This window comes from Vanellus vanellus (genome assembly GCF_965231255.1).
Source record: "Vanellus vanellus genome assembly, chromosome: 12".
Lineage (NCBI taxonomy): Eukaryota > Metazoa > Chordata > Aves > Charadriiformes > Charadriidae > Vanellus > Vanellus vanellus.
The window spans coordinates 1,992-112,382 of NC_138917.1; the positions used below are offsets into that span (position 1 = coordinate 1,992).

A 110,391-nucleotide genomic window follows, 5' to 3' on the forward strand; every position below is an offset into this window, starting at 1 on the left:
GGTTAGTGGGGACGTCTGGCCGGCTGCCCTGCCCAGGAGAGATGCTGCTGAACCGCCGGGGAAACGCGCTGCTGACAGCCAGACAGAAACCAAGAACTCCAGAGCGCTCCCTCTGAAGATTGGCAATAAAAAACCGCTAACATTCAACTGTCCCTTTTGAAACGTATCCTTTGTTTAAACATTTGGTTTTAAACATTTCCTTTCTTAAACGTTTAAATGTAACTTTTTTAAAAAACGGCCCTGTTTTTAAAGCTTTAGAACAAATACCTCATTGCCAAAGTACACCGAATACATTGTATGCTACAGCCATTTGGCAGCTGCAGTTTAAACAACGCAAGGACGTTTGTAAATTCTACAATTTTAACCATTTTTAAAGTTTAATTTAGGATAGAAAAATCAGCAAGATGAAAAAGCCCCCATAGGCTTTTACCGTGGGGGGGAGGGAGGGGAGGGGATCAAATCCCCGCTCCCGCAATCCATAAGGCCACCAAAAAGGACCGGCAGATGGACTGATGCTTTCGGCTGTGCTGAGTGCGCAGAGGAACGCGTGTTTATGATACCTCGCCTGGTACGACTGAGAACCCAACAAATTCAGAAGACGGGCTGTGGACTTTGGTTTTCTTAAAACAAACAAACAAACAAACAAAAAACCAAAACCAACCCCAAACAAACGGGAAAAAAAAAAAAAAAAAGAGAAAGAGAAAGAGTGCAAAGTCTCGTTGCCAAATAAGGCCATTAGGGAAGCAGTAGCTCACCAAAAACACATCGGGACCCGCTGTCACCACTTACAAGGCTGCCAGTGCTTCCTGGCAAAGCCCGGAAAACACGCAGAAGCCACCCTGCTTTGTCCCACTTTGTCCCTGTCTCTTCTCTGACCTCGACTGCTTTGCGTACAGAGGCTAGTATCTCAGTAAGGTTATCCAGGACTACTGGAAGCTATTTTAAAAACCTGTGGACTGAAAAAGCATAAAGCTTTTACCACGAAAACAAAGTCTCTTTCTTCGGAACACCTGAACCCTTGCGAACCCTTTCTTGCCTCTTTTAGTGCAACATTATTCTCACAGTGCCAGTTAACGGTAAGCACACAGAAAGAGATGATGCTTTCGGGCGGAGAAAATAAGCGGAGCGAAGCAAGCTTTGCATGGGCGCAACGTGCTCCGGAACACACCTTATTTTTAGTATTCGCGTTCAAATATTTCATCGAAAAACTACGGGAGGAGAGTCAGCACATCCTTTGCTTTCACTTCAAAGCCCCCACGACAAGGACCTTAGGAAAAACGCAGACGCCCATGGGAGACGTACCTGGTCCTGGCAGAGCACTCTGGATCCTTTCCGTGTGTCCCGTACCGTCACGGCAGAAGAAAGGGTGACCGCGGAGAAAGGCTGGCCGTTGACAACCTGCCGAGAGAGGAAAAAAACCCGTGAACGCAAAGCCAGGTAGGAATCTCAAGCTGCCTTCTTCCCTGAAGGTTTGCCCAGACGACAGCTGAGCGGAGGAAAAAGTACTTGGCATCACCTTTGGGACGCTTCCTGCTGCTGTTGTTGTTCTGCCTTCAGAAATCCTACTCGGAGCCAAGTTTTTCACTACCGGTCCAAGCGCTTCCCTTCCTGGTATCACCAGCACATTTACACAGGCAAGTCACTTCATTGCTCTGCTCAAATCAGCCAAAGGAAAGTTACAGCCCTGAGAGTGAAGTGCAAAAGGAGAGGTCAGGCAGCGAAAGGGCTCTGCAGGCTGCCACCGGGCAACACTGCGCTCTGCTTTGGAAACCACGCGCATGCCCCACACAAACCCACAACCCCCGCAAAAAAAAAAAAAAACCCAAAAAAAACAACAAACAACAAACCAAAAACTCCCAGCCCTGAGGGAGCTGGGGGGAAAGGAGTGAAAGGGAACCGCACGGTTAAGTGACATTTGGCCGTAACACTGAGCGTGTACTTCAGCGGCTCTCCGAGCCTACCCCTCAATCTGCGCAACGACCAGTCCTTTTCTGGAAGGACAAGCTTCTCAGACTTAAAAACCCTAGATCGGAGGCTCCACGCAACAGAAGGTGGGTTGAGCCACAGGACAACATGCCATCAACACTGAAAGATAAAAAAAAGTTGAGTAAAAACCAAGCAAAACATCAGTTTCCATCGCATTTCATTCATTCCGTTTCCACTGGCACCTAGGTGCTCCAAAGTTAACCACGCTCGCGCCACAGACTCCTAACGATTCAGTTACGCAGGGAAGGAGAAAAGGCTATTTCCAACTTGCCCATAAAAGTAGCATGAACAAACAGAAGGGAAACACCGGACCCTAAAGAAGGTATTGGGCAGCTCTTAATTTAGGCGAGAGGAAAGGTGGCTCTTTCACCTCAAAGGAAGACATTCCTAACTACCCAGGCACCAGTCCGGGAAGGAGGCGCGCTCTGTTCACTGCAGTCCTGCATCCGCTTTTCTGCGCTGGCAGCAAATTTGCCCTTTCTGCCCGTTTGACGTGGAGTACCCGGAGCGCCCCTGAACTCGCAAACGTGTCTCCCCGCTCCCCCAGCCCCACGCCTGCCATTACCTGAGCAGCTGGCGGAATCAATCCCGCAGGATTTTCTTCCCGGGACGCACAAGGGGACGCTGGGAAAAGAGGAGGCGAGAAATTACCCTCTTTGTCACAGCCAGACAACGGGCACAAGCCGGGGGACCCCCACCCCACCTCTGCCCTCGGGAGCGGGGCCCAGACAGGTGCTTGGCGGGGATTTAACCCCCCCGGCAAGAGGCCGGGCTCCCCGCCGGCAGAAGCACCGCTCGCCTCCCCTCTGCTCGCAGCTCCTCGCTTGGGACAGCCCAGCCTGCACCCGGCCGCTCTACAGCCCTGCGGGAAGTGCAGTTTGGCCAGCGGCTGCTCCAGCCAACACACGCTCCGGCTAATTGCAGCTCCTGCTCGTTACCGCTGCCGGCAGTCTTGCCTCTGGCTAATGCGTGCTCCGGACAGAGGACACCCCATCTCCCTCCAGCTCCTGCTTGCCAAGCTCTGGCTAATTGAAGCCCCGGCTCTGCACTGAAGCTCCAGCTGATTTCAACTCCTTCTTCCCAGCTCCACCTACTTGCAATAGCCTGGGCTGTTGACGGGGTCGTCAACCAATCAGCGTCCTGACTTGAGTGTTAGGGTTAAACACCATGGCTTTACACAGTATAAATATCAATAAGTTGCTATGATTAATCGCTTAATATCTATGCTCAGCAATGTCCAAAGAAGAGCTAGATTCAAAGAGGAGAGGCGTGCCAGGTCTGAAAAGCGCCTTTCCCCCCGAGAGACATGGAGTTCAGTCAGCTGCGTGCCAGCCTCCTGAACTCGGGGGTCCCATGGCACCAGACCCCCACCTGCGGGGAGGGTCCACGCACCTTGCCCACCCCCTGCTTTTCCCCGCAGCACCCAACGCCTCCCAACTCCTCTCTGCCTCCTCCCCCCCCGGCCCCTGCAAAACCAGCCAGGCTGGAGTCTGCTCTTAACCCCCAAACCCGCTCGTTTAGTGCCCCTTTCTGAGCTCATAACCTCAGCTGCTGGGCCCCTTCTCGAGCCCCAAAAACGCAGGACTGCACCCCTGCTCCTCAGCCCAAAGCCACACAACTCCGCCTGTTTCTGCACCCCAAAACCAGCCCCGGGAGCCTGCTTTCCAGCCCTCGGGGCAGAAGACCTGCTCTCTGTTTCGGGCCCCGAAGCGGCTCACCCCCTCTGCTTCCTCACCCCCTCGGCAGTCCCCGCGGGCCACGCTGAGGGCCAGCCCGAGCGCAGCCACCCCACAGCCCGCCACCCCCAGGGCCCACAGACACTTTTGGGGAGCGCTGGGCAAGTGCGGAGGGCCCGACCCCACCGCGCTGCGGGGAAGCGCCGGCACGGCCCGGGCGCCGCTTCACTATCGCCCTTTGGGCCTTTATTTCTCCGGCACCGCCAGCCCCGCACCCCAAACTCCCCAGGCCCAAGGCACCCCGCGGGGAGCCGGGCCCAGCCAGCCCCGCTCCGAGCCTACAGTGCCCCCCCTCAAGCCCCCCGTTCAGCGCCCCTTCCCCCCCCCGTGACCCCTCAGGGCCCTCTACAGCCCCCCCGCCATGTTCCCTCGGCCCCCCGCCCCCCGCATCGTCGCCCACCGCCCCCCGCTCACCTTGACGCGCTCCAGCTGCCTCAACGGCTGTCTCACGGCTGCCTCGCGGCGAGCCCGCGGGCCGAGCCGGGCCGGGCCGGCACTGGACCCGCACGCCGGGCTGCGCTTTCCCCCCGCTCCGCTCCGCTTTCGAACTGGGCGCCATTTTCCCCCGGCTCCCTCGGCTTCCGGAGCGTCCCGGCCCGCCCTCGCCGCGCGCCCATTGGCCGTCGCCCACACCCCTCTTTGGGAGAACCCGCTCCATTGGCTCGGCGTTGCCGTCAGTCCCCGCCGCGCCCCACCTCGGCGAGGCAATTCGGCCAATCGAAGCGTGGCTCCCGCGCTGTGATTGGCCCGCACTCCCGCCCATCAGCCCGGGAGCGGTTGCCATGGTGACGCGGCGGCGGCGGCGGCGCGGGGCCGTTGCCGGGGCGACGGGCAGGTGCGGCCGCGCCTGCGCGGCGCGGAGTGGGGGGCGGATATACCAAACCCGCGGCTTTTTCTTCTTCAAAACCGGATCGGTTTGTGTGCGACGGCACAAAATAAAACCGTCGCGCCTTCTTCCCCTCTTGCCTTCCGTCAGCTCTCGGGTAACGCCCGGGGGCTACCCGGAGCCGGCTCGGCTCCAGCGGAGCGGCAGCCCGCCGCAGGCGGCGGCTTGAAGCCCCCGCCCCGCAAGCGCCGGGCGGCCGGCGGGCGGGAGACACCCCCGCACGCGCCGAAGGAGCCCGCTCGTCTCCCCGGTGGTCCTGGCCCTCCCCCGCCGCCGGGGGCGGCGCCCGGCAACGGCCCGTGCGGGACCGGCGCTGCAGGGCGGGGCCGAGGCGGGCGGGGAAGTGGGGCCGAGACGGGGAGGCGGGGGGGAAGACGGCAGGCAGCCGGGGCCGAGGGCTAGTGGCGAGGCGGGGCCGGGACGAGCGGGGAGGCGGGGCCGAGGAGGACGGGAGGCGCGGCAGAGGCCGGGAAGGAGGCAGGACCCACGAGAGCGCTGTACTGCGCGGGCGCGGCCGCCCGGCTGCAGTACCGACTTGCGGCCGCCAGGCGGCAGATGCGAGCGCAGACCATCACGCCGTATCGCGCATGCGCCGATCCCCGGCCGCAGTACCGGCGTTCGGTCGCACGGTGGCGGCAGCGAGCGCGCGGCAGTTCGCTGTCCTGCGCACGCGCGCCCCTCGCACCATCGCGCTGTACTGCGGATGAGCGGCTCCCCGGGTGCAGGACCGGCTTTTGGTCGCCTGGTGGCAGAAGCGAGCGCAGACGCGAGCGCAGACGCGCGCCATACCGCGCATGCGCGCATCCCCGCTGCAGGGGCGGGGGAGCCGGGGGCCGAGCAGGGCTGGGCGGGGCCAGCGAGGCGGGGCCGGGGCGGGAGGCGGGGCTCCGGCAGAGGTCAGCCAAGCGTGGGAGGCGGGGCCCAGGGGACGGGAGGCGGGGCCGAGGAGGGGTGGCAGGTGGGGCAGCGCGGGGAGGCGGGGCCTATGGCAACCGGGGGCGGGGAGGGGGCGTGGCCGAGGAGGACTACAACCCCCCTGCGCGGGGGGGGGGACGGGGACGGGGACGGACCGCCCCCAGGGGAGCCGGCCGGGGGAACCCACAGCGGGGGACTCACGGGGGGCGCCCCACTCTCCGCAACTCGCCCACGCTGGAGCCACCAAACTGCCGCCGCTGCACCCACCTTTTCCTCACGTCGGGGTGGGCGTTTCTTCACTTTTCCACAATGCTCAGCTTTGGGGCTTTTTAACGCTTATCCACCACGCAACCAGTGGTGATTTTTGCTTCTGAGCGGGGAAAAGGGGTTTTTTGCTTTCCAGCTGCACCAAGCCAGGTGGATGGGGCTTTCCCGGGAGACCCAAGTTGGGAAAGTTTTTCTTCTTCTTTTTTTTTTTTTTTTTTTTTTTTTTTCCCCAAAACAGAAAATTGGGGTTCCCCACGCCCCCCCCCCCGCAGACCCAGAAGTAGGGCTTTGGGGTACTTCTGTGCTGTGGTGGCAACTCCCGCTTTGCGTGCACGGCCCGGCAGGGGAAAGCAGCCCCAAATTGGGATGGGAAAAGGGGGAGAAGGGGAAGGGGGAGAAGGGGAAGGGGTAGTTTTTAAAAGCGCTTTTACATCTGAAAAAAAAAAAAAAAAATGGGGAAGGGTGCAGGGCGGTGTGGCGGGGTTTTAAGGGCTTTCCATAAATAGGCTTTCCTTGCATTTCAAAAACCTTACCGAGAATAGACATGTCCCCTAGGTATCCATTTACACACAGACATAGATATATTTAGGGTCAATATAAGCCTGAGGAATACCGGAAAACCTCGAGGAGCTGAAGGGGAGAGACAGAGCAGGTAAAGAAAAGGGCGGGCAGCCCGGCAGACAGAGAACGACAGAGCCAAAAATGGGCTCTGGGACACACCTTTTTATAGTCTAAAATCCTTTACGTAACAGAGTAGATCTAGGGGTTTATTCCAAACTCCTCCTATGTAAAGCAATGAATATTCATTTATTAAGAGACTAAAATGTGAGATTTTTCTTTATTTCAATGCCTCACGCCCATATTTACAGGTTTTAAAGTTTGCTAATCCCCCCCCCCCGAATTTTCAGACATTTGGGGGCTGTGATCCGCCTCTTTTCAGGCGACCCCCGTGTGACCCCCCCATCCCCCACTCACCTGCTCCTCTGCAGCATCACTGCCCACGCTCCCTCAGGGCCCCTGGGCTGCCCCAAATGACATCATCACCCACACACACCCACCCCCTTTTTATTCCCCCCCCAAAAAAGGCACAAAGCCAGCGGACCCAGGGCTGGCCCCGTCCCCTCGGGCCGCTCAGCCACCGGCAGGCAAACCTGGTGTGGCATCATTACTGGAGGTGACTTAGAAATTAAGGTAATGCCCCATTTTGAAGAAAAGCGCAGCGTGGAGGAAACTCTCCAGGGCAGAGTGCAGCTGGTGTGCAAAGGATGCGTTTCACAAAGGTCCCCGAGGCAACCTTAGATGTTGACGACATTGGGGGAGTCCGGTGCGCCAACTCGAAGGAAAAACAGCGCGGCGGATGGAGCGGAGTGGAGATGCCACGGCCAAACCCTGCGATCAAATGGGAACTTGAGAGTCAAATGGAACCCCTGAAGGCCTTATGGAACTGATAAGCTGCCCAATTGTTACCCTGAGCCAACCATCTGTCATTTTGGACAAAATGCTATCCTTTGGGTGAACTTTGCTCATTATAATGTCATTATAATACCAAAACACACCTCCATCCCAAAAGCTACCCGTCTCCGAGGTGCGACCGCTCCTCACGGAGTCCTCGCTCTGAATTTTTCGTAGTCTATACCTTTAAAAGCCAAGCGAGAGAATTTTACACCAATCGTAACACAAGTAGGTATGACTAGAGTCCATCAGGCTCCACCTGAAAGGTTTCAAAAAAAAAAAAAAAAAAGAGGTATGAAAATAGCGTCAGAGAGGAGGGATGTCAGGGAAGATACCAACGCGGGCAGGGAAATGCCATGGCCGACCATCTGTGACTGCTGGCGTCCGTCGACGGGCTGAGCCTCTCCTCGCCCCCCACAAGGACGCTCGTGGGGAAGATTCGAACGCTCGGCTATGCCAAGTGCTTCCCCGGGAAACTTAGAAATCTCTATAGAGTTGTTTTAGAACTTAGCGCATTTGTAGCCAGGCTGTATCACTAACATCTTTAGTATTCGCACGGGCTTTGCAGACGGTCACTATCACCGGCACTCCAAAAGGACTTGTGCCTCTCTCGCTTCAATAAACGACACTTTTCACCAATCTAGCCGTGAGAGTTCCTAGTGAACGCCACCCAAATCCTTACGTGTGGCCGTGCTGGTTCACGGGACGCCGCTTGATCCGATTGCGTGTGGTGCTATTAGTGCCTCCGTAATCGCGATAGTTCAATAGTACATATTGAACGCCACCGGACTTTTAATGCCAAATCGGGCATCGCTCAGAACCTAAGCCTCGCCGCCCCCAGCCCCTCTGAGACAGCCTGGAACGCAAAGGGCTTTCTTGTCTGCCAAATTACTTTGCCCTTTAACACAACACCGGGGCAGGGGGAGGTCTACTGAGCGTCGCCAGACCCGTACGGCGAGACACCTGAAACACCAAAAGCCCCAATTATATTTCAGCAGATTAACGAAGAGCACAGAAGAAAGCAGAGGAATTCCCTCACACCGAGGCACGGGGCGGCAGCGCAGCCACAGGAGGACTCCTGTAGGGAAACAGCTCAGCGCCAAATACAGCGTGGCCTTTCAAAGCCAGAGCGACTGGAACTCTTCCGGTCAGTATTAAGACTAAGTGCCGCCTGCTGCCATTCTGAGCACGGCAGTAAACCCTCGGGCTGGCTCTGGGAAACCCCTCCTGCCTTCCTCACGGCGCTGCCGCGGGGACCTCCCCCTGCCAGGCTGCCGCACAGGGCTGGGCCGTGACCAGAATCGACGCGACCGACCCCCTCAAACAGCTACAGACCTCATGCCGCTGCTGCTGCTGCTGCACACCTTGCTGGGTCAGTACAGCCGAAAGGGAAGGGTAAAACTCCAAAGAGTGCAATGAACAAGAACGAACAAAGCTCAGTCCTTCACTCTACGCTGAAGAGGTGCACGTATGCTTAGAGATCTCGCGCTCTCTCTCTCTCTCTGCAATAAGAATGCTTATACTATAAAAGTATTTGACTTTCCTTTGGCACTAAATGAACTTGCCCAGCTGTCAATCCATACCATTAAACCATCCATCTCCAAAATACACAGCTATAATTTGACTCGGGGGAGGGGGGAGTTGGGTGCCGCACGGTTAGTGGGGACGTCTGGCCGGCTGCCCTGCCCAGGAGAGATGCTGCTGAACCGCCGGGGAAACGCGCTGCTGACAGCCAGACAGAAACCAAGAACTCCAGAGCGCTCCCTCTGAAGATTGGCAATAAAAAACCGCTAACATTCAACTGTCCCTTTTGAAACGTATCCTTTGTTTAAACATTTGGTTTTAAACATTTCCTTTCTTAAACGTTTAAATGTAACTTTTTTAAAAAACGGCCCTGTTTTTAAAGCTTTAGAACAAATACCTCATTGCCAAAGTACACCGAATACATTGTATGCTACAGCCATTTGGCAGCTGCAGTTTAAACAACGCAAGGACGTTTGTAAATTCTACAATTTTAACCATTTTTAAAGTTTAATTTAGGATAGAAAAATCAGCAAGATGAAAAAGCCCCCATAGGCTTTTACCGTGGGGGGGAGGGAGGGGAGGGGATCAAATCCCCGCTCCCGCAATCCATAAGGCCACCAAAAAGGACCGGCAGATGGACTGATGCTTTCGGCTGTGCTGAGTGCGCAGAGGAACGCGTGTTTATGATACCTCGCCTGGTACGACTGAGAACCCAACAAATTCAGAAGACGGGCTGTGGACTTTGGTTTTCTTAAAACAAACAAACAAACAAACAAAAAACCAAAACCAACCCCAAACAAACGGGAAAAAAAAAAAAAAAAGAGAAAGAGAAAGAGTGCAAAGTCTCGTTGCCAAATAAGGCCATTAGGGAAGCAGTAGCTCACCAAAAACACATCGGGACCCGCTGTCACCACTTACAAGGCTGCCAGTGCTTCCTGGCAAAGCCCGGAAAACACGCAGAAGCCACCCTGCTTTGTCCCACTTTGTCCCTGTCTCTTCTCTGACCTCGACTGCTTTGCGTACAGAGGCTAGTATCTCAGTAAGGTTATCCAGGACTACTGGAAGCTATTTTAAAAACCTGTGGACTGAAAAAGCATAAAGCTTTTACCACGAAAACAAAGTCTCTTTCTTCGGAACACCTGAACCCTTGCGAACCCTTTCTTGCCTCTTTTAGTGCAACATTATTCTCACAGTGCCAGTTAACGGTAAGCACACAGAAAGAGATGATGCTTTCGGGCGGAGAAAATAAGCGGAGCGAAGCAAGCTTTGCATGGGCGCAACGTGCTCCGGAACACACCTTATTTTTAGTATTCGCGTTCAAATATTTCATCGAAAAACTACGGGAGGAGAGTCAGCACATCCTTTGCTTTCACTTCAAAGCCCCCACGACAAGGACCTTAGGAAAAACGCAGACGCCCATGGGAGACGTACCTGGTCCTGGCAGAGCACTCTGGATCCTTTCCGTGTGTCCCGTACCGTCACGGCAGAAGAAAGGGTGACCGCGGAGAAAGGCTGGCCGTTGACAACCTGCCGAGAGAGGAAAAAAACCCGTGAACGCAAAGCCAGGTAGGAATCTCAAGCTGCCTTCTTCCCTGAAGGTTTGCCCAGACGACAGCTGAGCGGAGGAAAAAGTACTTGGCATCACCTTTGGGACGCTTCCTGCTGCTGTTGTTGTTCTGCCTTCAGAAATCCTACTCGGAGCCAAGTTTTTCACTACCGGTCCAAGCGCTTCCCTTCCTGGTATCACCAGCACATTTACACAGGCAAGTCACTTCATTGCTCTGCTCAAATCAGCCAAAGGAAAGTTACAGCCCTGAGAGTGAAGTGCAAAAGGAGAGGTCAGGCAGCGAAAGGGCTCTGCAGGCTGCCACCGGGCAACACTGCGCTCTGCTTTGGAAACCACGCGCATGCCCCACACAAACCCACAACCCCCGCAAAAAAAAAAAAAAACCCAAAAAAAACAACAAACAACAAACCAAAAACTCCCAGCCCTGAGGGAGCTGGGGGGAAAGGAGTGAAAGGGAACCGCACGGTTAAGTGACATTTGGCCGTAACACTGAGCGTGTACTTCAGCGGCTCTCCGAGCCTACCCCTCAATCTGCGCAACGACCAGTCCTTTTCTGGAAGGACAAGCTTCTCAGACTTAAAAACCCTAGATCGGAGGCTCCACGCAACAGAAGGTGGGTTGAGCCACAGGACAACATGCCATCAACACTGAAAGATAAAAAAAAGTTGAGTAAAAACCAAGCAAAACATCAGTTTCCATCGCATTTCATTCATTCCGTTTCCACTGGCACCTAGGTGCTCCAAAGTTAACCACGCTCGCGCCACAGACTCCTAACGATTCAGTTACGCAGGGAAGGAGAAAAGGCTATTTCCAACTTGCCCATAAAAGTAGCATGAACAAACAGAAGGGAAACACCGGACCCTAAAGAAGGTATTGGGCAGCTCTTAATTTAGGCGAGAGGAAAGGTGGCTCTTTCACCTCAAAGGAAGACATTCCTAACTACCCAGGCACCAGTCCGGGAAGGAGGCGCGCTCTGTTCACTGCAGTCCTGCATCCGCTTTTCTGCGCTGGCAGCAAATTTGCCCTTTCTGCCCGTTTGACGTGGAGTACCCGGAGCGCCCCTGAACTCGCAAACGTGTCTCCCCGCTCCCCCAGCCCCACGCCTGCCATTACCTGAGCAGCTGGCGGAATCAATCCCGCAGGATTTTCTTCCCGGGACGCACAAGGGGACGCTGGGAAAAGAGGAGGCGAGAAATTACCCTCTTTGTCACAGCCAGACAACGGGCACAAGCCGGGGGACCCCCACCCCACCTCTGCCCTCGGGAGCGGGGCCCAGACAGGTGCTTGGCGGGGATTTAACCCCCCCGGCAAGAGGCCGGGCTCCCCGCCGGCAGAAGCACCGCTCGCCTCCCCTCTGCTCGCAGCTCCTCGCTTGGGACAGCCCAGCCTGCACCCGGCCGCTCTACAGCCCTGCGGGAAGTGCAGTTTGGCCAGCGGCTGCTCCAGCCAACACACGCTCCGGCTAATTGCAGCTCCTGCTCGTTACCGCTGCCGGCAGTCTTGCCTCTGGCTAATGCGTGCTCCGGACAGAGGACACCCCATCTCCCTCCAGCTCCTGCTTGCCAAGCTCTGGCTAATTGAAGCCCCGGCTCTGCACTGAAGCTCCAGCTGATTTCAACTCCTTCTTCCCAGCTCCACCTACTTGCAATAGCCTGGGCTGTTGACGGGGTCGTCAACCAATCAGCGTCCTGACTTGAGTGTTAGGGTTAAACACCATGGCTTTACACAGTATAAATATCAATAAGTTGCTATGATTAATCGCTTAATATCTATGCTCAGCAATGTCCAAAGAAGAGCTAGATTCAAAGAGGAGAGGCGTGCCAGGTCTGAAAAGCGCCTTTCCCCCCGAGAGACATGGAGTTCAGTCAGCTGCGTGCCAGCCTCCTGAACTCGGGGGTCCCATGGCACCAGACCCCCACCTGCGGGGAGGGTCCACGCACCTTGCCCACCCCCTGCTTTTCCCCGCAGCACCCAACGCCTCCCAACTCCTCTCTGCCTCCTCCCCCCCCGGCCCCTGCAAAACCAGCCAGGCTGGAGTCTGCTCTTAACCCCCAAACCCGCTCGTTTAGTGCCCCTTTCTGAGCTCATAACCTCAGCTGCTGGGCCCCTTCTCGAGCCCCAAAAACGCAGGACTGCACCCCTGCTCCTCAGCCCAAAGCCACACAACTCCGCCTGTTTCTGCACCCCAAAACCAGCCCCGGGAGCCTGCTTTCCAGCCCTCGGGGCAGAAGACCTGCTCTCTGTTTCGGGCCCCGAAGCGGCTCACCCCCTCTGCTTCCTCACCCCCTCGGCAGTCCCCGCGGGCCACGCTGAGGGCCAGCCCGAGCGCAGCCACCCCACAGCCCGCCACCCCCAGGGCCCACAGACACTTTTGGGGAGCGCTGGGCAAGTGCGGAGGGCCCGACCCCACCGCGCTGCGGGGAAGCGCCGGCACGGCCCGGGCGCCGCTTCACTATCGCCCTTTGGGCCTTTATTTCTCCGGCACCGCCAGCCCCGCACCCCAAACTCCCCAGGCCCAAGGCACCCCGCGGGGAGCCGGGCCCAGCCAGCCCCGCTCCGAGCCTACAGTGCCCCCCCTCAAGCCCCCCGTTCAGCGCCCCTTCCCCCCCCCGTGACCCCTCAGGGCCCTCTACAGCCCCCCCGCCATGTTCCCTCGGCCCCCCGCCCCCCGCATCGTCGCCCACCGCCCCCCGCTCACCTTGACGCGCTCCAGCTGCCTCAACGGCTGTCTCACGGCTGCCTCGCGGCGAGCCCGCGGGCCGAGCCGGGCCGGGCCGGCACTGGACCCGCACGCCGGGCTGCGCTTTCCCCCCGCTCCGCTCCGCTTTCGAACTGGGCGCCATTTTCCCCCGGCTCCCTCGGCTTCCGGAGCGTCCCGGCCCGCCCTCGCCGCGCGCCCATTGGCCGTCGCCCACACCCCTCTTTGGGAGAACCCGCTCCATTGGCTCGGCGTTGCCGTCAGTCCCCGCCGCGCCCCACCTCGGCGAGGCAATTCGGCCAATCGAAGCGTGGCTCCCGCGCTGTGATTGGCCCGCACTCCCGCCCATCAGCCCGGGAGCGGTTGCCATGGTGACGCGGCGGCGGCGGCGGCGCGGGGCCGTTGCCGGGGCGACGGGCAGGTGCGGCCGCGCCTGCGCGGCGCGGAGTGGGGGGCGGATATACCAAACCCGCGGCTTTTTCTTCTTCAAAACCGGATCGGTTTGTGTGCGACGGCACAAAATAAAACCGTCGCGCCTTCTTCCCCTCTTGCCTTCCGTCAGCTCTCGGGTAACGCCCGGGGGCTACCCGGAGCCGGCTCGGCTCCAGCGGAGCGGCAGCCCGCCGCAGGCGGCGGCTTGAAGCCCCCGCCCCGCAAGCGCCGGGCGGCCGGCGGGCGGGAGACACCCCCGCACGCGCCGAAGGAGCCCGCTCGTCTCCCCGGTGGTCCTGGCCCTCCCCCGCCGCCGGGGGCGGCGCCCGGCAACGGCCCGTGCGGGACCGGCGCTGCAGGGCGGGGCCGAGGCGGGCGGGGAAGTGGGGCCGAGACGGGGAGGCGGGGGGGAAGACGGCAGGCAGCCGGGGCCGAGGGCTAGTGGCGAGGCGGGGCCGGGACGAGCGGGGAGGCGGGGCCGAGGAGGACGGGAGGCGCGGCAGAGGCCGGGAAGGAGGCAGGACCCACGAGAGCGCTGTACTGCGCGGGCGCGGCCGCCCGGCTGCAGTACCGACTTGCGGCCGCCAGGCGGCAGATGCGAGCGCAGACCATCACGCCGTATCGCGCATGCGCCGATCCCCGGCCGCAGTACCGGCGTTCGGTCGCACGGTGGCGGCAGCGAGCGCGCGGCAGTTCGCTGTCCTGCGCACGCGCGCCCCTCGCACCATCGCGCTGTACTGCGGATGAGCGGCTCCCCGGGTGCAGGACCGGCTTTTGGTCGCCTGGTGGCAGAAGCGAGCGCAGACGCGAGCGCAGACGCGCGCCATACCGCGCATGCGCGCATCCCCGCTGCAGGGGCGGGGGAGCCGGGGGCCGAGCAGGGCTGGGCGGGGCCAGCGAGGCGGGGCCGGGGCGGGAGGCGGGGCTCCGGCAGAGGTCAGCCAAGCGTGGGAGGCGGGGCCCAGGGGACGGGAGGCGGGGCCGAGGAGGGGTGGCAGGTGGGGCAGCGCGGGGAGGCGGGGCCTATGGCAACCGGGGGCGGGGAGGGGGCGTGGCCGAGGAGGACTACAACCCCCCTGCGCGGGGGGGGGGACGGGGACGGGGACGGACCGCCCCCAGGGGAGCCGGCCGGGGGAACCCACAGCGGGGGACTCACGGGGGGCGCCCCACTCTCCGCAACTCGCCCACGCTGGAGCCACCAAACTGCCGCCGCTGCACCCACCTTTTCCTCACGTCGGGGTGGGCGTTTCTTCACTTTTCCACAATGCTCAGCTTTGGGGCTTTTTAACGCTTATCCACCACGCAACCAGTGGTGATTTTTGCTTCTGAGCGGGGAAAAGGGGTTTTTTGCTTTCCAGCTGCACCAAGCCAGGTGGATGGGGCTTTCCCGGGAGACCCAAGTTGGGAAAGTTTTTCTTCTTCTTTTTTTTTTTTTTTTTTTTTTTTTTTCCCCAAAACAGAAAATTGGGGTTCCCCACGCCCCCCCCCCCGCAGACCCAGAAGTAGGGCTTTGGGGTACTTCTGTGCTGTGGTGGCAACTCCCGCTTTGCGTGCACGGCCCGGCAGGGGAAAGCAGCCCCAAATTGGGATGGGAAAAGGGGGAGAAGGGGAAGGGGGAGAAGGGGAAGGGGTAGTTTTTAAAAGCGCTTTTACATCTGAAAAAAAAAAAAAAAAATGGGGAAGGGTGCAGGGCGGTGTGGCGGGGTTTTAAGGGCTTTCCATAAATAGGCTTTCCTTGCATTTCAAAAACCTTACCGAGAATAGACATGTCCCCTAGGTATCCATTTACACACAGACATAGATATATTTAGGGTCAATATAAGCCTGAGGAATACCGGAAAACCTCGAGGAGCTGAAGGGGAGAGACAGAGCAGGTAAAGAAAAGGGCGGGCAGCCCGGCAGACAGAGAACGACAGAGCCAAAAATGGGCTCTGGGACACACCTTTTTATAGTCTAAAATCCTTTACGTAACAGAGTAGATCTAGGGGTTTATTCCAAACTCCTCCTATGTAAAGCAATGAATATTCATTTATTAAGAGACTAAAATGTGAGATTTTTCTTTATTTCAATGCCTCACGCCCATATTTACAGGTTTTAAAGTTTGCTAATCCCCCCCCCCCGAATTTTCAGACATTTGGGGGCTGTGATCCGCCTCTTTTCAGGCGACCCCCGTGTGACCCCCCCATCCCCCACTCACCTGCTCCTCTGCAGCATCACTGCCCACGCTCCCTCAGGGCCCCTGGGCTGCCCCAAATGACATCATCACCCACACACACCCACCCCCTTTTTATTCCCCCCCCAAAAAAGGCACAAAGCCAGCGGACCCAGGGCTGGCCCCGTCCCCTCGGGCCGCTCAGCCACCGGCAGGCAAACCTGGTGTGGCATCATTACTGGAGGTGACTTAGAAATTAAGGTAATGCCCCATTTTGAAGAAAAGCGCAGCGTGGAGGAAACTCTCCAGGGCAGAGTGCAGCTGGTGTGCAAAGGATGCGTTTCACAAAGGTCCCCGAGGCAACCTTAGATGTTGACGACATTGGGGGAGTCCGGTGCGCCAACTCGAAGGAAAAACAGCGCGGCGGATGGAGCGGAGTGGAGATGCCACGGCCAAACCCTGCGATCAAATGGGAACTTGAGAGTCAAATGGAACCCCTGAAGGCCTTATGGAACTGATAAGCTGCCCAATTGTTACCCTGAGCCAACCATCTGTCATTTTGGACAAAATGCTATCCTTTGGGTGAACTTTGCTCATTATAATGTCATTATAATACCAAAACACACCTCCATCCCAAAAGCTACCCGTCTCCGAGGTGCGACCGCTCCTCACGGAGTCCTCGCTCTGAATTTTTCGTAGTCTATACCTTTAAAAGCCAAGCGAGAGAATTTTACACCAATCGTAACACAAGTAGGTATGACTAGAGTCCATCAGGCTCCACCTGAAAGGTTTCAAAAAAAAAAAAAAAAAAGAGGTATGAAAATAGCGTCAGAGAGGAGGGATGTCAGGGAAGATACCAACGCGGGCAGGGAAATGCCATGGCCGACCACCTGTGACTGCTGGCGTCCGTCGACGGGCTGAGCCTCTCCTCGCCCCCCACAAGGACGCTCGTGGGGAAGATTCGAACGCTCGGCTATGCCAAGTGCTTCCCCGGGAAACTTAGAAATCTCTATAGAGTTGTTTTAGAACTTAGCGCATTTGTAGCCAGGCTGTATCACTAACATCTTTAGTATTCGCACGGGCTTTGCAGACGGTCACTATCACCGGCACTCCAAAAGGACTTGTGCCTCTCTCGCTTCAATAAACGACACTTTTCACCAATCTAGCCGTGAGAGTTCCTAGTGAACGCCACCCAAATCCTTACGTGTGGCCGTGCTGGTTCACGGGACGCCGCTTGATCCGATTGCGTGTGGTGCTATTAGTGCCTCCGTAATCGCGATAGTTCAATAGTACATATTGAACGCCACCGGACTTTTAATGCCAAATCGGGCATCGCTCAGAACCTAAGCCTCGCCGCCCCCAGCCCCTCTGAGACAGCCTGGAACGCAAAGGGCTTTCTTGTCTGCCAAATTACTTTGCCCTTTAACACAACACCGGGGCAGGGGGAGGTCTACTGAGCGTCGCCAGACCCGTACGGCGAGACACCTGAAACACCAAAAGCCCCAATTATATTTCAGCAGATTAACGAAGAGCACAGAAGAAAGCAGAGGAATTCCCTCACACCGAGGCACGGGGCGGCAGCGCAGCCACAGGAGGACTCCTGTAGGGAAACAGCTCAGCGCCAAATACAGCGTGGCCTTTCAAAGCCAGAGCGACTGGAACTCTTCCGGTCAGTATTAAGACTAAGTGCCGCCTGCTGCCATTCTGAGCACGGCAGTAAACCCTCGGGCTGGCTCTGGGAAACCCCTCCTGCCTTCCTCACGGCGCTGCCGCGGGGACCTCCCCCTGCCAGGCTGCCGCACAGGGCTGGGCCGTGACCAGAATCGACGCGACCGACCCCCTCAAACAGCTACAGACCTCATGCCGCTGCTGCTGCTGCTGCACACCTTGCTGGGTCAGTACAGCCGAAAGGGAAGGGTAAAACTCCAAAGAGTGCAATGAACAAGAACGAACAAAGCTCAGTCCTTCACTCTACGCTGAAGAGGTGCACGTATGCTTAGAGATCTCGCGCTCTCTCTCTCTCTCTGCAATAAGAATGCTTATACTATAAAAGTATTTGACTTTCCTTTGGCACTAAATGAACTTGCCCAGCTGTCAATCCATACCATTAAACCATCCATCTCCAAAATACACAGCTATAATTTGACTCGGGGGAGGGGGGAGTTGGGTGCCGCACGGTTAGTGGGGACGTCTGGCCGGCTGCCCTGCCCAGGAGAGATGCTGCTGAACCGCCGGGGAAACGCGCTGCTGACAGCCAGACAGAAACCAAGAACTCCAGAGCGCTCCCTCTGAAGATTGGCAATAAAAAACCGCTAACATTCAACTGTCCCTTTTGAAACGTATCCTTTGTTTAAACATTTGGTTTTAAACATTTCCTTTCTTAAACGTTTAAATGTAACTTTTTTAAAAAACGGCCCTGTTTTTAAAGCTTTAGAACAAATACCTCATTGCCAAAGTACACCGAATACATTGTATGCTACAGCCATTTGGCAGCTGCAGTTTAAACAACGCAAGGACGTTTGTAAATTCTACAATTTTAACCATTTTTAAAGTTTAATTTAGGATAGAAAAATCAGCAAGATGAAAAAGCCCCCATAGGCTTTTACCGTGGGGGGGAGGGAGGGGAGGGGATCAAATCCCCGCTCCCGCAATCCATAAGGCCACCAAAAAGGACCGGCAGATGGACTGATGCTTTCGGCTGTGCTGAGTGCGCAGAGGAACGCGTGTTTATGATACCTCGCCTGGTACGACTGAGAACCCAACAAATTCAGAAGACGGGCTGTGGACTTTGGTTTTCTTAAAACAAACAAACAAACAAACAAAAAACCAAAACCAACCCCAAACAAACGGGAAAAAAAAAAAAAAAAGAGAAAGAGAAAGAGTGCAAAGTCTCGTTGCCAAATAAGGCCATTAGGGAAGCAGTAGCTCACCAAAAACACATCGGGACCCGCTGTCACCACTTACAAGGCTGCCAGTGCTTCCTGGCAAAGCCCGGAAAACACGCAGAAGCCACCCTGCTTTGTCCCACTTTGTCCCTGTCTCTTCTCTGACCTCGACTGCTTTGCGTACAGAGGCTAGTATCTCAGTAAGGTTATCCAGGACTACTGGAAGCTATTTTAAAAACCTGTGGACTGAAAAAGCATAAAGCTTTTACCACGAAAACAAAGTCTCTTTCTTCGGAACACCTGAACCCTTGCGAACCCTTTCTTGCCTCTTTTAGTGCAACATTATTCTCACAGTGCCAGTTAACGGTAAGCACACAGAAAGAGATGATGCTTTCGGGCGGAGAAAATAAGCGGAGCGAAGCAAGCTTTGCATGGGCGCAACGTGCTCCGGAACACACCTTATTTTTAGTATTCGCGTTCAAATATTTCATCGAAAAACTACGGGAGGAGAGTCAGCACATCCTTTGCTTTCACTTCAAAGCCCCCACGACAAGGACCTTAGGAAAAACGCAGACGCCCATGGGAGACGTACCTGGTCCTGGCAGAGCACTCTGGATCCTTTCCGTGTGTCCCGTACCGTCACGGCAGAAGAAAGGGTGACCGCGGAGAAAGGCTGGCCGTTGACAACCTGCCGAGAGAGGAAAAAAACCCGTGAACGCAAAGCCAGGTAGGAATCTCAAGCTGCCTTCTTCCCTGAAGGTTTGCCCAGACGACAGCTGAGCGGAGGAAAAAGTACTTGGCATCACCTTTGGGACGCTTCCTGCTGCTGTTGTTGTTCTGCCTTCAGAAATCCTACTCGGAGCCAAGTTTTTCACTACCGGTCCAAGCGCTTCCCTTCCTGGTATCACCAGCACATTTACACAGGCAAGTCACTTCATTGCTCTGCTCAAATCAGCCAAAGGAAAGTTACAGCCCTGAGAGTGAAGTGCAAAAGGAGAGGTCAGGCAGCGAAAGGGCTCTGCAGGCTGCCACCGGGCAACACTGCGCTCTGCTTTGGAAACCACGCGCATGCCCCACACAAACCCACAACCCCCGCAAAAAAAAAAAAAAACCCAAAAAAAACAACAAACAACAAACCAAAAACTCCCAGCCCTGAGGGAGCTGGGGGGAAAGGAGTGAAAGGGAACCGCACGGTTAAGTGACATTTGGCCGTAACACTGAGCGTGTACTTCAGCGGCTCTCCGAGCCTACCCCTCAATCTGCGCAACGACCAGTCCTTTTCTGGAAGGACAAGCTTCTCAGACTTAAAAACCCTAGATCGGAGGCTCCACGCAACAGAAGGTGGGTTGAGCCACAGGACAACATGCCATCAACACTGAAAGATAAAAAAAAGTTGAGTAAAAACCAAGCAAAACATCAGTTTCCATCGCATTTCATTCATTCCGTTTCCACTGGCACCTAGGTGCTCCAAAGTTAACCACGCTCGCGCCACAGACTCCTAACGATTCAGTTACGCAGGGAAGGAGAAAAGGCTATTTCCAACTTGCCCATAAAAGTAGCATGAACAAACAGAAGGGAAACACCGGACCCTAAAGAAGGTATTGGGCAGCTCTTAATTTAGGCGAGAGGAAAGGTGGCTCTTTCACCTCAAAGGAAGACATTCCTAACTACCCAGGCACCAGTCCGGGAAGGAGGCGCGCTCTGTTCACTGCAGTCCTGCATCCGCTTTTCTGCGCTGGCAGCAAATTTGCCCTTTCTGCCCGTTTGACGTGGAGTACCCGGAGCGCCCCTGAACTCGCAAACGTGTCTCCCCGCTCCCCCAGCCCCACGCCTGCCATTACCTGAGCAGCTGGCGGAATCAATCCCGCAGGATTTTCTTCCCGGGACGCACAAGGGGACGCTGGGAAAAGAGGAGGCGAGAAATTACCCTCTTTGTCACAGCCAGACAACGGGCACAAGCCGGGGGACCCCCACCCCACCTCTGCCCTCGGGAGCGGGGCCCAGACAGGTGCTTGGCGGGGATTTAACCCCCCCGGCAAGAGGCCGGGCTCCCCGCCGGCAGAAGCACCGCTCGCCTCCCCTCTGCTCGCAGCTCCTCGCTTGGGACAGCCCAGCCTGCACCCGGCCGCTCTACAGCCCTGCGGGAAGTGCAGTTTGGCCAGCGGCTGCTCCAGCCAACACACGCTCCGGCTAATTGCAGCTCCTGCTCGTTACCGCTGCCGGCAGTCTTGCCTCTGGCTAATGCGTGCTCCGGACAGAGGACACCCCATCTCCCTCCAGCTCCTGCTTGCCAAGCTCTGGCTAATTGAAGCCCCGGCTCTGCACTGAAGCTCCAGCTGATTTCAACTCCTTCTTCCCAGCTCCACCTACTTGCAATAGCCTGGGCTGTTGACGGGGTCGTCAACCAATCAGCGTCCTGACTTGAGTGTTAGGGTTAAACACCATGGCTTTACACAGTATAAATATCAATAAGTTGCTATGATTAATCGCTTAATATCTATGCTCAGCAATGTCCAAAGAAGAGCTAGATTCAAAGAGGAGAGGCGTGCCAGGTCTGAAAAGCGCCTTTCCCCCCGAGAGACATGGAGTTCAGTCAGCTGCGTGCCAGCCTCCTGAACTCGGGGGTCCCATGGCACCAGACCCCCACCTGCGGGGAGGGTCCACGCACCTTGCCCACCCCCTGCTTTTCCCCGCAGCACCCAACGCCTCCCAACTCCTCTCTGCCTCCTCCCCCCCCGGCCCCTGCAAAACCAGCCAGGCTGGAGTCTGCTCTTAACCCCCAAACCCGCTCGTTTAGTGCCCCTTTCTGAGCTCATAACCTCAGCTGCTGGGCCCCTTCTCGAGCCCCAAAAACGCAGGACTGCACCCCTGCTCCTCAGCCCAAAGCCACACAACTCCGCCTGTTTCTGCACCCCAAAACCAGCCCCGGGAGCCTGCTTTCCAGCCCTCGGGGCAGAAGACCTGCTCTCTGTTTCGGGCCCCGAAGCGGCTCACCCCCTCTGCTTCCTCACCCCCTCGGCAGTCCCCGCGGGCCACGCTGAGGGCCAGCCCGAGCGCAGCCACCCCACAGCCCGCCACCCCCAGGGCCCACAGACACTTTTGGGGAGCGCTGGGCAAGTGCGGAGGGCCCGACCCCACCGCGCTGCGGGGAAGCGCCGGCACGGCCCGGGCGCCGCTTCACTATCGCTCTTTGGGCCTTTATTTCTCCGGCACCGCCAGCCCCGCACCCCAAACTCCCCAGGCCCAAGGCACCCCGCGGGGAGCCGGGCCCAGCCAGCCCCGCTCCGAGCCTACAGTGCCCCCCCTCAAGCCCCCCGTTCAGCGCCCCTTCCCCCCCCCGTGACCCCTCAGGGCCCTCTACAGCCCCCCCGCCATGTTCCCTCGGCCCCCCGCCCCCCGCATCGTCGCCCACCGCCCCCCGCTCACCTTGACGCGCTCCAGCTGCCTCAACGGCTGTCTCACGGCTGCCTCGCGGCGAGCCCGCGGGCCGAGCCGGGCCGGGCCGGCACTGGACCCGCACGCCGGGCTGCGCTTTCCCCCCGCTCCGCTCCGCTTTCGAACTGGGCGCCATTTTCCCCCGGCTCCCTCGGCTTCCGGAGCGTCCCGGCCCGCCCTCGCCGCGCGCCCATTGGCCGTCGCCCACACCCCTCTTTGGGAGAACCCGCTCCATTGGCTCGGCGTTGCCGTCAGTCCCCGCCGCGCCCCACCTCGGCGAGGCAATTCGGCCAATCGAAGCGTGGCTCCCGCGCTGTGATTGGCCCGCACTCCCGCCCATCAGCCCGGGAGCGGTTGCCATGGTGACGCGGCGGCGGCGGCGGCGCGGGGCCGTTGCCGGGGCGACGGGCAGGTGCGGCCGCGCCTGCGCGGCGCGGAGTGGGGGGCGGATATACCAAACCCGCGGCTTTTTCTTCTTCAAAACCGGATCGGTTTGTGTGCGACGGCACAAAATAAAACCGTCGCGCCTTCTTCCCCTCTTGCCTTCCGTCAGCTCTCGGGTAACGCCCGGGGGCTACCCGGAGCCGGCTCGGCTCCAGCGGAGCGGCAGCCCGCCGCAGGCGGCGGCTTGAAGCCCCCGCCCCGCAAGCGCCGGGCGGCCGGCGGGCGGGAGACACCCCCGCACGCGCCGAAGGAGCCCGCTCGTCTCCCCGGTGGTCCTGGCCCTCCCCCGCCGCCGGGGGCGGCGCCCGGCAACGGCCCGTGCGGGACCGGCGCTGCAGGGCGGGGCCGAGGCGGGCGTGGAAGTGGGGCCGAGACGGGGAGGCGGGGGGGAAGACGGCAGGCAGCCGGGGCCGAGGGCTAGTGGCGAGGCGGGGCCGGGACGAGCGGGGAGGCGGGGCCGAGGAGGACGGGAGGCGCGGCAGAGGCCGGGAAGGAGGCAGGACCCACGAGAGCGCTGTACTGCGCGGGCGCGGCCGCCCGGCTGCAGTACCGACTTGCGGCCGCCAGGCGGCAGATGCGAGCGCAGACCATCACGCCGTATCGCGCATGCGCCGATCCCCGGCCGCAGTACCGGCGTTCGGTCGCACGGTGGCGGCAGCGAGCGCGCGGCAGTTCGCTGTCCTGCGCACGCGCGCCCCTCGCACCATCGCGCTGTACTGCGGATGAGCGGCTCCCCGGGTGCAGGACCGGCTTTTGGTCGCCTGGTGGCAGAAGCGAGCGCAGACGCGAGCGCAGACGCGCGCCATACCGCGCATGCGCGCATCCCCGCTGCAGGGGCGGGGGAGCCGGGGGCCGAGCAGGGCTGGGCGGGGCCAGCGAGGCGGGGCCGGGGCGGGAGGCGGGGCTCCGGCAGAGGTCAGCCAAGCGTGGGAGGCGGGGCCCAGGGGACGGGAGGCGTGGCCGAGGAGGGGTGGCAGGTGGGGCAGCGCGGGGAGGCGGGGCCTATGGCAACCGGGGGCGGGGAGGGGGCGTGGCCGAGGAGGACTACAACCCCCCTGCGCGGGGGGGGGGACGGGGACGGGGACGGACCGCCCCCAGGGGAGCCGGCCGGGGGAACCCACAGCGGGGGACTCACGGGGGGCGCCCCACTCTCCGCAACTCGCCCACGCTGGAGCCACCAAACTGCCGCCGCTGCACCCACCTTTTCCTCACGTCGGGGTGGGCGTTTCTTCACTTTTCCACAATGCTCAGCTTTGGGGCTTTTTAACGCTTATCCACCACGCAACCAGTGGTGATTTTTGCTTCTGAGCGGGGAAAAGGGGTTTTTTGCTTTCCAGCTGCACCAAGCCAGGTGGATGGGGCTTTCCCGGGAGACCCAAGTTGGGAAAGTTTTTCTTCTTCTTTTTTTTTTTTTTTTTTTTTTTTTTTCCCCAAAACAGAAAATTGGGGTTCCCCACGCCCCCCCCCCCGCAGACCCAGAAGTAGGGCTTTGGGGTACTTCTGTGCTGTGGTGGCAACTCCCGCTTTGCGTGCACGGCCCGGCAGGGGAAAGCAGCCCCAAATTGGGATGGGAAAAGGGGGAGAAGGGGAAGGGGGAGAAGGGGAAGGGGTAGTTTTTAAAAGCGCTTTTACATCTGAAAAAAAAAAAAAAAAATGGGGAAGGGTGCAGGGCGGTGTGGCGGGGTTTTAAGGGCTTTCCATAAATAGGCTTTCCTTGCATTTCAAAAACCTTACCGAGAATAGACATGTCCCCTAGGTATCCATTTACACACAGACATAGATATATTTAGGGTCAATATAAGCCTGAGGAATACCGGAAAACCTCGAGGAGCTGAAGGGGAGAGACAGAGCAGGTAAAGAAAAGGGCGGGCAGCCCGGCAGACAGAGAACGACAGAGCCAAAAATGGGCTCTGGGACACACCTTTTTATAGTCTAAAATCCTTTACGTAACAGAGTAGATCTAGGGGTTTATTCCAAACTCCTCCTATGTAAAGCAATGAATATTCATTTATTAAGAGACTAAAATGTGAGATTTTTCTTTATTTCAATGCCTCACGCCCATATTTACAGGTTTTAAAGTTTGCTAATCCCCCCCCCCCGAATTTTCAGACATTTGGGGGCTGTGATCCGCCTCTTTTCAGGCGACCCCCGTGTGACCCCCCCATCCCCCACTCACCTGCTCCTCTGCAGCATCACTGCCCACGCTCCCTCAGGGCCCCTGGGCTGCCCCAAATGACATCATCACCCACACACACCCACCCCCTTTTTATTCCCCCCCCAAAAAAGGCACAAAGCCAGCGGACCCAGGGCTGGCCCCGTCCCCTCGGGCCGCTCAGCCACCGGCAGGCAAACCTGGTGTGGCATCATTACTGGAGGTGACTTAGAAATTAAGGTAATGCCCCATTTTGAAGAAAAGCGCAGCGTGGAGGAAACTCTCCAGGGCAGAGTGCAGCTGGTGTGCAAAGGATGCGTTTCACAAAGGTCCCCGAGGCAACCTTAGATGTTGACGACATTGGGGGAGTCCGGTGCGCCAACTCGAAGGAAAAACAGCGCGGCGGATGGAGCGGAGTGGAGATGCCACGGCCAAACCCTGCGATCAAATGGGAACTTGAGAGTCAAATGGAACCCCTGAAGGCCTTATGGAACTGATAAGCTGCCCAATTGTTACCCTGAGCCAACCATCTGTCATTTTGGACAAAATGCTATCCTTTGGGTGAACTTTGCTCATTATAATGTCATTATAATACCAAAACACACCTCCATCCCAAAAGCTACCCGTCTCCGAGGTGCGACCGCTCCTCACGGAGTCCTCGCTCTGAATTTTTCGTAGTCTATACCTTTAAAAGCCAAGCGAGAGAATTTTACACCAATCGTAACACAAGTAGGTATGACTAGAGTCCATCAGGCTCCACCTGAAAGGTTTCAAAAAAAAAAAAAAAAAAAGAGGTATGAAAATAGCGTCAGAGAGGAGGGATGTCAGGGAAGATACCAACGCGGGCAGGGAAATGCCATGGCCGACCATCTGTGACTGCTGGCGTCCGTCGACGGGCTGAGCCTCTCCTCGCCCCCCACAAGGACGCTCGTGGGGAAGATTCGAACGCTCGGCTATGCCAAGTGCTTCCCCGGGAAACTTAGAAATCTCTATAGAGTTGTTTTAGAACTTAGCGCATTTGTAGCCAGGCTGTATCACTAACATCTTTAGTATTCGCACGGGCTTTGCAGACGGTCACTATCACCGGCACTCCAAAAGGACTTGTGCCTCTCTCGCTTCAATAAACGACACTTTTCACCAATCTAGCCGTGAGAGTTCCTAGTGAACGCCACCCAAATCCTTACGTGTGGCCGTGCTGGTTCACGGGACGCCGCTTGATCCGATTGCGTGTGGTGCTATTAGTGCCTCCGTAATCGCGATAGTTCAATAGTACATATTGAACGCCACCGGACTTTTAATGCCAAATCGGGCATCGCTCAGAACCTAAGCCTCGCCGCCCCCAGCCCCTCTGAGACAGCCTGGAACGCAAAGGGCTTTCTTGTCTGCCAAATTACTTTGCCCTTTAACACAACACCGGGGCAGGGGGAGGTCTACTGAGCGTCGCCAGACCCGTACGGCGAGACACCTGAAACACCAAAAGCCCCAATTATATTTCAGCAGATTAACGAAGAGCACAGAAGAAAGCAGAGGAATTCCCTCACACCGAGGCACGGGGCGGCAGCGCAGCCACAGGAGGACTCCTGTAGGGAAACAGCTCAGCGCCAAATACAGCGTGGCCTTTCAAAGCCAGAGCGACTGGAACTCTTCCGGTCAGTATTAAGACTAAGTGCCGCCTGCTGCCATTCTGAGCACGGCAGTAAACCCTCGGGCTGGCTCTGGGAAACCCCTCCTGCCTTCCTCACGGCGCTGCCGCGGGGACCTCCCCCTGCCAGGCTGCCGCACAGGGCTGGGCCGTGACCAGAATCGACGCGACCGACCCCCTCAAACAGCTACAGACCTCATGCCGCTGCTGCTGCTGCTGCACACCTTGCTGGGTCAGTACAGCCGAAAGGGAAGGGTAAAACTCCAAAGAGTGCAATGAACAAGAACGAACAAAGCTCAGTCCTTCACTCTACGCTGAAGAGGTGCACGTATGCTTAGAGATCTCGCGCTCTCTCTCTCTCTCTGCAATAAGAATGCTTATACTATAAAAGTATTTGACTTTCCTTTGGCACTAAATGAACTTGCCCAGCTGTCAATCCATACCATTAAACCATCCATCTCCAAAATACACAGCTATAATTTGACTCGGGGGAGGGGGGAGTTGGGTGCCGCACGGTTAGTGGGGACGTCTGGCCGGCTGCCCTGCCCAGGAGAGATGCTGCTGAACCGCCGGGGAAACGCGCTGCTGACAGCCAGACAGAAACCAAGAACTCCAGAGCGCTCCCTCTGAAGATTGGCAATAAAAAACCGCTAACATTCAACTGTCCCTTTTGAAACGTATCCTTTGTTTAAACATTTGGTTTTAAACATTTCCTTTCTTAAACGTTTAAATGTAACTTTTTTAAAAAACGGCCCTGTTTTTAAAGCTTTAGAACAAATACCTCATTGCCAAAGTACACCGAATACATTGTATGCTACAGCCATTTGGCAGCTGCAGTTTAAACAACGCAAGGACGTTTGTAAATTCTACAATTTTAACCATTTTTAAAGTTTAATTTAGGATAGAAAAATCAGCAAGATGAAAAAGCCCCCATAGGCTTTTACCGTGGGGGGGAGGGAGGGGAGGGGATCAAATCCCCGCTCCCGCAATCCATAAGGCCACCAAAAAGGACCGGCAGATGGACTGATGCTTTCGGCTGTGCTGAGTGCGCAGAGGAACGCGTGTTTATGATACCTCGCCTGGTACGACTGAGAACCCAACAAATTCAGAAGACGGGCTGTGGACTTTGGTTTTCTTAAAACAAACAAACAAACAAACAAAAAACCAAAACCAACCCCAAACAAACGGGGAAAAAAAAAAAAAAGAGAAAGAGAAAGAGTGCAAAGTCTCGTTGCCAAATAAGGCCATTAGGGAAGCAGTAGCTCACCAAAAACACATCGGGACCCGCTGTCACCACTTACAAGGCTGCCAGTGCTTCCTGGCAAAGCCCGGAAAACACGCAGAAGCCACCCTGCTTTGTCCCACTTTGTCCCTGTCTCTTCTCTGACCTCGACTGCTTTGCGTACAGAGGCTAGTATCTCAGTAAGGTTATCCAGGACTACTGGAAGCTATTTTAAAAACCTGTGGACTGAAAAAGCATAAAGCTTTTACCACGAAAACAAAGTCTCTTTCTTCGGAACACCTGAACCCTTGCGAACCCTTTCTTGCCTCTTTTAGTGCAACATTATTCTCACAGTGCCAGTTAACGGTAAGCACACAGAAAGAGATGATGCTTTCAGGCGGAGAAAATAAGCGGAGCGAAGCAAGCTTTGCATGGGCGCAACGTGCTCCGGAACACACCTTATTTTTAGTATTCGCGTTCAAATATTTCATCAAAAAACTACGGGAGGAGAGTCAGCACATCCTTTGCTTTCACTTCAAAGCCCCCACGACAAGGACCTTAGGAAAAACGCAGACGCCCATGGGAGACGTACCTGGTCCTGGCAGAGCACTCTGGATCCTTTCCGTGTGTCCCGTACCGTCACGGCAGAAGAAAGGGTGACCGCGGAGAAAGGCTGGCCGTTGACAACCTGCCGAGAGAGGAAAAAAACCCGTGAACGCAAAGCCAGGTAGGAATCTCAAGCTGCCTTCTTCCCTGAAGGTTTGCCCAGACGACAGCTGAGCGGAGGAAAAAGTACTTGGCATCACCTTTGGGACGCTTCCTGCTGCTGTTGTTGTTCTGCCTTCAGAAATCCTACTCGGAGCCAAGTTTTTCACTACCGGTCCAAGCGCTTCCCTTCCTGGTATCACCAGCACATTTACACAGGCAAGTCACTTCATTGCTCTGCTCAAATCAGCCAAAGGAAAGTTACAGCCCTGAGAGTGAAGTGCAAAAGGAGAGGTCAGGCAGCGAAAGGGCTCTGCAGGCTGCCACCGGGCAACACTGCGCTCTGCTTTGGAAACCACGCGCATGCCCCACACAAACCCACAACCCCCGCAAAAAAAAAAAAAAACCCAAAAAAAACAACAAACAACAAACCAAAAACTCCCAGCCCTGAGGGAGCTGGGGGGAAAGGAGTGAAAGGGAACCGCACGGTTAAGTGACATTTGGCCGTAACACTGAGCGTGTACTTCAGCGGCTCTCCGAGCCTACCCCTCAATCTGCGCAACGACCAGTCCTTTTCTGGAAGGACAAGCTTCTCAGACTTAAAAACCCTAGATCGGAGGCTCCACGCAACAGAAGGTGGGTTGAGCCACAGGACAACATGCCATCAACACTGAAAGATAAAAAAAAGTTGAGTAAAAACCAAGCAAAACATCAGTTTCCATCGCATTTCATTCATTCCGTTTCCACTGGCACCTAGGTGCTCCAAAATTAACCACGCTCGCGCCACAGACTCCTAACGATTCAGTTACGCAGGGAAGGAGAAAAGGCTATTTCCAACTTGCCCATAAAAGTAGCATGAACAAACAGAAGGGAAACACCGGACCCTAAAGAAGGTATTGGGCAGCTCTTAATTTAGGCGAGAGGAAAGGTGGCTCTTTCACCTCAAAGGAAGACATTCCTAACTACCCAGGCACCAGTCCGGGAAGGAGGCGCGCTCTGTTCACTGCAGTCCTGCATCCGCTTTTCTGCGCTGGCAGCAAATTTGCCCTTTCTGCCCGTTTGAAGTGGAGTACCCGGAGCGACCCTGAACTTGCAAACGTGTCTCCCCGCTCCCCCAGCCCCACGCCTGCCATTACCTGAGCAGCTGGCGGAATCAATCCCGCAGGATTTTCTTCCCGGGACGCACAAGGGGACGCTGGGAAAAGAGGAGGCGAGAAATGACCCTCTTTGTCACAGCCAGACAACGGGCACAAGCCGGGGGACCCCCACCCCACCTCTGCCCTCGGGAGCGGGGCCCAGACAGGTGCTTGGCGGGGATTTAACCCCCCCGGCAAGAGGCCGGGCTCCCCGCCGGCAGAAGCACCGCTTGCCTCCCCTCTGCTCGCAGCTCCTCGCTTGGGACAGCCCAGCCTGCACCCGGCCGCTCTACAGCCCTGCGGGAAGTGCAGTTTGGCCAGCGGCTGCTCCAGCCAACACACGCTCCGGCTAATTGCAGCTCCTGCTCGTTACCGCTGCCGGCAGTCTTGCCTCTGGCTAATGCGTGCTCCGGACAGAGGACACCCCATCTCCCTCCAGCTCCTGCTTGCCAAGCTCTGGCTAATTGAAGCCCCGGCTCTGCACTGAAGCTCCAGCTGATTTCAACTCCTTCTTCCCAGCTCCACCTACTTGCAATAGCCTGGGCTGTTGACGGGGTCGTCAACCAATCAGCGTCCTGACTTGAGTGTTAGGGTTAAACACCATGGCTTTACACAGTATAAATATCAATAAGTTGCTATGATTAATCGTTTAATATCTATGCTCAGCAATGTCCAAAGAAGAGCTAGATTCAAAGAGGAGAGGCGTGCCAGGTCTGAAAAGCGCCTTTCCCCCCGAGAGACATGGAGTTCAGTCAGCTGCGTGCCAGCCTCCTGAACTCGGGGGTCCCATGGCACCAGACCCCCACCTGCGGGGAGGGTCCACGCACCTTGCCCACCCCCTGCTTTTCCCCGCAGCACCCAACGCCTCCCAACTCCTCTCTGCCTCCCCCCCCCCCGGCCCCTGCAAAACCAGCCAGGCTGGAGTCTGCTCTTAACCCCCAAACCCGCTCGTTTAGTGCCCCTTTCTGAGCTCATAACCTCAGCTGCTGGGCCCCTTCTCGAGCCCCAAAAACGCAGGACTGCACCCCTGCTCCTCAGCCCAAAGCCACACAACTCCGCCTGTTTCTGCACCCCAAAACCAGCCCCGGGAGCCTGCTTTCCAGCCCTCGGGGCAGAAGACCTGCTCTCTGTTTCGGGCCCCGAAGCGGCTCACCCCCTCTGCTTCCTCACCCCCTCGGCAGTCCCCGCGGGCCACGCTGAGGGCCAGCCCGAGCGCAGCCACCCCACAGCCCGCCACCCCCAGGGCCCACAGACACTTTTGGGGAGCGCTGGGCAAGTGCGGAGGGCCCGACCCCACCGCGCTGCGGGGAAGCGCCGGCACGGCCCGGGCGCCGCTTCACTATCGCTCTTTGGGCCTTTATTTCTCCGGCACCGCCAGCCCCGCACCCCAAACTCCCCAGGCCCAAGGCACCCCGCGGGGAGCCGGGCCCAGCCAGCCCCGCTCCGAGCCTACAGTGCCCCCCCTCAAGCCCCCCGTTCAGCGCCCCTTCCCCCCCCCGTGACCCCTCAGGGCCCTCTACAGCCCCCCCGCCATGTTCCCTCGGCCCCCCGCCCCCCGCATCGTCGCCCACCGCCCCCCGCTCACCTTGACGCGCTCCAGCTGCCTCAACGGCTGTCTCACGGCTGCCTCGCGGCGAGCCCGCGGGCCGAGCCGGGCCGGGCCGGCACTGGACCCGCACGCCGGGCTGCGCTTTCCCCCCGCTCCGCTCCGCTTTCGAACTGGGCGCCATTTTCCCCCGGCCCCCTCGGCTTCCGGAGCGTCCCGGCCCGCCCTCGCCGCGCGCCCATTGGCCGTCGCCCACACCCCTCTTTGGGAGAACCCGCTCCATTGGCTCGGCGTTGCCGTCAGTCCCCGCCGCGCCCCACCTCGGCGAGGCAATTCGGCCAATCGGAGCGTGGCTCCCGCGCTGTGATTGGCCCGCACTCCCGCCCATCAGCCCGGGAGCGGTTGCCATGGTGACGCGGCGGCGGCGCGGGGCCGTTGCCGGGGCGACGGGCAGGTGCGGCCGCGCCTGCGCGGCGCGGAGTGGGGGGCGGATTTACCAAACCCGCGGCTTTTTCTTCTTCAAAACCGGATCGGTTTGTGTGCGACGGCACAAAATAAAACCGTCGCGCCTTCTTCCCCTCTTGCCTTCCGTCAGCTCTCGGGTAACGCCCGGGGGCTACCCGGAGCCGGCTCGGCTCCAGCGGAGCGGCAGCCCGCCGCAGGCGGCGGCTTGAAGCCCCCGCCCCGCAAGCGCCGGGCGGCCGGCGGGCGGGAGACACCCCCGCACGCGCCGAAGGAGCCCGCTCGTCTCCCCGGTGGCCCTGGCCCTCCCCCGCCGCCGGGGGCGGCGCCCGGCAACGGCCCGTGCGGGACCGGCGCTGCAGGGCGGGGCCGAGGCGGGCGGGGAAGAGGGGCCGAGACGGGGAGGCGGGGGGGAAGACGGCAGGCAGCCGGGGCCGAGGGCTAGTGGCGAGGCGGGGCCGGGACGAGCGGGGAGGCGGGGCCGAGGAGGACGGGAGGCGCGGCAGAGGCCGGGAAGGAGGCAGGACCCACGAGAGCGCTGTACTGCGCGGGCGCGGCCGCCCGGCTGCAGTACCGACTTGCGGCCGCCAGGCGGCAGATGCGAGCGCAGACCATCACGCCGTAGCGCGCATGCGCCGATCCCCGGCCGCAGTACCGGCGTTCGGTCGCACGGTGGCGGCAGCGAGCGCGCGGCAGTTCGCTGTCCTGCGCACGCGCGCCCCTCGCACCATCGCGCTGTACTGCGGATGAGCGGCTCCCCGGGTGCAGGACCGGCTTTTGGTCGCCTGGTGGCAGAAGCGAGCGCAGACGCGAGCGCAGACGCGCGCCGTACCGCGCATGCGCGCATCCCCGCTGCAGGGGCGGGGGAGCCGGGGGCCGAGCAGGGCTGGGCGGGGCCAGCGAGGCGGGGCCGGGGCGGGAGGCGGGGCTCCGGCAGAGGTCAGCCAAGCGTGGGAGGCGGGGCCCAGGGGACGGGAGGCGGGGCCGAGGAGGGGTGGCAGGTGGGGCAGCGCGGGGAGGCGGGGCCTATGGCAACCGGGGGCGGGGAGGGGGCGTGGCCGAGGAGGACTACACCCCCCCCCTACAACCCCAAAAGTACTTGGCATCGCCTTTGGGACGCTTCTTGGGGCAGGCCACGAGAGCTCTTGCATTTTTCAGACCACCCTGCCTTTCGTTGACTCACCGGCAGCTTCAGTTGCACTAGAGCCACCTTCCCGGCTGCACGCAGGTGACAGACACGGACAGGCGCGTTTTCTCAAGCCTACGTACAGCCAAGGTTTCCTCACCCTAGACGGCCCAAGGTGAACATTTTTGTTCAAGGGTACAGCAACCCACCGGCCGGCCCGCTGAACCGCCTCCTGCCAAAAAGGCAACGATTTCTTCCAGGCTCTTTCTCCAGACGGTCACGAGCTTTTAAAACTGCCATTGAGCCATCAGACCTGCGCAGGGTCCCTGCCAGCTTTCGACTGCCCTCCGCCTTCTCTGCCGTCTCCCAAAAGCAGGAGTACGGCACGCGCCCAGACCCCAGCGCAACCCTGCCGGTGCCCACGCGCACCTCGCTCTTTGCACGAGGAGCACCCGAGCACCCCTGCGAGCGCAGCCGCACGCGCAGGATCAGCTTCACCTACGCTGATTTCAGCGGATGCCATTGCTGAAGCTTTAAACCGAAAACCGCCTCCTGACACTCGGCCACAGCAGAAGTCATCCATAACGAGAACTCCACAAACACGCAGCAACGCAAATTGCAAACCCGCGGCAGCAGCTTCAGAGCTATTCAGACCAGGAACAAGGGAGAAAAATAAAACAGCTTCATCTCGCGCACACAGGAAAGCCGCAGACAGAGAAGAGGGTCTGCCTGTTTTCTGTCAGGGCTGAGAACGCTTTCTCCTTCCCTTCCGGAACCCCTCTGTTAGGTCTAAACATCTGTTATGCTTTGAGAGACCCGTAACAACTTCTTGCCGTTTAGACAATTGTTCTATCACCCGATGACCCCTCCCCACCCGGGAAAGGGCATCGGGAAAAAACAAGGAAACCCGGGGGGGCGAAGTATGAACAGATTTAATAGAGTAGGATTCCACAAACAACATTAATAGCACTAAAGAACCAATATTGATCCCGATACCCATACAGAATACGCAAAGATTATACTCAGCCCATTCTATCCGTAGGAAGCTGTGCACTCCCAGCAGCGGACAGCAAACGTCGGACACTGCGAGCGCTACGACGGCAGGAGGAGGGGAAGGCCTCGGGGGTCCGGCACCAGGGCACGAAGTTCTTGGGATCGCAGCCATCAAGGGAGAGAGCGAGCTTCGCAGCAAACTTTCTAATTTATAGGGAATGCGACGCTGATGGTACGAAATAATCCTGTTGGCCGGCTTGGGTCAAGTGCCCGGCTCTCGCTCCTCCTCATCCCTGCACCTGGATTCCTCATCCCTGCACCTGCACCAAGTATTAGTAGAGAAATTAGTCCCGTGTAGCTCAAACCAGGACAATATCGCAGCACCACCGTGCAAATTACTTTGCCCTTTAACACAACACCGGGGCAGGGGGAGGTCTACTGAGCGTCGCCAGACCCGTACGGCGAGACACCTGAAACACAAAAAGCCCCAATTATATTTCAGCAGATTAACAAAGAGCACAGAAGCATGTAGCATGTGCAGATTTTTTTAATGAACCTAACTCTCCTTTTTTGCTTTCTGAATCTCATACTGTAATTGACAATAACTACAACGATACTTTCTCAAAACATAAAAAATCATCAACTACTAGATCACCGCTAATAAACTCATTTAAAACAACTTATTAAGACATAACCTTTACGCAAATAATATGCAATCAAACATGCAACACAATTATCTATAAAGCTAGATGAAGTATTAGGATTACTGCAGCTTTCTCTGACTGAAGCAAAGAATATGGTGGAACAATGAAGCATGAATTTACAGCAGCAGAGGTGTACGATATAGATTAAACCCTCATCTGTGAGAACATACTGCACAGTAAAAAAGCCAATTTTTTTTTTGTTTTCTGGTTTATGGCACGATGAGGAAGAAATACTCTTTTGTAGAACTAGGGCTCCCTCTGCTGCTAACATGGAAGTAAAACCCCAAACCTTCCTTGAAATCCACTGAAAACGTGCTCCTGAAATAGCCTGAGAAGCATGTTTATACCGTGATAAACTTAAAATCGGGGTCTATCTGGATGGATGCAAAGTTTTTGAGTAGGAACGACAGGGTCTCAAGTCAGAGCTTGCAGAAATATCAGTCGATGTTATACATGGGGGAAGCTTAACCAAATCTTGCCCCCCTCCTTTTTTTTGAGGAAATCAGAGGACCTATAGGAGATACACAGCCAGTGCCACCGATCCAAGGTCAGTGGCTACAATAACAACAGCAGACTACAATGATACAGACAAATGGAAATACGAAACTGTCACGGTTTGAAAAAAAACACCCACCACAACTTATTATCCTTTAGACAATTATTCTCTCACCTGATGCTCCCTCCCCACCTGGGAAGGGGAACTGGAAAAAAAACAAGGAAACCTGAGGGTTGAAATATAAACAGATTTTATAGACTAAGACTAGATGATTAACATTAGTAACACTAAAGAAGCAATACTGATCCCGATAACAACATAAAATACACAAGGATTACCCTCAGCCCCTTCTATCTGTAGAAGCGGCGCACTCCCCGCAGGGGACAGCAAATGTGGGGGACACTGCGAGTGCTGCGGCGTTGGCAGGAAGGGAAGGCCTCGGGGGTCCGGCACCAGGGCACGAAGTTCTCGGGATCACAGCCATCAAGGGAGAGAGAGAGCTTTGCAGCAAACTTTCTAATTTATAGGGAATGCGACGCTGATGGTACGAAATAATCCCGTTGGCCGGCTTGGGTCAAGTGCCCGGCTCTCGCTCCTCCTCATCCCTGCACCTGGATTCCTCATCCCTGCACCTGGCAAGCTCGAAAACACCGAGACCTTGAAACCCACAACACCATAGCTGCCTAGAAAGCAAATATTTTCACAAGCTCAGACACCAGTCTTCTAGAACTGCGGTGTTTTCACAGGAATTAGAAGAGAAATTAGTGCTGTGTCGCCCAAACCAGGACAGCCCCCCCCGATTTCTGCCTCGCTCCTCGGCGTTCCTGGTGCCCGCCCACCCCCGACCGAAGGCCACGCTCCTTTGGCCACCGCCTGCCACTCGCCCATCTGCAAAAACAAAACACGGACCCGTTTGCTGCGCACTTCACCCGTGAGAGAACGGCCCTCCGCTCGCCCGCTCCGCTCCGCTCCAATTCCATCCCGGCACGGAAGAGGCGGGCGGGCAGCGCCGCGAGCTCCTGCGTGGCGCAGGGCTGAGGGGAGCCGGGGGGAAGCCACCCAGGCCCCGGGGGAGGGCTCGCCGCCACCGCTGTCCCTTGGCCCCGCCGTGCGGGCGGCTGCGCCCTAAGGCGAGGCCGGTCGGCGGGGCAACCCCGGGTCCGCGCTGGCCCGCGGGGCGGTAGCCCGGCAGCCGCTGGCGCGTCAGCGCAGGCGCAGGGCGGGCGCCGCGGCCGCCCCTCAGCCATGGCGGACGAGGAGCTGGAGGCGCTGCGGCAGCAGCGTCTGGCCGAGCTACAGGCCAAGCACGGGGTAAGGCGCGGGGGCACCCGCCCTGCCGCCCCCCCTCGGGCACTGCCCCGCTCCCTACCGCCGGGCCGGGGGGCGGCGGGCGCTCGCGGGGGGGCGGCGGAGCCTCTCCCTCCGCCCGGGCCTCTCTCGGGCGTGCATGGCGGCCGCCGCTCGGGAGCGTAGGAGGGGGAACGGCGGGGAGGAGGGGGCGCGCCTTGAGGGGGCCTCTCCGTGAATAAAGGCTTCGGCTCGGGGCCGGGGGGGGCCGCGGGGAGCGGCCTGGCCGTGCCCGGTGCTTTGGCTGGAGACGTCGCCGATTGCGGCCTCGGTGACGGGGAGGGGGGGCCCTTGGGGCCCGCTGGCTGCCCTGGCCGGTTCAGCGCATCACCGTGTCTCCTCTTTTTCCGTGACGCCTGCGGTCTCACGGATTCCCACCGTCACTCCTTCCAGGGGTCTCTGCTTTCAGAGCTGAAGTCCATCAGTCTGTGCCGTTGTTCCTCTGAAGCCATCTTTCAAACCTGCGGTCAGCCTCGTGTCCTCCCTCTGTGTGGTTTCCCGTTCTGCTTTCACACTTTGAAATGTTACTTATAAAATTTGAGGTGCAGATTCAACATAAAGTTCGGTTTTTTTCCTCTTTTATTGTTACTTGCTTCTGAATAGTCATCTCAGATGCCTATATTGGTCCCAAGATACCATGCTAGGATGGTATTTTCTTGATAAATATTGATAATTGATAAATAATTGATAAATACAAAGTGTTACATTGAATTTCATTTGTCCTTGGCCTGCTTGAATGGGTTTAAAATGCTTTTGTCTGTTTTCTGGGGTTTAGGAAAGTTAATTATCCTAGGCCTGACGGGAAGGCCTTTTCACGTCCAAACCTACAGCAATCTCTGGATAGATCCAGTAGCACTCATCACCGCACCAGTTTACATTACTGCTTTGTGAGGAAAGCATAGTATGGCTCATTTATTTGCTAGGGCAGCAGATTCTTATTTTCAGGATCTCGTCCATGGTCAGGCAGGTTTCGCATGCAGGTTTAGCTTACATTGATTCTGCTGGAACGCTTAAACTTACTATCCGATGTGGAATGTTTTTGGATGATTGTATTTATTCTGATCTCATTCTTTAGGATCCTTCCGGTGATCCATCGCAACAGGAAGCAAAACAGAGGTATAAATGAGAACTATTGGCTTTTGGTCTTACATGTAATTGTTTTGAAGTATTTGCTTTTTATATTTTTACGAGTATTCAATCTTCTTGGAATACTCACCTGATTTTTTTGTTGTTGTTGGAAAAATCACTAACAAAGAAGCTGAAATGTCAAAGAGTTAATCTAAGCATGGCTCCCAAGCCACCACTATATTGGATGATCTACAACAGGCAGTTTGAACCCTGACTGGGGCGAGAGGGTGTGGAGGAAAACAGCAGTAGCAGCTCATTTTCACTTTGGTACTCAGCTGAGGGCAATCATCTCATGACGTTTAGTGATACAATAGGATGTTTTGGGGAAGCATCATCACTCCCACTGTCATCTGCTTCTGGAAGTCAGAAACCTTGGCTTTTCAGGGTTTGTCATAAGAAAATCTTGAAGGCTGGCAGAGCTCTTCCCAAACGAGAGTTTTGTCTGAGCGATGAGTTTGGGTTTGGCTCTGTTAGTGCAATGGGAACATGCCTTCTTAGTCAGTTTGATTTTTCTGGGACATCTGTTGCTGTTAAAAATACGAAACAAAACAATTCATGTCAGAGCTTAGTGCAGAAACAGCATTTAGTATTTGCACCAAGTAGAAAATTGAAAACAAGTGTTTGAAGACTAGGCTTTGCACACAGTCAGAGTTTGTATTAACTGAAATGCATAAACTAAAATGCCAGTTTTGCAAATACTTAGTCAAATACTGTAAGTATATGAAGACTTACTGAAAAATTCTAAATAAATAATGAGGTTTGTTCTGTATTGCAATTGCATGGGCTATTCCTTATGTCTGCTCTACCATACACTTGCCTTTGGTGAAATCCCACATGGAACTGAATGCATTATCTTTACAGTGGGTAGCATGGCTTTTAAGATGTATTAATAAACAGTAAAAAGGTGTAAGTAGTAAACTCTCTTGATTTCTTGGGTTTCTTTGTTGTCAGCTATGTAACTTTGTCAACGTACATAGAGCTACTCATGACAGAAAATGCTGTAAAAGAAATCGTGTAAATGTAAGGTTTGAAGTGACCTCAAGAAGTCACTTACATGGATCGAAAGTCTTCCACAGTTTGCTGGTTTGTGAATATTATCTTAGGTATTTGAAATCCCACTTTTAATGTGTGGCTCATTTTTCATTACAGGGAAGCAGAGATAAGAAATACTATTTTAGCTCAAGTTCTCGATCAAGCGGCTCGTGCAAGATGTAAGTATCCAAGTAACTTTCTAATAAAAAAAATTCTCATCTAGTGCACTCCAGTGCTGCTCAAATCAAGCACGTATGTGCTTGTGTAGAGGCCAGACTAGAAAAATACTGTTGGTGATGGGAAGATAAAACTATTACAGCTTTTCAGTTGGTGGTATCAGTGATTGGAGGGGAGGGGTTAACTGGCATCTGAATGATGTTAGTTAATCAAAATATTTTTTTTTAATTAATAGTAGGAATTTTAGTGAGAGTCAAAATTGGTTACTCCAATTAAGAACAAATACTTAAAAGTAAGAAATATAACTATCTTGTATCTTTATTTTACATACATGAAAATGCCTTTTTCAATTTATTTCATGACCCTGGCATAAAGACGACCGTTTCATAGGGACATTGTCACTTTTTAGTTACTAGTGAAGGTATCTGAGTATGGTTTAAAACAACATGAACAGAGCCTGTTTTTTGTTCCAGTAAGCAATTTAGCACTTGTGAAACCAGACAAAGCAAAAGCAGTAGAGAATTATCTTATACAGATGGCAAGATTTGGACAGCTAGCTGGAAAGGTGAGTTATGTTTTCCTAATTCTTTCTTGCGTATATTAATTTTCAAACTTAATTCACTCTACAAAAAATGGATGTTTTTAACATCTGTCAGTTACATAACCAAAAAAGGCAATTGAGAGCTTCTAAATATTATTATGTAATTCCATCAAACACCTTTTATAAGAAGGGAAAATGTGATTCAGTTTTTTGATACTATGCATCTCGCAGAATGTGTTTATGCGGCTTTTCTTTTGCATTCCTAGGTATCAGAACAGGGTTTGATAGAAATACTTGAAAAAGTGAGTCAGCAAACGGAAAAGAAAACAACAGTAAAGGTAAGCTCTGTTTCCTAAATGTAATTTTGTTCTTAAACAGAGCAGAAAAATTGCACGTCAGACCGTTTCAGTTCAGGGTAGAACTTAACTTTGTATTTAATACCTCTTTTAACACCTGCACTGGTAAGTGCTGGGATTAATCACAGCTGTCCTTATCGATAGTAAAATTTGCAGATGCTGTCACTGGGATATCGGTGTTCTGTTGTGAGCAAGACTACCCTGTGCCTGCCCTGTACCGTTGTGCCGGGGGGTGGGGTGGTTGATGGGGTGAACGCTCTGCTCCCGTGTAATGTATTCATTGTCAAATGCGTGGAGATTGAAAGGCTTGCTGTGTTGGATTTACCGTGACCCTTCTGTTTTCACGTCACGTATTTCATTGTAGTTCAACAGAAGGAAAGTATTGGATTCTGATGAAGAGGATGATTATTAATACTACTGTAAGACTGGCTGCCAAACAAAAGGCCTGGAGAAAGGCAGCACACTGTCATCAGGCAGAACGCAAGATCTGAAAATGTTTACGCTTCTTTACTTTTTTTTTATATATAAAAAGGCAAACAAATGAACTTGTAAAATAAATCCGAGAAGGGGATTTTATAACATAAATTTTTGTAGTGTAAGAGGCTGAGCAGTGGGATTGCCCCTGCTTCATTAGCATGAACATTTTGTTGCCCCTTACTCGGTGTGTAAGCTATGCTCTCAGTAACTGCACACACTTAACTTGCTGCTGTTGGAGATACTATAACAGGAGGAGTTGTTAAGCGTAAAGCTGGCAACAGCCACTCTCTCCAGGAGTGTACAGACTTATCTCCAGGCTCTAAATCACAGAAGTGTTAGGAACCAGGTTTCCTGTGCCCCTGAAGGAAGTCTGTCCAGCAGCTCACTGGCTCTCAAGTCCTTACTGGCAATTTTTAAAATAAAGGGAAGGTATCAAAGCAGTGTTTGGATCAGAGGACTTCATGTCAGGCGGTCTGTGTAAAGAAACTAACCAGCATACAATTGAACTCTTCCCCTATGAAATAAATCAACCTGTCTCAAAACGAGCAAGTTAACTGTGTAATACAGCACTGTTCAAACACTTGGTATCGTTATATTCTTAAAACTACCTCCACTTTTATCAAATGGCTGGAGTGTTTCTTACCTTGAAAAAAGACCGTTTTCCTAAACTTTCTGCAACTCCTGCATGCATAAAGTAAAACTGAACTTGTGCTACACGTTTATTCAAAAATATGGTTATGGAAATTAGTAGGATAAATACTGTAATGTGCTGATAAACACTCTACCATTACAAAACCCTGTTCTGACAGAACAGGAATGTGTATGATCCCAACTGCAGTGTTTTTTGGAACAGAATAAAATTGTTTAAAGTGAGCACTAGTGGGTGTTTTTCATCTCGTGTGAATGTGGTTAAAAAGTATTTAAACAGTTCTTACTTTTGTTTCATTTGGACTAGACTGGGCATTTTGCTTGTCCACGTTTGTAATTAGGATTCCTTAACTTTAGGAATATTGTGGGTGTATGCTAAATTTCTTTAGACTAATGACCCTTTGCCAGCGTGAAGAGTTTCAAGCCAAGGTGTGCTGATAGGTAGTTTAAAAATTTTCCCGTTCGGGCCACAGATACATCCTAAGCATCCATGCTTCATATTCCCATTCCTAAGTTTATGATATTCTGCTTAGAACAACATAAGCTTTATTGCCTTGCTGTTCCAGAATCTCGGCTGTCAAAATGCGCAGTAATGCTTTGGATTTATTTTACCTTACAACCTTTTGGAGATTAAGACTGGAGAGTACAGTAACATGCTTTGCAGACGAATCGCAAGTGTCACGAAGCGGACTTCAGCCTATTCGCACTACAGGTTGCTAGGAGAAGCTTCCAGGGATACTCCCTTCAAATCCTATTCCAGTTTAGCCTTTGATCATCCTATCTTGGAATATTAAGGTATTTTTCAATTACAAGCTTGCTTAAGCATGTCAAAGGATTCTCACGAATTATTTAATTTACCTAAATAGTTTGTTAGTTATAATTTTTATTTCATTTAGATTCTAGTGGAACTGTCTGGCATTTAAGTGCTGGTTTTTTATATACATATGCTATGCATCCAAAATGCCTGGAAATAAGCTTTATCCTAGGCTGAACGCTGAATAAAACCGAAGCGTGGCTTGGTCGCTTACGTAGCCTCAGGTTCACAAAGACAACTGTTCTGTAACAGAATAGAAAACTCACGTTAATTCTAATAAATTTGTACTTTTTCTATAAAACTCTAAAGAAAAAACATATGCTCCTGTTAGAGGTCTTAAAATACCAATTTTGTTAAAGAATACAGTAGGCAATATGCACCAAGTCTGCATTAAGTTGCCTTAGGGTTTTTTTCCAGCAAATTTTATATTTCATTGGGGGGGGGGGGGGGTGTCTATTTCAAAGGCAAGAGCTACTTTAACGCTTGGCCAATAAGAGTAAAATTAACCAATAATTACATAACCATTCATACCGGAGCTGAAACTTCGAGTGTTGCAGCTGTTTCATCACTTGCATAGACTACAGCAAATTACTTTATGCTTAAAATACGTGTGGAACAAGCTGTTTTCCCTAACCTGTTGTATTCAAAACTTGGTTTTAATAGAAAAAAAAACCAAGCAAAAAACCCTAAATTCAGAGTTCACATCCTCTGATACTTATCTCTAACCCTTTTCAAAGTTATTTAATAAGTTATCTTAAAACCTGTTTCCAAAGCTATTCAACCACACTATGCTTATTATTAAGAAAAAAGACTTGATGCTGAACTTCGTGTCATTGTACTAACTCCTGTTTGGTAGTTAACAGCAGTATATTCTGTACTTGCACTCTGTAGCATAGTATCACCGGTATTAAAAAGCTAATAAACTGATTTTTGTCATCCATATTGTCAAGAAGTCTTAAGACAAGAATCATATAGTTAAAATGCGTAGTATAATAAAACACAAGCAAAATTTTCAGTATGTAGTTTGGAAATCAGATCTATGAAAGTTTACTTGTATCTTAAACTTTCTAAGTAATACGTAGGTAATTTTTGCTACAAGTAAGGATAAGTGACTTGCTCCAGGGTCATCTTTATAGTGTCAAAAGAAAAAAAAACCTAGTTCATCTCTCTTTCCTCTTGGTCTCCTGGCTTGTAATAGCTGAACATCCATCCTACCCTTTTTTTTTTTTAATGGAAATGTAGAGCTAGAGAAGGAAGCTATGTGAAAACATTCGGTTTCAGTAATGACTCAATATTGTACACCTCTATGCCTTAAATCCAAAACCACACAAGCTAATAATAGTAATCCATGAGTGTAGGAGGGAAGAAGGTGATGTGAGAGTAAATTCCAACAGATCCCTCAATTTGCACATAGACACCAGGTGAAGTCTTCAAATGTCTACAAAAATAAAAGCAAAGAAATCTGCATAAAAGACTCCATGCTTTTAAAAAAACACTCAAAGAAAACAACATTTTCAAGAGTTATTTTACTATTTTTTTCTTTCCATCGTTTGGCACAAATCCAAGGCACGTTAGAAAATCAGATGAACTCATAAATTATTAGAAAAATAAACACACGACCCTCATCTCTAAATGTCCCTATGTGCACTTTCCTGCACATTTTACCTCTTAGATTAAAAAGTTATTTGAAAAAAATCACACCACCAGTATGTCTTCCGGCTTTGTACTTTGCCAAGCAGTTTACTAATACCACAGTTAAAAGAAACAGAATTATTCATACGAATAGTTTATGAAATAAAGTGCAAGCTGGATGTGATGAGCCCAGAATAAACAATACTGCACTTAGAAACCTGGCTTGTGCTATTCACACATTCTCTTACCATAACCGGAACAGAAACTGAAGTCCAAATCTAAGCAGCCATCTCATAGTTACTTGTGAGCTTTCAGTTCTTCAGCGATCACCTCTAGGAATGAGGTAGTATTTGGCCTATTCCAACACATCCTTACCGACGTGAGAAGTACCTTTCAGCATTGGAAATCCGCCTGTCTAAAGAGCAGTCTGGAGCCGGTTTCTAAGCAGCAGTTTTGTCTGCAGATGTTGCCCAGCTTCAGAATCATGAATATTTGTGCGTTCTTGCATGACTTGCTTTAGAGGAAGGACAAAAAACCCCCAAACAACTTAAAACAAATTTGTGTGTCCTCATACATGCTTGCTTCTGCGTATTTTTTTTTATTAGGCTGTGAACAGTGAGTCCAAAGTTTAGCTTTGTCAAGGGCTCTCTTTTTCCCACTTTTTCCCACTATCTTGGCTCCTGCATAAGAACCTAATCTTGCAGATCCAATGCAGGGGACCACTGCAAAGACAACAAGGATTACATCCCTTCACATTAATAGCACGTATAAATTTCTAATGTGGCATCACAGATGTTATAGACTATTGTTTTCCCAGCTACTGAACTATACGGAAATATATACTATAACGGTTTGTAGCATTACAATAAAAATAGAGACATTTCAATTACCTCTGGCAATAAATACCTTATTATCCAATATATCTTTATATATATAAATATATATATATTTATATATACTTACTCCGATGTAGCGATAAAAACTGAAGATGCAAAAATTATTCAAAGACTTTTAAAAACAAAGTGGGTGTCTGAAAAATACAATACAGGGTTTGGTTTGGTTTACTGTTACATATAATTTTTTAATAAGTGCTAAGTAGAATAGGAAAGTAATTTTGCTGTCTACATCTCAGCAGATCCCTGTTTGTTGAGATCAGTAATAACCTGGCTGCATAGTTCCCTCCAACATAAACAGGGGATTCAGTCTTCGAAAGTGCTCGGAACATTCTGTTTCTGCCGAAGAGTCATCCTTGTATGCTGTTCGAGGGCAGGCTGGCAAGCATCGCTGAATTCTCCCATCACAGCGAAGGGTTCTTGGCATCAACAACACCTAGTTCCTCAGCTTTTGACATCAAATTCGCACTTCCTTGTCAATGTTTTGAAAGCAAGTCATCACAGCAGTCTCTTGATTGTGAAATGCTCGGATTTCTAGGGCTGGATAAACTATTATTGCTGACATTCTCTGCTGAAAGTGGCACATTAACAGTGTGTCTTCGGTGCATTAATCTACTCCTGTGAGGAACTTCTATCGTGTCACCTTGTTTCACAAACTCACCACTGCATCCTGTGTCAATAATCTTAATTTTGCTCTGGTCCAGCGTTTCAACAGACTTTAACTTGGTTTTATCAAAGCTTTTAATAGCTAACTGTGAGGACAGAAAAATGGCACATTAAAAGCACTGTCTACTTTCGTCATTACGAAGAAGTAATACAACTATAGTGTTTCTTGAATGCAATTATCACATTAATTTCATGGTATTCTTTATACTGAGAACACAGCCAAGGATTAAAAATAGCATACTTTGTAGGACAGCAATTCTATTTGGTGTACAAATGAGAAAACAAGAAGAGGTCAACCTGCCCCAGGCCACACACAAATCAGTACCAGAACTGAAAAGATAATGAAAGCATTCCAAAACTTGTTTTCACTGCACTATCCCAGTATCACCCTAGGTCCTTCTAAACACCTGCTGTAATGCACAGCTCGGCATACTTGAAATGAAGAGCCATCTCTTTCACCATTAATAAACGCGTAAGCAGTAATACGGACAGGTTCAACCAGGCACTGCTGAAGGCGAAGGCAAAAGCTCCCCACTTCCAGACCTCATCCTTCAGGGAAGAGACACCCGCCTTCCCCATGCCCCCTAAAGAGTCTTTTTGGTCACTCCAGCTATTCTTCTCTTCCATTTCCACATCTACCCCTGATTCTTCCTTTTCAGAGTGGGTGGATCTCCTTGATTACTGGCCCCTCTGCAAATGTTAAAATAACTAAGAGAAATAAGAGAATCCAAACATGCTCGTGACAGATCTTCCAAGGTAAGAACTAAAGGCAGAAATTAATTATGATACCCTTTTGCCCTTCAATGGCAACGATCTTGAAAAAGCTTCAGATGGAGATTATACATGTTTAAACCTGCTAACAATTTAGAGCTGTACGACTTGTAAATTCACAAAGCCATGACAGTCACACGTGGTTAAAGTGCTATATATCATGGTCACATACTAGTTTTTGGACATCTGCTGTACCTAGCATGACATACTGCCTTCAGCGATCCATGATTATAAAATCTAAATCCCATGTTTTATAGCATTAATTTGGCATTCTCGTGGCTCTTTGCAAGTGTCAAATCTCATCAGGGCTCTATGAAATAGAACAGTATTCCATTTTCTGGATGGAGATGAGGGTCAGAATCTGCAATTCCAAGGCTATGTCTATCTAATAATGGGCGGCTACTGAACTAACCTGGTAGAAAACTGTTTTCTTTTGAAAAGGTTAGTTTTCCTCTTGATCTACTATGCTGGAACAGCTCAGCAGAAGGTCCAGTGAGAGCGAAAGGCAGTATAAAGGAGGAGGAGGGAGCACATATGTGCTCTGGGTGGAGGGCAGCATCCAACAGTCAGGTTGGTGTGGGGTGCCATGGCACCCCCAACCATAGACTAATTGATGACGTGCGTTTCTGTCACAGCTGACAGCACAACACACAGTTCGCTATCGCCTTTGCAAACAATCTCCTCCTGCAAGCAGACTTACGATACAAACCCCAATTTTAATCCACAGAAAACTTCTTCTCTTGTAAACAGCATCTGTGCTTGGCTACATCTCTGATACGCTGTGGAGTTTACCAAGCCTTGGTATAACCTAGATTTTGCTAGACATGACACACAAAACAAGACAGAGATGAAGCCTGCAATAAGAGGCTTAAGAGGTTTGAAAGTGAGAATAAGATGTTTAACAGGCGTTAGAGAACCACCATTGAAGTCTGAGCAACGATGAAACGTTAGCAATTTAGCAAACAGGTCAGAACTTTTGGGATTCACCCACCACCACTAGTAATAAACTTTCCTGTTATATGCATCTATATCAATAGCAGACAAAATAAACAGATTTGCCATTATTATGTGAATAATCCAAGCAAGTATTTCCACTTACCTGATGCAATAACTGATAGTCAAAATTAGGGACACTTTTATCTCTTGTTATTGTTCTCCGTAAATGTTTGGCTCTGAAAAATATTTTAAAGAAAGTAAATTTAACTCCCCAAGTCTTTCCACAAAAGCCTCGACGACAGAAAATCCACAAGGTGGCACTATCTCAACGCAGACACGCTACGACCTGCCACCACCTTCGCAAAATGACAGCCTACTTGTAGTTCCTGTATTTTACCACAGAATATATATTAACGTTGAAAAAGATCACAGGCAAAACCCAACCATCGAATGAAGCACTCAGGTAATATTGTTAAAGCAGTCTGGCTCTGGAATTCTTAATTTATGCTGCACCGATTATTAGTGCAAAGCCAATTTTAAATAGGTTTGCAAGCACTCTGCTGCCCACCAGCTTTTCTCTCCTGCTGCTCACCACAACGCATGTGTTGTGCCTCCAACATCTGCGCGGTGATAGGAACACGCGTGCCTCGGAGGAGCTACGTCTACTGTCAAACTAGTCGTGTGGGATGTTTAACAATGCTTGACACACTTTGGGGCTTTATTAATGGTTGTATTTCTTGTTCGCTTATGGGAAACAATAAACATACTTCTGAGGAAGCTTCTATGCTTACTTGTTAAATCTGTTAATTGATTGGACCAGTTGAAGTTGTCTGCTTATGGGATCATCAGCTTTCTCACATGGCTTAGAATTCACTAGGGATTGAAAAGAACAGGGAGCTAAGATTACAACTGAGTCACACAAGAATTAAAAAAACAAGTCCTGAATGAACAGTGGTATCTACTGACGTTAGATTTAAAATTTTACAGTAAAAGTGTAATAGTAATAATTTGAATCAAAGTCACAATTTATATTTGGAAATTTTAAAGCGTTTTAAGTCACAGGAGTAAGCATTCTTCATCAGATTAGCATGACTGGCCAAGCTTCTGAAGAGATCGTGTAATTCTGGACTTTGAGGCCCTTAATTCCAATTTTTACAACCCTGAATTAATTAAGACACAGACGCTATACCACCTCTTCATTAATATTACTTACTCGTGTCTCCTCTTGTTCTTTTAGAACTATTCTCGTAATATTCGAAAGAAGTGTATCAGTCTTGGGTACTGGCATACTGTGATTAATTTTGGTTTTGTATTAACAAAACATTCACAATCTTTCGTAGGGAAGCAGGCAAGAGTTATTTTGAAAAGCTTAACTAAAACTCATGGGTGCTGAAATGGGTGTTCCTGCTCCCCATCTTCCCTAATCCCTGCTCGTGCAACCTCACCATCTCCTTTCCACAGTTCGGGCGGCAGCAGGTCCTTTGCTACGCAGAGTTGTCTCTTCTTTCTGCCCCATAATATGAGAGACAGTAACTAATGGAAGAGTCGCTCCCTAACCTATTTTAGGGCAATGTAAATGACAGCTAGAGGTGATTGAAATTAATCTGGTTTACTTTGCACTGAAATAGACCATTATTACATGGTTAGTTATATCATCTCAAAGGTGGCGTGTTTTTTAACTTTAAAGGCTTTTGTACGTAAAATTCACACGCACCCCCCAAAAAAATGAAAACTGAGTTTGCACCAATGTCATTAATACAATAAAAAGTCTGCTGCATTTAGTTATAGTATTTTAGGTGTTACCTGTAATAGATAGGCAAAACAGTTGACTGCTCTTTAATTATATGTAGATCAATTATATAAAATATTGGATGTAGTCGCACCTGAATTCCTAAATCTCTTTTTGTGCATACCAGCGGAAATATGACACGTACCTTTTTTTCTTATCTTGATAGTAGCATGTTGCTCACGCTCCTTTTCTCTCTCTGCTGGTGGAGGTACATAGCTTGGTGCTGTTTCCAGCAACTTAATGATATTTGAATTCTTAATTTTAAAAGTTTCCATTTTCACCATTATTAAGGAAAAAGAAACACATCAGTACAATTTAGGATTCTAGTCTATGCAGAGCGTGTTAATTAATTGCTGCCAAAATGAATGTAACGCACACAAAAATACCTCATTATAAATACAAACTTTAAATTGTTTCATTTTGAGTAAGGACAAAATCAGTGTTCCACAAGTTGCACTGTACCAGAATGATGAGTTTGTAGTCCTGACCTATTATTTTAAACCGTCTTATTCATGGTTAAGCTAATTCCAGTTTAAGCGGCAATACTCATGCTAAAATTGGTCCAGAACAGAATTTTGTGGTCGTTACGTTACATCTCAGAGGCTATTTAAGCACATAAAGATAGGGACCACGCATTAAATCATTTAAAGAGTGAAATAATTCTTTACAGTTTAATATTACATATCATGTTATTGCTATTAATAAAGGGGAAGGTCGGAGTTATCGATGACAAGATAAAAGGTATCAAAAGGCAGGAAGGGCAAACAGATGGTGGGTGGAACAAGGAAGACTGCCAGCGGTATAACTGCTTAGTGAAAGGTGTTCGTTTTCCCACATTCAGTATTTCTTCTGCTCTCTCTGCCATGACTAGCACAGGTTTTAATGCCATTTTCATTCACTCTTTCACTCTTTCCAGTTCTTTCACTCTTTCCAGACTCATCCTTTCTGTCTAGGATAACTTATTTTAGAAACACAACAGGTTTCATATCCCACAGGTATCATATCATACGTTGTACAACGAACAGGCATCGTAGTCTTTATATCGTGCATAAATGTTAAATACAGAAGTCTTGGCAAATACTGTTGTGACAAACAGTTGTATTTGTTTTCTTTCCTACACTACGCATGAGGAACTTTAGGAGAGCCTAACGTCGGGATCGAGCTCTCTGCCCTCACCGGCTCAGCGCAGTCTGCAGGGGTGCAGTTCCTTTCGTTCCTGAGGTGCGTCATTGCGCCGTTCCGGAGCAGCAAGCCCACCAGGGCTTCATTCCCGCCTATCACGGCCTCGTGCAGCGCTGTGTTTCCTTTGGCATTAGAAAGGTTAACAGAAGCTCCGTGCTGGACAGCGAGATAAAATTGAAGTTATAAAGACAGAGTAGCATGAAATGGAGATAGCGCATTACTATTGTCTTTTCCTCTCCTTTTATTTTCAATGTTTGAATGAGAACAATGCAGCAGAAGCCGTGTAGCTGGATACGAAATGCAGAAAGCATCGGCTAGCAATCACCGGCTCAACAATAAGCCACCTGATCATACTATTTCCTCCTCTCTCATAGCCACAATATCATAGACCAGCTCATTTCATTTTCGCATGTATCTACTACATATTCCAAGTTTAAGACATTTAAAAAACAAAACCACAAAACCCACAAAAAAATACACGTGATAGAATCATAAGCAAGAAAACCTAACACCTGCCACAAAGAGTTCCATAAAAACAGCCTGCTGTACAACAGTAAAGTAGTACTTACATAATAAAAAACAAAACAAAACAAAACAAAACACGAAGGGAAGGGATTGAAATGAGTGAGATAACAAATAATCTTCTTTTTTCCCCAAGTAGTTTTGACAGAGAAATGCATAACCAAAAATAGTGATCCTGAGTACTGGATAAACACAGGTATCACGTGGGAAATACTATTCTGAACACTCTGTTTTCAGTGATCTTACCTGTAACAACAAGGCAGTAGTCTCATACTGACCATTCAAGCATGCATAAATTAAAGGAGTATTTCCATATATGTCCTTTTTATTTTGTTTAGCATCGTAATCCATCAGACATTTTACCACCTATTGAAAGAAGTAACATCACTTTAATTTAAGAGACCAGCTAACCATAATCATGCAGTGAAGCCCCCCCTCCATTTTTTTTGTAAACGTTTTTCTGAAATCTAGAATGAAAAAGTGATGGAAGAAAAAAGGATGGAAAAAACAAGTCTTGTCTTTGCCAATAACCACAAGCATACTAATTTTCATATTTTACCACACACTTCTAAACCAATCCTTAAGCAACTGAAAGGCCAGAAAATAAAACTCGAGGTGTGTGAAAAACATACATAATCGATAACTTAACAAAACACAAAACATCAAAAACAAACCCCCAGAGCAACAGCATCCTTTCCCCCTTTCCGAACTCATCAGAACACTTGGAAGGAGTTCTTTATGTTGTAAATACCCCACGAACTAACCTTCATTAAACTGCAAGTTTGAGTTGCATTCTCGTTTTCTTCTTGCTTCCCTGGTGCTCTGTCTCCCCATCAACTTCAGTTACCTGACTTTTTTTTCCTCTTGCAGTCCTCAGCTCCTTATTCTTAAAGCCCCAGTCTTCCACCTTTCTGCATATTCCCATTTGCCTGTCTGCACCTGCTTTTTCATGATCGGTATTTTTCCCCTCTCATTTACTCTCCCTCCTGTACTAATATCCTCCCCTCACCAGCTCACGATTCTCCTTCACTGCTTATCCTGCCCTGACTTGAAGTCAGGGATGAGGTTTTCTGCTACCCTCAGAGCTCCGCTTGGCTGGTAATTGACTTAAATAAAGGAGTTGAAGACACAGCAAATGCTTAACACTGTGGCTTTTGAAGATACCAAGTCCATTGCATTAACAGATGTACACATGACCTCCTTGAACAGAAGGGACACAGAGAAAATACACAGGAAGATTCGGCTGCACAAGGTATTTCTAAAGTGTCTGATGTATGACAGCAGCTATTCACAGCACCTTCATTAAACCATTATTTCAGGTCATTTAGAAAGAAAAGGCACCTACTGAAACTGTTTCAGTGTAAAGGTCCCCTTTCCGTCTGGAGATTGGACATTGAAAGGAAAAACAGAATCTCCAGTCTATTTTTCACTGTTACTGGTTGAGTCTTGTTGATAATTTGTTGTTAATTTCACAAAGCAGCTTTCTGTTGGCAGTTGAGCGCTACATAGCTTGCATTCATGAAGAGGCTCTGTTACCTGGAAGTGCCCTCTCTGGCAGGCCAGATGAAGAGGAACCGCATGTTTCGCGTTCTTGGCACTGATGGCGGCCCCGTGTTTCAGCAAGAGAGAGGCAAGCTCAGAGTGCCCGTGCAGTGCAGCCACGTGCAGCGGCGTAAAACCCTCCTGGTTAGAGACGTTGACTCCGAGTCCATTAGCAGAGACCCTTGCAAATTTCTGTTGAGGAAAACACACGACAAAGCTATACAATTCATCATGCTACTTTCTGTTGACCGAAAAGCAGCCAAATACCTGCTAAGTATACACAAAGCAGGTAGATGGACCTTACAGGACCTTCTGCCACAGAGCCTAATCTGAGACTTTCAGGAAAAGAGTGAGCAAACCAGAGCAGCTTAGCAGTATTTTTCAACAGAACAGTGAGTTTTATTTTTCCCTCTTCTCTTCCAACACGTTAGCTTACATGCTAGAGGACACCCATAGACATGAAGAGTATGTGTTAATATTGTGAGTTACTTTCATTTGTACAGACGTTTATGCTCTTGCAGACAGACACTACGCACCTATTTTACTGCTACATGAAGCTCGAGGTAATAAGGATAAAAACCGAAATCAATTTTATTCACGGGGAAGTAACGCTGGCCCAGAGAACGGACTCTCACGGGGAGTCAAGACAAGGAAACCATCTGGGAGGCAGCTTACACAGCAGCACAGAACATCCTTTTGTACTCCTCTCGCAACCTGTGCAGGTGCCTAACATCTACAGTGGTAGGCAGTCTTTCATTCTGCCTGTTCTCAGTGTGCTCTTAAGCGCGTGCGTGCCCGCCTCACACAGTGGTTAAGACTAGTTAACAAGTTCCTTCTACTTCTCGTTCAGTAGGCAAGTAAGTTCCACAGCAAACGTCGTTCCTTGCCCTGCTATCGACAAAATGAGCGTTACGGTCCCAGGCCCTGGCATCTTCAGCACGCGGTCTCTGTGCTGAGGGTACACGGACTCGCACTACCAGAGGGTAAAGCACGGCGTGAATGTGAAGCGTTTACGGACAACTAGCGTACTCTTAGCCTGCACAAAACAAACGTAAGGCAGCAGCGAGGAATTTAGAAGATGTTAAGCCATCTCGCATTTTCTCAGTTAAGTGAGATGGAGACTGTTACCTCAAAGTAGCCAATACACTGAAAATTTATACTTTGGTTTATTTTGCATTAACGTATCCAGTTACACATACCTTCAGACATAGTAAGACATTTTCTTCCTGAAAGACAAGTAATTGATCTTCTCTTTCCAAGAAGCTGGCATCATTCCTCACTTAAATTTAAAAAAAAACAACCCCAAACAAACTGTGTATTGTAAAGCCTGATTCTCCCCTATAGTTTGTGATAAATAAGGGGAAAGGAAGTCTTTGCAATTGTATTTAATCTCTGAAGAGGTTTTAGATATAGCTTATATGAAAGATGCCATGCAATTAAAAAAAGTCTTTACCAGCATTACCTTGATTATAGGATTAGCAGGTATTCCTTGCTAAACTGATTACTCACAGATAAGTGGATACTCTGTGACAGTTAGCAATGCAAACTATAAAAGAGAACCAGGAGAAACTGAGGCTTAGAAAAAGATTTTTCCCATTTATTCGAAGCTGTCCAAACCTTAATGACAGCAGTCCACATACTCTAAAAGCAAACTGCAACGTTTCGTCACTCCATTAGATATTGAGCAAGTCTTTGAACACTGTTCCTATATCCAAAATTTTATACAGTTGAATTAAAAAGAGAACAATTTCATGACATCAGATGAACTCTGCTAAGATCTGTACATATTTAATTGCTTTTTAGACAGACAAAAAGAGGTATTGGGCAATATGAATGCTACTTCCCTAGAGCTAAAGTTACATTACAAGAATATAAATTATTCTTTCTAAAGAATGAATGTTCCAACCTTTTGTGCTGGCCCACATTTTGAGCACTGGCATAAGGGATGGCAGAATTCTGGTTTTGATGTACTGGTTGTGTCATCCTCATCTTCTAAGTCTTCTTCCATCCATTCCAAGAGATAACGTACCTGGCATAAAAAGCAAGTCCTCCTTTACAGAGTCTGAAGGTTCCATGTCCTAATGAATTTGCATATGTAGAGAAGTAAGATTTCACAAATATACCCTTGTGAATATCTCGGGGAGACCATACGGCTACCTCCTGGCACCAGCTGCCCACAGGCCAAATTAAAAAACCAAATGTTATTGTTGACAAAGCAGCTAGAAAGTTCACCCAGTACAGCAGCGAAGCAAATTATAAATGACTTCCTGCTGCCTAATCAAGACCTCAGTGTTCACCTGTTCTCAAACCCTCCACATCCTTTTAGCTCAGACGATTTGTGAGAGCTCCTATCAATGTGAATTTTATTTCATCCTTTGCTTTAACGAACATAAGAAGTGAAAAGGATGACAACCTTTACCAATATCCAAAACTCTGCGGGGACACTGACTTTTCTTAGGTCTGTCACTTCCCAGAAGCTCGACAGTTTCACTTTTTCCACAACGTACAATGCCTCATTTTTGAGGAAGGCAGAAGCCTTTTCAGTGAAGATAGTCTTAGGACTCAGAGGACTCAATTTGCAATCAGTGATGCTTACCGCATGTTAATTTTACATTAAATTTTATGCAACAACAAAAAAAAGCTGTTTAAAAAAATACATTTTTACCTTGTAATTCATTAATCCGCTGTAAACTAAAGACGTCTTAGAAGTAGCAGTGACTGTATTAAGTCTCCGTTATTACGCCATCTGGCAATGTTAAGCCTGACATCCATCTAGTGTATCATCCTGAGTTTGTGTGATCCTCAATGAGACAAGTCTTTCAGAAACTCATGACCGAAGCAGTAATTAAATTGGTCTCGTAACGCAAGGCACAATATACAGTACCAGTAACCTTTTTTTGGCCACATGAGAAGGGCTAACGTCACAGCACTCAGAAACCAAGACAGAAGGAAGATCAGGGCACTCGTGTGTGGACACTAGATCTTCCAGAGCTCCTGCAGATCTTCTGGGAAGTTCCCAGACACAGCAAGTTACATGATTACATACTGGGTATGACGCTGTAACGCGTGTCATCTTGTGAAGGGTTTTCCTTTTACTCTTTTTTTTTTTTTTTAGCAGCTTTTAAGAGAGCTGACAAAAGATGATTCATTGTCTTGTTACCATGAAGAAAGATTAGCCCTTTGCCTCCCAATGAACAGTGGCACGGAGCAAAATCAAGGAACCACTTTCTGCTGAAACTGAGACAGAAGCGCCTTTGCTAGATTCGTGGGTTGGGTTTGATGCCACACAACTGGACCAGTCCAAGAGCTCTACAGATGCTAGTCAAGAAGAGAATGGGGAGAAACAAATTTCCTACAGGTTCCTCCCACCGTATTTACTCTTGCACTTCACAGAATCACAGACTGGCAGGAGTTGGAAGAGACCTTTGCAGATCATCTCGTCCAACCCCTCTGGCAAAGCAGGGTCACCCAGAGCAGGCTGGGTTCACCTAAACCAGGTGGGTTCTGAATGTCCCCAGAGAAGGAGACTCCACAACTTCTCCGGGCAGCCTGTGCCAGGCTCATCAGCAAGTTCTGCCTCTCACCATTAAGGTAGCTCTGGGATACCAAACACACATTAATAATCTTTCCAATTAAATAGATGCAGCTAGAATAAAGCCTAGGACAACTAGAAAGGGCCATATACCTGATTCTGAATGATAACATAATTGAGACAGAAAAGAGATGTTTTCCACAGGGAATATTACTTTCCTTGCAAATTCCACGTCATTCGCTGGAGTAAAAAGAAATCTTCTCTCAAGCTTGTCCGCCTACAGAAGGCCAGATCAGTGGAGGTTTACTATTTGCTACATTTGTACACATCTATAATAAATATTAGTCACTTCACGACCCCCTTTCCCCGCAGACTGACCAAGGCTCTCACAACTGACGCCTCCTTCTTCTATCACAACTCCATACTGCTGCTCTCGTTATCCAAATATGCAGCTCTCAACATACTAATACCAACCTCTCGCCAAAAACCTGAAAATGCTGCTCCCATGCATGCCTCTTTATAATGACGGTGCGCTAGCCATTTTTTTTGGTTTAAAGGTTCTTTGGTCAAAAGGTTAAATGTACTTTTAAACAGACACAGAGTGAAGCATCTCAGGAAACTGTCCATAATCTCTCTTTGCCAGTTCACTTGTCATCTAAACCCTTCCTTACACTGCAGAGTAACACACTCCCTGGGATATTTGGCAGAGCATTCCAGGGGCACTGTACCTGTATGCCAGGCTTTTAGCTGCTCCACAAGATTTATTTTATACAAGAGAGTTGCTTTTTTTTTTTTTTTTGTGGTGGATTTGCACATATGCATTCCACCATCAAGACTGGGACTGTTTAGTTTGAGGAGGAGGAGGCTGAGGGGAGACCTCATCACTCTCTACAACTATTTGAAAGGACGCTGTAGAGAGGTTGGTGCTGGTCTCTTCTCACAGGTAATTAATGACAGAACAAGAGGGAATGGCTTCAAGCTCCAACAGGGTAGACTTAGACTGAACATTAGGAAAGAATTTTTTCACAGAAAGAGTGGTCGGGCATCAGAACAGACTGCCCAGGGAGGCGGTTGAGTCACCATCCCTGGATGTGTTTAAGAGACGTTTGGATGTGGCGTTGGGGGATATGGTGTAGGGGAGAACTTTGTAGAGTAGGGTAGATGGTTGGACTCGATGATCCCAAGGGTCTCTTCCAACCTAGACAATTCTACGATTCTAAGACTAGTTGGGTGGAAGGCATTTCAGAAGGGAGCCTAATCCTTCTTCCTTAACACCACTGACAGAAGTTTGACCAATCTCTTCTCAAACACTTTTACCAGAAGAGGTTCTGTAATCTCCCGGGTCTGTTCTAGTGTTATCCCGCTCTAATAATAAAAGGGTTTTGTTGTTTGTTTGGTTTTGTTTTTGTTTTTTAATTTGCTTGTTTTTTAAATCTAACTATCTTTGTTGAAAACCGAATGGTTCATCTATCACTCATGAGCCATGGCATACACCTGACCACCAAATCCAATCACTAAGAATGAAGATTGAAAATTGATGTTAAGCAGTATCGACTACTTCTACACCATACTTCACTGACTTACAACCATATAAAAAGGCTTTGTTCAAAGCAATACATAGGGCTAAGACAACTCTTAACAGCCTCCACCAATAATGGAGCTATAGTAATTTTCTACCAATTCAGCAACCACTAAATACATAAAAAGTACAGTTTGCGAACCTCCCTCAAAAAACCTGCTGCATAACTCTGAAACAGATTTTGATAGTAAATTTTAATCCTTTCTATACGCATATTCCCTCCACACCATCTCAAAATATTTCTTTCTCACTACAGACACAGAAAATTTACCAAAGTGGGCCAAATTTTGTTTTCAAAATGTAGAATTAGTTGCCATTGATTCAGCTAATTAAAATAACTGTCATTGATTAACACCATTATCTCCAATCTAAAGCATACTTGCTTTTGAAGTTTGCGGATGCTACGATGACGACAAAGGTTGTTTTCTGGCTTCCTGAACACTCACAGCATAGTATTCTTTTTCAGTCTTCCAGTTTCATAGCACTTTTTTTTAATGCCTACGCTTGCAAAGCTCAACTGGCTGTCACAGCCGAATTCTACAACAGCACTGATGACCCTACTGCTGCTTCTGTTCCTATAGAGACAGACCTCAGGCTGTCAAAACAAGATAAGAGTTTTTAAATAACTGTGGTTTTGTAATAGATATGCAAGCTGTAACCTTCGCCATCCCATCCAATTGGACAATTCGCTTTATAATGCAGTTTTACATGAACTTGAGTAATGTGGAAAGTAAAGCCACAAAAAATAGGGTGATTCTGTCATCCGAATGCATAGATTAGATTTCTATATGCTTTTCACTGCTGATATCTGTTGAGCAGTGCTAGACACTAGTTTTCCAGCAAATTATAGCACTATATTTGATATTCTTTAAATATTTTCATTCATAAAGTCTGTGAAAAGTTAATTGTAATACATTAACATTTACTACTTGCCGGGAAGATGCTAAATATCACCACTATATGTATTGCTGCTTCTTTGAATGACTTAAGGGCCGACTAGGAAATAATTTTAAGATTAAGTTACACTGCAAACTAGGATAATGACATTTACTTAACAACTGAACAGTTCTTTTCTCTATCAGTTCATAAATTAATTTGCTGCTATCATCTGACTGGAATAAAACACGAGAGAATCAATATTAATACGGTAGGTATTTTGCGACACAGATTATCTATTTTATTACGACTGTGCGATGCTTCATTAGCATCTGTAACTCTTGGTACGTATCACCTAAACAAATTTCTCAGAACATGCATCCAGCAGAGAACGCCTGCATTCTTACATGGGTTCATGATTTTGTTCTGCGAACTACAAAACAATTATGAAGTGCACAGCCTTATACATCTGACAAGTGATAGGACAAGAGGAAACGGGTTCAAGTTATGTCAGGGCAGGTTTAGATTGGATATTAGGAAGCATTTTTTCACTGAAAGGGTTATTAAACATTGGAATAGGCTGCCCAGAGAGGTGGTGGATTCACCATCCCTGGAGGTGTTTAAGAAAAGGGTAGACGAGGTGCTTAGGGACATGGTTTAGAAGTGGTGGTGTTTTTATCAGGGTAGGTTAATGGTTGGACTTGATGATCTTAAAGGTCCCTTCCAACCTCACTGATTCTATGATTCTATCTTTCCAAAGACAAAACTAAAGACTTCTGTGTCATCTTCAGTTTTTCAGTAGAATGACATTGGAAGCACCTTATTGTTCAAATTTTCAGAAATAAAGGGCAACAGTAACTAAAAAATATGTCAAGACAGGTGCTAAGTATCACAAATTACAGAACATCAGCTCTGAAACTGGTACTATTATAGCCATCAGCTACCTACTTGGAGTGAAATCCAAACTACAGGAAAGTTGTATGCCCCTGGGATGATTTGTCTGTACTGACCGGTGTCACCTAAATTTCCTCTCTGCATGAAATATTAATGAAAAGGTATCACAACAAAGTAAGAGCTCATTTTTCATTTATAGTGCCTTGGCACAATTATTACACTCAGTAAACACACAATAAAGAGTAGACATATTCAAAGCATTAGAGAACCTGGCAATTTAGGGATCAAAAAACACTTGTGGATTTAAAAACACTGTATTGCTGTAATGCTTCCTAAGTCAAAAAACACAAAGTGTAAATCCCACCATTCAATTTCCAGAACGGGGGGCACAGCGCTGCCACTCGGGCATGTGCATGAATTCACAGGTGGGAAGATCTGACCTACTTCTGTGACACAGGAACAAGCGACTGGGAATAACAACACTTTCTATTGGATTTGCTGTCAAAAATCAGGTTTACCTGAGAAATCATCTATTTTGCTTTTTTTCTGTTTTGTGCTGACTGCGTGGCTAGTCCAATATTGTGACCTCAGTATACATATCTTTTTACAGTTCTGCAATGCACCGCACTCCCCATCTGACAACAGCATTTGACAGTGCAGCTTGAGCTCCTGCAAGCAAATAAATTGCTCTTTCCCTTAATATTTTTTTTCAACGTTCCCACCCCGAAGGTCGTCCTTCCCAAGTTCTTTGCATCTCCTAGAGGTGACTGTGCACACATGTTAAAATGACAGGCCTTCACAAAGGAGTTACTCAATTTAAAGTAATTTCTTTAGTGCAAGAGATCACGGAAATGTCAAAACAATGGGCCTTAAAGCACTGTAGGTAAAATAATTTGGGGACACGGAGTGAATATTCTTTGTAGAAAATGAGCTGAATTTGATTAATTGTTGCTGAAAGAAGGTATTACCCAAAGAATTCCTCACTTAATATTATTTACAAATAACTCAATTGGAATGAGGTAAATTGGAATTCAATAATATTCAGCAGCCACGCTAAGACTCACCATTTCCAGATCTCCATCAGCAACTGCTCTTAGGAGTTTCTCCACCTATGTATGAAGAAAACCATTTATAGGCTTTGTTAGTATCGGTATTAAGCTGTATACAGAAAATCCTGTGTCCTTTACTAACCTCCTAAGCTCACATGGTAGGATTACTGCTGGCCCAATTCATACTGGTTGATAAAGTTTTAAAGGAAAGGCCTGTGGCCATTTGATGATCTCTGCCTTGCTTAGTTGAAGGTCGACAGTGCTTACCTAAACAGAGGACACACGGTCCACACATAAACAAAGCCATGTAAACTGATGCACACTACTGTGCCACTGCAGCAGCAGCAGCAGCTGACCATGCGCTTCTCTTGTGAACAGAACATTAAAAATCCCTACTCAAGGCCAGTTTCTACCCTCATAAACACTAGTGCTGTTCGGACTCTGGCTGAGCTACTACTTCTACCAGAAGCACAAAGGACGGCAGGTTTCATTCTGCTATTTGAGAAACGAAGTTTAAGATGAAAGAGGTACTTTTCAATTGTTCACATCTGCAGATTACTGGTTTATTCCTATGTTAAGAAACAAGCATTTAAAAATCTAACGCGATTGTAAGTATGCAATTCGTTTACCTACTCAAAATCTGAACAGATATAAATACCAAAGGGTACGCATTAGCAAAATCCCGGTCTCTTCCACTCAGAGTTATTCCAGGGGACCAGCATCAGACCAATTAAGCACGCACGTGCTCAGGCCAGCTAATGCCAGAGCACAACTGCTTGGTGTAGGTATTCTCCTGCGCACAAGCTCCGCCGTGGGGGAAGCGGCGAGGGGAGGGAGGAAGAGACGGCAGATGCTCCGCAGAGCCCTGGCACCATTCCCCGATCCCTCCGACTGCCTGTGACAGCAGGAGAACGAGACGTACTTGCCTCCCTGCTCCTCCTCCCGTTCTCTACACCAACATGAAGGCGTTCAGACCTGACCTGACAGAAATGGGACAGGCGCCAGTAAAAGGGCAGGGAGAGTCCATTAGTACTGTCAACAGACAACTTGTCCGGCCTCTGCAGATTGTTGAAGAATCATTTAATAAGCTTTGTGAAAGTCTGTTTCAGCGTTACAGCAAATTATTCTAGCTAGAATCACTGAAGACGCTGCTGCGCAAAGTTCTTTTGGTATTAAGCAACATCTTGCAAGGTGAAGATGTCACAGAGTAACAGCTACAGGCACACTTCAATCCTTATCTAGGAACGACGATCTTGCTAACTTGGGGCAGCGGGGTTCGGTAAAGCACACAAGGGAGAATGAGATTTAAAGGAAGTTGTGTTTTACTGGTCTGATCTCTTTCTTCAGGGTTTTAGCAGAAGAACAGGACAACCTACAGCTGCAAGATGAGAGGCTAGATTAAATTTCTCCATCCATTTTTATCTCTTTTTAGGAAAGCTGCTAAGTTTTACTTTATTACTACCTTTCCAAGGCAAGGTGAAGCTCACGCACTAGGCACTCAAGGCAGGATCCCCTCTTTCCTAACTCTGACTGTCAAAAAGCTAGCTGTCTAAATCTAAGGCAGCCATTTAAACTCCCTCGCTGGTAACTACAGAAGAGAATGCAGTCAACCAGCGACACTCGAGTGCAACTCAGGTCAAACTAAGCGTGTCTGAGATTAACTCCACTCTGAGATTAAGTCCCCTCTGGAGGCACCAGTTTCTCTCCACTGACTAAGGAGGAAAAATAGCTGTCTAAAGTTAAGACAATTGTCCTTCAGACATCTGAAGTTAGGTGCGCCGAATCCCAGTCTCTACGCATATACATCTAGAACGGACTACCTATACTGGGGAGATCTGTGCCTCCCATAAATTTCCCCTTATCCTAGAGGATAATGTCACTGGAGAATGTAAAGGTCTTGATGATTTTCAGGAACCAGTCTTATCACATACAAGATGCCTAACAGCAAGTGACCCACAAGCTCTGATAATTTCTTTCCAAAAACAACAACTTCCTTTCAGTTCTAAAAACTGCCTCAGGCACTAGCAGTGGAGATGCGTACAACATCTGTTACGCAGCCTGTAGATAATTTATGAAGAGCACTTAGGGCAAAATGTCTGCTACACGCATTTCCCCATCTTTCCAGTTTGCTCTCTCCCTCCTCCATGGAACAGAAGTACCTTCCTTCAAATGTAAAAATAGATGCAACAAATCTACTGCAATTGCATGCTCAGTTTCTCCGTTGCTGAACAGAAATTGTGCAAGGAGTTATTAGTTCCAACAGAGGAAGCTCCAAACGTACATGCCTGGCTCTTTTACTCTCTCTTTTCTAAGTTGTCAACAAGCCACATATAAGACATACACCACGACTGTCTCGTTTAAGCAAAGACTTTAATTTACCACCAGTATTGATTAATAAAGATCTAACTGCATCCCCTTAATCCGTGGTCTAAGCCTTGAAGCCTGGAAAACTGACCCTACCAGCCTCCCAGGGCTTCCAGGGCATTCCCTCCACAGACCTCGCTCAGGATTAGGCCTTTGCCTCTTTGCTTAGTAAGAATAAGAGCAGTGAGCCCATGAGAAACTTGGCAAACAGAAATGAACCAAAGCTGGATTACAGGGGAAGGTCATTAACCCCAAGAATCCGAGGTGTAAGCTGCTTGTAATCTTCTTCCCTGGTTTGAACTACAGTCTTAGCTCTTGGGTGTGATAAATTTGTTCCTTTAAGGAAAAATAAATCCTCAATTTACGAGGTGAACTTTTACGTACATTAGACCTTATTTAAAGTGCTTGACTCTGTACAAACAGGGAGGCACACTCCTACAATAAGGCTCTCGCAGTGTAACTGGCAATGAAGCGCCAAGTAATATTGTCCAGTCAAACTTTATTTACACCTTTGAGTTTCTTGAACATTTTTAGAAAACAGAAACTTTTGGCAAGAGGAGAACCTTTTAATAGCAGGAAAAGGAAGAATCTGAATGTAGAGGTGATATGGAGAGAAACAATAATACTAAGGGAGTCGATTTGGAAAAAAACGGAGCAGGAGGACTGGGGAAAAAAAATAAAGAAAAGCATCAGAAGGAGTGGTGATATGACAGTCTTAGGAGGGGATAAATGGAAAGTATGGATCTGAGGTCCCACATGAAAAAATAACGAGGACAGCATCTTGGTTGGTGCGGACAGCAAAATCAGCAAACACTTATGTGCCAGATGTTTAGTATATAGTGTGTACTTCTTCACATGCAACAAAATTGATTTCCTATGCCTAATCTGAAAGCTTGTCTTAACATTCTAGTTTGCCAACTTGTTTGCCAGTATGGCTGCAGTCATCTATTTTCCTAGACAGATTTTGTAAGCTAGCAATGACATTTAGTTCCTGGACAGGACAGCAAGGTCCTTGGGGCACTGGCTGCCATTATAATTCTGTAAAACTCAACAAATTCTCAAATCATGTAGTTAACTGCAGTACACCTGAACAACTACTCCAAATACGCTTTCAATTTTTCCCCAGGAATACCCAGCAGAGCCGTTGATACCACACAAAAATAAGCGTTCAGATACCGAGATGACAAGCACCTGAGGACAGCAGCATACCACTTTCCAAACCAGACAGAAGGCCATTCCTGAAGAAGCAGTTTAAAACAGTGTTGCAAAATATTACTCTTCTAGCTTCCTTCACTTTGCTTATTGTCAAAACTTATACCTCAGTCTTACCTCTTTATAGCTACTTTTCACTTCTTCTTGCCTTATATCAGTTGATGCTGATGACAGGCTTGAGACAGATGATCCTCTGCTGAAAGCTTCTGTTGAGCGCTGAGGGGACCTCAGCGATGACTTTTAAGTTGGCAAAAAAAACCCCACAAAACAAAACAGAGGAAGTTACATATTATATTAAGCAGGTTAAACATAGGCAAAAAAAAGTTTAGCAACTTGCATTGGTTGTTACCTCAGAAGCACTCTGTCCTCTTTCAAACGTTACATAGTTTAATTCCATCAATGACAAAATCTGCATAAAAATATTAATAAAGAGAGCCAATGTAACTCCTCTTAAAGAGAAATCTACTGACCGAAACACAAATTAGCCAACAACCTAATATTAGTAACAGATTATGACTGAGCAGATTAAAAGTACCCATTTACAAGTTTACGTTCTATACCACAGAGTGCGTTCATGCCATTAGATTTAAAACGTGACCCTTCTTCCTTAAAGGCCAACGTACATTTTCACTTGAAGAGTACCAGATCACAAAATCCTATTAGCAGGTAAGCATCTACACCTCCCTGGAATTGCATCAGAAAGAAATCAGGCTAGAAGATAAAGAGAAATACCTTGGAATTTAATGCACACTGTAGGGAAGTCTCTTTCATCCGGTTTCGAATTTCTGGGTTTGCCCCATTTTGCAAAAGCACTTCTATGATCCCTTGATAGCCCCAGCGAGCAGCTATATGGAGAGGAGTGTCTCCCTTTTCATTACCAATATCTAGTCTACAGGAATGCACATCATAGTAGACTAAAGCTTTGACGCACTGGAAAGAAAAGGAAAGCTGTCACTAAATTATATTATTGTCTCTCAACTCATATAACGTGCAATCCTAAAAAGTTGTTTTTCATTGCTGCTCACGTAATCCACTCCCTAAAGGGCAGGCTTTTATAGTTCAGTGTCATCAAGCAAAGCGTTAAATAACTCAACTAAATTTGCACCATACTACTATCATTAATGCGAACGCATAATAAAAATTGCTGTGAACTACTGAATAAAGTCCCAATTTACAGCATTAGTCTCCAAATCTTTTTTATTCACTTGTTAAAATATGCAAAGTTAGTGCAAATTCGCATCACAATTTAATTCCATTCCATTAGAATATCCACCTAGTTTGTTACAAAACAATTACTTACATCCTCATGACCGTAAGTGCAGGCTAAATGAAGTGGAGTATTTCCATTATTGTCCTGAACGTCAGTACTTGCCTTATAGTGCAATAAGAGAAGCTTAAAAGAAAAATAAAAGTAGAGATTTAAGTAAATAAAAAATTAATGGGCAAACCATTGTTACTCCGTAGATTCCTTTAGGTTTCTAGCATGATAAAGCACTTCATGACAAACTAGCTATGTCTCTCCTGCTTCAGACACTACCCTCCTGGCACTACAGTACGGGTTTTGCCCTACCCTAAGAACCAAATAAAAGCTGCTTCTTACATATTCGGAGTTGCCACTGAAAAAATGAATCATCTGCCACAGCAAACACTGCGATATATATACGACAGCATAATTCATCCTATGTTTTAAGAGCCTGTGGATGTGAAGACACAGCTTAATTTCAACAGTGCTAATTGAAGAATCTGACATACATAAAATTCAAGTGCACAATAATTAATGTAGTTACACAGCCTATCCTAAACACAACGTTGAGTCATTTAATTCATTCCAATGACTGCAATGGTTCTTCTGTCTTAATCAAGAGCAGAGACATTAACAGGCTCTCCGTTTGTACTATGTATTACAGATTTGTATTAATAAAATGGATGAACAGCTGTAAATTGCTTGGTTATTACAAATTGCTGAAAACCTTGCAGTACAGAAAAAAATAAAATATCATGCAAGCTACAATGATAAAAGATCCTCAATTCTGACAGCGTACGCAGTTCTGGGAAAAGCTTCTCAGAAGACCTAAACAACAGTAACGGTAGAACAGCTTAGCAAGAGTCACATATTTTTTATTTAGGTTAAGTATTTCTTCTTATTTCTAATTAAGCCTTTTGGTGCTTACTGTAACATTTTGATATCCCTTCTGACAGGCAAGGTGAAGTGGAGTTGAACCGTGGTAATCTGTAGCATTGACAACGGCTCCTTTGGCTACTAGTAAATCCACTAATGATGTTTGTCCTTGAAAAATACGCAGACATTAAAAGAAAGAAGAAAACTTTGCCCAAGAACATTGCTACTTTTCAAATCCAAACATGAAGTATAAACCAAAATACCCTGGATTGCTGCATACTCCATTTCTATATACTGTATATTCACTTCCTTGGTATTTGGGTTTTTTTGTTGCAGGTTACTCTTCCATGAAAGAACCTCCAGCTAAAAGCAAGCTATGCTTATATCTTTTGAGCAATAAAAGAATAGGAAATAAAGCCATGTCACACAAAGCACTCTCCTGTTGGGATCCAAGATAACAACAAAAAAAGGAAATTACTTATATAAAAAAAAGTCACTAAGAAAATTAATACATCTTCTAATAAATGTAAGCTCAAAGGCATAATGAACATTACAAGATAGGAGATGCTACAGGTCTACCATGCATAGCCAGCTGCGTGAGAGAGAGAAAAGATTAACTTCTCAATCTGTCAGTTCTTTAAAACAAGACTGCTCTCTGATGACACACCTTTACTTTTTTCACAGCTGAAGAAAGAATTACCATGGTAAACACTAAGGCAAAAGTAAAAACCCAGCAAAAAAACAAACAATAACTTGGCCATAAGAAAATGAGCTTAAAAGAACATACAATAACTTCAGGCTGTGCCAAGATACCGGTTTCCATAGCAAAGCAGCAGAAAACAATTTAATGAAAAATTCAGTCACTAATGCAAAGCTGGAAAACGTGCCAACATAAAGATAAGGAAGATAAGGAGCAGGAGACACTAGTGAAGAAAACCAACAGTACTCACCACAAATAGCAGCTATATGAAGTGGTGTGTATCCCCGGTCATCTCGGGAAAATGGAGTGATAATGGAAGGATCATTCAGTTTCCTTTAAAACACAATGGTTTAAAAGCAGCTCAGTTACCTATGCAGCAGTGGTAAGGAGGAGGGAAAGAGAAAAAATTGCCAAGGCTGACAAAAAACTGATTTTGGAACTTTTTATTCTTTATCCTTTCACAGCGACAAATTATTCTGTACAGAGTTTTACATTTTATCAAGAGATGTGGTTTTGTCCAAGATGCGTAAGTTAGGGTCAAGAGAAGAACCATTTCACACCACATTTACCAAGGCACATACAGCCTCCATGGCAAAACTGGCTGGCTCCAAGGCATTCAGTACTCTCCCAATACTACTTCTGCTTTTTCCAACCACAGGAATGTACGCTCTCCACTACGCCCCGAAGCGCTACCAACTTCCTCTATAACCAAAAGCAGCACGCTTTCTAAAGTAAATCTCAGACGAAGACTTTTACGTAGCTTTTTGTGTACTTGTGGAGATGAAAAGTGCTTACCCAGAAACTAGCTTCTCGCACTTGTCACAGTAACAGAGCGGATGACACATTTTCTGTACAGTGTCCTTATCACTGTCACCTTGACTTAGTAATCGCTCCACTTCCTCCTGATTACCTGAAGCGATATGCTACAAAAAGCCAAGAGAAGAAAGAGAATGAGAAGCAATATGCAAAGCCTCCTTTCAAGAAATAAAAAAACCAACACACAAAAAATAGTCATTTACCAAAGCACAAAACGAAAGGAACCAATTATAAAAGACAAGCATTCAAGCATCAGAAAGCAGAAATGAACAATGTCACAGCACAAACGCCCCTAACGGACAATCAGTATTAAAAAAGAATCTGTTCTTGGCTTACTTCACTTTTCATACAATTCCTATCGTTCTCTTTAGACTCAGTCACGAAATGGAGCTCCCTCTGCGTAAAAACATTTCTGTAAAATTACCAAGTCTCTAGCCATAAGCTGTGAACACATATAATTAGCAGCTCCGCTTTGTGTCCTCGTATGGACAAAATTCTTTTAGAATGACAATATGACATTAACGTATAATATGAAGTGGCTGTCAGGTGACCGCATTTAAATTATTTCAGAAAACTCTTTCCATTTCAAGCACTAAAAGCTGTGAGAGGCAACCAGATAGTAATATCTGCATTAAATGGGCCGATCAATACCCGCAGCAGTAGCATTTCACCCTCATTTGCTTCTGTATTTCTCATAACATGTGCTGAAATCCACAAGACTATATTAACTTGGTAACTTTGGGCACAGAAACACACTAGATTCAAAGCACACCATTAGCATCTACTAAAACATATTTCACAGTGCTAATGTAATTAATACTGCATTACATTTCATAAAATCGCAGAAAGCAAGGGATACAAACATGCAATACCTAAGCAGATACATATTCTGCCATAAAAGTTATTAACCTTAAATAAGCAGTCTATTGGAGTAGCAGACATCTGGGACAACAAGTTCATCCTTTGTCTTAAAAGCAGCTTGTCACACAGTCTCTCAGATTCCTGAAAATAAAATACATAGATCTATTATCTATATACTTACAGGAAAAAGTAAAGTACCTTAACAGGGGAATTAACTTTTAAAAATATTAAACACTGCATTTACCACTTATGAATTATCAGATGCACACAAACCCTAAATTGGTTTCACATTGAGGATTCCGAGACTTAAAAGACCACACACCTGCTGTTCAAAGAAATAATAAGTAGATGTTCACCAGAATATTCTTTTACATTATGCAATTCTCCACGAACTAACTGAGCATTAATGAAATTATGATTGTATCATCCAATAAAGAACACAGCAAAACTAGAAAAGACCTAAGAAACACAAGAACTACAAGACATGCAATACAGCTTTCTTGCGAGGAGAAATTAGGATTCTTCACTCTGGAAAAGATTTGACCGTGCTACAGTAGTCTATAAAAATCACAAAAAGTCCAAAGAAAACACGTAAAGAATGAATATCCGCTACTCTTCACAATATAAAAACCGGGATGCCCAACAATATCACCCCCCACATCAGGTCTGGAGAGGGAATGGGGAGAAGTGAGAGAAGAAAAAATGTTCTCATATTGTAGAACTCATTGCCATAGAATGTTGCAAAAATCAAAAGTATAAATGGACTCAGAAAGGCATTGGACAAACTCACGTCAGACGTGTCTACTGGTGGCTATTAAAAAAGATGACCCAGATACAATTCTGACTCAAAGACTCTGCTGGACTCTCTGCTTCTTGATGGAAAAGATTGTACCAGGTGAAGCATTACTCAAGGGTGCACCAGGTGAAGCAGACTCATTCATAGGGTGTTTCCTACTGGTCACTTCTTGAAAACTGGAGATTGAGCTCAGCAGACATGTAGTGCAACTCTCATATTGCTACTTCCCATTTTCTGAGAAATCTGAAGATATGCTTCAGGATGTGCTAAAGAATATATATGCTTCCAAATCCAGTCGAAAATTCTGACGTAGAGTCAGATTTTGAAATGGCAACATTGAACCCCACCTGAAATAAACCAACGATCTACAGAAAACACCTTCCAAGAAAGTAGATGGAAACACTTGCATTAGTTGATTCTGATCAACTGCTGCTTATGGTTGGCAGCGAGTATCTTTGAATGTTATTTTTGGATAGTAGCTATCTCCCTAGAAATGGAAGGACTCCCAGCACCCATGAAACCGAAGACCACTGCATTTCAGACAGACACCCATGTATCAGATAAACTTTGATGACTTAGGATCTGGGCTATAGCTTCTGCAATGCAGTCTATGAAGACCAGATATAAACGAGTAAAAATGTCCAGCTCCGCTCTTAACATTAGTAAGTCAGCATGAAGTTTAGGAAACTAGCGAACTGCAAATAAACAAGGTCACTTGAACACCAAATATAAAGAGTTCAGATTTTCTAGAAACTCGATCACTCAAGTTTCAAAATCAACACAGATGCCTCTCATAAGCTGCCTAAAAAACCCCTCTACTGGACAGCAAATAACATAATAAAAAACATGTTTGTGAGGTCTAGAGACAAAAGTTCAGATCCGCACTTCACAGTAAGTTGTTTGTATTTACATATGTGACAATGACAAGTATTCACAATCTTTTCAAACCTAAGTACTTTCACTAAAGATACCCAAGCAGAGCTTCTGAGAATTACAAGTCTCCTTGGACGGATTATTCAGTGTGATCGGGAATAACATCCCTAAAAATATTTGATCAAAAATTTTATAAACTAGAAAAAAATAGTAAAACTTTACTGCTGATACAAGTTTCCGAAGTCTAATCAGAATTTCTAATATAAATGCTCACAGACAGCTTTATCCTTTCACTATGGAGAATCTAAGTAACCGCTAGCTACTAAAACTACTGCTGTAGTAGTTTTGGTACCACCGCTTCCACTGTGAACTTTACAAGAGAATTGTTCCCAGAAAGGAGTAATTATTTCAAAGAGTCACTTGAGACAGCAATCCTTCTGTAAAGGTGTTATCTTATTTATTATACAAATCAGAAAAAAGAGTCCCCCCCAGATGAAGCTATGTATCTTCAAAAGAGAAATAAAGAATCAGGTGTTGGCTGAAGTATTAAGCAAGTTTGGGCCTTCAAAGTCAAAACTTGCTTGTACCAGCTGTACTTGCACTACAGGAAGTTAAAAAAAAAAGCCCACAAAGATCTCTGAGTGGGACTCTCAGGTATTTTAAATCTATACTGTCTAGAAAATACACATCCAAACATTAACGATCATTTTATCTAACACTACTCCCTATCCTAGAGAAATGAAATATTTGCAGCGGTCTAACAACCTATCTAAGATGACTTTCACAGATTACAACGGATGACTTGGGGAACCTATCGCCACCCCCCTACTTTATTAGCCTCAGTTTGTGTTCAAGTCTTCCTTTCCTGGCTTCTCCCACCCGCAGCTCCTCCATGCCAACTTCATTGCCACCGACAGCGCTCTCCCGCCAGGAACCAACATGCTGCCTGTAGCTCAGTGGCTGGCTCTGACTGCCTCCTGCATACCTTACTTCAACCTGCTGAACTCCAGGGTTTTACTACATGTTAGCTGGCCATAGGCACATAACTAAGGTCCAATGCTGCTAATTAAATAAGGTTGACAACTCCCAGAAAATAAAATGGAATCTTCCATGCTATCTGTTACATGCTCCTCCCACAACCAAAACGTTTCCCTCCAAAACTTGCATGACCTTGGGTGAAAGGATTTGGCAGGTGTCTCCTAAATGCAATTTTCTTACCAAGATGAGGGCGATAACATGCCCATTATCCCACAGGGTACATTAGCTCCCTGCTGAGTTTTCTTTATGTAGTTAGCTTCATTAGGGATTGGACAACAGCATTACCCAGCTGCCAGAAACTCCATCTGAAGCCATCTATGAAATTAAGTGCAGCCACATGAGGGGCTATAATGAAGCCCTAGGGCACAGCAATGGTCCTGCTCACTTAAATCCCAGAATCGCTTCCAGCATAATCTAGAAAAGGAAACCATGGGGCATCAACACGATAGCTGCTGCTGCCGCTTTAAATAGAAAGTTGATCTCCTTTAATGGAGAACCAAAGAAATATCTCAACTAAAAATTTGTGAAGGGAGAGCAACACTATCAGAAGTTCCTATCATGTTCCTCCACCACCTCACTACCCTTTTTCAATTCCTGTCAAGGGGCTATTTGCTACCTGAGTTTCTTTCTCTTCACTCTCTGCCACCTTCTTCTCCCTCACCCTACACAACAGAACAGGGTGGGTGCTTTCACAGCTGCGGTAGAGGGCAGGGGGTCACCCACTGCCTTGTCCTTAAGGTTCTGCTTTTCCCCCATCTCATCTCAGGGTGCTGCCTTCAAGCCACGTTGACTCCTATGGAAGGCAATGCAGAAGAAAGGAGTTCCTGTTGCGTGCCCACTGTACGCACATCTAAGTGAGAAAGCGGGTCCAGAGCTGATCCAGCTGAGGCATGGACAGAAACACTTACTGCTTGCTCTTATACTGGTGCAGACACTAATGTAAGCACTGAGAGACTGCTCTCATTTCGACTTCTCAAGTATCTAATGCATCTTTCAAGACAGATGCCTCCCAAAGAAATAAATATAGTATCTTAATGGCAGTGGCACTTAAGTCATAATCACTTGAGGGCAATCCCAGTACAAAACCCCTGCTACCCTTAGCTATATTGGAGGAATAGGACCAGGCATTTAATAGGAAACAGTTTTTATTCTAGAAATTTAAGAGTAGCATGTTCTTTTTTTTTCCAGCTTGCTGCCATTGTTGTTGTGGAAGACAATTCTACTTTGGTTTCAGTTCTCCATCCAGACCACCACCATTGCTCTTTGTATACTGATTGTTAATGACAGCCAAGTGACTGCAGGAAGCAAAGCTGTTTAGCAGGTTGTTTTCCTTTTAAACTAACATTTTTATTTTTTGAACATAATTCACAATTCAATACAGCATTACAGACACAAAAGACCACAGTCTCTTTACACAAAATGAATTAGTGCTTTTTTTTTTTTTTTTGGTGTGTACAAAAACCTATGCATGACAGGTTCATGGAATGATCCCAAAGAAGAACAAACCCAAAAATAAAAGGCTAAACTGGTACTTTAAGTGCTTCTTCTTTAAGACTGTGCCCCAGGTTGTCCCATCCCAAGCCCTGCACACTGAGCCATTATTCTGGCCCCTGCAATTAGATTCCAGTGCTTTGCAGTTGGGCAGACTGAGACACGTTGAATTCACTCTGGTTCCAAGTTCACTCCTTTTGATTTTCACATTATATCAGGAAAACCTAATTTTGCAACAGTAGAAAGTTTTACAGGAATGGTAAGACGGGATTCCTTTACTAAATAAGCTACAAAGTTCTTAAATAGTAGAAGTTTCTAAAGTCACATCAATATCACCCTCGGCTGGCTTGCAGAGATTTGACCTGATTGACACAAGGTCCTGTTGCACAGTAGGAAACAACTCACACATCCACAAACTTCCTGCCCCTGCTAGGTCAGAAATCCCGAGAGCCAAATTTGGCCGTCATAGTCCTGCACTCCCATTAACCTATTAACTTGGGGCAACATAGTCTGTACTGCAAACACACTGCATTTTTAAACTATGAAAGTTTACTGCATAATTCTAAGTTATACTGCAATCTCCATTCTGCCAGCATAGTTAAGCTTTTTAAAGTTATTAAAGAAAAATGTGTTTAAGCCCTACTTTCACAACCATGACAGAAAGAGTACAAACAGGAGATATGACACTTACTGAAGACTCAGCTGTTGGAAATAGTGCTGTCATTTTTCCTCCAATCATATGAAGAGGCAGACTTGACATTTAACTGCTTCCTCAAGGAGTATACAATGAGCAACAAGTATTGCTACAGGATTAGGAGCTAAAATGGTCTAAATGATTACAATGAGCGTTTGCTTCAGGTATAGTTACTTCACCTCATTTCTTTAAGTGCAAAAAAAGGAACTCTTATGTTTGGTGTTTGTATCCTCTGACTGAATTTACTCCCAGTGGCACACAGTCCTACAAGCTTATCAAATACACATTTGACAGACTTTAAGAGTAGCTTACTGTTGATCTGTCAGAGAGGTTGCCTTGTCGTATGTATTCTATGGCAGCCTCAACTGAGGTTAGACAGTATCCCAACTCATCCTTCACAGAACTGCAGAGTCTGAAGTTCTTTATGTAACTCAAGTTGGCCATCCTGAAATAAAAAGTTAAATCCATGAACCATTAAAAATAAGATGACACTGGCATGACATATCTTAACACTGCAATTCATCTTAGGCAACTCAGGCAGACAATAGGTGTGGGTTAAGAAAAAGGTTCTAGAAAGATTGTTAGGCCACCAATACTATGGCTGCCAGCAATACTACAGCTATTCTGAGCTTTGTAGATGGACCAGAACTCTACTTATCTCAACTGCTCAATGAAAAGTTATTAATTAGATATAAGGAATATGAAGGACAGGATAAGGACAGCAGTAGGATATTGTTTCACACAGTTCAAACATTAATGTTTCAAGCACCATAAGCACCAGTGTAAAGTGATAGCTACAAATTTAAGGAAAAGTGCTAATCTCCGAGATACAGGATACACCAACATCAACATTCAGTTCAGGTACAGGTGGAAGCTTTAGACATACTTTTACTGATAGTGAAGAGAGATAAACGCAACGGCATAGGCTAGCGGTAAGCAATTAAGCATTCAAATCTAGTTTCTCTATACAAAACATATCAAACATCTGGAAGCTGCATAAAGGTTTCCCAGCTCCAAACACAGACGAGGAAGAATTAGTCTGTGAAGGCTGTTATTGACATGCAGATTTGGTATAGAGATGGCCTCTCATTACAACTTTTTTCTAGGTTGGGAATCAAAACAGCAAAGACACAGCACTTGAATTCTTGATAGGTCCTTAATTCACTCACACCTGTAATACATCTTTGCTCTTTGTCCTATTAAAAATGGGTTTCTGCATTAGGATCAGACCCTCTTACACTTTTAGTACGTTATTACTATGTGTTCAGAAACATTTGCCCCTATAGCAGCATTACATAAAAGATATGATGGAGGTCTGATAGCCAAAATATTGTTACATACCAGTTTGGGATTTCTGTTTTTACAAGTAAATACAGCAAAACTGAGAGAAGATCATCTGCACACATGGTTTCCATGTTAACTAAAAAAAGAAAAAAAAAAAAATAATCACATCCGCTGTTAGTCATGCCATGGTTCAAATCAAAAGCAATACCTATAAATGGAGTTCCACCTCCTAAGACTAAGGGCCAGCTCTACTAGTAGAGAATACATTGAGTAACCAAGGCAGCCCTTCAAATGTTCTCAATCTCTCTCTAAAATAGGCTGCCAGGAGCCAAAACACAAATACAGTTTGTACTGTACAAATTGCAATATTGGCTAGCATCCCCTCAAGCTGAAATTCTTGAGGATAAAAACTACCCTCAAAGTCGATACCCTTTTCCATAACCCGGGACTCTTCCTGAAGAAAGGCAGAGAAGGGAAAGCATAAGTTCACTGTACTACTCCATTTGCTTAGCGGAAGTATCTTCTCCCTTCAGGCTACATAAAATAAACACCAGACTAAGAGGTCCATGTTTACCTATCACAGAATTATTTCTGTAATCCATGGTAGCACTCAATGCAGCAAGGTTTGTTTGTCCCCCCAACACTGCATTTTGCAAGAGACATCTCAAGAGTACCGATTTCAAGACTATCGAGGAACACAAATAGGCAAGAATGATCTAGCAGCTATCCTCGGTGTTTAAAATGGATTCTTCTCCATGAGAAAATGTCCTAGCACATGCAAGCTTCTTACATGCTCCAGCTAAAACATATACAAGCTAACGAAGTACCCCACCTCAGCCCATGAGAAACAATGCCGAAGTGTCTATCTTGCATCTGTTTTGCTTTGTTTAGAGACCGGCAAGGCAGACCCCAGTCTGACTGTGCTTAATCCACAAGTGCTATTCAAACAGCTGTTTATATACCGAAGTGCTTTGTGTGTACTGGTTAAGAAAAAAGTTTAAAATTAAGTTATTAATTCACTAATTACTGACCTCTTTGGCTAGGAGATTGCATAATAATTTGTACCACTTTCCGCAGACAAAGTAGCTTCTGTTGAGGGGAAGTACATTTGTTCAACTGACCCAGTTCTCGCTTCGCACGTGGTATATTAAAACTACAAAATAATTTGAGAGAAATAGTTAGCATACAGAGTTCCTGTGCAGGATGTCTAAACCTCAAGTTTTAACTAATTCAGAGATGAAATGAAGAATGGTATTAAAATATGTCCATCTCTACTGCAAGTACACTTGCATTTCTGTACCCTGCAGATAGAGAGGGAAGCATAAGAATATAAAAGCAAATGAGATAACAATTAATGCAAAGACTGCCCTAAAATGACACTTGCAAAATTTCACTTTTCCATCTCAAAGGAATGAGGTATAAGAAAAACTTGCTCCTGTCTGAAGGACGACACTTTTGGCTGGCCTGAGACCTATTTAAGACAGGATCTCAGCGACTCCTCAAAGAGTCCGCCACCGTCTCTCTCACCTGAACTCAGGCTTCACTCCAATGTCTTTTTGCTGCAGGTCTTGAAGGCTCCTCGTGATTTTGTTAAAAGCAGCATCCTAATCAATAGAAAGGCAACAGTTTTTTAAAATGCATTAGATTAATGTAACTGATCTTTAGCAATCAAACAAACTCACCTCACTTGCCTCAATAGTCCCCACATACTTAAAGACTAGATCATAAATAGCATGGTGGATATACATCTGTAGAAAAAAAAAACACAGCACTTTAAGCATGAAAGGGAGAGTTAAAAATAGCTTGCTTATTAGTTTCCTTCATTTCAGATGCTTACTTCAACTGCTTGTTTAATCAGATTCATCTGCTCTTCTTGCTTTGCGAGCATCTTCTAGAAAAGGAAAGCCATACAAACAGCAAGACAAAGTTAGATAATTTATTGCTTAAGTAACACTATGTACTACGTATTCAGTGGAGTAAGTGTTTACCAAGTGCGAATCTCTCAAAAGATGCTGGAGACATTTGGTATAAAGTCCATTGACAGAATCCTGGGGTGGAGGGAAGAAAAGAAAAGTATTCAGATTCAGGTTGAATCCGACTCAAAGCAACAAAGCATAAATAAGCAAAGAAAGGAAGTCTTCCCTGCCTTAGAAGTGTGCACTTTTTTAGCCAGAAAACTTGCCTTTACCTAATAGTTAAGATGTGCTAATTCACAATTCAGAATTCTACTTTACCCCTTCCCACTTTCCTCAACTCTAGACTACTCTGACATAAAAAAAGCTCAGTAAGACAAAGATATCCAAAGCAGTGAAGTGAATTATATTTATTAAGACAAACATCAAGAAGCAAGATACTGACTATATAGTGGCGGAGGCTCTTCCTTTCATGTTCTTTAAATGTTCTATAGAAAGATCCTATGTATTTATCAAATCTCTCACAGTGCCTTCCCAAGAAGTCTCTAACATCTTCAATATTTTTAAGAGAATAGGAGTTTGATGAAGCTGTAGATTCACCTAAAATGAAAGCCAAGAATTAAGACATAGTTTTAATATGTATGCATGGTAAAGTACTTTCTGTCCCTACATATACAGCCAACTCGTGTGCAATGAAACATTAATTCAAGCTTACTATACCTTTAACTGAAGGTATTGCTTTTAATTAAAAGAATTTAATGCATCTCATTTAGATTAGGCTCTCTTGCCTTTAATATCAAGTATTTATTTGGAACAGACAGAACTGATTTCACATGCTTTTTTACCCTCGGGTAATTTATTGCCATGTACACAACTCAGATTATGAGTGCAAGTCAAGCTTGAAAGTAGAAGAAAAGCATTTTACGGTATTGACTGAATGCCCATGCAGGAAGTCAGTGTGCTCTAAGTGAGTTGTAAAAATCCCATCTTGGATTTTTACATAACCTATTCTCTATTTAGACACGCTTTCTCTGAACGGGAGAGCAAAATTGTTTGATGTAAACATTAAACCAAATCTGCTTTCCTTCTGCGTAAGACAATTGGACCCCTCACTTAAAATTCATACTGCTTTTCCAAAAATTTCCCAAAATAGGCAAGTCTTTCATTTGCAATCAAAGGCAGCCAGCTAATAACAGGCTTAGATGTCATTCATTTCAAATTACTTTTGAAATTACAAATTACCTCACTTCTGAAAGACTGCTATACAACTACATTAAGTAACGGCCAAAAAAAGGAATGTCACAAGAATAATTTTTTAGATTTAGATTAATATTTATAGAATTTAAGCCTATATGTATGCCAGCTTTTTTTCTTTTTCAGAAAAGCTTCCATACTTCCCTCACAGCACTGTTTTCACACTACCCTAGTATTACTTCACTTTGTCATCATTTGTTTCAAATAGATATTCTTATATATTTAGGAAGACTAGATGGTTTTATTTCAGAAAAAAACATACGTTTTAAGAAGCTTCTGTTCCTTTCAATTAGTAAACACAGATTGTTACACAAATTCACAAGGAAATTGTGTTACATTCACAGCTTTAATAGTAGCCTTGGCAATAACGTTCCAGCCTTATCAAGAGCACTTTCAGTACTAGGATAAAGATTAAAACACGTTCAACTTAATGAGACAGACTACCACCAGAAGAGCTGCTATGTAACTATGCCATACCTCTAAGCACTGGTGAAGTGATCATGAAAGAATTAACTCTCCAGTTTTTTGTGCGTTAACCTTGTATCTCAAGACACACATCATGTTAAAGGCTAAATCCCCTTTTTAAGCAGTCAGCACTAAACAGAGCATTGTTAAAAAAAAAATAATCATGCTGCATCAAGTATTCCACAGATGATTTTTAGTGCTGAGACAGGGGCACAGACCCTACAGAATTAAGTTTGCCTGGCAGCAACTTAGTATTTCTCTCCAGCAGCATACCAAGATCCACCCCAGCACGCTAATAAATGCCAGAGTTTTCAACCAAGCCAACGCTTTTCAGAATGAAGGAATTTAGCCTGGAGAAGAGAAGGCTCCGGGGAGATCTTATTGTGGCCTTCCAGTCCCTAAAAGGGGCCTACAGGAGAGCTGGGGAAGGACTTTTCACTGGGGCATGTAATGATAGGACAAGAGGGAATGGCTTTAAACTGGAAGAGGGCAGGTTCAGATTGAACATTAGGAAGAAGTTTTTCACTGTGAGGGTGGCGAGGCCCTGGCGCAGGTTGCCCCGAGAGGCTGTTGAGGCGCTATCCCTGGAGGTGTTCAAGGCCAGGCTGGACGTGGCCTTGGGCAACCTGGGCTGGTGGGAGGTGTCCCTGCCTATGGCAGGGGGGTTGGAACTCAGTGATCTTCAAGGTCCTTTCCAACCTAAACCATTCTGTGATTCTATGAAATGTATTACGCACATCAAACATACTAATTTGCTCACCATGCAAACAAGACCATCAAGTTAACACTTCAATACATACTCGAGCTTTCTGTTTTTTCCAATGGATGAGCTATGCACAATATACTAAAGCTTTCTTCTTTTTCATTGTAAAATGTTTCCTCAAAAAGAACAGGTACTGAGAGATGACAATTAAAACCAGTTCCTAAAATGATGAGGTTTCCTTGTATGAAGATCTCCTGAAACAAAATGAAAACGGGATCAAGTGTAAAACTCCACAAGAAGAAAGTTACTCTTTGGCTTCTGTGTTGCATAGCTACATTTCCAGGGAAAGAGGAGAATCTTGCAAGACAAGCTGCCCCAGATTCAAGAGATTTCTTATTCTTGTGCTGTGCAGACACTGAAACAAAGACTCCTTCAGTCTACAACGGCTAGCTAAACCTTGCTTATACCTACTATCTTTACAAGTCTACTGCTAGAAGAGGTTTCAGACAATGCCCAAAGTCTAAGTGACTACTTGCAGATTTTAGAGCACTTTTAAAAGGGCAATTGAGAAACAGCTTAGAATCGGGGCCTAAGTCCAGCTGCAGAAAAAACACCAAGCATCTGGTCTACATTTCTCACGCTCAGTTTTATCTTCTCAAGCAACTCCAGTGAGGAGATCTGCAGCAGGAAGATCCAGATGACAGCCTGCAAACAGGTGCCAGATCTCAGACTGCACTGCAAAACTACAAGTGAAAAAACCTGACCCTACGCAGCGTTAGAATTGGTTATCATGGCTTGCTGTCACATTAGGCAGTTTCTACTCTACTTAATTAATATATCAGGCCTCAGATACAACTCGATAACATCATAATTTTGTCTCGGGCCTTGGTGAACTTGCACCTGCATGCAACATAGGCAGGCTACTATGTGCCTGAAGGCTAGGAGAGACAGTTCTTAACTAAGTGATAAAGGCCCTTCTGCCACTCGACAAAATTTCTAACAGCCACAAAACACAGATAAATTGACAAAGTTGCTTCGACGAAGTAGTAAGCTGAAATCAGAGGCATCTTACCATCTGAACAGGACAACTATTCTTGTGCACATGCCAAAATACAGCTTCTGCTAGAAAGCAGTATAATCCCGAGAACTGTGGCTTAGATACTACTGTTGCCACTTCCCTCCAACACCCAGCCACCTCTCCTGTAACTGTTAACTCACACTATCAGTCCTCAACTGCAGTGGTTCATTTATTGGAACGCCCAAGCTACATTCAGATATCAAAACAGAAATACCTTCCCATTTAAGGTCTGAAAATTTTCTTCTAGCGGCTTCAGAACATAAGATTCAAACTGGCAGGTAGAAAGACTGTTGCTCGAAAGGCTTCCTTTGCATGGAACTAACACCTAGAAAAGTTAGATCATGCGTTAGAGAGAAATGTCATGTATCACCAGCTGAACACCAATAGCTTTTGCTCTATAGAGGCAAGGAATTGAATCTTACAAACATTTCCTAGCAAGTGTATAGCAACTATGGGTGCTTTCGTTTAAGTAAATAAAATGGAAAGGCCATTGGATAGACACACACTCTGGTGATTAACCTGTAAGTCACCAAATGAAACTTCTATGAAAAAGGATGACAGATATAGCTGAAACAATATTAAGAGAAGGAGATTAAATCTTGTATTAGTTACTTAGTGCCAGTCACCTGAATAACTTAAGATTAGGCAGCCAGTAAAGTGTATTTTCAAACTAAAATGAAAATCCATCAGAAAGAAGAAAAAAATCCAAGATAAGAAACATCTCCGGTTTACTGCATGCCAACAGATGGGCAGTTTGAGACAAATTCTTAATTAGAAAGCAACACGTTATGAATCCAACAAACTGTATGCATGCTGAAAAGAAATGCATCTCGTCGTCAAGGAAGAGATAATTATGAAGCAAGTGGTTCTTCCAGTACTCAGCTTTCAGAAATTGTGTTAGAATACAGACAGAACTGGAGAACAGATTTTAGCATTTCAGCTGATCACATACCATCTTAGGTAATACACAACTGAAAACCTTGCCCAATTTAGGGGTAAACTTTATAATGAGGTAACAATAATCCCCAAGTTTAAGGGAGTCTCCACACACTTAATTTTGGATGAAGACCAGTTGCAGAATACCCAGACTAGAAGTCTTAAGGACCAGAGTTTTTATTCCAGCTTAGTTTAATGGCTTTATTTTGCTATGCAGAATGCTGTCAGAAATAAATGACTGTCCATCCACTGGGGATTTCAAAAGGTCAATACCACTTTAAGTTACAAGTGGAAGAATATGTAACTTTATTTCATAGCAAAGAAATTCAGCTTCCTGTAAAGTTTAGACACAACACCAACTTTGACCTTTTACTACCACACAATGTATCAAGAGGTGCATATTAATAAATGACAAGCAACTTAAACTAAAAGTCGCTCTGGTTCACTTCCAAGTTTTGTAGGCTTGCACTAATCTTCACATGTGTCACAGCAGGCACATGATTTAAATACATACAGCTACTGTTTAATAAGCAGCTTTTAAATGTACTTCTTCATACTTACAATACCATGGAGTTCTGCAACTTTGCTGCACAGATCAGGACGCCGCTTCTGAATGGCCAAATAAAAGGGATTTTTCAAGATATCTTCATCATACATAGCCATATGGACTTCAGATATTCCAAGGAGATTTTCTAAAATACATATGGAGAATGGTTAATGTATCACACATGGTATCTGTTAAAGCATAATATTTGGAAACACCTAAGAGGCAGTTTGATTTCTCTTGTCTAAAAGGAAAAAGTAGTTTCAGGTCTTGATGTAAGCAGCCAATACATGCTTAACTAATAAGAAGTCACTATAGTTACTCAGAAGTTATTCAGGAATATTATTTTCTACAAATATATATTTCCATTTACATATTTATCCTCATAACGTATCCTTAGGCCTTCCAGGTGTTGGAGTCTAACACCACATATCTTTGGACAAAACTTAGGAGAGGAGAAGCTAAGATCTACATTATCACCACTTCGATATACAAGCCAACTTGCACCGCTAAGGTCCAAAACAAGCCAAGAGATGGAAATGAACAGCTTCTTTACAGCAGGTTCTAGCGGCTCATGGGACGTTGGTGCTTTTGCAGTATGCTCATGTGAGTCTTAAGGCTCACCTGCGTAATCACTACTGACCGACACACGCCAGTGAGACACCCAGAGAACGTAACAGGAACCCTCATGTAAGGCAATCCTCAACTTTCCAGGGAAAGTTATAGGAAAGAGGTACACCAAGGACATACGAATATCCATGTAATAATTAAAGAGTCACTGTGAAATGCATCATTTGTGGTAACCCCTACTCCCATGGAAATGTCTCAACGATCTAAGGTCAGGCTGATACATAACAATTGGTGAAACGGCGAGCAAAAAAGTGACTGAAGACTAAAAACCCAACCTGTTGGTGCTGGAAAAGCTATCACTAGGTGTGTCACAGGGAAAAGATGATCTCTAGAGGCACTAGACCCTCAACTGCTTGCGTCCTCAATTCTAACTCTATGAAAGACTATGACACATCCTAGACACAAGGGCAGGAAAAACTCTAAGAGGTCCCATCTGCAATAACTTCAGAATTATTTTACTCAGAAGAATTGAGATTAACAGGTTTACAGCTTAACTCAAGCTAGTAACAGCCTAGTTAATTACTAGCTTGATTAACTAGCCTGTTCTATGTCTTTCCCCTCATCCAGCCTCCCTTAGGAGTCACCAGAAGCTGAAAAATTTCCTCATGCAATTTCAGCCATGTGTCCTAGAAAAGGGTGAGAACAGCGGAACGTTAATTTGAGTAAGCCACCCTTACATAATCAGTATTCCCCTGTTTTCTTAAATGTAGAATTCTACTTAGCATATTATTTGCTCTGTGTGAGCTTCTTATGCTTTTTCTGTAGCACTTTTATTATCTTAGTAACTAATGCTGTACTGGTACTGAAAATGCCTTTCTCTGTAGATCATGGAAGAGACGTGAAACTGCTGTATGGCAGTTTAATAGAGTGGAAAAACATACACCCAACTCCTGCAGATTTTTAGATAGCCCTTCAGTTCAGCTATGCTGTTAACTGATCTATAGTGTGTTAGCTGATCTACAGCCTGGTCCCTCCTTATGATTAGGCACAAGGGGAGCTCCCTTACACAGCTAAACGCAAATGTGTCAGGCTAAAGCTGCAAGCCATTTCCACCATAAAGTCATCACCAGCTACTTACAGCTTGGACAGCCTCAGCCTGAACCACTGAAGTTCAGATAACTGCCTCAAGCAGAGTTTTCCGGTGAAGTTCCAAATGGTTCATTGGCTTTCAAAACATACAATAAAACTTAGAAAGAATACTAATTCAGCAGTCCCAAAACATTGCTGTTTGGAGCACAGATCTGAAGTTTGCTCACGCAAAGGGGGAAAAATGTTTGTCATTGACACCTTCAAAAGACTAGCCAAGTTCAGTAATTACAAGACTTCAAACCCAGAAGAAGTAAAGCTTTGTACAAGCTCTGTCCTACCACAGTGCCTGGGAAAACGGGATGATCACCAGTAATCCCAGCGCTGATGATTGTGGTGAACACCTCCCAGCAGGCAGCTGCAATCCACCTTCAAGCTGTGGGCCTCCTCGGCAGCGGTGGGGGAAGGAGAAAAGCCCACAGAAGCTCAGTGGCAGGCCTGCTGCAGGAACGCAGATACCTCATCACAGATCCGTAGAGCATCAGGGCTAAGATAGGCCTTAATAAGCAAAACTAGTTAGCTACAAAAGACGCCTGCCTGCTGAACAGCTGGCTAGGCCGCAAGTCCAAGCAAGATCTTAAATGACTGCACCTTACAGTCCAAACATGAAACAGTGACAGTTTATTACATATAATAAGTTGAGCACCAAACAGGGCTGTATGTACACACACGTGCAGTCTGCAAAGCAGTCTGCCAAGGCAAGACTTATTTTGGAGCCCTACATCCTTTTTTGGGTGCTGCACTTCAAAGGGAATGAACTGACTGGAGGAAAATCTGAAGTGAGGAAGGCAAGAAAGCGGGATCCAAAACATGAACGCACTGATGTTGTTTATGCTGAAGAAACAGCATGAAGCAGGTAAGAATTTTTTTCCTAGGTGGATCAAGCTCTCAGTGAAGGGCATTTTTTTCCACATCAGTAGAAGAAATGGGTCTTAGCTGAAAACAACAGACTCATTACAGAACAGAAATGCCCTTCAAAAGAAAAAATAAACACGTTTTGGATTGCTTGGCAAAGCTATCAAGTCTCTCATGTTGTAAATCTTTAAGAACCTGTTAGACAAACCTCTGCTAGAGGTGATAATGGACATAGTGAGACCAGGAGGCTAGATTATATGGTCTCTCAAGGCACTTTCCAAATCAACCTTTTATTAACATAGTTGGCCCACTGAGGCATCTTCACCTGCCTTTTTATTTGGTAAATTTTGTGTTCTGTATCAGGTCAAATGGTAGATGAGACTGCTTCAACCCTCCCCAAGACAGCGATGGAGAAGAAGCTAGCATGCCATGTACTGTGTCAGGGGAAGAGTGCATGCACACAAGGCGGCTACCAAGCATGAGACCACAGAGACAAAACCCAGTGCACAAGTGTTCCCAACTGCTGTAGCTACACTGCCACTTTTTCAGCTTAGCAAACCTTTAAGCCCAACAAGTTCTTCCTGTAATAGAAGGGGGAGACAAGAACACAAATCATCCTCATCAAGAAACCAGTATCTCACCATCCAAAAAAATGATAAGCTTTGTCTAGAAAGGAATTAAAACCAAGATTTCATTCCTTGGCAAAACAGGTGGAAGAGATTTATGGGAGGAGGGGACCTCCCACAGAAAACTTGAGCTTATGAAGCTTGCTGTCTATGACTGATGTAGCTCTTCAATCATGGCCTGCACCTGAAAAAAAACCTACAAGCAACTAGAGTACTTCAAGAATCACTTCAGTTGACAGATCATCACAGGAAAAGCTTGAAATTACAATCTTCAGTTCCTGGTTCATGAGTTACACACCACAAATAACTAGTTTTAGAACACTTAGTGGCAGCCACGTAGATTCTTTTACTACAGAACTACTGACAGGGTTGAATCATGCTTGAGAGCTCCAGCAAGAAGTGGAAAGAAACTGCATCAAATATTGAATTCTGGCACTTTAGCTACTGTAGTGCAACTAAGACGCCATCAACATGCTGTACCCCAATACGGAAGCTAAAACTTCTAGTTTATACGGGTATTTGTCACCCACCTTAAGCAGAAGCAGATTGCGAACTCTGAACTGCTCACCACATGCATGTTCACACACTGCAGGAAATAACCACCACTAGCCAAGTTAGTACTCTTTCAAGAATCAGAGTTCTGAATTTCCTTCCCTTTTCCTTCTCCCTTACCCCTGCATTCACTCAGGGCCACATCAATGGACAGCTATCACATCTGATTAAAATGTGGGTATGAAAAAGAAAGGGTGGAATACTTACTAACTGAAACAGTTAAGTTACCATATTCACTTGGACCTCTTTCACCTCTCCACAGCATTCTACAGAGAGACAGAAGTGTGGATTTATATAAAATTATAAAATTTAAGTAATGACAGAAAAACAATGGACTTTATACTAAACTTCAATAGATGAAGCCTATAGAATCAACACATTAAAGCTTCCCCAAATTTTGGCTCAGGCATTTTTGAGATTAAGTCCACTCCAAAAGTTAAATGCATCTGAAAACACTGGCCAATGCATTGCTGTAATTCTAGGAACACATTAGAATACTCCGTTGGGAGTCTGTTGGCAGAACACAACATCCAATTTCAACATAATTTAACTGGGGGGGGAGGCACCAGGGGGTATACAGACTTACTCTTCTAGTTTAACCTTGGGCAGCTTTAGATTTACTAACGCTAAGAAAGCGGGACACATACAAAACTTTACACACATTACCAGAACTACTGAATGCTTAACTGAAAGCCCACTAAAATTTATCATAAGCCATATTCCCTATAAAGTTTATTAAATTCTATCATGCTGAACTGTAAAGCAATACACAAGTACTAATTTACATAAAATGTTTAAACGGAACCACTAAAGTGTATGGCTTCATGCCTATAAACACAAAAATAGCTCAAATTGCTTGAAGAACAGAAGTTAGCTGACCAGAGAATCTAATAAGCATTACGTTACTGCTCTAAAAAAACATAATCATAACCTTAAAGCAGCCAAATCTTTTCTATATTAAGAGCAGAGTGATAATTCTGATACAATTAATGGTACAAGCAATAGCTAAAGCAAAAAACACACTATGGAATCTAAACACATCACTGTTTTCTCCAAAAAAAAAAAAAAGAAAAAAAAAGAAAATGAAATCTTATGACCTTTGATACTGAAAACAATGCATAGGACTTAACTAGGACAGTTTATTTTGTCATTGATGGCATTTTCCTTTAGAGATGGTCAAGTGAGGTATCTTTTACAGACCTATGAGTTTTCAGTTCCTTTTAAGAAACATTTTGAAATTCAGACAAACAGCCGTTTAAGTAGATGTCATTGTATTTGCATTGTGACTTGGCAGTTACATCCTGTCCACATTCAAGTTATACAGCTATTTACTCAATTCCTAGGCACATCTTCTGAATGTCCTGCTAATACCACTATTAAAGACCTCATAAAACATACTGCAGAGAAAGTGCCTTTCATAACAGAATTAGGGATTCTGTATACAAACACTTCATATTCAATGTTGAACAGTATAAGATTCTTTGTTTTCACTAAGGCATTTTAATAATACTTTGGCAGAGCAAAGACAGTAAAACAGCTACCAAAGTTGGTAAAAATTATCAGCCTGGTTCATAACCTGACATCTCTTCAGTAAAGCAAGTTAAGGTATTACACGGAGATGCTAACATGAAGTACACCAGTGTCCTCCCCACAAAAGTCCAGCTACAAAGAAGCAGAATATCACGTTCTCCAAAATTTTCCAACACCAGATCCAATAGCACATGATGTTCAAGAAGCATAAATTCACCAGTTTTACTTCCATAGCAATACTGTGAAGTTTCACATGATTACATGAATTTAATCTAAATTTCCAGACTCTACAACAGTACCAAGGCTTAGTAAACCAGTAACTAGAATACCACTTACTGAAAGGCTCAAAATATTGAGAAAGTCAGAACAAGCAGCAACTTATTACTCGACTAAAAGATGTTTAGCTCAGACTGGCAGACAGACAGATAAAACCTGTATGTGTATTTATCACATTAGCAAGCTGCAGAGCTCTGCAGAAAAAATAAGAGGAAGCAATTGTTCCCCAGTTCTAAATGGCTTAAATTTGGGGTGGGGTTTTTTTGCTGTGATTTTGGTGGTTGGGGGGGTGGGGGGTGGGTTTTGGTGGTTTGTTGTTTTTTGGGGGTGGTTTTTTTTGGTTGGTTGTTCATTTTTTGGTTATTTTGGGGGGAGGGGGTGTAGTGTTTTGGGTTTTTTTGTTTGTTTGGTTGGTTTTTTTGTTTGTTTGTTTTTTTTTTTTTTTTTTTTTAGAAGTGCTTTTTTCCCTCCCCCGCTTTAAGAGCACCACTTAGCAAGGACCTGTTTAGCAAGGACAGCTGAAGCTAAGCATACCTCAGAGCACTTTGCAAGGAAACAGGAATCTAGTGGTAGAATTTAACTAGTCTCAGTCCAAATAAAAATGTAGTTACCACTTCGGCCACTGTTTTACCTGCACTATTATTCCTCATATTCACCCGACTTCCAGGCAAAGGTTACAATCTGGACCTGAGCCCTCAAACCAGCATTCACCTCAAAAGTAAGACAAAAGATCCTTCCTCTGCTTCTGAGCACACAAGAAACTTTATTCACTCCCCTAAGGGATGAACACCACAGAGCATTTTATGAAAAACAGCTGAGAGACACATTCCAGTGCACCTTGCTCACCAGCAGGGAGCAAAGGAGGACACAGTCTATTCCTACGCCTTTTAGCTTCAGCTGCAGTTTGTACTGGTTTTGTGAGAGTGAAGTATGTCAGCATAACACCTCTGAAATACCAGATTAGAGAGTGGTGAATTTGCATCAGTCAGCTCGAGGCTCCCCAGCAACCAGGGAAAAACTAAGTTTTATGGCCCCAGAACATCAGTCTGACAGTGATGGAGCCGGGTCTGGAAAGGAGGGGTCAGCAGCATTCCAGGATGATGCTCACTTCTCTCAGCATCTCCCCTTCAGACACATATTTCTTCCAGTGAAGGGCTAAGAGCTGCCACAGGATCTCATGATTTTGGTTTTGCCTCTGCCCGATACTCCCTCAAGCCCTTTTTAGACCCCAGGACTCTGTCTCTCCTACCACCACTCCCACCTTTCTCAGGCACCCACCCCCAGAGACCCTCCAGCACCCGGGGAGTACTCTGCAGGTGGATTTCAATCAGTTCCTCGTGCAGCTTCTCATTGTGGACTCCACCTCGTAAATTCTGAAACTGAGCTCATTCTTACAAAGTAGTAAGAAGGTTCATCCATTGTATTTTAACAGTTTATTTGCACAGTAGTTTGATGTGGACACATTCTTACTTGTCTCAGACTTTAGGCCAAAGAACATACTGCCCTGGCTCTCCACAGTCACTATTTCTTTCCCCCAGGGAAAGAACACTTTAATGTGACTGTCTCGCCCTTCGACAGGCAAGCTTCCTACTTTTATCCAGTCACATCCGCTGATTTTTGAGCTAATCTTACTTGCCACTAGCCAAATATTAGGAACAAGCTGCATTCTCCCCTTCACAGCAGAAGAGAGACTAGATTCTCAATCCTTGCAGGTTTAGACGTCCACCGGAGCAGCTGCAAAGAGTTTTCATTCTTTGGCTTACCACTATTAAAGCTGCATTAAGTTCTCAGATGGAGAGCCCTGGGCATTCAGGAGGAAGCCCTGGAACAGAGCGCACTGATCAGTGAACCACATAAACAATTACAAGGAACACGTTTAGAGGAAAACCATTAACAGAAAGTACAAAGTTCCCAAAACAGCTCCTCAGACAAGGATGCTTCCTCCAAATGAGCTGTATTTCAGGCCACCTCCTCAGGCTTGCACACGCACTTTTTTGGAGGGGGGAACAAAAACTAAGGAATCGAAATAGAAGGATAAACAGCGTTTTACTTAAGCCAATTATTCTGATCCTTTAGTTACTGGGGCAAGACAGTGGTACAATTGCCCAGCCTGTGCGCTGTGGGAGCAGCGGGCCTGCACGCCGTACTGCTGAGATGTGGGTCACAGAAGGTAACACCGTTTCTTGACTACAGAGTTACAGACCCCCACTGTTCACAGCAGACCACCTCAGGCTGGTATCAGCTCCAAGACGAGACAGGAATTTAATCCATCTTCTGTGCACCTCAACAGGAAAACCAAGTCCTTGCAGGACAGCACTAAGTCTTACCTCATCACTGCAAGAAACTTAAACATCAGACCACTGCTAGAATATCTAGTTACTAAAAATACTGTAGAATTACACTAGCTCCCTCCTATGGGGAGCAGAGCAAGGGTAAGGAAGGCTGGAACAGAGTTCAGCAGGTAAGTTCTTCTAACCAGCAAAATAAATGCTTTTAACCACCGCTAGTGTTTTGATGCTACATAACGCGCCATGCGCCACCCTGGGGTAATTAAGAGCTTCCTGACAGTAAACACCATGACACAGACGTGTCAGTCCAACGTTCTTCCACGATATAAATTAAGATTCTTGCTATGGATCAAATTCTCAAGCCACTGTACCAGCAAAATGCTTAGCAGAAAGCAGATTACAGACTAGTTCTTGAAGGAAGTTGCATAGTGTTACCAGTTATTGGGGGGGGAGGGGGCTGATGTCATGGTTCATTTTCACTGTATCCCATCCTTATTTTCCTTCCTTGTCTTACAGTGGCTTCAAGCTCTCCACACAGCACTCTCCAGACCGAATTCAGTATATAAACTTACTCCAGAAGCAAGCCCATCAGACAAGGCCTACCAACCATTTAAACAAAACAGACTTGTGAGTAGAATTCCAGGTAAATACAAGTCTATTAAAATGAGGATATAGCATTTAACAAGTAGTGATGTTGAAGAAGCACCACAGAATACTCTGCAAACATTTTTAAGGGTACCAGAATAGGAAGAATATGGTCATTAACATCTACTGCAAGAAAGCCTTTCCACAGAGCCAGGAAAGGCACTTCTCCTCCTACTCATTACACTGCTTCCTAAGTCACTTCTGAGAATTTTTACACTCCATCCTAATAGCTTTCCGAGGGCAGTATTTTAGCTAGTCAGCATCCTGTTTGAAAGCAGTATCAAGATTTAGACATTCAGAACACTGTGCCTGTCTGACAAACTACAACTGAATTTTAAGAGTTTCCACAATCTACCTGAATTGGACAATCGCATGCAGCTGAACCTAACTTAGAACTAATCTAAATAACAGCCTCTTTCTCCCCACATGACAGACCTAAAGATGGATTTAGGCATTATCTGATACAGATTATACCTGCTGCCATCTTCAGGTTTTAAGTAGTCACATGTTCCCAAAACAACACACCCTCCCTCCCCTTTCCAGCTACTGTCAGAGAAGCACTTTCACGATTCTGATGCGCCACAGTGAACAGTAACTTCAGTGACACGTGGCAGACTTTAAACACAGCTACTATGTACACACCAAAACATGCATAATTTAGGTAGCAGTAAACTTCACACTTCAGTCACACAGGACTCCAGATTCAAACCCAGCGCTAATCCTTTTTCCACCTGACAATGATTAAGCAGTTATAAGACTTCCCTTATGATCAGGTCTAAATCATCTCGCGTTTTATTCGTTCCTACAAGGAAACGGGCGTTATTGATTTGCTGCTTCTAGGCTACGGACACACACAAATTGGTAGGTGGCGACTCAGCTTGCTGTGTAGTAACTTGGCAATCTACAGAAGTTAAAAGGCAGTTTCTTCCACAGGTGGCAGCCTACAGCACAAGCTACAGGCGGCTTAGAATCAGGGCCAAAAATAAGGCAGAACGACAGAAAAAAAAAAAGTCAGTATGGTCCAAGCTACCAAGTCCTGGAAGAAGGAACGTAGTCCTGGCACCAGAAGGCCAGTCCGCCCGGACTCCGCTCCTCACAGCGGGTCCGCCTGCCCCCAGCACACACGGGGCGAGAGGGCGGCGTGAGAAGGGGAAGGGTCGTGCTCCCCCTTCCCGTGGCGGCACGGCCTCGTGTGGTTCCAGTTACCGCGGCATCAGAAAGCCGCTCAGTTACCCGCGAACACTGAGGCACGCGCAGCAGCACGCGCTACGACAAGCGCGCTCTCCCGAAGGCCGCTTCGGCGGAGAGGCGCGGCGCGATAGGGACAGCGCCGCCCGCTTCCCCGTGCGGCGCTCAACACCACCGAGTCCGCTCCTCCAGGCGGTTCAGAGGTACGTACGAACGCAGCGCAGTGTCCCTCACCGATCGCTGTACCGCACGTCAGCGCATTCACGAGGCCCGTCCGTGAAGCGCCGCTTCTGCCCGCGAGGAACCGGTGCGGTTCCTGCAGTCTCCGGTGCCGCGCTGCGCGGCTCGACGCGCTGCAGCCACGCTGGACGGCGCCCCAGCGCCTCCCGCCGCCCCCCAGAACACCCCCGCAAGCGGGGACACGGCGAGGGCTCTCCCCCCGCGTCCCTCCGGGACGCCCGCGGCGCCGCCGGCAGCCCCGGCCTCCTGCCAGCAGCCCGCCGAGCCGGGCTGGAAGGCGGCTCAGCGCCGCCCTACGCCCTCCCCGCCGCGGCGCGGAGCGGGACGGGGGCAGGTGCCAGCCAGACGGCGGTGCCGCCGGGCGCCCGGACGGGGCGGGAGCAGGCCCGGCCCGGCCCCCGCCGCAGGCCGCCCCCCGCCGCCCCAGCCCGGCAGCAGGCCGCGGCCGGCAGAGCCCCCGCCCGACCCGGCCGCTCCCGCTGCGCGGCCCTGCCCCGTCACGGCGGGGCGGGAGGGCACCGCCGGGACACCCGCCGGGACACCCACCCGCACACCCCCCCGGCGCCGGAGGGGGCGGCGGCCGCCCGGAGCGGGTCCCGCCACCGCGGGGAGCAGGCCGGGGGCGCCCCAGGCGGGAGCGCTACTTACACCGACAACACCGCCCCCCCCCCCCCGGCCGCTCCGCGCCTCGGCCGAGCCCTACCGGGATCCAGGGCGGGCCCGGCGCGGCGGCGACGCCGCACGAAGCCAATGGCCGGTGAGCGAGCGAGGAACGGGGCAGCCGCCGCGGGGCCGGGGCCTGGGGAGGCGGGGCCTGACAGGGCTTATAGGGCCGGGCCGGGCCGCGCCCCCCGGCGCCGCCTGACTGCGCGGGTGCCCGGCCGGCAGCGGGGACAGCTGAGCGGCGGCTGCGGGCAGCCGGTGCCCGGCGCTCGGGCGCTTTACCCCCCGCCGATTTTATTACTTTTTCTTTTCCCCCTGGGTGTTTGGCACTCTCCAGAAAGCCGCGCCCGGCCGCCGGAAGCCCTGGCTGCCGCTCCGCGCGGTGCGGAGCCAGCCGCCCCCCTTCTCCGGCGCGGCGGCGGCAGGCGGGCAGCGATGCTGCCGCCCCCCCGGGGCTCCCCGCAGCCCGCCGGGGCTCCTGGAGGCGCCGGCGCCGCCTGAGCGGCCGGCGGGGCCGCGGGGCGGGCCGAGGGGGCGCCGAGTGGAAGCGCGAGCCGCGGGTGCCGCCCGCCATGCGCGCTGGTAGCGGCCGCCCGCGGCGGGTCCCCGCGCCCGGCAGCGGGTAGCGCGGCGGCGGGGCCGCGGCCCCCCCCCGGCGGCGGCAGCATGGTGAAGGAGGAGTGCAAGGCGCTGCTGGACGCGCTCAGCAAGGTGACCGCCTGCTACCGGCACATGGTGCTGACCATCGGCGGCACCTCGGACTCCCAGAACCTGCGGGAGGAGCTCAAGAAGACCCGGCAGAAAGCCCAGGAGCTCGCGGTGGCCAACAGGAACAAGCTCACCGCGGTCCTGAAGGACAAAACGGTGAGTAAGGAGGACAAAGCCGAGTTCGAAAGGCTATGGGTGATTTTCTCCACGTGCCTAGAGATCCTGGAGATCGACATGAGGAGAGCCTTGGAGCTGGGCCACGAGTTCCCGCTCAACGTCCCCAAAAAGCACCTGATCCAGACGGGCATGAGCGGGGGAACCTCTGGCGTGGCCGCCCGGGCGATGAGCGTCCAGAACATGAAATACGAGGCTGAGCACAACATAGACGTGGTGGATTTGAAAGACCTCGAGAATGAAATCAACCAGGTAGGAGAGATGATGTACGAGATGGAAATGAAGGTCAATGTCCCGCAGTGGACAGTGGAGGCTAAACAGGACCCGGGGGCTGAACTAAAATCCACCATCAGCGTGGGCGCTTCTTCCATCGGCATGATCTCTGTGGAGGAGAATAAATCCTTCTGCGATATCAGCAAAGTTCTAGCTGGCATTATTTTCTCCGCGGTGCTCATCGTTGCTATTGTCCTGGCAGTGTGTGTGGTAAAACTCTCCTAGGGCGGCGCAGGCTCCGAGGAGAGCGACCCTTCTCCCGCCTGTCCTCGGAGTGCTTCACGCCTCACCTTCAGTTGCAAGACGGGGCACCTGGTTGAGCTGAGAATTTAAACATAGCACTTGGAAAAGCAAAGCAAAACTTTTGCCTCTCAGTGTCCTCAAACGCACGATTTGTTTCTTCTTGCTTTTGGAAGAAAATATATGCAAATCAGCCTGCAGAATAGGATGTCTTCGCCGGCTGGACTTGTAACAGTTAACTGTGAAGTATCAGGGTATTATCACTACTGGCTATAACAGGGATTTGTCTGCTATTAATAGATCACCATTCTCAGAAGCCTGTATTTTTTGTTCTTGAATAGGCTCTGGTTTTTGCTGCTGGTCACTGTTTACAGTATTTGAGAGTAACTCAAATTTGGAGGCTAACACAGGTGTTTTGTCCAACAAAGTGCATAGAATAATTTATGTTTTTCCATCAAATACACAAAATGTTATTTTAGTGGAGGCAAAGAGGAAGTATTAAAACCCCAGTAAAAGAATGCAAACAACCTCTATTTTGGATAAGTTAATGGTTGGGGAGGGGGGAGGGGGGTAGAGGATGGAGAAAACAGAACAAGCAATGTTTGATACCAAATACCGTTTGTTGATTTATACACCAGTACAGAACCCGGTTGCATGGGTTGGCACAGCACGCACCAATGACTAATCGCTTTCCACATCCAGAGAGAAAAAGGGGAGAGTTGCATATTCAGAAAAATAACTGGCAAGCCTCGTGGTTCTCATCCGCGTTTGCCACGATTTTGTCTCCCCTGGCAGAAAGGCTGATTCTTGTCACCGGTCCACATTTTTCTTTCTGTAGAAGCAGTTTGCACTTCACAATTAACTATGAAAATAGGAGCAATGAATCTACCCACAGCAGAAGCGGTCACTTTTGAAAATAAGATTTTGGCAAACACAAATGATGTCGAGTTAAAGCAGACCTTTCTAGTAATCCAAAAAGAGGTCCCCTCTCCTGTTGACAGGCAGGGATCGATGCCTGTATATGTACAGTCACATTTCTGCAAGCTCCTGAATTCTTTGCAGAAATCCAGACAAAGCTAAAAATGTGTCTCAGTTTCGTATCTCATTTGTGTCTGATTAATCGTCTGGGAAATGGGGAGCCGGCGGGATCGGCCCAATTTGACGTGCTGCAAATTTGGGAGGTAAATGCAAGAGCCACATAAACCTCTCCACTGCTTCCCTAAAGAAATGTCACTGTTTAAGTGTAAAATTGGGGGGACAGACAATAACTTTGCAGAGAAGCTCTATGACGTTTTGTAAAAGGACATATGTATTATGGTATTTACTGTGTAACTTAGGGAAATGTCTTCCGCTACTGTGAGCACACACGATCCTTTCAAGAATACTTTGCACGTACTTTGTAGTGCCGTAGGTGTATGAGGCACTCCACAGGCAAATATAAAGACCCTGTAATTAAAACCGGGGGGGGTTAATAAGTTATTATTCTTTTGCATTGATTATTGTGGCCACGCTATCAAAAAGTAACAATCGGACATGTTTTGTGAAGTTACTAGGCAATAGTTTTCATGCTTGTTAAATAAAATTATGTCAACAGCACTCATAAACAGCTAATATTTTTTAGTTAAGAACTGAACATACTTTGAAAAACTGCAGCAAACAGTTTATTCTTTAAAACTCAAGAGAACTGGATTTGGGGAGAAAAAGTGTGTGACAAATTTTAATCTGGTCCCTTGTAGGTGAGAAAAAAAATAATGGAGGTGAGGAAAAACAGTGAGTGGGGGCCTGAATGACAGGCTGTAGACTATCGTTCCGTTGAAGGATGACGAGTTCTGCATGTCGGTCCAGTGTAGCTCCGCTTCCGTGGGAATTCAGTTATGTAAGACGACTCCACATTCCTTTCTATTGTATTTCACTCATTCCATAGCATGTGTTTTATATGCAGTTAATCTAGGCTCGTAGAGACCCCCAGCAGCATTCTAACAAAGTCAAGCCTGTGTTTATCGGTGCTACTGTTTCTGACTGCGTAGACAAGGTGTAATTGCTGCATGTTGATTTAAATGAGAAGATCTCCTTCACAATTGTATCGAGTAAAGATATTTATGGAAAATACAGCAAAAGCTGCAGGAGAATGTATGTATTTGGATAGCCACCACTAGTCACTAAGGATTCGTGGGTATCGTCACTCTTTGCCCTCTCCTTTTGCTTAGTTCACGGGAAAGCGAACAAGTCGGACTCTGAAAACTCCATGTTCCTTTTGCAATCAGATCGTTTAACCACATGTTTCGAAAAACCAAGTAATGCAAGTCTGGTTTCTGGTGGATAAGTAAATGGTAACACCTCTAGTGTTCATTATCTTGGTACCTTGAAGTGGGCATAGTGTTTATCCACGGTTAGTTGCATAGAAGAATTTTTAAGAATAGGTAATCTCATCTTCAAAAGCAAGGCTCAGTGAGTCAGTAAATTGTAACTTTTCAGTCTGTTGCATTTTTCTGGAATTTGGATTCTTGGATACAGGACTCAGGATTCGTATGAGTAGCCTGTAATTATGTAAGTCTTGCTTCATTATGAATATGCACACCGTTAGTATTTAAAGGATTGGGCCTTGGAAAAATAATGTATTTTCAAATCTTAAGACAAAGCTGGCTGCTGCAGATTTATTCATCATTAGTTTGTTCCTAAAAATCTGTATCATTTTATATTCTAAAATTAATAAATAATAATCTAAAAAGATAATCTAAAATTAATAGATTAAGTAGCATTCTAACAGAGGACCGGCACCATCTAAATGGATAATATTGTTGCCATGAATCTCCTACACTTGATACAAGTGTGCGCTCAATGTGACAGAGTTCAGGCACCACAGTGCACAAAATCGAAACGGTAAAACCGCCATTGCCCAAAAGTACTGATGCCTCTTTTAAATTAAGAAATAAAGAGTTGTTGTAGATTTGCAGTCTTCATTTTCTTTGCCAACTGGAATGCAACTGGAAGGAGACCGGAAATGCTATTTTCTGACGTGAAAAATGGGAAGTCAAACTTCAAAATACTCTGTATTTAAATAGCATGATGAAAATGCAAATACTCTCATGCTGATCAGTGAATGAGAACGTTGGTGCATTTTCAGTACAAAAGAAGACGGTCATTGCTTAATTTCAATGCTGTTCTACTTCAGTTCTTTTGTCTTTGTTCACAGGATACACACATTAAATTTGCTGTACACTAAACTCTTATTCCGTACTTGAATGACACTGGTTTTGCCTGTGCATGGGTGGTATTTTCTACACTTTGAATAATTCAAACTTGTTACTGTCACTATTTATTTAACTTAAAATAAAGTACATTCTTATAACTTACTGGTTGGCTTGCAGCAGTAATGAAAACCAAAAAAAAACCCCTGGAATATTAATAGAGCTTGTCAGTAAGCTCTTCTAAACAAAAAGTTCCTATTTAAACCACAGAAATAAAAGTAACACGCTAAGCCCTCTCATTACAGTTTTCTCTACATAAACACGCCCTTCTCAAGCTCCCAGAACCGAATATAAAGATATATCTTAATTTATACTGCAAGGGAATCGGCAGTCTGAGAAGTGAAGACATCTCTGCCTTAGGGAACAGCTACGATCACATTTCGGATAAGAGGGATGACGTTGCCCTCGGCACTGCTTGTTCAGCGCTTTTGAGTAAAGTACAGAACCATTGGCTGGGGCAGCTGAAAACTAGAGAACATATTAGACGAGACTCACGTCTTGGCTCCTCTCTGTGTTAGCAAACGAACTCGGCCCCCTTTCTGCCAGCAAATCTCACATTTACTTTAGCAAAAGATGTACACAGCCTAAGGAGTGTGAAATTTGGTCCTGTGGTATTGACGGCAACAGCGATCAACAGTTGTATCAAACTATCAGAACCGCGTCTGTTAAATGCAGCAATTTGTAATTTTATTGCAGGACTTCCAGTCTATCAACATAAACACCCCCTACACTGTTTTCTAGTTTACTAACAAAATGAACGCGGAACCATAATTAAAGTGATTCTCCTTATGTTGCAAACAATGTCACAGCAAACTTCAGCGTTATGAATATGAACTCAGTTTCAAAATTCTTCATGTAAATGTGAAAATACTTTTTACGTGAATGCAGTCATTTAAAAACGGACTGAATGACTGATGTCATTAGCTTTCGGATTAAAAATTAAACACATGCTTATTGTTTGTGGTCTGAAAGGACTGGTTATGGGCTCCCTTTTCCTTCTCTGATAAGGTTTGTGTTGTTCACGTACATTTTCCAGAAATACCTTCTACTTCAGTGCTAATGGAACTCCTAGTCAACATATTTACCCTTCACAGATTTTCATTATGTAAAAAGTCACTCAGTAAGACCCGTGGATTACAGATCTCTAAGTGCTTTCTCTCAATACGATTATGTAAGTCTTTTAATGCAGGAAGAGATCTGGACAAAATAGTCGTCTACACGTGAGCAGCATTTGCTATGGTAAGCATACAATAAAAGTGGGATTAGAAAAGAATGTCTTTCATATAAAATTATCCACGTGTGTTGAGGGAAGGACAAGAAAAGGAAGGAGATGGATGCATGTAGTAAATAGGTCTTCATCTTATGTTGGCAAAGCGTGCATTTTGTTAAAGATAACAACAGTAAACTATAGCTTCTCTATAGGAAGGCGGTATTGTATATCCAACGGGACAAAGCATATAAAATATCCCTGAGTGGAACAGACCGTCCATTCTCTGATTAACTCAACACAGAATAAGAGTAAAAATTTTTTTATTTGCTACACATTGACGCCAGTTTTACAAAAGACGCCCCTTTTCTCTCTGTTTCACGTGACAAGGGACTTGCTATTGGCAGAAGGTGGTTCTAGACGTGGATTCTGCCACCCACCCTGGCGGCTTGCTGCTGCGGTACGTGATGCCGTTGGAAATACAGCTTAACCAGCTACCACTGACTAAACCTGTGGAGAGGAGAAAAGTCACGTGGCGTTTAACCAGCGTGAAGGCTCTTCTGCATCTTCTCATGCAGCCACGCACAAGCATTTCACGCTGGAAGCAATGTGACGAGAAGCCATGTAGGCAAATACAAATAAAAATACAGCATCTCTGAAAATCTGTCACCCACGGAGGCTAGTCGGCAAAGGCAATTATGTTTATTGCTCGGTTCCAGTAATTTTGTCAGAATATCTACTGTGGTTTTCCTACGTCTTAGAAATTGATTTCTTGAGCCTCCACAGGGTAAGGTGGTTCCTTTTGGTTTGTTTTGTTTGATCGACCTGTATGTCTTCTTTTATTTACACTGTACTGCATGACATTATCTATCACATACTTACTAATAAAATCTCCACCAAATTAAACAAACTAACACGTCCTCTAAAAGCTAGTTCTAATTCAAGTGCACAGAAATGGAAGTCACAATCACAGTACAAATTTGTGGTCTGTTATTTTTGGCCACTTTTCCACTATGCATTAAAATAATCACTAAAGTCTATGATCCGTCAAGTCTGTCTCTCGCACACAAATGTTCAAAGAACATAATCAGTTGAACTCATTGATGTGTCACAGCGTTAAGGAATTGCATAGCCTAAAACGTGACTTCAAAATTGGTAGGGTTTTTGTAAGAATCATAGTAAACATCAGGTCGTACAGCCATGTGTAATTGTCTTGAGAAAAAAAAATAAAAATAAAAATAAAATGCCTTTCCTCTGCATGATCTGGAAGAATCTGTATATAAATAGCATAAACCTCAGGGGAAAAACAAGTGGGAAAGGTGGAAATGAGAAGACGAAAGAAAATATTTAACTATTTATACCATATAAAATGACTGAGGCGTGCCAGACACACCAAACATGATACTCCCTTAGCAACTTAATGGAACAGGCTAGTTGCACGTGTAACTTTATATATAAATACGCATTTGACTTCTGGGTCCTAGAGGGACCGGTCTGAGTCATTACTCATATAAACCATCACTACCCAGTTTAGTGAGAAATTACATGTGTGAAGACTATTCATGTAATTAAAAGCTGCAGAATTAGAACCATAATTTCAGTTTGCATAAGACATGTAATCCACTACGCGTCTGTAGAACATTTCCAGTTGCTAATACTATCTGTAACCTAGTTTTCTGATCTGCTTTGATTTGTTGGAATATTGTTTTGTATGAAGGTGGCTGTATTTTTTATTTTTCTTTTTAGTCAATCTATATAATGGTGCTATAATCAAGCCTGCATTTCCTAGATTTGACATTTATTCACATTTTAGACGCAACACCTGGGAAACTATAGAGTGAATAATCTATTTACTTTTTGTATTATTTGCTCAGTCTGACTATTCATTGATATTATGTGAGCTAAACGATATAAAAGCTTTAGAATGTCACTTTGAAATAAGCCAGTTTAAGAAGCAGACATGCTCAGTGAACTCTCTTAATTTTTTGATACTCGAGGTTGTAAAAATTTGTTCGATACAGCAGACACTACATCTGCATGGGGACAAAGCATTTACTGGATGCATATACACTAAACTAAGAACTGACTTATTATAATCATCTCCAGCTCACAGGTTAGCATATAAGCCAAATTAAATTGTGAAATAATGGTGGACCTTGGTTTTCATCTGAAATTAAGTATTACAGTGATGTGGTCTGCATGGATCTGTATGTGCAAAATATTTATGCAATGATGCAACAAAAAGGAATTAAGTCGTTCCATTGCTAAGTATTCTAATCACACACAAAACCAACCCCTGAACGCTAATTTTACAATCATTTCTACGTATTTTGTAACCCGAACCTTTTTTCTTTAAGCAAAGCACTATTTTCTTTTTCTCATAAGCAGTAATTGAAGTGGAGAGAAAAATGTTGAAGTAACCTCCACATTGCTGAGATATGATCCCACGAAGAATTGTTCTCAGTGCAATAATCTTACGGTGTTTAATTTCAGGTAACTCTTGCATCACATCAGAAGGGTTTATTTTTCAATACAGCACAATATGGTTTTGAAAACAACCCGACATACAAAAGTATTTGGGGTCCATTAACTTAACAGTTGTATCTTCTGGAGCACAAGAAGTATGAAAGGCAGTCAAATTCTTAAATTTTTTAGCAAAAATACTTTTTTTTTTATCATTTCATCTGGAGGGGACGTCTCGCTCTCCAGCCTTCTCTCTTGCGTCTTAGGGAGTGTCACACATACCTCTAGCTCACTCTTGCTGCGGGGAGGCTTTTCTCCAAACTAAAGTCTCCTGTATTCCCAGCCTACCTCCTGGCCCTGGAAGCATAACGCCGAAGCCCAGCTGAACGTAGAATGACCTCGTCCTGGAATGCTGATACTATGGCAATGGAATAAACTAGTATGCTTGCTTTAGGGATGTCATTCCCGAATAACAGATTTCCTCAGATTTTCCCTTTTTTCTGAAATCACTTGTGATGCTATGCAAATTTTAAGTACAAGTGAGATAAGCTCTGCATTTTAGCAGAATATATTGAAGAAAGAAGTCATCTAAGTTGGAGATGAAAAATTAAACATGCTTTCTAGATAATCTTACATCTAGTTTGGCTTGAAGACGTTTCCTATGTTGACTTGAGCCATCTCCAGCAAGTTAGCTGTACCTTTGAGAGAGCAGAGGCATGCACAGCCACAGCGCTTAGCCTTTCTTAGTGGGAAACTGGAAGGCTCCTGGGATTTTGCACAAGATGACTCCAGCTTTGTCGCGAATGGATATTGAACTACTCTTTGTAAGACAATACTGAAAGGAAGTTAAAAAATTGCCATCAATAGGGTGAATATGCTGACCCTTGGGTAAGCAATGTTGTCCTTCTTGGGGGAAGAGGTGCCTTACATACCCCAGGACTGGGGTTGTGGAAAAAGGCAGCAACTGGAGCAGAGAATAATATTTGCCTTAACCTGCACTTGGCTGTCTTTGGTCCCAAAGGACCTCTTCAGATGCCAAGCACAGTCATGAACCATGCTATAACCGCACAACTATTTCTCTGCTGACAGTCCTGGTATTCCGTATGTGTTTGAGGTCGCAGACAGCAGCCATGCATTCCACTTCCACTCCCCATGCAAGAATGGCTATGAAATTAGATCTGCTAAATGCAATACCAGTGGATACCAGTAAAGCCAGAGGAACTGTTTTCCAGGATGTTTCTGCTTTACGTACTAGCACTTGTGAGGCTTTAGGCTGCGCTAGGTAAAAATATATAAAAACATTCCTTTAGAAACTTACAATAACAATATAAACTGCACTATGCTCTATTATCAGATTTTCCTAAAGATGTTCTGAAATAATGTTCCAGGGATGTCAGACATTGCATTTTTGCCATAGTAAGACAGTTTTGTATATATGCTGGTATGACAACTGATTTGAGAGTGATGCCGTTCATTATTGGTACATGAGTACTTTCTACTTAAAATCCCTTTATGCTGAAATGATTTGACATAGTGGACCTTAAATCTTTCTGATCAGCCATCAAGCTCACTGGACGTTAAATCTTGAAAAAAACTCAGTAGTTTATTAATATTTTACCAGTAAAGCAGCTTTTAGGCAAAGCACATTCCTAGCAAGATGTATACTTAACACAGTAAAATAGGTAACTATACTAAGATTGCCAAAGGCAAACAAATACGTGGTGAACATAATGATTTTAGGTTCAAAATGCCTTCTACTAGGAAACAGGCACATTAGTAGACTTTATGCATCCCACTGCTTTAACAGCCTCTAAACATAATTTCGGTTACAGTGAGCCACACCACACAGGCATCAAGTACATGCTTAAATAGAGAATAAAATGGAGAGGTTGTCGGAGGCACGTGCAGGGAGGTGGGTATTTGCCAAACGGAACTTAGCAAGAGAAGGGCTATGAATAGGAGGAGGATTCTCTATTTCACACGCAAATAACATTCTTACAAAATTTCTCAATTTGTGTCACCAGCTTTCTACTGCTTAAACTCCTTACAAACTCAAAAAAACAATCTATGACTAAATTGAGGGATCAAAATCAAATGTTAAATTAACAAAATAAAATGGTGTCTAAAGTGAAATGTCTGTTCAAAGGACTTTTTCAAGGTTTTGCTATCTTGCCTGACTATATCTTTTCTTTTTTCCTCCAGGTAACAAGGTACTTAAAAGCCTCAAAACAGAAGAGCTCTGGAAATAAAAATTAATTAAAATCCTACATACTCCTCCCCTTCGAAGCCTACTAGAACAAATTCAGACAACTTGGGGCACGGCACATTTAAGTAAAGACCTAAAACGATTTCGCTATCAACATGCCGCGATGTGGCCCTGCACGAAGGCGGTTCCGCGGCCGGCTGGCGGGCCCGCAGCACCGCTCCCACCGCAACACGGAGTTCGGGGCCCCCGACCCCGCGCGGGCTGTGGGGCTGTAACCGCAGCCCCTTCAGCAGGGCCCGGGGAGGAGCTGGGCTCGGCGGCAGACATTCAGCATTTACATCTTGTCACGCTGCAACACGCGCAGTGCTACGGCACCCCGGGGAGGGCAAACTACTCCAGTTCTTCCAGCGAACTGAGAGCCGCCGCTCGTTCCTCGGCGCCCCCCGCCCCGTGCCTGTAAACCCTCCGCGTTCCCGTACGCCGTCGGCCCCTGCGGACACCGCCCCGCGGCTCGAGGCCGACCGGGGCCGGGGCCCCGCGCCGCCCGCCCGCCCGCCCTCGGCCGGGCCCGGCCTTCCCCCGCCCGCCGCCGCCTGCAGTGCCTCCCCCGGGCGCCCGGGCGGCGCTGGCGGCCCCGCAGCGCGGCGGCGGCGGCGGGCGGCGTCTCCTCCGCCCCTCAAGATGAACCCGCGGCTGCGGCACTGGAAGGAAGCGGCGACGCTGCTGCTGGCGGCGGGCGCGCCGGGGCGGGCGCCGCGCTCCCCGCCCGGCCCCTCGGACTACGAGGTGCTGCTGCTGCAGCGCAGCTCCCGCAGCGGCTTCATGCCCAGCGCCCACGTCTTCCCGGGGGGGCTGGTGGAGGCGGCGGACTTCGCCGCCGAGTGGCTGGGGCTGCTGCCCGACTCGCCGCAGTGCGGGCTGGGCCCCGTCCGGCCGCCGCCCCTCGGCGGCAGCCGGGCCCCGCTTTTCGCCACCGACCGGGCGCGGCTGGGCTCGCCGCTGCCGGGGGAGGTCGCCTTCCGCATCTGCGCTATCCGGGAGACCTTCGAGGAGGCGGGGATCCTGCTGCTGGTGCCGGGGCGCGGGCCGGCGGCGGGCAGCGGCCCGGCCCCGCCGCTGCCAGCGGAGCGCCTGCCGCCCGCCGCCGAGCTGAGCGAGTGGCGGCGCCGGGTGCAGGAGGACCCGGCCTGCTTCCTGCAGCTGTGCCGGCACCTGGGCTGCGCCCCCGACATCTGGGCGCTGCGGGAGTGGAGCAACTGGCTGACCCCCGTCGGCAGGGCCGGTGGCGGCGGCCGGCGCTACGACACGGCCTTCTACCTGTGCTGCCTGGAGGAGCGGCCGCCCCGCACCTCGCAGGACGACCGGGAGGTGACGGCCGTCCTGGTAAGGGAGGAAAAACTTCTTGGAGGAACTTCTTAAAGACAGCTCAGGGCCAGGCACGTCAGCGTCTTTAAGTTCTTCTAGAATTCTGAAAAGTTTGAGAGCAAGTTAGAAGTACGTGAGAAACCAGCCAGTTCTGCAAAAGCTTACCGATTTCGGTATTACTGGTGTTTCTATATTAATTTTTTTAACAGCTCTCACTACAGAAATTTAAAAGTACCTGAGATCTTATCTTCAAAAGAGTTCACGTTTGTTATAATTTTGTTATAAATTTACTGCAAATGCTTATGCACGCATTTATATTATCAAATTCACCATGTGAGATGAAGTGAAGATTACCAATAGTTTAAACATGCCAAACAATGGAATGTTTAAGCATGAAAAATGGGTGTTTGGGCTCTGGAAACAATGTGTGCGGGAAGCAGATGTTTAGCAGTCCTTTTAATTCTTGAAGTGTCAGTAGCAACCTCTGTTAACCAAGGTCACATTGGGTTTAGGGTTTTCTGTTGTTTCGGTAGACTTTTAGTCAGGCCCCAAGAACAAGTCTCAATTTTAGTTTCCAAACTTGGCGTGCCTACATGTAAAATAAAAACTTACTTATTTTTATAGGACAAAGAGTAATTTTTATAGATTGCCTTTATTATGTTTTTTCTTTTTTTTTTTTTGTCATTATTTTGGTATAGTTTATAGATGGGTTTTATTGTTTTCAGAAAATTTGGACTCATTCAAGCTCTTTTTTCTGTAAAGACTTCCTTGCTAACAGCTTTTAAAGTTATTGGTACTTTCTATCTGCTGATGAAACTTATTTCAAGGCCTGTTTTCATCTTACAGTGGTCATCACCTCCAGAAGCCATTGAACGCTTTAAATCTCAAGAAATATGGTTTGCTCCACCTCAGTTCTATGAATTGTGTAGGCTGTGCAACTTCTCTTCGCTCCATGAGTTACACAAGTTCAGCTCTGATCGGGCTCTAGAGGGATGTGAACGTTGGATGCCTGTGATGTTAACTGCTTCAGATGGCTACGTTCAGCTGTTGCCAGGTAGAAAACAGATGAAGGTCTTTTAAATATACAAAAGCTTGGGAACTGATACCTACTCAAGCCACGTGACATATACCAGGCTATAACTGTAAGGAAAATATTCTTTTAAGTCAAGTTACCGCACGCTTTTTCTACTGTTGGGCTTCCTCCTTTCATACAGTTCATAATGGCTACAGTCAGAAACCAGCTACTGAATCAGACAGACAGCACAGTTATTTCTGTACTTGCTCATAATTTCATTGTCTCATATGGTTGCCATTAATATGTTTGTTTATGAAGAAATTCTATCATTTAAACTTTTTTTTTTTTAATCTGAAGGATTAGATTAGAACTCCTATTCAGTCCTTTTCAGTGGCACTTCTCATTTACTTCAGTTACCTGTTTGTCTTTCTGTGGGCAAGTGGACTGAGCACAGCTGCAGTCTCAGTCTTCTCAACTGTAGTGACGGGGCAGTGACCTAAACAGATACACCAATTCATTTTCCTCCCACCCTTTCTCCTGCTTCCATCTCTCTCGCTTCATAATCATGTACGCTTTTGCCTTCTCCTTAAGAAAAGCTGTATCTACTATTTATTAATTTTCAGCTTTTTTGGTTTGCTTTTCATTATGCTTTCTCTTGTCTTTTTTTTTTTTTTTTTGTTCACAATTGACCTCTGGAATTTCTGTATTTGTGGTATATTAGCATTCTTGCACAAGAGTAACATGCATTTATATGTCAAAACGCTGTTTTCTTCAACAAAACAGAACAAGGTTAACAGTTTCTATTCTTAGTTCTACTGTAGCCTATCTTTATACACTGGGAAAAGTATTTGTTGTCTTTTCCACCTATTATATAAACTCATATCTGATGAGGCTCTGATTATAGCCTATTAGTATTATCGGGAACACTGGAACATTCACATCAACACCTCAAATATGCACTGCAGTGTCACTGACAGATACTTGAGAAATTTATGGCTGTATCTTTAAATCTGAATATGTTTAGAGGCAATTTACTTTTGTTTTGTGAAATACTTTCCCACCAAGTTTCATGTCCTGATAAATATTAAAAAAATTGCTAGTTTCACTCAATCAAAAGGCTGAAAAATAAGGTAGGCAATGTATAACTACAACTTTTTTTCCCCTAGGAGATGAGTTATATCCAGAAGATCCAGATTATACAGGAGAAAAGAAAATAATCATGTCAACAGATAAGAAGGTTGAAGATCTCATGAAAGAGGGTAGTGTATTTCACAGGATAGTAATAAAAAACATCAACAATCTTGCTGTCTATGTTAATATTCAAGCAAAATATAAACATAAGAATCCAGTGATGATAAACTCTGATTACAATAGCAGATTATAATATCTGTTTAGTTTAAAGCTAGACTATTTTAATTACATACACACTCACTGTGGTTTTGGTCCTTTCTAACCGTGGCCAAATTGTCAGGAAAATATTCCTTTGTTCTACCAAAGTGTTCTGTGTGTTGTTTGAGATTTATGTGTACTTAATTCTCTGAATCTTTGAAACAGCACAGTCGTGCCAGTTACGATGTTTAGGGGGCTACTGAAAATTTAACATAACCATCAACTAATTAGTAAATTAAATGTGATTTGATGGTAATTATACTGAGCCATTACCACCTTATTCTACTTACATACTAATTGCAGAATATGCTGCAACACTGGTCTGTTGGGTCACACAGATCCTTTTCTCACTGAAAATTTAAGTATATATTATATTCAGGACAAGTATGTTTTGAGTTGAATTCTTTTACTATACTTCCCAAAGTTATCCATTAGACAACTGTAATGTGTGCCTAGGAATGAGTGAAATCTCCCATTCCATATCTGCTGACATCTCCCAGTCTATTCTCTTTTATTTTTGGGAAAACCAATGTATATGTGTATATATAGATTTATTAGCTAAAGCTCACTTTAAAAAAAAAAATACTACAAAGTGAATGTTTATATTCAATATACCTAAATTATTTCTATTCATGGTAATCTACTCAAAAGGTAGAGATAATTTAGAGAAACTACATCATCTATCAGATTCAGTGCATTTTCAACATTCTTTTTATTAATGTTAATTTTTATTCTTCAACTTGTTAGCACTTTAAAAAAATAAATTGTTTAGCTCCAAAGAGTTACCAACAAATTCAGGGAATAATGTACTACCTTGGAAACACCTGCTTCTGCATTTCAACATCCCACATTTTGCTTCTCAACTACTTTACTAAATATTCCTGAGACTTAAGAACTTCAGAGGAAGGATTGCTGCTTGCTTTTGTCTTTTTTGTGCAATAAGTGGAGTAAATGGAGCAGTGATGCAAATTCTTTATCTGGAAGAAGGAGTGATTACTTGAGATTAGCCAGTAAAGTTGTTCAGGAAGCTTTGTTTCAGCTTTTGTTCTCTATTTCAATTAAAATCTTTTGCATTATTTTCATTAAATTGAGTTGGTTTGTAGTGTTCATTTGGATTGGGGGGGGAGAGGAAGAGTGTCTTTCTCTTCTCTCTGAACATGCTCAGACTGTTCTCGGTCTTGCAGACCTTGTTGAAATTTGTATACCTCTGCTAAACATGGATGATGTGAAGCAGTACATATATTACATATTGGACATTATGCAGTATAGGATGTCCTTCAGAATATTCCAGCTAAGTCTTCTGAAGATGAAGCCAACTCCTGGCTCCCCCTGGAGCCTTCTCCTCTCCAGGCTGAACAACCCCAACTCTCTCAGCCTGTCCTCATAGCAGAGGTGCTCCAGCCTTCTGATCATCTTCATTGCCCTCCTCTGGATCCACTCAAGCAGGTCCGTATCTTTCCTGCGCTGAGAGCCTGAGCTGGAGGCAGCACTGCGGGGGGGGGGGGGTCTCCCCAGAGCAGAGGGGCAGAATCCCCTCCCTCGCCCTGCTGGCTACACTACTGGGGGTGCAACCCAGGATGCGGTTGGCTTTCTGGGCTGCAAGTGCACATTGCCAGTTCACATCCAGTTTTTCATCCACGAGTACCCCCAAGTCCTCTGCAGGGCTGCTCTCAATGCATTTGTTAACCAGTCTGTACTCATACTGGTGATCACACCAACCCAGATAGAGGAGCTTGCACTTCACCTTGTTTAACTTCACGAGTTTCACGTGGGCCCACTTCTTACACCTGTGAAGGTCCTTCCAGATCACATCCTTTCTCTCTAGCGTACCAGCTCAGCTTTTGGTGTCATCTGCAAATTTGCTGAGGGTACACTCAATCCTACTGTCCATGTCATTAATGAAGATATTAAGCAGTACTGGTCACAGTATGGACCCTTGAGGGACACCACTCGTTACTGGTTTCTATTTGAACATCGAGCCATTGACTGTAACTCTTCGGATATGACCATCCAGCCAAATCCTCATCCATCTAATAGCCCACCCATCAAATCCATCTCTCTCCACTTTAGAAGCAACAATGTTGTGGGGGACCGTGTCGAAGACCTTAGAGAAGTCCAGGTTGCTCTTCCCTTGTCCACTTATGTAATCACTTCATCCTAGAAGGCCACTAGATTAGTCAGGCATTATTTGCCCTTGGTGAACCATATGGGCTGTCTCAAATCACCTCCCTGTCTTCCATATGCTTCAACATAGCTTCCAGGAGGATCTATTACGTGACCTTACCAGGCACAGAGGTGAGGCTGACAGGTCCACAGCTCCCAGGGTCCTCCTTTTTAAAAATGAGTGTGATATTCCTTTTTCTCGTAACTGGGACTTTGCCTGACTGCTATGACTTTTTCAAATACAATGCAGAGTGGCTTAGCAACTACATCCTCCAGTGCCCTCAGCACCCCAAGATGCATCTCATCAGGTCCTATGGACTTGTTTATGTTCCGATTCCTCAGATGGTCTTGAACTTAGACTTCTACAACAAAAGGGACTTTATTCCCCCAGTCCCTACCTTGAGGGTCAGGGACTTGACAGATATGGGAAGATTGATTGCCAGTGAAAACTGAGGCAAAACCCCCTGTTAGGTACCTCAGCCTCCTCCATGTGTGCTGTCGCTATATCTCACATCTTATTCATCAGGGGGATGAGGGCGTGCATGTTTTCTTAAGTCTTTTCTGACCAACATAACTGTAAGGAGCCATTATTATTATTATTATTATTATTGTTCACATCCCTTGCCAAATTCAGCTTCAGCTGTGCCTTAGCTCCCCTGATCCCATTCCTACACACCCAGGCAGCATCCCTATATTCTTCCCTATGGATACATATTCCTGCTTCCAGTGGCTATGCATTCCTTTCTTGCACTTCAGTTTGACCAGAAGGTCCTTACTCAGTTATGCTGGTCTCCTGCTTTCCTTGCCTGATTTCTTACACAGGGGAATCTAGAGCTTTTGCACTTTAAGAAAAATGTCCTTGAAGAACTGCAATCTTTCTTCTGCTCCTTTATCATGAGGGTAGTTTTCCCAGGGGCTCCCATTTAGCAGTTCCTTAAACAACTGAAAGTTCACTCTCCTAAAATTCAGGGTCTTCATTTTACTCTTCATCTGGCCCATATTCCTCAAGATCAGGAATTCAAATATATGAAACAATATATATAAACATACACACAAAAAAGAAATATGTAATCTACAGCTGCTCGGATTTTGCAATATAGTCTTTCATAGTTTGATGGAGAGCTTCCCTGATGATTTTTTTATTGTTCTGTACCTTACGATTGTTTTACCAGTTTACTTTTGTGGTAGAAAGTAGCTATTAGGAGAAAATATTTTTAGGAAAGAAATTATTTGGCAACCTAGATACAGGTTAGATTCTTACAGAATTTTTTACACCTGTGTGTTGCTGTGCATTATGCATTTAATTCTAATATAAGTTTTGCTGTCTGTCAAAACCAGTTAATTCAATACCAAATCCATATATTAAGTGAACAGTCTGCCTTTCCATCTTTGTCTCCTACAACTTTTTTTTTTTTTCTATCCGCAAAAGCAAAATAGTCCAGCAGGGGGAGCTTGAAAGCCAAAGGACAAAAAAGTAACAAAAATATACTATTTCACACAGAAAGTGATGACAATCGTTCAATGGAAGCACAAATGTCTTAGAATACACATGCAGTAAATACCTTTTAAGTTAAAAATTTTGATGATTAAAGATGTAGTTTCAAAATATTGAGCTACTCTAAGTACAAGCTTCTGCCCAAAGAGGTGGCCTTTGTTTCCCAGCTACAAGTCTCGTCCCCTTCTCTTGGGCTGGCACCTTGTCTACCCACCCTGGCACAAAACTCAATTAGGCCCGAAACACTTTTTTTTTTTTTTTTAACATTAAATGGAAAGTGTAGAGGGAATTAGAAAAAAAAAAGTAGCTGCTTTATCACAGAACTTGATATGCAAGAGCGAAGTAGCGCTTTAAGGCCTAAACGCTATGGGACACCTACAAGCTGTTGTGGACATGTATCTATTTCAGTAGCACAGCTGAACTCCAACAGAGAAGCGCCAAGCGCCCTTCCTCCCCACCTACCTAATTGTACACACCTTTCAAGAACGTGCTCCACTCCAGACTTTGCAGCCTCACAGAAAAACGCGTGCCGCTGGAGCCCGGGCTGCCATCGCCTCAGGCTGCGGAGTGCCACCCAACGGCCTCTTCCCTCCTCAGCCCGAGGCACGGCGAGCCCTGCCCCTCCGAGCCCGGGGCAGCAGCAGCACGGCGAGACTCACGCTTCAGGCTCGTTTGGCACAAGAAGACACTTAAAGAGCCGCGAACGCGCCGCCACAGCGCCCTTCCGCCCGCAGCCCGCCTCAGCAGGAGGCGGCACGCGCTGCCCGCCCGCCTGCGCACGCGCACGGGGCGGGGCTACGCTTGCGCGTGGCGGGCTGTGCTGAGGGCGGGAGGGCTGGCGGGTTCTGGAAGCTTCTGAGGGGAGCAGCGGGGCGCGGGTGCAGGTCTGTGTGGGGGCGCTGAAGGCCATGGGAGTGTTGGTGAGTGAGGCGGGGGGGGGGCGTTTTTGCGAGGAGGAACCTGAAACTAAGGCAGAATATGAAGGGAGGGGAAGGGAAGGGATCAAGCAAAATAACAGTTTCCTAACAGTCGTTCAGCTTTTGCTGTGCTTTTGTGTTTTACCTATTAGATGTGGGGTTTTTAGCTGGAGTAAGAGTGACTAGAGGGAGAGGGGCTGGGACAGCGAGTTGGTTGGTTTTTCTGGGAGCGTTTGCGTCAGACCTGCGTTGGTGGAGAGGCATCCTTTTACCTTCTCCTGTCAGTTTTTTTCAAGGTAGCAGTTCGGGGTGGGGGGTTTAGTGACCTCTTGCATCTTTACAAGGTAAATATCCTTAGTGTTGGGTGTGGGATTTGAGCAAACGTTTATGGTTTTCTGTAGTTCTTAATAACAAAGTGGGTAAGTTTTTATTTGGAATGTATTTGGAGACCTGGCCTTGCACGTGAGTGTGCTTTATCCTTGATTCTTTGATAGGTCATTTATTGGTCTTGCTCTTTTCAAATTGAGATTAGGAGAAGCTATTTATATTTCTCATGTTATTCTTGAAATAAAAGTGTGTATTTCTTTCAGTTTCTAAGGCAGCACTGTGTATCTCCTGTTACAGTATATTATAGTGCAGTGTTAGAGACTTATATGTAACCTGGATGGTGTGCTTGTGTCTCATGGTACTAGGTAAAGCTTCTAAAATTGTTTCAGCTGTTTAATTCCAGTGTCAAAGTGGGAATAACTAGTACCATCTCTTAGCAAAGCATGTTGCTCGTTATGACCACAGAGTAGCTGTATTGCTTCTTACTTAACGTTGGCTTGTTCAGCGCTAGCTTTGGAAGTGGAAGGCCAGTGTC

At 46.8% G+C, this 110,391-nt stretch overlaps 4 protein-coding genes and 5 long non-coding RNA genes across 9 annotated transcripts; 3 read left to right on the top strand and 6 right to left on the bottom strand.

The window, feature by feature from the left end:
• Window positions 1–1,932: 1,932 nt before the first annotated feature.
• On the bottom strand, window positions 1,933–4,284 carry LOC309676815. Its single transcript, XR_014269627.1, has 3 exons — window positions 4,137–4,284; window positions 2,552–2,610; window positions 1,933–2,085 (listed from the first exon to the last, which is right to left on the bottom strand). It is a non-coding gene; the product is annotated as an uncharacterized lncRNA (long non-coding RNA).
• Window positions 4,285–10,827: 6,543 nt separating this feature from the next.
• On the bottom strand, window positions 10,828–13,179 carry LOC309676681. The gene is made up of 3 exons (XR_014269614.1): window positions 13,032–13,179; window positions 11,447–11,505; window positions 10,828–10,980 (listed from the first exon to the last, which is right to left on the bottom strand). It is a non-coding gene; the product is annotated as an uncharacterized lncRNA (long non-coding RNA).
• Window positions 13,180–19,722: 6,543 nt separating this feature from the next.
• Window positions 19,723–22,074, bottom strand: LOC309676557. Its single transcript, XR_014269603.1, has 3 exons — window positions 21,927–22,074; window positions 20,342–20,400; window positions 19,723–19,875 (listed from the first exon to the last, which is right to left on the bottom strand). It is a non-coding gene; the product is annotated as an uncharacterized lncRNA (long non-coding RNA).
• Window positions 22,075–28,617: 6,543 nt separating this feature from the next.
• On the bottom strand, window positions 28,618–30,969 carry LOC309676847. The gene is made up of 3 exons (XR_014269630.1): window positions 30,822–30,969; window positions 29,237–29,295; window positions 28,618–28,770 (listed from the first exon to the last, which is right to left on the bottom strand). It is a non-coding gene; the product is annotated as an uncharacterized lncRNA (long non-coding RNA).
• Window positions 30,970–33,290: 2,321 nt separating this feature from the next.
• On the bottom strand, window positions 33,291–35,424 carry LOC309676912. Its single transcript, XR_014269638.1, has 3 exons — window positions 34,902–35,424; window positions 34,738–34,768; window positions 33,291–33,833 (listed from the first exon to the last, which is right to left on the bottom strand). It is a non-coding gene; the product is annotated as an uncharacterized lncRNA (long non-coding RNA).
• Window positions 35,425–35,743: 319 nt separating this feature from the next.
• On the top strand, window positions 35,744–40,494 carry PDCD5 (programmed cell death 5). The gene is made up of 6 exons (XM_082489188.1): window positions 35,744–35,874; window positions 36,986–37,026; window positions 38,188–38,249; window positions 38,721–38,812; window positions 39,055–39,126; window positions 39,509–40,494. Exons 1-6 carry the CDS (start codon window positions 35,809–35,811, stop codon window positions 39,554–39,556), a joined length of 381 nt encoding a protein of 126 aa, XP_082345314.1. The 5' UTR covers window positions 35,744–35,808; the 3' UTR covers window positions 39,557–40,494.
• Window positions 40,495–42,556: 2,062 nt separating this feature from the next.
• On the bottom strand, window positions 42,557–80,227 carry ANKRD27 (ankyrin repeat domain 27). Its single transcript, XM_082489232.1, has 28 exons — window positions 80,105–80,227; window positions 78,822–78,932; window positions 77,627–77,783; window positions 75,553–75,707; window positions 75,183–75,242; window positions 75,032–75,085; window positions 74,877–74,942; window positions 74,722–74,798; window positions 74,226–74,347; window positions 73,252–73,330; window positions 72,223–72,355; window positions 67,067–67,159; window positions 66,137–66,264; window positions 65,592–65,674; window positions 64,694–64,809; window positions 63,823–63,915; window positions 63,255–63,452; window positions 62,872–62,931; window positions 62,640–62,759; window positions 58,962–59,006; window positions 52,923–53,045; window positions 51,011–51,208; window positions 49,721–49,840; window positions 48,947–49,108; window positions 47,916–48,024; window positions 46,773–46,854; window positions 46,145–46,217; window positions 42,557–44,360 (listed from the first exon to the last, which is right to left on the bottom strand). Exons 1-28 carry the CDS (start codon window positions 80,204–80,206, stop codon window positions 44,085–44,087), a joined length of 3,195 nt encoding a protein of 1,064 aa, XP_082345358.1. The 5' UTR covers window positions 80,207–80,227; the 3' UTR covers window positions 42,557–44,084.
• Window positions 80,228–91,318: 11,091 nt separating this feature from the next.
• Window positions 91,319–92,576, top strand: RGS9BP (regulator of G protein signaling 9 binding protein). Its single transcript, XM_082489311.1, has one exon. It carries the CDS (start codon window positions 91,333–91,335, stop codon window positions 92,044–92,046), a length of 714 nt encoding a protein of 237 aa, XP_082345437.1. The 5' UTR covers window positions 91,319–91,332; the 3' UTR covers window positions 92,047–92,576.
• Window positions 92,577–101,866: 9,290 nt separating this feature from the next.
• NUDT19 (nudix hydrolase 19) lies at window positions 101,867–106,045 on the top strand (the record flags this gene model as incomplete). Its single annotated transcript, XM_082489499.1, has 3 exons — window positions 101,867–102,568; window positions 103,397–103,604; window positions 104,732–106,045. The coding sequence occupies 3 exons, from the start codon at window positions 101,867–101,869 to the stop codon at window positions 104,947–104,949; spliced, it is 1,128 nt and encodes a 375-aa protein (XP_082345625.1). The 3' UTR covers window positions 104,950–106,045.
• Window positions 106,046–110,391: the final 4,346 nt, after the last annotated feature.

Coding starts and splice junctions, on each gene's coding strand:
- RGS9BP (XM_082489311.1), top strand. CDS start 91,333: ATGGTGAAGGAGGAGTGCAAGGCGCTGCTGGACGCGCTCAGCAAGGTG.
- PDCD5 (XM_082489188.1), top strand. CDS start 35,809: ATGGCGGACGAGGAGCTGGAGGCGCTGCGGCAGCAGCGTCTGGCCGAG. Junction 37,027..38,187: donor CAACAGGAAGCAAAACAGAG/GTATAAATGAGA, acceptor TTTTCATTACAG/GGAAGCAGAGATAAGAAATA. Junction 38,250..38,720: donor TCAAGCGGCTCGTGCAAGAT/GTAAGTATCCAA, acceptor TTTTTGTTCCAG/TAAGCAATTTAGCACTTGTG.
- ANKRD27 (XM_082489232.1), bottom strand. CDS start 80,206: ATGGCTATGTATGATGAAGATATCTTGAAAAATCCCTTTTATTTGGCC. Junction 65,675..66,136: donor TGCGAGAAGCTAGTTTCTGG/GTAAGCACTTTT, acceptor TGTGTTTTAAAG/GAAACTGAATGATCCTTCCA. Junction 64,810..65,591: donor TCATATAGCTGCTATTTGTG/GTGAGTACTGTT, acceptor GTATTTTTCAAG/GACAAACATCATTAGTGGAT.